Genomic DNA, 141,209 nt, shown 5'->3' with positions numbered 1-141,209 from the left:
AAGCACCAGGTACCCTTGATACTTGGTGGGGGAGGGAGGTTAAAAATGCCACCAACATGTTACAAATTTCTGTGAGACCTGATATGTGCCCTGTGAACTCTGGAACTCAAAAGGTTACAGCATCCCTGTTGAACCCAGGCATGCCAGTCTCCTTCCAGCTCCCTTGACTGGAAGGAGAAAAAGAAGGGCCAGAAATCACATTCAACCTTGCATTGTCAGCACAGCCAGCCCCAAACCAAGCCATAATTTCAGTTGATGTTCTGGAAACTTCAGGGTACTATCAATGGGTTTCCAGGGCATCTGCTGATCCTCTGACTTCACATCCAGGTATTTGGCCAGATGAGACATCAACGCCCACCCCATGCTCCAGTTTGGTGTAGTGGTTCTCTTTTCTGGGAGAATCGGATTTGATTCCCCCCGCTCCTCCACATGTATCTGCTGATGTGACCTTGAGTCAGCCACAAGTTCTTGCAGAGCCGCTCCTCTCAGGAGCTGTTTCTGTCAGAGCTCTCTCAGCCCCACCTACCTCACAGGGTGTCTGTTGTGGGGAGGGGAAGGGAAAGGACTCAGCCACTCTGAGTCTCCAAATGAAGGGCATGGTATAAATCCAACCATCATCTCCTCCTCCTCCTCCTCCATCTTCTTCTTCAGATGCCATGGCCTATCTTTCCTAATCCGGTGTCCTCTTTCAGATTGTGGTCTGCCAAAAGCCCCCGGAAGGGCTTGGAGCAGAGGTGGAGAAGCCCAGTTATTGGCCTCTGGGAAAGCGTTTTGAGAGGCATAGTGTCCCAGAACATGGGTGCATATGTTTGCATGTGGTACAGTGCCATCAAGTCACAACTGACTTCTGGGGACCCCACAGTTATTTAAGGCAAGAGATGAGCAGGAAGGTATGCCATTGCCTGCTTCTGCACAGCAACCTTGGTCTTCTTTGGTGGTCTCCTGTCCAAGGACAACCAGGGCAGACCCTGCTAAGCTTCTAAGACCTATTGAGATCGAGCTAGCCAGGGCCATCCAACTCAGGGGAACATGGAGGTTCCATGTATTCACCATGGCTAAGAGCTGCTCCCACATTTGTCTTCCTTCCCCTTTTTGAGCCACCTTGAGTCCCTCTAACATAAAGAAAGTGAGATATAAAAATTTTAATTAATATAACTCAGAATGGAATTGCCTGAATCTCTCCCCCTTCTACTGAGTGCCCAGCACTAACTATTTATTTATTTGTTTGTTTGTTTGTTTATTTATTTGTTTGTTTGTTTGTTTGTTTGTTTGTTTATTTATTTATTTATTTATTTATTTATTTATTTATATCCCGCCCTCCCCCACCTTGGCAGGCTCAGGGCGGCTAACAACATTCTATAAAACATACAATAATAAATAAAACCTTTAGATTAACAATATAAACATTAAAACATTAAAATTAAAATTAAAACCAGTCCAATAAATGCAATTATACAGCGGTATAGATCTTTAGACCGCATTGGCGGACACTACATCCTGTGGCACTAAACAGGGCAGGATCCCATTTAAACACCCTGCCGAGGATTTTTGATTGGGGGCGGGGGGGGGGTAGGTAGATCGCCTGCCTTTGTTGTCTCCCCTATGAGAACTTGTGACTGATTCAAGGCCCCCATTTTTTGAGGGAGGGTGCCATTTTTTGATTTTGCCCCCCACTCAAAAAATATGTATATCTGGCCCTGGCACTAAGTCCCAGAAGTTGAGTCTGCATATTTCCTTTTCTCCCGCTCCAAACCTACCCAATGACTCGATTATGTGCCCCAATCCCATTAGGTCAGGAGGCACCCTTACCACTTGACAGGGCATTTTGGGCATCCTTCTGGGCCTGCTCGCACTGACTTTCCTCTGACAGAGGTCCTTCCGCCTCACAGAACTTTGCTTCCATCTTTACAGCTGGTGCCCACATCTGAAACAACAGTAAGGGAGACTAGTAAGAGAAGCAACGGAAGAGTCTCAGATCCTGCCCCACTCCGGCACCCTCACCCAGCAGAGTTGCTTCAACCACAGGACAAAGAATCAGAGTTAGGTTTTCTTCCTAGCCTAGTATATTCTCAAATGGTAGAAATATCTGGCAGAGAAGCCTTAGAATAAGGTTGTTGCTGGAACTTGCCGAAGAACACCCCTCACCTGCTGTGCCTGCCTCTTCTCCTCCACCTGACTCAGGAGAAAAACTTCCGCCAGGGCCACCGCCTGGGAACTGGTCTCTGGCTCACATCCTCTGACCCAGCACTGCATTTCCGGGGGCAGGATGGCCAGAAATTGCTCCAGGATCACCAGATCCAACATCTGCTTCTTGGTGTGCTTTTCTGGCTCCAGCCACTGGTTGCAAAGTCCATGGAGCTGGCTGCAAACCTCTCGGGGTCCATCGGCCTCATGGTAGCGGAACTGCCGGAAGCATCGGTTGCGCCCTCCTGCAGTCATCGCAACCTGAGACAGGATCTCTGGCACAGCTCTTTCCCAGGATTCCTTTCTAGTCCCAACCAGGGTGGGATGAGGACTTTCCTTTGATCTCTTTCCTATTCCAGGTCCTTCATCCTTCTCTTCCATCTCCTTCCCTTCTCTTGGGTTGCCTTGTGGAAAGATACCTTTACTCAAATGGCTAAGAGGAGGAAAGGAAATTTAAAAGATGCAGAAAGAAACCAAAAGAGAAGAGAGCTACATCACTGGCCCTGCTCAAGGGGCACCAAAGGACTGACCTGGTGGGATCAGAAAGAGTGTTACTGTTGCAGTTTGCAGACCAGGACTAATGTAAATGTGCTATATTGTGCATCAAGTTTTGTTTGATATGCCTGTTTGGTCCTTCAGGAAAGGAAATGTTCTCCATTTGGCTCTTTAAAGGTCTGTAGAGGATCTTGGCTTTAAGTGACTGAGAAATCAGTCTGTCCTAGGGGCTACGTCTCAGTGTAAACGGGAGCCCTGGATAAAGTGACTATTATCGGCTGATATCTCCCCAACAGGCAATAGCTCTCGTCCAAGCAGCCAGCAGAGTGGTTGTCCAGCCTCCCAAGGTCAGAGCAGAGAGGCCACCTGGGTGAACAGGAGGAGGAAGAGGCAGTGAACCCCCATGGGAAGGTCGGGCGGGGTGCGGAGAGGAACACTGGCTGAAATGCATTGTATGTGAAGGAGCCAGCTGGCATGAAGGACCCCTCCCCTCCTGATCAGGCATGGGACTCCTTTCTGGGCCTCCCTAAGACCCCTACAGCTAAGAACCAATTTTCATTTACAAAACTCAGATCCCACCTCTCTGTCCCTACAAGGGCCACCAAGGCAGCTAACATACGTCAGAAGCTCACACTCGGAAAGGATTTAAAGCCCCTGAGTAATTAAGAATATAAGAGACGCTGCATTAATCTTGAGAGGAGATAAGATGGGAGAGAACAACCTGAGCATTCCATAATGAAGCTGCCTTATACTGAATCAGACCCTCAGTCCATCAAAGTCAGTATTGTCTACTCAATATTGTCTACTCAGAAGAAGAATACATCTCCCCATCAATCTCCAGTTCTGATATATTTATGTTCCCCCCTCTGGAATTAAACCCAAACATATAAACTAAGCTTGTGGTTCCTGTTTGGTCCTGGAATCTGGTAAACATCTTCATTATGTTATATGCTAATTTGGAACTCCCCCCTCCCTACCTATAGGTATGGACTGCTAAGCTAACTCCCACGTATATGAGATGCGTGGGAGTGCACACCAAAGCTTTTTCCTTGAATAAACATTCGTTGGTCTTAAAGGTGCCGCTAGAGTTGGACTTTGTTCTATTGGTTCAGACCAACGCCTGAATCCATGCATGGCAGCCGGCATCCCTCTTTTGCAAGATTTAAGAGCTTATCCCTCCTCCACCACCGCACGTTTTACCTGTGAGGAGACCTTCCCAGGATCCGACTGTCCGGCTTTCCCCCGTTCTCTTCCGCGGAAGCCCACCCCTCCCCCTCCACAGGAAAAGAGCCTTTCCACCCTCCTCCTTGCTTGACCTCTCTAGCAAACAGCTCGCTTGGTTTAACTCTTTCAGTGCTGCAGACGAATGAAAAATGCTTTTAGTCGTTTTCCCCAGGAGCAGCACCCAGAACTGGAAAGGTCTGAACTGAAGGCAGCCATTGCTTGTGGTGCCAGGGGTTGTCTAGATCAGGGCACAGAGGGGACGCCTGGATGAACAGAAGCAGGGGCAGGCAGTGAAACCCAGGGAAAGGTCAGATGGTAGTGGTGGGGCTCAAACGCATGGCATGTGAAGGAGCGATTGGCATGAATGATGCCTCCCTTCCTGATGGGGTGTGTGGGACTCCTTTCTGGGCCTCCCAGGCGGAGAACTGATTTTTGTTTACAAAACTCCGATTTTGTTTATTTATTTTGTGGATTTATAGTCTGCCCTTTCCCATAATAGGCTCAAGGCGGATTACAACATAATAGAACAATTAAAAATCCAACAATAAAACAGTTAACAGATAAAACAATTAAAACCATTACATAAAAGTTAAATAGGGCAGTGTGGATCTTTCCTAGTTGAAGCATATTTCCTGGTTGAAGCATATTTCACAAATCAAGGCATAAATGTCATAGGTGCCTTGGATGTCAAAAATGTCACCAATGTCACCCCGATCCCTAGCTATCAGGATGGTAAATCAGTGCAGGGAGGCCAGTTAGATCCCATCTCCGTCCCCATAAGGGCTACCAAGACAGCTAAGAAATACATCATACTTTGAAAGTGTTTTAAGCTCCTGAGAGTAATTAACAGACCATGTGTTAAGTTTGAGAGATGAATGGGGCATGGTGTGGAGAAACACCATTTTAGGCCTGTATTTAATGGGAGTTGGTTGGAGGAGTCTATTAAACTCTAGGCAGACTTTGGGCCTAGTCTTTTCCCCCTCCCCCGCTGTCTGAAACCAACAATTCTATGGGAGTCTCCTAGAGAGACAGGAAGTCTTTCAGGCCTGTCCCCCATAATGCTGCAATATTTCCTGGTTGAAGCATATTTCACAAATCAAGACATAAATGTCATAGGTGCCTTGGATGTCAAAAATGTCACCAATGTCACCCCGATCCCTAGCTATCAGGATGGTAAATCAGGGCCGGGAGGCCAGTTCCTTGGCGGGAATTGCAATTTATATTAAAGATTTTGGGTGGGAAACCCTGAGTAGTGGGCAGTTCAGTCTTGGAGTTCAGTCTCAGAGTTGGCAGTCAGGTAGTTAATATGGAAACAGTCTGAAGAAGGTATGGTCAGGCTTGCAACAGTCCAAGTAAAGTGCCTGCCCTGCATGTCATCTAGTTAGGGCAAGTATTATAATCGGGAAAGAAGGAGGGTTTTCCCCCTACTATGATTTGTTTCTTCTGTTCACTTTTTAAAAATGTCTGTAAATAAATACTGTAAATAAATAAATACTGTAAATTAAAGTGTAGTCCCTTTGTATCACATAGTTTCCCCAACCGCTTGGAATGCTAAGAGTGGGTTGGCGAATCCATAGGGTGGAGAGAAGTGGAGAAAAAGCTGGTTGCCAACTCTTCAGAGGAGCCCCAAAATTCCATAGGAAGCCCTGAGCAGGGTTCCTAGTGAATCCAGAGGGAGGTTAGGAGGCTGTCTGGCCTAACCAGAGCCTAGGCTTCTCAATACCCAGGTCCCAGCAGAGGATCCCCCATTTTTACAGGCTTCCCCCACAGTCACCATGTACCTTTAGAGCTCCAGCAGGTTTAGAAACCTGCAAACAGGTCCGTTTTTGAAATGTGTGCCTTTAAAGCTGAGCAGGAAACAGGAAGCGCTTCATGGGAAAGGGTCAGTAACAGTTTTGTCAGAGAATAGCTCCTCCCTTTGTTTTGCTTTTGTTTTCAGAGGAAGTAAAGTTGTGCAGGAACTCCCCAAATTACCCCCCCCCCCAAGTTTCAAAAGGATTGGACCAGGAGGTCCAATTTTATGAGCCCCAAAAGAAGGTGCCCCTATCCTTCATTATTTCTTATGGAAGGAAGGCATTTAAAAAGGTGTGCTGTCCATTTAAATGTGATGGCCAGAACTCCCTTGGAGTTCAGTTGTGCTTGTCACACTCTTGTTCCTGGCTCCACCCCCAATGTCTCGTGGCTTCACCCCTAAAGTCTCCTGGCTCCACCCCCAAAGTCCCCAGATATTTCTTGAATTGGACTTGGCAACCCTACTAGAGCCCCGGACAGGGACAGTGGTGGCAGCGAATATCCTGAGGCAGCAAAGTGGAACAGCCCTTTCAGGTCAGTATACTGGGGAGGGCTGGGGCCAGCTAGCAGACTCAGGACTGGTCCACCACATGTGGCAACAGGGTCTTAGTTAATTACTTCAGCATTCGACAATTAAAAGGAGACATCTGCCCATCAATCTCCAATTTTTTATGTTCTCTCCCCACCCCCACCCGGAATTAAACCCAAACAATCGGTAACCATATAAACTAAGCTTGTTATTTGGAATGGTGACCTTGAAGGAAAACCAGGGCTGTGACTCATGATACAGAGGCAGGCAATAGCAAGCCACCTCTAAAATGTCTCTTGCCTTAAAAGCATGTCTTAAGTTACCACCTATTAGTGCAGGGGTGGGGAACCTTTTTTCTTCCAAGGGCCATTTGGATATTTATAACATCATTCGCAGGCCATACAAAATTATCAACTTAAAAAAGTGCTCCGCCAAGGGAGAACCATTCAGGCCGGCAAAATTAATGCAAATAATTGTATTTCTATTTGAAGTACATGCGGAGAGCCTAATTCAGCACACACACATACACCCTGACCCACCACCCTAGGCAAATGCCTAGGTCCAGGCATATTAGACCACATCCCCTAATATTAGCATATTAGGTCACACACTCATTAACATGTTAGGCCACACCCTCTGGGATAATCACATGCAAATTGAACTGGTGGTAGCTGACTCCCACCCCTGCCACCTCTCCCTCCCTTCGGCTGCTCCCAGCAGACCTTTAAAGGCACCCACATATCCCAGCAGCAGTCCTTCGCAATGTCCATGAGAGAGCGGGGGCTCGGCCCAGCAAGCCCCAAGGGCCAGACCTAGTGATCTCCAGGGCCGTAAACAGCCCTCAGGCCTGACGTTTCCCACCCTTGTATTAGTGGATAACACTAAAAGACCTAGAACTTTTGGCTGCCAGACAGTCATAGGATCTCTTGGCTATTCCACACACAATTCCATACAATCATAATTGTAATAATAATAGTAATCATCATCATCATAACCAATGAAGATGCTGAATAGGAGGCAGAAGATAGCTTTTGGGATGAGTGCAGTTTGTGGGGAACCTTAGCGTGCCTCAAAGGAATCAAGCCACTCCACATATCATAATAGCAAAGTGTATAGACCAAAGGAGCTGTCAGCTTGGCCTTATCTCTTGTCCCATGTAAGGTCTTCCCGTCCTTCTTTCAGACCACAGTGATTTTCCAGAGCACAGCCGGGGGTGGGAGGGGGGGGTGGGCTGCTCTTGCTTCAGCCCTCCCAATCTAGGTAAAGGAGGATGAGGTACCACAAGTGGCTGTTTTCTTTTATCACTTTCCCAGTGGAGTGTTCTGTAGGAAAACAAGACCTGCATTTCTTTTTATTTGTTAAATATTTTCAGTAAACCAACACATTCACTGTTTTTAAAAAATAAGCAGCATATTCTCTCTTCCTTGCTGTTATTGGGGTTTCTATTTCCAAACTTCACTTTTATGTTGTGCCGGTGTATTACATCCAGTTGGCCTCCTGAAAATGTAGATACCTTCCTGGCTGTCACCAGTTATCGTATTCTCTCTTCTGGATCACTGAAAAATCTGTGATGGGGAAGTCCAGCATCTAAACCCATCCCACACGTGTCTTGGCTAGCTTGGTTCTAATCATATGTGCAGTGTCTAATATCATGAATGCTTCTAATTCTTGCTTTAATTTTACTTGTATTTTCCATTGGGAGGTTCAGAACCTCTAGGCTCTTCTAAAGCACTTCCTAATCCAATGATGTGGAAGAAAGCCTGAATCAGTTATTTATTTTGGGAAGAAACAAGTAGGCATTGGGAAAGACATTGGTGGGCACCATATAGCACCTGTGGATAGGATACTCTTTAAGAAACTTTATACAGCCCTGATCTAGTTGGCTCATGCTGGCCCGATCTCATCAGATCTCAAATGCTAAGCAGGATCAAGTCCTGTTAGTACTTGGGCAGGAGATCACCAAGGAAGTCCATGGTTGCTATGCAAAAGCAGGTAATAGTAAGCCACCTGTTTGTCTGTCTGACCTATGGGATTGCCATGTCAGCTATAACTTGATCAGCACCTTCCCCCACTAAATAGATAGTCTTTCTCTATTCCCCACCACCAAATACCCCACACAATAAGACCACCGGGCATATTTCCTTGGTTCTTTGGACTCATAGGGTCCATGTTGAACATTTCCTAAACCCACATTCACCAAGATAACACAGGGGCCAGGAACTGGTCCAGTGAAAACCCCCAAGGAAGAATTCACATGAGGGAATTCATGTAGGTTAGTCCCCTCCTCCACCCAGCAGGGATTAGTGTTTGGGTTTTTTTTTGGGGGGGGGGGAGTTCACTAAAGGCAAGTTTTTAACTAGGTAGGAAAAACCTATAGTACAGAATTGAGGGAGGAAAGGTTAACACTCCCTATCAGTCCTCCACCCCACATTAGTGATGTTTGGCAAGAAAGGGAGGTGTGAATGTATCTTCAGTGTCCCCACCCCCCGCGCTGCTGCTGATGCTACCACAGGCGGAAAATATGTGGTATACCTTAGGAACATAAGTTATCCAAAGGTGACTGGAACAGCCACTATTGGTTAATATTATAATGAATCCTAACAGAAAAAACTAAATATATTTGGAACTAAAGGGGTTAGATATTCTCACAGCTCCCACCAGAAAATGAGCAAATGATTAGCATGCTATTGGGATGATGCTGTAGCATTTTTGATAATATTGTTGTTTATACTCAATATGAGGTTGTATATAAGAGAGTGCACAGCAAGGTAGCACTGTTCTCTTCACTCTTGTTAAGTTACATGTTATTGTATGTTTCGGTCTGTTTGTATTGTCTGTAATGTTATTTTTTTTTACACTCTTTGTGAATAAAAATTTGATGAAAAAAAAGATATTCTCACAGCTCTATTCCATTAATGGGGATGTCTTCCTCCAGTGCATGTTTGCTGCTCCAGCTAAACAGGCCTCTTCCACTGGAGCTGGGCTTCTTTTACCACAAGAGTGAGAAAATGTTTACCATTACTGGAACAGATCCATGCGATGCAACTCAATGAGTGATTGTTGTTAGTCCTGTATGTTCTTGACTGATATTGCACTCAGGCCTGGGGGCGGTAGCGCGGCAGGGACTTTAATGAGGTATCATGCCACAGAGTCCGGGACAGCAGGTGTCAGTCGTTCTGCCATCTAATGCTACAATTCCACCCTTCCTCCCACCCACTCACACACATGGCAGTGAAAGGGGTTGGTTTGGTTGCCCCTCCCAGCTCCACCCAGGGGAAACTTCGGGAAAGCAGAGCCTCAGCCGTGGGTGCCAAGGGAGCAAGGGCACTACAGAGGCTGGGCCCACCCCAGAAGCCGAGGGTAGAGAAGGTGGTGCCAGTAGGGAAGGAGGATGCTCCAGTTGCCTGGGGCCATGTGGGTTGGGCGTCCCCCATGGCTGGCTTGCTTCCTGCTATGCCCGGCTTTGCCAGGAGAATTCTCGTCCCTGGTCATGATTGGGCAGAGTCCTACCCAAAGAACCTGATACATTCATTGGTGTCGCAACCAGTGAAGTTGTATCAGGGGAAGCTAATGGCTCTGGGGGTGAGGATAGAGTAGGGGGAAGGGAATACTTAGCGTGCCTCAAAAGATGACCGAAATGGATGTTTCTGGGAGGCTCCTTCGGCAACTTTTAAAAGTTGCCTGCTATGAATCGCTTGCATAGAACAGTTGGTGTTATACTGACTGTGGAGAGGGAACTGGAATCAAATGTCTCCCTGCTTATTAACATGAGTGAGTTTGAGCCAGCTATGCCCTCTCAGGACTGGAAGAGCTGAGCACATCTTTTGGGGCTTGGGCCCATCACAGGTCCTTGGAAATCCATTTGAATTTCATTTTGATCTCCCCCTTTCTGCTAGGAGCCAAAACTGCACTATGCGTCCCTGATCTCCTTGGAGGAAAAGCAGGATCAAAATGCAGAGAAAGATGCTTCGTTTGGATCCCCCTCCCATGGAAACACCCTCTCTTCCCACCGCCTGGAAACAACTAGCTTCCAATCTGTGTATTACTGTCAGTTCTTGGGCATGCCTTATACATGACAATACAGCATTCCTGTCCTTCACCTTACATGACAGAAAATGGTGGTCCTTAACTTGATTTGGCTGCAGAATGTAATAATGCATTGCTAACATTCCATTTGACTGTCTCGGCAAATCACACAAATTGTCATCTGCATCCTGAGAACAGCATTTGGGCATGTGACAGTCATGGCAGAACAAATCATGGTGAAGCACATATGGTTATGTATTTTACATTATTACCTGCTTCCTATGTGTAACTCTGCCAGGTGATAACGCAATAAAAATGTTTGAGACAACATACGTCTGTGATTTATATCCATAATTTATATCCATAAATCAAAAGTACATTCTTAGCTTAAAGATTAAAAACAAAACAGTATACTCAGGATTGCTATACCTCAGATGTTAACTCCAAATTCTGATGCAATAATTCAAAGCGATAGATATCGGTTGTCAAAAGAATGTTAAATAAAGGAAGTATTGTTGGGCTGTTTGTATACAAAATGATAATTGGATTTGTCTCTGTCCTTTCTGAAGTTTCTATTTCTGGTTTTTGACAGTACATCTTATGGTATACATGTCCCAGCCTGACAAAATGACATCTATGTCTGATCCAGCCCTCATAACAAACAAGTTTGATAACTCTGGGCTAAGTAGTCATATGGTTTCTTTTTATGTGGGTTCTAAGATACTTCTGAAGAGCACTATTATGAAAGAATCACTTCCCACACTCTGAACATTGAAAGGGTTTCTCCTGTGTGGTTTCATTAATACTGCTGAACAATGCCACTCTGAGTCTCTTCCCACACTCTGAGCATTCAAAGGGCTTCTGTCCTTGTATGGTTTCGCTGATTTGTTGAAGAGCCTTACTGTAATGGAACCTCTTCCCACACTCTGAGCATTCAAAGGGCTTCTCCCCCATGTGGGTTTGTAGATGCTATTGAAGAGTGCCTCGCTGACTGAATCTCTTTACGCACTCTCAGCATTCAAAGGGCTTCTGCCCTGTATGGGTTCTAAGATGCTTTTGAAGAGTGCAACTCTGCCTGAAACACTTCCCACATTCTGAACAGTCAAAGGGCTTCTCTCCTGTGTGGGTTCGTAGATGCTGTTGAAGAGCGCCTCTCTGACTGAATCTCTTTCCACACTCTAAGCATTCAAAGGGCTTCTGCCCTGTATGGGTTCTCTGATGTTGTTGAAGATTGCTACTCTGACTGAATCTCTTCCCACACTCTGAGCATTCAAAGGGTTTCTCCCCTGTGTGAGTTCTTAGATGATTTTGAAGAGCATTATTGTAACTGAATCTCTTCCCACACTCTGAGCATTCAAAAGGCTTCTCCCCTGTGTGGGTTCTTCGATGCTGTTCAAGAGTGTTTCTGTGATTAAATCTCTTACCACATTCTGAACATTCAAAGGGCTTTTCTCCTGTGTGGGTTCGATGATGCTGTTGAAGATTGCTACTCTGACTGAATCTCCTCCCACACACTAAGCATTCAAAAGGCTTCTCTCCTGTGTGGGTTCTCTGATGCTGTTGAAGAATGCTTCTGTGATTAAATCTCTTCCCACACACTGAACATTCATAGGGCTTCTCCCCTGTGTGGGTTCTCTGATGTTGTTGAAGAGTGCTATTTTGACTAAATTTCTTCCCACACACCGAACATGCAAAGGGCTTCTCCCCTGTGTGGGTTCGTTGATGCTGTTGAAAATGGTCTCTGCGACCAAATCTCTTTGCACACTCTGAGCATTCAAAAAGTTTATCTCCTCTGTGGACTTTTTGATGCATATTGAATTGTGATTTGTATCTGAAGTACTTTCCAAACCGAAAACATTTATGTGCCTTCATTACACTGTGCTTTGGGAAGTATACCTTATGCTTTCTTCCAGTCTCTGAGCAGATATATAGCTGTTCTCCTGAGTGAATCCCTTGGAGCTGAACAAGGGCTGATTTTTCTGAGAAGCTTTTGCAACAGTCTGAGCAACTATAAGGGTTTTCTCCTGCATGTGTCCTTTGCTGCCTACACAGCTCTGCTCTGTGAGTCATGGTCTTTCCACACTTCAGACATTGATGGGTCTTGTTTCCACTGTGCATTGGTAGATGGATGTTATATTGGGTTTGGTCTGAGAGGTTCACTCTGCACTCCAAGCCCTTGTCTGTTTTCTCCACCATGTGAATGACTTTTTGGAAAACCCTTCCTTGGCAAGGGATGGGTTTAGTCCTCTTCTTGACTGTGTGGCTGCCTTTCTGCCTCTTAGGTCTGCCTTGATTCCTGAAGCATTCCATCACATCTTCATTCTTGATTTCATAAGGCAATAGAAGATACAGTTCCTCATCCACCTCATTCTTCTTATCATCCCCTGTTGGAATAAAAAGATCCTATTAGAACCCGTGCCCTCTTGACAGAGGTCTGGTGGAGGCAGCCATTGCTAATCTACACTTAGGGAAGAGGCCTGCAATTACTGTAACTTCTGCAGTAATCTGTCACTTTCTAGCCTAAGAGGTCTGCCTTATATTGAACAACTGAGAAGGCATGTCTAAAGAGAGGGACAGAAGAACTGTTTTTTATTGATTTCTTTTTAATCCCTTGCTCAATTTGGTCCTGTGTTAAGAGTATGTTTGTAAACAACTTCTTGTTAATAGATTATAACTTTTGACCCTGCTAGTTGTTCTCTGTACCATACATACCTCCATCACACTTTTTTAAAAAGAGCCCCAGTGGTCCACAAGGCAGGAAGCTGTCTCCATAGTAACCAGGAGCTCGGTAGCGGGAGACACAGAGGCAAGGCCTCAGAATTTGGAAGGAAAGCTGGGAGTCCTGACCCTCTCAGTGGGCAATTCCAACAAAGGTCAGGTAGTGACGGTGGTTGACCAGAGAGCTAAAAAAGTCCCTCCAGGTTCTGTGCAAACCTTAAAGGGCAGGGTGGAAGAGGGCCTGCAAGCTGAGGCAGGACCATTCCACCACATGAAGGAAGGATTGTTTTCTGACTGAACCTGTTTCTGCACTCCAAGCAATTATACAGTTTCTCCCCTAAGGAAAGTGGCATCTGTGAAATCTGACTGAAGGTCTTTGCAAAGGACACACTATCATTTCCCTTTCCCCTGGAGTGAATTCTGTAGTTCACACACAGGCCTTCTCCTCCTTCTTTTTTTGACTGACCTTTCTTCTTGGAGAGGGGGTTTCAAGAAATCTCCTCCTGATCAAGGAATGGGCTTCTCCCTCCTCTTACCTGAGAGGCTTTCCTCCTGCCTCTGTGGCCTGTCACCATCTTTGAAGCTTCCTTCAGCATCTTCATTCTTGACATTTTCCAAAGAGAATCCCCGGAATTCCCCAGCTGTCTCATCTACCTCTGCTCCTGGGATAAAGGAATTTCCATCAGCACCCAGGCAAGAAGTCAGGCCTTGCTCATGAATGGGTGTTCCAGTTCCTTGGTCAGATCTTTCCTCTGAAACTCCGTCCCTGCCAGGCCCTCCTGTAGAGATGATATCATGTTCTGCCTATCCCTCCCCTCCCCACCACCCTCTGTATGTACTTCAAGGGGGAAAGTGGCAAAGGTTTGTTCCCTGGCTGTTCCCATTTGGCAATGCCATACAGGTCTTTTGATTCTCCACTCTTGATGATTAAACATAAGAAGTTATCAAAACATCAAGTCTTGAAGAGAGTGTCCTTCTAGATGTGATGACAGCCAAGGAGGAGCTGGTTTACAGCCTCACCCAAATATATCTTTGCTATGGGGCAGTGAGAAGCCAGGAGCCCACAAAGTGAATCTTGCAGTTCAAAAGGGACCCCCATAGTTTTTGAAGAGGTGCCACTTGTTAGGATGGCAGCTAATAACCAATGAGAAAAGCAACCCTGCAGTGTAGGGCCACCTACACTCAGAGCCATTAACCCAATTTACCAAAGGAATGAAGGCATTCAGGAGACCATAGTCGGAAAGCGGGGTCTTTCCCGCCCCCAATCAGCTGGCCAGCATGGGGAAGCCACGCCCCCACAGCCATCATGTGCCTTTCCCCCTCCGGGGGCTTCAGTCTCTACTTGAGAAAGCCGTCCTCTTTGGATGGTGTGTCTGCGTCTTTAAGGCTGAAGGGGAGCGGGAGGGGGGAGGAGGCAGAACAACATGGCTGTGAAAGGAGCCCAGACCCTCTGTTTGTTGCACAATCCCTGCAGAGGTCGTTTGCATAGTGTGAAGGTAAACAGGTTGCCCTGTGTTACTGTGAAAAACTTGAAAGTTCAGCAACTCGTGAGTAGAGGTGCCAATCCCCAGTTTGGAGGCCCTCCGGAGCTTCAGGATCATCAGAAATGTCTGCTGGAGGTATAACGGAGAATTAATCCTGGGGTATCTGGGGCTCTGGAGAGGCGCTTTTTGAGGTAGAAGTACCATATTTTCAGCGTAGCATCTGATGAGTCTCCTCAAAATGCTCTCCAAGTTTCAAAAAGAATGGACCAGGGGGTCCAATTCTATGAGCCCCAAAAGAAGGGGCTCATAGAATTCATTATTTCTCATTATTCTAATGTAGGGGCTCATTATTTCTAATGTAGGGAAGGCATTAAAAAGGTATGTGGTCCATTTAAATGTGATGGCCAGAACTTCCTTTGGAGTTCAATTGTGCTTGTCACAACTTTGCTTATGGTTCCACCCCCAATGTCTCCTGGCTCCACCCCCAAATTCTCCAGGCACCACCCCCAAGGTCCCCAGATATTTCTTGAATTGGACTTGGCAACCCTATGCACATCTGGTGCAATGGCATGTGGTAGAGGTTGGATACTGAGAAGTTGGGATCTGGCCCCTTCCAGAGTCTTTCTGAGGGCCTCTGAGGCCTGCTTTAGCCACCAGCCAGGACACCCTCTCTGGTTTGGGGGATGGCCACAACACTGGCCTCAATTTCCAGGATCATCCAGGGAGCTTGGGTTGTTCTAACCAGCCATGCTGAATGTCAGTTTCACTGCCACCCGAAGACCTGGAGGCCTTCAGTGGGGGTGGAAGGGTGGGGAGCAAATAGCTGGACAGGCCTCACAACCGCATACTGCTTTTCAGTATTTTGATTCATACATATCCCAATAGCAGCAATTGGCATCTGTGAACGATCCTTACCCAGAGAGGCCACATTTCTATAGTTCTCCAGCATGACTTCCTTATAGAGAGCTTTTTGACCAGGATCCAGCAGGGCCCACTCAGCCACAGTGAAATGCACAGCCACCTCCTCAAAGGAGAAGGGAGACTGAAAGACAAAGCAGATTCCCTTGTCACAGATCCTTACAGGAAGAGATGGGGAGGATTCTAGGAGGGTGCAGGATGCAGAGAGCTTGCTATGTATAAAGGGAGTTGCTTTCAGAGCCTCTCTTGCTCAGAAAGCTGGAGCATCCTTGAGAAAGGAGCAAGGCCTGATTGTCTTCCATTCACCCCTCCTACCTGGACCAGAGGGGGAGCAGACATTTGCACTCCATTCCAGAGATGACAGCTTGACAATATCTCTTCACTGCCTTCAAGGGAGACAAAATTGGAAGGGTGAATTTTAGCCTCAACCTTGTATATTGTTACATTTATAATTATTTTCAATAAACTATGGGGGGGGGAAGGTTCCATATATTCACCATGGCTAATCGCTGCACCCACATTTGTCTTTCTTATTCTGAGCCACCTTGAATCACTCCAATGGAAGGAAAATAAGATAACTAATGTAAATAAAAATGGCATTACCTTCCATGAATCTGTCTACTCCCCTTTCAAGTCCCAGAAATCGAGTCTCTGTACTGAGCAGAAGTTTCCGTTGTTTTTCCAGCCCCACACCTTCTACCCAATGACAGGAAGCACCCTTACCACTTGGCAGGGCATCTTGGGCATCCTTCTGGGCCTGCTCCTGCTGACTTTCCTCTGACCAAGGTCCTTCCGCCTCACAGAACTTGGCTTCCATCTTTACAGCTGATCCCCACATCTGAAATAACAGTTAGGGAGACTAGTGAGAGAAGAAATGGAAGAGGCTGAGGAGACAGATCTTGCCCCAGACTCCTCATCCTTGTATCAACCAACAGAGCTGGTTCAACCACAGGGCCAAGAATCAGGGTTGGGTTGTCTTCCCGGCTGAGTGAATTCCCTAAAGGCAGAAATAGCTGGCAGGGAAGACTTAGGACAAGGTCAGGGCTGGAACTTGGATTTCTTGGAACTGGAGAAAAGGAAACCCCCTCACCTGCTCTGCCTGCCTCTTCTCCTCTCTCTGGCTCAGGAGGAAACCTTCGGCCAGGGCCACTGCCTGGGAACTGGTCTCTGGCTCACATTCTCTGACCCAGCACTGCATTTCCTGGGGAAGGATGGCCAGGAACTGCTCCAGGATCACCAGGTCCAGCATCTGCTTCTTGGTATGTTTCTTTGGCTCCAGCCACTGGTTGCAAAGGGCATGGAGCTGGATGCAAACCTCACGGGGTCCATTCACCTCATGGTAGCAGAACTGCCGGAAGCATTGGTTGCATCCACTTGCAGTTATCAAATCCTGAGACAGGATCTCCGGCACAGCTCTTTCCAAATACTCCATGCCACCCCCAGCCTGAGTGCAATGAGAACTCTTCCTTGATCTTTTGACTATTCCACATTCTTCTGGATTCTTCTCTTCCATCTCCTTCCCCTGGGACGCCTCGAACTCTGAAAAGGTACTATTACTCACATGGCTATGAAGAGGAAAAAAAATCAAAAAGGCAGAAAGAAACCAAAAGAGAGAGCTACATCACTAACCCTGGTTAAGAGACACCAAAGGATTGGTCTGGTGGATCAAAAGAAGAATCACTGTTGCAATTTGCAAATCAGGATTAATGTCATTGTGCTATATTACATATCAAGCTTTGTTCGATATGCCTGTTTGGTCCTTCAGGAAACTGTCTTATTCAGCTCTTTAAAAGTGTGCTGCAGATTATATGATCTTGGCTTTAATGAACTGGAAATCAGTCTGTCCTAGGGGCTGTGTCTCAGTGTAAACTGGAGCCCTGTATTAATAGCTTCAGTGGCCAAAAAACCCAAGTGCCATCAGGAGGTCCACCAGTGGAGCTAGAAGCCCTCCACCTGTGCCTCCCCCCCGCCCCCCTCAAGCACCAAGAATACAGAGCATCACTGCCCCGGACAGAGAGTTCCAACAATATGCTGTGGCTAGTAGTCACTGATGGACCTCTGCTCTATATGCTTATACAATCCCCTCTTAAAGCTGGCTATGCTTGTAGCTGCCACCACTTCCTTTTTTTCCCCTTTTCTTTTTATATATATTTTATTACTTCAATTAAATTTTCCAACTATTTACATCATTAAAGCAAGAGAGATAATAAAAAAAAAGATACATCAATAGTTATCTTGAAATTCATACTGGAAGAGGTAGATTATGGCTAAACTAAAACTTAGAACAATCCTTCTACTTAAAGTATAAAAATTTTAACATTCTATTTCAACAGTAGTATATATATATATTCTTCTACACCCACCAGTTAGTTTTTATTTAACCAAATATAAATTTTTCCCCATCTTTTGTCAACATCCGTTTTCGACACCTCTTTCATTAAATTGGATAAGATATCCATTTCTGCGGCTTGTAAAATCTTATCCACCACCTCTACCTGTTCCGGGCATCTCTCTTGTCTCCAATGTCTGGCAAATATGATTCTTGCCGCCATGAGAATATATACTGTTAAATATTCATCTTCTTGCGGAATTTTGTTTCTAACTAGTGACAATAACATCATCTCAGGTTTAAGTTGTAGATCTATATTTAATATCTCCTTTAACATTCTGTGAATTTTTATCCAAATTTTTTTAGATATTTTACACCTCCACCATAAGTGGTAAAAGGTGCCTGGCGATGTTCCACATTTCCAACACTTGGGTGATATCGCTTGGTTAATTTTATTAAGTTGCACTGGATTAATATACCATCTATGAAAAAGTTAAAAAAAAATTTCTCTAAAATTGACGGGTTTGATAATCTTGTAATTAAGTTTCCAAAAAAGAGACCATTGTTCTAAATTAATACTTTTTTCCAAATTCTTAGACCATTTTATCATCGATTCTTTTACTGTTTCGTCCTCTAACTTTATTTGAATGATATAATTATAGACTTTTTTGATTACTTTATCTTCCCTTGTGGACAGTATCTTATCAAAATCAAAATTGCTTTTTGTAAAACCTAATAATTTATCTTTATTATACTTACTCATAATCTGGGTCATTGTCCACGAGTCTAGATTTATCCCTGCTGACTCCAAATCTTCCTTCTTTCTTAAATTATCCTTTTCATCTAACATTCACTGCCACAGGAAGTGGTGAAAAGGCTACCACCACTTCCTGTGGCAGTGAATTCTACGTGTTAATCACCCATTGGGTGAAGAAGTACTTCCTTTTATCAGTTCTAACTCAACTGCCCAGCAATTTCATTGTATGTCCACAAGTTCTCATATTGTGAGAAAGGGAGAAAAGTATGGTACTTTTTTCTCTACCTTCTCTATCCCATGCATAATTTTGTAAACCTCTATCATGACACCCCACAGTCGTTTCTCCAAGCTAAAGAGCCCCAGGCATTTTAATCTTCCTTCATAGGGAAGGTGTTCCAACCCTTTAATCATTCTAGTTGCCCTTTTCTGCACTTTTTCCAATGCTATATCTTTTTTGAGGTGCGATGACCAGAATTGTACACAGTACTCCAAATGAGGCCACACCATCGATTTATACAGGAGCATTATGATACTGGCTGATTTGTTTTCAATTCCCTTCCTAATAATTTCCAGTATGGCGTTGGCCTTTTTTTATTGCAATCGCACACTGTCTTGACATTTTCAGTGAGTTATCTACCATGACCCCAAGAGCTCTCTCTTGGTCAGTCTCTGCCAGTTCACACCCCATCATCTTGTATTTATAGCTAGGATTTTTGGCCCCAATGTGCATTACTTTGCACATTGAACCTCATCTGCCATGTTGACGCCTACTCACTCAGCCTCAACAGATCCCTTTGGAGTGCCTCACAATCCTCTCTGGTTCTCAACCACCCTGAAGAAAATATGCAAATGAGTTCCTGCTGGGCTTTTTCTTAAAAAAACCCGTCTGTAAAATAATACTGACATCAGGGGTGTGGCCTAATATGCAAATGAGTTCCTGCTGGGCTTTTTCTACAAGAAAAGCCCTGTGTTGCTCCTCACTCTCTACTTATGTGTAGGGACTGGTGACTTCCACTTCAACGTATCTGAAGCAGGGTGCGTGCACGAGAAAACTTATACCTTGAATAAAACTTCGTTAGTGTTTTAAAGGTGCCCCTGGACTCCAACGTTGTTCTGGGCTCCAGACCAACACCGCCGCCCATCTGAATCCATTCATGACAGCCAGCATCCCTCTTTCCCAAGAGTTAAGAGCTTATTCCCCCCTGCCCTGTGTCTTACCTGTGAGGAGTCATTCAGGATCGGACTGCGCGGCTTCCCGCCCGCTGTTACACATCTGAAGCCCCTCCTGGGATTTCAGAAGCAACCCCCCCCTCCCAAAGGGAAAGGGCCATTCCTGCTTCCGCCCCCCTCCTTGCTCGGCCTCTCTAGCAAACAGCTCTCTTGGGTTAACTCCTTCAATGCTGCAGTGCAGACAGAATGAAAATGCTTTTCGCCCTTTCCCCCAGGAGCAGTACTGACAGTGGAGTTCAGCCAGGCTGCACCTCCATGGGGCTGTTCGGGAGTAACTCTGCACAGGGTTGACAGCTCCCAGCCTACCCTACGCTGTTCAGCCAACTCAGAAAATGGGATGGTTGGACAGAAAAAAAAAAAAAGGAAATGTGAATAAGGCTCTCACATAGCCCACCTGTGTATGTCTGTGTTTGTAGTCTCCCCCCCACCACCACCACTTTTCTCCCCTCCTCGTGTACCTTTGCTGTTTGTTTTGTTGATCGAGACAGTTTGCTTTGCAAACTTTTGAATGACAAACTGTCACTCAAGGTGCTGAGCTCCACCTGCCAGCCCAAGGTGGGCTGCCAGGAGATGTTCTTCCCTCTGTCCCATCGCAGATGGAAGAACACAACTGCATTAACTGCAGCCAACTGTTCCAAGCCAGCTGTGGGCCACAAAAGAAGGGCTGCTCAAGTGAGCCAGTCAGTTTGGAGATGAATGGGAAAGGAGAAGCCCTAAAAGTGGGTGTGGTGGGAGAGAGCTTCCTGTCAACTCCAAAGCACAGAAAAAGCAGAGAAGGTGGGCATCTTTGGGGCGCTGCATTCCTGCCACACAGAACGTAGTGTTGCCAGCTCCAGGCTGGGAAATGTGTGGAGATTTGGGTGTGGAACTTGAGGTGGGCAGGGTTTGGGGAGGAGAAGGACCTCAGCAGAGACTTATGCTATGCTCGAGGGTTCCCCCCATCCCCTGGTTGTTCCAGACTTCTATAATCCTAATGCATTGGTTACTGAATGTCCCATTTTGGGGATTGTACTGACTTGCTTTGTGTAACCTGCCTTGGGTCCCTCTCAGGGAAAGGCAGATGGAAGGTAGACAAACAACAAATGAAGTCTACCTTCCAAAGCAACTCTTTTCTCCAAAGGAACTGATCTTGGTATTCTGAAGCTGCACTGTAATTCCAGGAGGATGGCAACCCTATAACGGAAGTTCAGCAGCTCCTTAAAGGCTCATAAGATTTCTTTAAATTCTTCCAACCAAAAACTTTCACTAGCTTCATTGGGGAGGGCGGGATATAAATCTGATAAATAAATAAAACTGAGGCTAGAATACATTTGATTAAATGCCAGCCAGGGAGATTTCAGTTGAATCGCCCACTGCATATATTTCACATGTACAATGAATGGCATTTATAAATGTCTGCATAGAGATGTATCCATGTTAGTCTGAAGCAGTAGAATCAATTTTGAGTCCAGTGGCACCCTTAAGACCAACAAAAGTTTATTCAAGATATGGAAAACATTTTTCATGGTTCTCCCAAGGCAGGAGGCAAAGGGGGCCCACCCACAACTATAAGGCTACCATTTAATTTTTATAAGAAATAAAATTTTCAAAAAATACATAAGTGGGAAAAAGGTACAATTAAAACTTTTTGCAAAATCAATGTATATCTTTTAGTAATTACAGTGTACATCTATTGTACATATTACTGGCATTATACAGTAGATACTAAATGTAAATACAGATTTTCATAATTCAGTTTTTATTTTTTTTTTATTTTTAAATAAATGGTGGATATTTTTCAATACTTTGCTTATTCTGAACATTTTACACATTAACAGGTAGTTCAAAGGCATATTTCATGCAGTCCACTATATTAAGAGCAATTGTTTGAATTCACTAGATGATTGTGTGAATCTGTCAATAATTGCTTCTGCATCTAATTCATCTAACAATTCCTTTTCAATGGATAGCAACATATATGATTCCAAGTTCTCAGACAGTGAAGTTCTTAGCCTTGTCTTTATTATGTTTAGCTTTGAAAATGTCCTCTCACACAAATAGTGGGTTATAAACAATAATTTTGGTGTGATAGTGAAAGGTGAAAAAAAGTACAGGTGATAGAAATCAAATAAACAGCCCTAACACAACTATCTTAACATTCATCTTAGCATTCCCTACTTCAACTAACATTATATTAAAGGTAAAAAAAAGAAGGTAATCCCCTGTGCAAGCACCAGTTGTTTTTGACTCTGGGGTGACGTTGCTTTCATGTTTTCACTGCAGACTTTTTTACGAGGTGGTTTGCCATTGTCTTCCCCAGTCATCTACCCTCCCCCCCAGCAAACTGGGTACTCATTTTACCAACCTCAGAAGGATGGAAGGCTGAGTCAACCTGGAGCCAGCTACCTGAAAACCCAGCTTCCACAGGGGATTGAACTCAAGGTTGTGAGCAGAGGGCTCCAACTGCAGTACTGCAGCTTTACCATTCTGCGCCATGGGGCTCTTAACATTATTTTAACTCATCCCAATTCCAGGTGAGGAGAAAAACTCTTGCTGAAGCTCCCTCCAGCTCAGGCCTATTTATCCTCTCTTCCCAGGTCCCATCCTCTTCTTGGGTCAGTTTTCCTCCAAAACTGCTTTCACCCAATCAGAGCGAGAGAAGATGTAAGCCCATTGAGGAAGGCTTCCTCAGGCCCTCTATGGGATGTCTCCCAATTAATTGGAGGGATTAGCATAATTAGAGAATTAGAGAGGGGGTAAGTAGGAGATCTCCCAATAATGTTTTACAGGGATTGTTTCCCTGAAGTCAGATCAATTCCCCTACTCAATAGTATACCGTAAAACAACTATGCCAGGCCAAAAAACACAGATCAAGCCACAAGCTCATGCTGATGCTAACAGCCGCAAGGCTGAATATCTATGACAGGAAAAGGCAGTAACAACACGCTGCAAAGGAATACTGAGCTTCAGCATCTGTGTGACCATCGTCATGCCCCTCCCCCCCAATTATTCTTCTGACTGGCATGACTTAATTAGGCCTGGACGTTTGCTCCTGTTCAGCAGTAGCCCCTGAATGATAGCCATTGTGACTTAGTAGTTGCCAACTCCAGGCTGGGAAATTCCTGGAGATTTGAGGGATGGCGCCTGGAGAGGATGGGTTTAAGGAGGGATGGGACCTCAGACAGGTTCAATGCCATAGACTCCACCCTCCACACCAGCCATTTCCTCATGAGGAACCACTGTTGCCAATCTCCAGGTGAGGGCTGGAGATCACTCAGAATTAGACTTGCTCTCCAGACGACAGACATCAGCTCCCCTGGAGGTGGGGAGGAGTTAATGCCTTCAGTTAGGCTGGTGGCAAGACAGCAAGGGCACTCACCCAGAGCCTCTTTGTAGAACCTGTTGTATTTCCCCCCACAACAGGCCTTATCCTTAGTTTATTACAGGTGCTCAAACAATAGGCGGGTAATAAAAAGTTGGTGTAAACAAATACAAGCCCTGATGTGTCTGAGTAGACATACATTCCCTTTCTCTAATTCAATTCACTCACCCTCGAGTGAGGAATCTCTCTACAGCTGCAACCTCCTCCAGTCCACCATCAGCAGAGAGAACACGCTCTGTCTGTGGCAGGTTCCGCCCCTTTTGGGCTAGTTTTCCCTCCAAAAACTCTGCCACTCAATCAGAGGGACAGAAGGGATCCTGGGAGATGTAGGCCCACTAGCAACACCTAGGCAGGCTTTTCCCTAGGCCGCACTAGGCCTCAGATAATGACACCCTTGAACCAGCTTTAGATGAGCAACCAAGACTGTGGTCCTTCTGGTCTCTACTCATCAGTTGGGAGAAAGTTTGAGGCCTTCTTCTTGGAACATCATCCAGAACTCATAGACTTTGCTGACCCAGGGAGTGTTTGAGAGGTGGGGGTGGAGTTGTTGAGTGAACGGGCAGTGAACAAACACATCCCTTAGAGGAGGTGGCCACAACCAGGGAAATGGGGTGGGGGGGGGGAATAGAAAAAAGATAGGTTTTGTTAAGGATTTTCCCAACCTCCAGTTGGGCTTGGATTATTCTCCTGGAATTAAAATTGATCTCCACACTAAAGAGATAATTTCCTCTGGATAAAATGGAGAGTGGAATCTATGGCATTGTACTAGGGTTGCCAATCCCCAGGTGGGGGCAGGGGATCCCCCGATTTGGAGACCCTCCCCCCGCTTCAGGGTCGTCAGAAAGCGGGGGGAGGGGAGGGAAATGTCTGCTGGGAACTCTGTTATTCCCTATAGAGATTTATTCCCATAGAAAATCATGGAGAATTGATCCGCGGGTATCTGGGGCTCTGGGGGAGCTGTTTTTTGGGGTAGATGCACCAAATTTTCAGTATAGCATCTAGTGCCTCTCCCCAAAATACCCCCCAAGTTTCAAAAATATTGGACCAGTGTGTCCAATTCTATGAGCCCCAAAAGAAGGTACCCCTATCCTTCATTATTTCCTATGGAAGGAAGGCATTGAAAAGGTGTGCCGTCCCTTTAAATGTGATGGCCAGAACTCCCTTTGGAGTTCAATTATGCTTGTCACAGCCTTGATCTTGGCTCCACCCCCAAAGTCCCCAGATATTTCTTGAATTCGACTTGGCAACCCTACATTGTACTCCATGGAGGCTCAAGGAACTGTTGGGAAACCTAGACTTTCTCTATCTTTCCAGTACATCCTTGTTAAACGATGAATTCTATCTGGGAAACCAAATGGTCACTAATGAAAACAAAGCCCACGGGCATGTCTACTGCATACTATATCAGCTCAACTTCCTGGTACTATGCATAGAATAGGAAAAGGGGCTCCGGAGAGAATACGTTCAATTCTTGCATTGCTGACTCAAAGGCACCTTCTTACCATCAGTCAATACTCACTGCTTGCATTTTAACAGAAACGACTTTCTGCAAGATTAATATACTGGCCATGAAACACAACAATGGTGGTTAAAATGTCAAAGCAGAACTTAGTTGACCCTGGTCCAAATCCCCACCTCCATGAACCTCACTGGGTGACTCAGAGCCAGTCCCACCATCTCAGGCTAAACTACTAGACAGGGTTGTTGTGAAGCCAAAATGGTGGTGGAAGAGGGAGACAATCTTTGCTTCCCTGATCTCTTTGGAGGAAAACCAGGGTCAAAATGCAGAGAAAGATGCTCCATTTACAGATTTGGATCCCCCACCCCCTTCCATGGGAACATCCTCTCTTCCCACAGCCTGGAAATGACTGGCTTTCCAACCTGTGTATTACCATCAGGCTTTGGGCATGCCTCACACAGGAGGGTAAAACATTCCTGTCCTTCATCTTACATGGTAGAAAATGGCTGCCCATGATTTCATTTGGCTGCGGAATGTAATAATGCATTGCTAACATTCCACTTAACTCTGTCTTGGGAGATTACGCAAATTATCATCGGCATCCTGAAAACAGCATTTGAGCTTGTGATAGTCACAGCAGAGCAGATTAATAAATACCATGGTGAAGCATGTATGGTTATGTATTTTACATCATTATATGCTACTAGTGTGCAACTTTGTTCGAGGATAAATCAATAAAAACGTTTGGGACAAGGTATGTCTGTGAGCAGCTCTTTTCTGTAATAAATGTCCATAAATCAAAAGCACATTCTTAGCATAAAGATTCACAACTAAACAGCATACTGAAGACTGCTATAAGCACAGATGTTAATTCCAAATTTTGATGCAATAATTCAGAGCAATATATGTCATTTAAAGGACTGTTAAATAAGGGCAATACTGTAACGCTGTTTATAAAGAAAATGATAATTGGATCTGCCTCTGTCCCTTTTGAAGTTTATAACTCTGGACTAGCCGTACATTTTATGATAACATGCCATAGCCTGACAAAGTGACATTTTTGCCTGATCTAGCCCTCAAAACAAACGTGTTTGACAACTCTGGGCTAAGTAGTCACATGGTCTCTCCTTATGTGGGTTCTTGAAGGGCACCATTATGACAGAATCACTTCCAACACTCTGTGTATTCAAACGGCTCCTCCCCTGGGTGGGTGTGTTAATGCTCTTCAAGAATGCCACTATGACTGAATCTCTTCCCACTCTGAACATTCAAAGGGCTTCTCCCCTGAGTGAGTTTGTTGGTGCTTTTGAAGAGTGCTGCTATGACTGAACCTCTTCCAACACTCTGAATATTCAAAGGGCTTCTCTCCTGTGTGGGTTTGCTGATGCTGTTGAAGAATGCCTCTCTAAGTGTATCTCTTCCCACACAGAGCATGCAAAGGGCTTCTGCCCAGTGTGGGTTCTTAGATGCTTTTGAAGAGTGCTACTCTGACCGAAACTCTTCCCACATTCTGAACAGTTGAAGGGCTTCTCCCCTGTGTGGGTTCTCTGATGCTGTTGAAGAATGCTTCTATGATTAAATCTCTTCCCACACTCTGAACATTCAAAGGGTTTCTCCCCTGTGTGGGTTCTCTGATGCTGTTGAAGATTGCTTCTATGATTAAATCTCTTCCCACACTCTGAGCATTCAAAGGGTTTCTCCCCTGTGTGGGTTTGTAAATGACATTTAAAATGGCCACTCTGACTGAATCTCTTTCCACACTCTGAGCATTCAAAAGGCTTCTCCCCTGTGTGGGTTCTCTGATGCTGTTCAAGAGTGCTACAGTGACTAAATCCCTTCCCACACTCCGAGCATTCAAAAGGCTTCTCTCCTGTGTGTGTCCGTTGATGCTTTTGAAGACTGCTACTCTGACTGAATCTCTTCCCACATTCTGAGCATTCAAAGGGCTTCTCCCCTGTGTGGGTTCGTTGATGATATTGAAGAGCATTACTCTGTCTGAACCTCTTCCCACATACTGAACATTCAAAGGGCTTCTCTCCAGTGTGGGTTCGTTGATGCTTTTGAAAATGGCCACTCTGACTGAATCTCTTCCCACACTCTGGGCATTCAAAAGGCTTCTCCCCTGTATGGGTTCTCTGATGCTGTTCAAGAGTGCTACAGTGACTAAATCTCTTCCCACACTCCGAGCATTCAAAGGGCTTCTCTCCTGTGTGTGTTCGTTGATGCTTTTGAAGAGTGCTACTCTGGCTGAATCTCTTCCCACACTCCGAACATTCAAAGGGCTTCTCCCCTGTGTGGGTTCGTTGATGCTGTTGAAAATGGACACTCTGACTGAATCTCTTCCCACACTCTGAGCATTCAAAGGGCTTCTCCCCTGTATGGGTTCTCTGATGCTGCTGAAGAATGCTACTTCGACTAAATCTCTTCCCACACAATGGACATTCAAAGGGCTTCTCTCCTGTATGTGTTCGTTGATGGTTTTGAAGAGTGGTACTCTGACTGAATCTCTTCCCACACTCTGTGCATTCAAAAGGCTTCTCCCCTGTGTGGGTTCGCTGATGTTGTAGAAAATGGTCACTGCGGCTGAATTTCTTTGCACACTCTGAACATTCAAAAAGTTTCTCTCCTCTGTGGACTTTCTGGTGCACAATGAACTGTCGTTTGTATCTGAAGTACTTTCCACACTGAAAGCATTTATGTGCCTTCATTATACTGTGCTTTTGGATGTGCACTTTATGCTTTCTTCTATCAGAGAATGCCACTCCAGTCTCTGAGCAGATATATAGCTGTTCTTCTGAGTGAATCCTTTGGTGCTGAACAAGGTCTGAATTCTCTGAGAAGCTCTTGCCACACTCTGAGCACCTAAAAATTTTCTCCCCTGCATGTGTTCTTTGCTGTCTACACAGCTCTGCTCTGTAGATCATGGTCTTTCTACTCTCCAGAGATTGATGGGACTTGTTTCCACTATGCATTTGTAAATAAATCCTACACTGGGTTTGATCTGATACGTTCATTCCGTACTCCATGCCCTTGTCTGTTTCCTCCACCATGTGAATGACTTTTTGGGAAATCCCTCCTTGGCAATGGATGAGTTTAGCCCTCTTCTTGACCGTGTGGCTGCCTTTCTGCCTCTTAAGTCTGCCTTGATTCCTGAAGTGTTCCGTCACATCTTCATTCTTGATTTCATCAGGTGACAGATGATGCAGTTCCTCATCCTCCTCATTCCTCTGATCTTCTCCTGTTGGAATAGAAGGATCCTATTAGAACCCATGCAAGGAGGTCTAATTTGCACCTGAAATTCTATCCAGACTACAAAGATTTCAGTGGTTTCTTCCTGCTATGCATTGAAGTGTCTAATCATATACACTTTCCAAGTACATTAAGAGCCAGTTTGGTGTAGTGGTTAAGTGCACAGACTCTTATCTGGGAGAACTGGGTTTGATTCCCCACTCCTCCAATTGCACCTGCTGGAATGGCCTTGGGTCAGCTCTAGCTTTCGTAGGAGTTTTCTTTGAAAGGGCAGCTGCTGTAAGAGCTCTCTTAGCCCCACCTACCTCATAGGGTGTCTGTTGTGTGTGTGGGGGGGGGGGTGGAAGGTAAAAGAGATTGTGACTGCTCTGAGATTCAGAGTATAGGGTGGGATATAAATCCAATATCTTCTTCTACATTAAGCCTCCTACAGTAGAGATGCCATTTCCAAGACTCCCCACTTTTGTGATTTCTTAGATGCAAAGAGTGAAGAAATACATTTTGGATGGAGGTTTGAACTGAGCAAAACCTTCATGCTGAGTTTTAATGGCCTGTTCTCTCTAAGCCGAGAGCAGATAAGAGACAATGGGATAGTCAAGTTCTCTTCCCACACCCCAAAGCTTGGATCAGAGCACTGGAGCAATAAAGACTACAAGGGCTTCAAGAAAAAACTCCTGGAGACTTCAGCAAAAGCTTCTTCAACCCAGTCTAACCTAATCAGGGAGAGGAGAAAGAGAGATTATAAAATTCTTGGGCTGGAGGAGGCAACCACCTGAAGGAAGGACTGTTTTCTGACTGAACCTGTTTCCACACTTCAAGCAATTATACAGTTTCTCCCCTAAGGGTACTGGCATCTGTGAAATGCCATGCAATCTCTGACTGAAGGTTTATGCAAAGCCCACATTGTTATTTTCCTTATCCTTCTACTCTTGATTCTCTCTGGTTCACACACAGGCCTTCCCCCCCTTCTTTTTTTGACTGACCTTTCTTCTTGGAGAGGTGGTTTCAAGGAAATCCCCTCCTGAGCAAGGAATGGGCTTCTTCCTCCTCTTACCTGAGGGGCGTTCCTCCTGTCTCTGTGGTCTGTCTCCATCTCTGAAGCTTCCTTCAGCATCTTCATTCTTGACATTTTCTATGGAGAATCCCTGGAATTCTCCAGCTGTCTCCTCTACATCTGCTGCTGGAATAAAGAGTTTCCATCAGCACCCAGGCCAGAAGTCAGGCCCTGCTCATGAATGGATGCACAATTTCTTGGTCAGATCTTCTTTCCTCTGAAACTCAGCCCCTGCCAGGCCCTCCCATAGAGATGATATCATGTTCTGCCTATCCCTCCCTTCCCCACCACCTTCTGTATGTACTTCAAGGGGAAAAGTGGCAAAGGTTCGTTCTCCTGCTGTTCCCACTTGACAGTGCCATACAGCTCTTTTGATTCTCCGCTCTTGATGATTGAACAAGAAGTTATCAAAACATCCAGTCTTGAAGAGAGTGTCCTTCTAGATGTGATGACAGCCAAGGAGGATGGTTTACAGCCTCACCCAAATATATCTTTGCTATGGGGCAGTGAGAAGCCAGGAGCTCACAAAGTGAATCTTGCAGTTCAAAAGAGAACCCCATGGTTTTTGAAGAGGTACCATTTGTTAGGATGGCAGGTAATAACCTATGAGAAAAGCAACCCTGCAGTGTAGGGCCACTGACACCCAGAGCCATTAACCCAATTCACCTAAGGAATGAAGGCATCCAGGAGATCACAGTCAGAAAGGGTCGATGTGCTTTTGGCCTCATCCAGCAGAGCTGTTCTTAGGTATCCCTCCCTCCCCCTGGAATATCCAGTATTTAAGGATAGTGCAGCCCCTCAACAGCCACAGCTGAGCTCATCCCCAGAAGGAGCTTCTGAATCTTCACATCCTGGACCTAGGGGCCTCCTTCCCTACTAAACCAAGAGCTGCTTAAAACAAGAGGAAAGGTCCCCTGTTTCCTTGACATATTCATGAAAGATACTCACAAGCAGGCAGGTCATTTGGGAGAGAAAGAGGCTCTTGATATTGTCCTGAAAAACTTTCCTGCCATTCTTCGGACACAAGGAGCTCCTGAATCTCCACATCCCAGGCTTACATGGCCTCCCTCCCTCCTTACTTAGTGGGCTTGACCACGAGTTGCTTAGAACTGAAGAGAAATGGTCCTGTGCTATTCCTTGCCCATTCACTTGACATAACCATGAAGAATACTCACTAGCAGGCAGGTCATCTGACAAAGAAAGAAGCTCCGGAGATCTTCCTAAGAAACTCTCCAGCCATTCTTCGGACACAAGGCCTTCATCTCTCTCCACTGTAGTCTCTCTTGCATTCCTGGCTTCTTGGGCAGAGAAAATTACAGAAAGTGATCATTCTTATATGGGGAAGGAAAGAAATCCAAGGGAGAGGAAAAATTCTTCTGAAGCGTGGTCAAAATCCCAATCAGTATAAAGATGGATCCTTTCCTGATCACAGTCAGAGAAGATGCACATCTGGTGCAACAGCATGTGGTAGAGGTTGGCCACTGAGAAGTTGGGATCTGGCCCCTTCCAGAGTTTTCAGAGGGCCTCTCAGCCTCACCTAGCCGCTGGCCAGGACACCCACTTTGGCTTTGGGGATGGCCACGACACTGGCCTTAGTTGCCCATGGATCAGCCAGGTGGCTTTGATCACTCTAACCAGATATGCTGAAGGTCAATTTCACTTCCACCCAAAGTCCTGGAGTTGCCCTGGATCAGCCAAGGGGCTTGGGTTACTCTAACCAGCCATGCTGAATGTCACTGTCATAACCACAGACTGCTTTTCAGGGCCTTTCTTGTAGCAGGAGCTCCTTTGCATATTAGTCCACACACACTAATGTAGCCAATCCTCCAAGAGCTTACAGGGCTCTTATTACAGGGCCTACTCTAAGCTCTTGGAGGATTGGCTACATCAGCAGTGTGTGGCCTAATATGCAAAGGAGTTCCTGCTACAAAAAAGCCCTGCTGCCTTTTAATGTTCTGATTCATACATCATCCCAATGGCAGCCATTGGCATCTATGAAAGATCCTTACCCAGAGAGGCCACATTCCCGTAGTTCTCCAGCATGACTTCCCTATAGACAGCTTTTTGGCCCAGATCCAGCAGGGCCCACTCAGCCACGGTGAAACACACAGCCACCTCCTCAAAGGAAAAGGGAGACTGAAAGAAAAAGCAGATTCCTTGTCACAGACCATTCCAGGCAGAGATGATGCCCTGAAAGGGGGAACTCTGGGTGGGTACATGATGCAGAGAGCTTGCTATGTGTAAAGGGAGTGGCTTTCAGAGCCTCTCTTGCTTAGATGGCTAGAGCAATGGTGTCGTTGAGAAAGTAGCAGGGCTTGACTGTCCTCCATTCACCCCTCCTACCTGGACCAGAGGGGGAGCAGACATTTGCACTCCACTGAAAAGATGACAACTTGACAGTATTTCTTCACTGCCTGCAAGGGAGACAAAATTGGAAGGGTGAATTTTAGTCTTGAGTTCCTATATTGTCATATTTATAGTTTAAATAAACTATGCGGGAGGGAGGGAGAGAAGGTACCCATGAGACTTGGGCAGGGGGTGTTGATTAGAAGGGCCACTAATACACAAATGCCACCTACTTCACCCCTGACATCACCAATCAATGTCTATTGCAATGCAAGTACCAGGAAAAAAAAAACCCGATCACTTAACTTATGACTATATGATAAGACACAGAAGAATAAAATCTTGGCAAGCTATACAAAGTGAAGGAAATAATATTCAATGGGTCACATATCATCAAATGGCATCGGAATACAAAAAATTAATAGCAAAAGAAGGAGGCCATCTAAGACAGAAAGGGGCTTATGAACAATTGGTAATGGGTTTTCAGCAGTATACTACTCCAGAACATAGGTTTGTGTAGAAGAAGAAGAAGATATTGGATTTATATCCTGCCCTCCACTCTGAAGAGTCTCAGAGCAGCTCACAATCTCCTTTACCTTCCTCCTTCACAACAGACACCCTGTGAAGTGGGTAGGGCTGGAGAGGGCTCTCACAGCAGCTGCCCTTTCAAGGACAACCTCTGCAAGAGCTATGGCTGACCCAAGGCCATGCTAGCAAGTGGAGGAATGGGGAATCAAACCCAGTTCTCCCAGATAAGAGCCCGCACACTTAACCACTACACCAAACTGGCTCTCTCACATACACACAGTGTATATGTGTGTGAAGTAACAAATTACCTATGGGGACCCTAGAATTATTCAAGACAAGAGACGTGCAGGGGTGCTATGCCATAGCTTGCCACTGCATAGCAACCTTGGACTTCCTTGGTGATTTCTCATCCAAGGACTAACCAGGGCTGCCCTTGCTTAACTTCTGAGATCTGATGAGAGTGGGCTAGCCAGGGCCATCCAACTCAGGGGACCACGGAGGTTTCACTTATTCACAATGGCTAACAGCTGCATGCACATTTGTCTTTCTTTCCTTCTTTGAGTCACTCCAATGGAAGGAAAGTGAGATAATTAATGCAAATTAGAATGGAATTGCCTTCCAGGAATCTGTCTACTCCCCGCTGAAGTGAGTGGCCATCACTGCATCCTGTGGCATTAAGTCCCAGAAGTTGAGTCTGTGTACTGAGCAGAAGATTCCCGTTTCTCTTGCCCCAAACCTTCTACCCAATGACTTGACTATATGCCCCAATCCCATTAGGTCAGGAAGCACCCTTACCACTTGACAGGGCATCTTGGGCATCCTTCTGGGCCTGCTCCCACTGACTTTCCTCTGACCAAGGTCCTTCCATCTCACAGAACTTGGCTTCCATCTTTACAGCTGGTGCCCACATCTGAAATAACAGGGAGACTAGTAAGAGAAGAAATGGAAAAGGCTGAGGTAACAGAATCTGCCCCATTCCCAGACTCCTCACCCTTGTATCAACCAGCAGAGCCGGTTCAGCCATGTGGCCAAGAATCAGGGTTCGGTTGTCTTCCCAGCCGAGTGAATTCTCTAAAGTCAGAAATAACTGGCAGGGAAGACTTAGGACAAGGTCATGCTGGAAATGAATGAAGGAAACCCCCTCACCTGCTCTGCCTGCCTCTTTTCCTCTACCTGGCTCAGGAGGAAACCTTCAGCCAGGGCCACTGCCTGGGAACTGGTTTCTGGCTCACATCCTCTCACCCAGCACTGCATTTCCTGGGGCAGGATAGCCAGGAACTGCTCCAGGATCACCAGGTCCAGCATCTGCTTCTTGGTATGTTTCTCTGGCTCCAGCCATTGGTTGCAAAGTCCATGGAGCTGGCTGCAAACCTCTCGGGGTCCATAGCCCTCATGGTAGCGGAACTGCCGGAACCATCGGTTGCATACATCTGCAGTCATAGGGTATTGAGACAGGTTCTCTGGCACAGCTCTTTCCCAATATTCCACACCACTCTCAGCCTTGGTGGGATGAGGACTCCTCCTTGATCTCTTGCCTAATCCAGGTCCTTCTGGATCCTTCTCTTCCATCCCCACCTCTTGGGTCGCCTCTGACTGTGGAAAGATACCTGCACTCACGTGGCTTTGAAGAAAAAAGGAAATCAAAAAGACAGAAAGAAAACAAAAGAGAATGGAGCTACATCACGAACCCTGATCAAGAGACACTGAAGGATGGGCTTGGTGGATCAAAAGGAGCATCACTGTTGCAGATCAGGATTAATGTCATATTGGGCTATATTACATATCAAGCTTTGTTAGATATGCCTATTTTGTATTGCCAATATCTCCTCAATAATGTGGAAACATTAGGTGATAGCTCTGTCAACACAGCCAGCAGAGGGGATGGGCTGGGGGTTATCCAGCCTCTCCCGGTCAGGGCAGACGGGCTTCCTAGATGAATGGGAGCAAGGGGAGACAGTGAACCCCCAGGGAAAGGTCAGGTGGAGGGGGTAAATGCATGGCAAATGAAGGAGCCCATATGCATGGCCTGACAGGTCTCATCTTGGGCAGGAACTCACAGGAGGGGGCTCCAGAACCTCTAAATTGTATTTGCTCTTTCTTTCTTACCCCCCCCCCAATTTTGTTTGCTTCTGGGCTCCATTGTTCAACCCCTCTGCAATGCTCCCTCTAAGCTGCGGAGTCTTGTGAGCAAAAATTCTACTTTGTGAGCTACTGATATTAAAGTTGTGAGCTACTGGCATTAAAGTTGTGAGCTGCTGCAGAAATTAGTGTGCTCTGGAGTCATTCTTCTTGAGCTAAGACAAAAATGTGTAAGCTGGAGGCTAAAAATCTGTGAGCTAGCTCACGCTAACAGCATAGAGGGAACAATGCCCCTCTGTGAGAATGTTGCTCAACTATAAGATTTCGCAAACTCTCCTCAAAAGTGTGGAAACATTAGGCAGAAATGTTTTCCCCCCACACACAAAAAATGGGAAAACAAGCAAAACAACCGAAGCAGACAGATGGAAGTCTTCATCATGCCACTGTGGCCACATAAGAGAAAGTAATTTAAAAGTAAGGTTTTATTTTGACAATTGTAAGGAGTAAGGTTTTATGATGACAATCGTAATTAAAAAGCATTTTAAGGAAGATGCTGAGCTGATATAATTTAGTACACATTCCCGTGATGTCAGGGGTGTGTGGCATATGCAAATGAGCTATGCAAATGAGTTCTACAAAATGACCTCTGCCTGTGAAGGAGCCTGTTGGCATGAATAACCCCTCCTCTTCTGATCAGGCTTCGGACTCCTTTCTGGACTTCCTTGAGACCTCCATGGCTGAGAATTGATTTTTATTTACAAAACTCTCCGTCCCCACAAAGGCCACCAAGGCAGCTCACAGATGAAAACATACATCACAAAAATACACTTTGAAAGTACTTAAAACTCCCAAGAGTAACTGAGACCCTGTGTTAAACTTGAGAGGAAACAGACGGGAGATAACAACAGGGTTTCAGTTAGCTATGTTAGCCCTGCGTAATGAATAAGGATAAATCTGCTCATCAAGCTCCAATTTTGACATCTCTTTTTTCCCCCTGGAATTAAACCCAAACAAATGGTAAACATAGATATTGGATATAGATATAAACTAAGCTTCTTATTCCTGTTTGATCCTGGAATCTGTTAAACATCTTCATTATGTTGTATGCTAATTTGTTGCTCATCCTCTATGCGTAGGGGCTGGTGACTTCCACTTCAATGTATCTGAAGCAGGGTGCGTGCAAACAAAAACTCTTGGGAAAAAATCTCTTGGATAAAATGTCATTAGTGTCTTAAAGGTGCCCCAGGACTCAAACGTCATTTTGCTGCTTCAGACCAACACTAAGACCTGAATCCATTCTTTTAAATTTTTTTTTTGCATTCTCTTATTTTAAACTTCTAAAACTGATATAGGAGTAGTGAAATATTCACAAAATACTTAACCTTTTAAATCCCCCTCCCCCCAGACAAAAACCTATAATAACACATCTATACCATTATCCTAGAATCAGAATCAGACAAAGTTCAAGAAGTAGATGCAACAAGACAATATGATCAAAATAAAAAGCTGCATAATAAACTCCATACACAGAGAATACACACTGACAGAATTCAAAGAAGCTCAGCTTATAGAATGCACGGAATGTACAGGGTGAACTGACTTCCTAGAAAAGGAGGGGGGAGGGGGAAAACAAACAAACAAATAAAAACCCATATACACAATAAAGCCAAAATGCAATAGTAGTGTCACTGCTTTTAGAAAAATATCAGATTATGATAACATTTGTTGGGTTTTTTTGGCAAAATGTCAAGGTCAAAGTGGTATGTAAGAATAGGAAACCATAGCTTCAGGAAGGCTTCCTTGGATTTGCGGGGGGGGGGGGGTGCTGTAGAACTGCACGAGGATATTTTTCCAAGTATAATAAAACAGTCCCAGAGCGTATTCTCCATTCATTGATTGAGGGCATAGTGCGATTCTTCCAATGACAGCCAGCATTCCTCTTTTCCAAGAGTTAAGAGCTTATCCCTCCGCCCGCTCCATGTCTTACCTGTGAGGAGACCTTCAGGATCGGGACTGGGCGGCTTTCCGCCAGCTGTTACACATCTGAAGCCCCTTCAGAAACAAACCTTTCTCCTCCTCCATCCGTACAGAAAAACAGCTTTTCTACTTCCGCCCTCCTCCTTGCTCGGCCTCTCTAGCAAACAGCTCTCTCGGTTCAACTCTTTCAGTACTGCAGACAGAATTAAAATGCGTCTCGTGCTTTTCTCTCAGAAGCAGCACTGACAGAGTGGACTTCAGCCAGGATGCCAACTGTGACGACGTATGCAGTTCAGTGGGGCTGCTCGGGAGTAACTCTGCACAGGGTTGCACACCCTGGGTATTCTGTGCTGTAACTGTTCAGCCAACTCAGAAAATGGGATGGTTGAACAGAAAATAAGGAAATGTGAATAAGGCTCCCCCATACGCCAGCTGTGTATGTGTGTTTGCATTTTTTTTTCTTTTCTCCCCTCATCGTGTACTACCTGCAGCTTCTCAGATGCACCAAAACTGCACTGCAGTACTGATTTGGATACAGGCTCCAGAGGACTTCAGCACTGCCAAGTTTTAAGGATGCCAGCCTCCAGGCGGGACCTGGAGCAATGTTCCTTCTACGCTGCAGAACATATGAAGCTGCCTTATACTGAATCAGACCTTTGGTCCATCAAAGTCAGTATTGTCTTCTCAGACTGGCAGCGGCTCTCCAGGGTCTCAAGCTGAGGTTTTTCACACCTCTTTGCCTGGACCCTTTTTTGGAGATGCCAGGGATTGAACCTGGGACCGTCTGCTTCCCGAGCAGATACTCTACCACTGAGCCACCGTCCCTTCCCCCAGAATCTTGTGAGCAAAAATTCTACTTTGTGAGGTAGCTACTGGCATTAAAGTTGTGAGCTACTGCATAAATTATGTGCTCTGGGATCATCCTCCCTGAGCTAAGACAAAAATGTGTGTGAGCTGGAGGCTTAAAATCTGTGAGCTGGCTCACGCTAACTCAGCTTAGAGGGAACACTGTGTCCTGGAGATCCCTGAGAATTACAGTTTGTCTCCAAAGTACAGAGATCAGTTTCTCTGTAAACAAGTTTTATTAAGTTTTTACAGGGAAGGTTAGGGAATTGAGGGAAGGATCAGGGATAAGGTACAGAAAGTAAAAGAACAGATTACAATTACAGAGATCAGTTTCTCCTTGGAGAGCATGGATGCTCTGGAGGGTGGGCTCTCTGGCATTGTACCCCACTGAAGTCTGTGTTTGCAGGCTCTATCCCCAAATCAAAGAGAGGAGGGAAGAACCAGGTCATAAGTCTTTTGGGTCACCACTGAGGAGAGAAGAAGCGGGGTATAAAGACAAGAAACACACAGTGCTGTGATGGGATGGACCTGGCAGCCTCCCCCCTCCCACCAATCCCTGTTCTTTAGAGTTTGACAGTTCCACTCCCTACTTCCCTCATGCTTAGATCAACCTGTAAACTGGAGAACCAGTGCTTTGCCTTTGTTGTGTATGTATGACTCTGTGTGTCAGAACTTGGATGAACTTCAAAAGAGTCCAATACTTGTTGCAAGTTAGGATCTTTATTAGAAGAACTACAGTACTATAGTAACGAAATAACAGTAATGGCGATTCTGGGCAGTTGGTTACATTTTATGCCCACAGCAAAGCATAATAAAACAATAATTCACACGGTCTCAAACGGTCGTCTCTTCTTCCCAGCCTTCGTTATCAGCAAAGGAGGATGCCCCCCTATTGCGAAGGCCAAACGGCCTGGCTTCAAAGGGCACCTGTGGATGTTAAGCAGAGACTCTCTGCCGCCTGCCTTACTGCCCTAAATATTTGGCATAGCAGAGAGGCCCGGGTCAATGACCGCTGTCAAGCTTTCTAAGTTACAACATGGAGTCAGTTTGGCTAAAGCAAAGAAATCAAAGTTACAAGTTCTGACATACTGCCCCCCCTAAGCTCTTCGGCTTGGGCTTGTGTGGGTACAGTAGGTGAAACTTTCTGAGTAATTGCGGCGCAGATACATCAGTAGCTTTTACCCATTCATCACAGCTAGGGGGAAAGTACTTCCACCTTATCAGATAGTACAGCACCCCCCTTCGGACCTTAGAGTCTAGAATATCTAACACCTCATGGTGACTCTGACCCTTCACTTATGTCGGAGGCGGCTCTGGGGGGCGAGGATGGAATTGCGTAGCTCCAGGATCCTTGCGAAGAAGGCTGCAATGAAAAACAGGGTGGATCTTACTTAGGGATTTAGGTAACTCCAGTTCCACAGTCACTTTGTTGATAACTTTCTTTATTTTGAATGGCCCCAGATACTTGAGGGCAAGCTTGCAGCACCCTTGCGGAAGGGGCAAGTTTTTGGTGGATAGGAACACTGTCTCTCCCTCTTTCATTTCCCACTGCGGGGCATGCTTTTTGTCAAAGTACCGCTTATACTCCCTTTTTGCTTCTTCCAGGTTTTCTTGAATCACTTTCCATCCCTCCCTTATCCCCTCCCACCACTGGAGGCAAGAAGTGGGCTCTTTTGGTCCGGCCGGAAGGGGGAGGTTTGGGAAAGGCTTCCCTTCGTAGCCGTTGACTATTTGGAAAGAGGAGGTTTTGGTGGAGCTATGGAGGCTGTTATTATATCCATATTCTGCGAATGGCAGAAGCTCCACCCAATTGGTTTGTTGGTAATTAATGTAACACCTCAGGTATTGCTCGAGAAGCCCGTTTACTCTCTCTGTCTGTCCGTCCATTTGCGGGTGGTAGGCTGAGCTAAGACCTTGTTCGATGCCAGCTAGCTTGCAAAACTCCCGCCAGAAGTTGGCAACGAACTGTGGCCCGTGGTCACTAATGACCTTCTCGGGGAATGAGTGTAGGCGGACCACGTGATTAAAGAAAAGTTGGGCTAATTTTTTGGCGGTGGGTAATTTCTTGCAGGGGATGAAGTGGGCTTGTTTTGAAAAAGTGTCAACCACCACCAGTATCACGGTTTTCCCTTGGGATGGAGGAAGTTCCACTATAAAATCCATCGACACAACGGCCCAGGGTCGGTTGGCCGTGGGGAGAGGGACGAGGTGGCCGGGGGGTTTTCCTCCCCTGCGTTTGGACATGATGCACGTGGGGCATGCTAGCACGAATTCAGAAACGTCCCTTTTTAGTTTTGGCCACCAAAATTGTCGGGTGATGAGGTGGAGAGTTTTCACATACCCAAAGTGACCGGCCAGGCGGTTGGAGTGGCTCTGTTCTAATACCTCCTTCCTCATAGACCTGGGCACACAGATTTTCCCTTTATGGAGCCAAAGTCCACCCTCCCCCTGCTCGAGCCCGTCGGGGCGCTCTGCTCCTTCTAAGTCTGCCTCTGACGCAAAGCGTTCCTTTTGTGGCAATTCTGGGGCCCCGGTCTTTTTCCCTGAACGAGTAGTGACCCCTCCCGCGACTGCTGAAGGGGGGATGAGAGAGTCGATTACTTCCTCTCGTTGGCTCTCGTGCTGGGGCATGCGCGATAGCGCGTCAGCTAAAAAGTTCTTAGTGCCTGGGATGTGTTTCAGCACGAAGTCAAATTTTGCAAAGAATCCCGCCCACCGAATTTGTTTGGCCGTTAGTTTGCGGCGGCCCGTGAGTGCTTCCAAATTTTTGTGGTCGGTCCAAATTTCAAAGGGGACTCGGGCTCCTTCTAACCAGGATCTCCAAGTTTTCAAGGCAAACATTACAGCAAAAGCCTCTTTGTCCCACACCGACCAGTTTCTTTGTTCGTTTGAGAATTTGTGGGAGATATAGGCGCAGGGACGTAGTTCCCCTTCCTCGTTCCTCTGCATCAATATGGCTCCTACGGCGACGTCGGAGGCGTCGCATTGCACCACAAAGGGTTTTAATTCATTGGGGTGAGCCAGTATCGGTTCAGAGGTGAAGAGTTGCTTAAGCTCTTGGAAAGCCCGGTGGCATTCCGACGTCCAGACCAAGCGCGCCCCGGGTTTTTTTGCCGCTTCCCCCCTCCCCTTCGTTTTTAGGAGCTCCGTGAGGGGGAGCATCACCCGGGTGAACCCCTTAATGAATCCGCGGTAGAAATTGGCGAACCCGAGAAAAGATTGTAACTGCCGTCGGGTTCGGGGTGGTTCCCAATCTAGAACGGCTTGGATTTTTGCCGGATCCATTGCAAGTCCCTCCCCCGACACTCGGAACCCCAAGTAGTCTAGTTCCGTCTTGTGGAATTCACATTTAGACAGTTTGGCATACAATTTGTTCTTACACAGGGTGGTCAATACTTTTCGCACGAGCGGCACATGGGATTCAAGATCCTTTGAATAGATAATGATGTCATCAAGGTACACCACCACCCCCTTAAACAGAAACTCTCTCAACACTTCATTTATAAAGTTCATAAAAACCCCCGGCGCTCCCTGGAGCCCGAATGGCATCACTAGATACTCAAACTGTCCCATAGGTGTGTTGAACGCAGTCTTCCACTCGTCTCCTTCCTTAATCCGCACGCGAAAGTACGCGTCTCTGAGATCGAGCTTAGTGAAGATCTTGCCCTCGGCCACTGTGTTCAAAAGGTCCCTTATCAACGGGATCGGGTAAGCATTGGACATAGAAATCCCGTTTATCCCGCGAAAATCTGTGCAAAGTCTAAGCCCCCCGTCCTTTTTCTTGCAGAATAGTACAGGGGCTGCATGGGGGGCCGTGGCTGGTCGAATAAAGCCCCGTTTCAAATTTTTGTCAATGAATTTTCTCAGTTCTGCTTTCTCTGCCCAACCCATGGAATACAACTTTGCCTTTGGTAGGGTCTGCCCGGGGATGAGTTCGATGGCACAGTCTGTGGGGCGGTGCGGGGGGAGTTCGTCCGCCTCCCGCTCGCTAAAGGCTTTCCTTAAGTCCCTGTATTCTTTGGGGATCGATCCTATCTCCTCGAGGGTGAGGCAAAGTCTCTCATTCTGCGGGGGTGCTTTCGGGCCCCACTCGGGTCTCCAGTGGTGGTGTTCACACCGCCAGTCCGGGAACCGCACGATCTGCTCTGCCCATCGAATGTCCGGTTGGTGTCTTGCTAGCCATCCCGATCCCACCACCACATCGAAGGAGCAGGAAGGGGCTATGACAAAAGTTTCTACCCCCCAGTGTTCTTCGGTCCCCACAGGGGTGGCCTGGGTCTCTAGGGTGCACGGTTCCCCCCTCATGGGTGACCCGTCCATTTGTTCAAATTGGATGGGGTGGGGAATGGGAGATGTGGCTAACCCTAGCGCTTCCACCAAGCGTGGGGTGATGATGTCCCTTGTGCACCCAGAGTCAATTAGGGCCCGGGCGTGCATAAATCTTTTCAAGTTGGGGTTCAAAAGGGTGACCGCCATGAACAATAGCCCCCCGGTAACTCTCACCGTTAGTAGTGCCGGCGTTTTATCGACCTGCTTCGCGGCACTGGTTAAAGCAGGTCGCTGTCGTTTCCCGCCGACTCCTGATCCCAGGACTCCTCGCTGGATTCTTCTATGGTGGTAATATCCTCGTCAATCGCCAAGGAAGTGGCGACGGTGCCCCGACTGGGCTCCTTCGCTCGCCCGCCTTTCTTCTTCGGTGCGGTGGGCGTCGGTTTGGGCTGCGTCGGAGTTGGTGTCGGCTTCCCTGGGCAGTTGGCGGCCAGGTGATTCGGATCCCCACACCTGAAGCACTTCCGCACTGTGGTCGAGGGGGTTGAGGTTGCGGGGCCCCGCTTCCCTTCCGTCTTGCTCGGCGAGGGGCTCGACCTCCCTCCCTTCTTGCTTTGTTGCTGGCGTCGCATCCCGACGTGCTGGAGGTCGGTCTCTACCTCCCCGGCTAGTTGGATCCATCCTACCAGGGTGTCTGGTCTTCCCTGGTGGTAGCACCGGTCTAAGATGTTCGCGTTCAGGCCGTTCTTGAACGCGGTGTATTTCATTACTTCATTCCATCCCCTGGCAGCCGCGCAGTGGCCCATGAATTCGGTAGCGTACTCTCGGGTGGTGCGGTTGCCTTGCTCTATCCTTTGTAGGGCCGCGATGGCTTTCTCCTCTCGCAGCGGGTCTCCGTACTGACAGAGCATCGCCTGTAGAAAGTCGGCCAAGGTGGCTAGCTCGGGTTTCCGCCCCGTATAGAGCCCCACGTACCATTTCTGAGCTGGTCCTCTCAGTCTGGAGGCGATGTGGTCTATGCGGCTTGCTTCCGTGGGGTACCCCGCTCCCCAGTGCGTGAAAAACGTGTTGCACTGGATCGTAAAGTACTCCACCGCTTCTCCGTCCCCGTCGAAGGTGATTTTCAGCTCCCGGTGTCCTCCCCTGTCCCCTCCGGCCGGGGCGATGGGGGCCGGGAGTACCGGAGCTACCGGCCCACCGGGTGGTGGGGCCGGGGGTCCCACCGGAGGGCCGGCCGGCGGTCCCGCGGGCGGTCCAGCCGGGGGACCTACTGGAGGACCGGCCGGGGGGCCCAACCGGGGGTCCCGCTGGAGGGCCAGCCAGCGGCCCCGCGGGGGGTCCTACTGGCGGACCAGCCGGCGCCCCCGCGGGAGGTCCTGCCGGGGGCCCGGCCGGCGCACCCGCCGGAGGGCCCGCCGGTCCCCCCCCGGGAGTTGTCCTGCTGCCACGACCCCTTGGAGCGTGCGTATTTGGTCGTGGACCGCTCCCAGGTTCTGCTGCATCTCCTCTGCCATCAGGGTCCTGGAGGCATGAACCTCGTCGTGGATCTCTTTCACCCAATCGAACAACTCGTTGCGTAGTGTTCGGATCGGGTCCCCTCCGCCATAAGTCCCGAGCCCCTCATCTCTGGACTCGCCCTCGTCCCCTTCTCCCCCGCCCGTGGCGATGATTCGGTAGCGTTGCTCCGCGGCCTCCATAGCGGCCGTAGACTTCCTCGGGCTCCAGGTTCGTGAGGGGAAGGCGTCGACGGAAAACGGCGCGGGGACTTTAATCTTCCTCCTCGCTCCAGTTACCTTCGGGTCGAGGGGTTCCTCGTCTGGTGGGATATTGGGCTCTCCATTGTCTGGAGCCAGTGCCGCCATCGGGCCAGGTCGCCAGTTCCGATAAGCCCAAACAAAAGGATTACTGTTATAATGTCAGAACTTGGATGAACTTCAAAAGAGTCCAATACTTGTTGCAAGTTAGGATCTTTATTAGAAGAACTACAGTGGGAAATGGAAATCTAGAAAGCTTGGAAGAAGGGGAGAAGGGGCGAAATCTGGACCTTGTAAATTTAAAGGACAGTGCTAAAAAGTGGAAAGGAATTTCTCAGTTCCCCTTCTTTTTTCTTTATTTCATTTTGAATGTCCAACATCTGTTTTTCTTTTGCCCTCTTATCTTTATTATTCAATGTAATCAATATTCCTCTCATTACTGCTTTATAAGTAGGGTTGCCAAGTCCAATTCAAGAAATATCTGGGGACTCTGGGGGTGGAGCCAGGAGACTGGGGTTGAAGCCAGGAGACACTGGGGGTGGAGCCAGGAGCAAGAGTGTGACAAGCATAATTGAACTCCAAGGGAGTTCTGGCCATCACATTTAAAGGGACAGCACACCTTTTAGAATGCCTTCCTTCCATAGGAAATAATGAAGGATAGGGGCACCTTCTTTTGCGGCTCATAGAATTGGACCCCCTGGTCCAATCTTTTTGAAACTTGGGAGGTATTTTGGGGAGAGGCACTAGATGCTATACTGAAAATTTGGCGCCTCTACCTCAAAAGACAGGCCCCCCAGAGCCCCTGACACCCGCGGATCAATTCCCCATCATTTCCTATGGGAATTGTTCCTGGAGGTGCATAATAGCTATGGGGGTGGAGCTTCCCCCACCGGCCAGCTGGCTGGGGGAGGGGGGAAGCCTGTAAAACCAGGGGATCCCCCGCTGGGACCTGGGGATTGGGAAGCCTATTTATAAGCATCCCACACTGTCTGAAATTCTATATCTTCTTTATCGTTTATTTGGAAGAAAGCTTTAGTTTCATTTTCTAGAGATGTCACTATTTCTTTATTCTGTAGTAAATCTTCATTTAATCTCCATCTTCTCAACTTTTTAGACAATTTTGTAATCCACATTATTGGGTTATGATCAGCCCCTATTTTAGGTAAAATCTCTAGAAAAAGAGTGGAAAATAAAAGGGCATTGGACAATTTTTGATAATGATTAAGTCTTACAAGAAAGAAGAATATTAATATTTGTTTTTACTAGTTAAGGGTAACTTTAAATATTAGTATTTTAAGTAAATAACACCGGCGGGGGACAAGTAACGGGGGGAGGGGTGGTTAGAAAGTAATATATGGGATAGATAAAAAGAAGTTATTAATGATGCAAGAAATAGATATTGTTACCATATGTTACTAAATAAAATTGTTTTAACACAAAAAGAGTTGTGATTAACTACAACTAAGCCTTCTCATGCATTGAGCCCACTATTTATTTAACAGCCTTTCATTCAACCAAAAGCCCTGCAGAGCATTTTCAGCTCTGAGGTGGGAAATTCCTGCGGATTTGGGTGGAGCCTGGGGGCGGGACCTCAATGGGGTATCATGCCACCAAGTGCAGGGCGGGTGTCAGTCGTTCTGCTATCCAATGCTACACTCTCCCCCCCACCATCACACACAATGGCAGTGAAAGGGGTTGGTCACCCCTCCCACCTCCACCCAGGGGAAACTTGGGTGTCACAGAGCCCTGGCCATGGGTGCCAAGCAAGGAAGCGAGGGCACAACAGAGGCTGGGCCCACCCCAGAAGCCTAGGGTGAGGTGGCGCCAGGTCAGCAGGGAAGGAGGACACAGTCACTGCCTGGGCTGGAGTTCACATGGGTTGGGCGCCCCCCATGGCTGGCCCACTTCCTGCTGGGCCTGGCTTTGTTAGGAGGATTCTTGTCCCTGGTCATGATTGGGCAGAGCAAAAAGGATTTCTCTCCAATTCATTCCCAAGGACTTGGTCTCTTTCTCTCTGATCACCAGGTTCCCTTCTGGCCCACATAACAGAGGATGCTCTTCCCTCCTGTCTTCTAGATCTGGGGCACAAATACCGGAGGGGTCTTGCTTCCTTCCCAGGTGGATCCCACTTGGATCTATTAAGTTTATGTAAATGCCTCTGAATCCAGGCATCTCTTCCCGGTTCTCCTCCCCACTGTGGGTCTAAGAACTCCTGGAATGCTGGAGTCCTGCCCAAAGAACCTGATACATTCTTTGGTGTCACAACCTGTGAAGAAGTTATATCAGGGGGAGCCAATGGATCTGGGTGTGTGGATAAAATACGTGCGGGGGTGGAGGGAGGAAATACTTAGGTGCCTCAAAAGATAACCTAAACTGAGATTAATTCATACTTCTGGGAGGCTCCTTTGGCAGTTTTAACAAGCTGCCTGCTGTGAATTGCTTGCATAGACCAGTTAGCATAATCATACTGAAAAACTGGGGGGGGGGGGGGGGGGAAGAACTGGATACAAATGCCTCCCTGCCTATTCACTCATGATGAGCCAGCTGCACCTTCTCGGGACTGGAAGAGCTCTTGGCTAAGCACATCTTTTGGAGCTCGGACTCATCACAGACCCTTGGAAATCCATTTGAATTTCATTTTGATCTCATCTCTTTCTCTGCTCGGAACAGAAAGTGCTCTATGTGCATCCTCCCTTGTATCCTTAGGTTGAGAGAAAATAACTGGTCCAGCATCACATGGGATGAGTGGAGATTCAAAGCAGCATGTCCAGAGTGCTGGACAATCACCCCAAGTGCTGGTCTGTGTGCTGCCCAACCAGATGTGCAGTTCAGCTGCCTCCTGCCCCACAAAGAACTTTAGGCTTTGTTCTGCCTGCCCTAACAACCAGATGCGTCACTCAGCTTCCACTTGCCCCACAAGAGGTCAGCCATGCAGGGCCAGCCCTATACCCTTTGGCACCCTAAGGAAGGCTAACTACTTGCGCCCCCCCTTTCTCTGGGGTCACTGCAGCCAGATCTCTCAATTCTATCTATACAGCTGGCCTGTGGGGAAGCCTTACTCACATTTCCTTTTTTTTCCTATTTAACCACCCCATTTTCTGAGCTGGCTGAACAGCACAGAATACCCTTGGTGCGCAACTCTGTGCAGAGTTACTCCTGAGCAGCCCCATTGAGCTGCATAAGGCGTCATGGATGGCAGCCTGACTGAAGTCCACTGCCAGTACTGCTCCTGGAAGAAAGGATGAAAAGCATTTTTACTCTGTCTGCACTGCAGCACTGAAAGAGTTAAACGGAGAGAGATGTCTGCTAGAGAGGCCGAGCAAGGACGGGAGAGGAAGTGGAAAGGCACTTTTCCAGGGTTTTTTTTTTGTGTGTGTGTGTGGGTTGCTTCTGAATCGCCAAATACACCACCAGGGGCTTTAGATTTGTAACAAGGAGGGGTGGGGGGGGGGTGGAGCCACGCAGTCGGATCCTGAAGGTCTCCTCACAGGTAAGACACTGAGCGAGGGGAGGAATAACCTCTTAAATCTTGGGAAAGAGGGATGCTGGCTCTCATGTATGGATTCAGGTGGACAGCCGTGTTGGTCTGGGAGGGGCCGGGGCGGTGGCTCAGTAGTAGAGCAGAAGGTCCCAGGTTCGATCCCTGGCATCTCCAACTAAAAAGGGTCCAGGCAAATAAGGGTGAAAAACCTCAGCCTGAGACCCTGGAGAGCCGCTGCCAGTCTGAGTAGACAGTACTGACTTTGATGGACCCAGGGTCTGATTCAGTATAAGGCAGCATCATATATTCATATATATGTTCAACGTTGGAGTCCAGGGGCACCTTTAAGACTAACGAAGTTTTATTCAAGGTATAAGTTTTCGTGTGCATGCACCCTGCTTCAGATACCTTGAAGTGGAAGTCACCAGTCCCTACACATAAGTAGAGGGTGAGGAGCGAATGAGCATACAACAACATAATGAAGATGTTTAACAGATTCCAGGACCAAACAGGAATAAGAAGCTTAGTTTATATGTTTACCATTTGTTTGGGTTTTATTCCAGGGGAGAAACAAAATACATATATCAAAACTCGAGATGAATGGGCACATTTATCCATCTTCATTATGCAGTGCTAAGGTGACTAAATGAGACTCTGTTGTTATCTCCCATCCCTCTCCTCTCAAGCTTAAAGCTAGGTCTCAGTTAATTAGTTTCAGGGGTTTTAAATACTTTCCAAGTGTGATCTTCTGTGGTATATGTTTAAGTTTAAGTTTATTTCAGTTTATATCCCGCCCTTCCCACCGAAGTGGCTCAGGGTGGCTCACAACATATAAAATCTAACATAGAATTTTAAATTTAAAATACATCAATTACAACAGTTAAAACAGTAAAATAATAAAACATTTAAACAGCGATCTATCAAAATACTACACTGAACTTCTATAGAATTTCTAATGCCAGTTAATTATAGGCCAGCCGGAAGTGGGCTGTCTTACAGGCCCTGCAGAACTGGCCAAGGTCCCTCAGGGCCCTCACCTCTTCCGGCAGCTGGTTCCACCAGCAAGGAGCCGTTACAGAAAAGGCCCTGTCCCTGGTGGATTTAAGATGGGCCTCCTTTGGCCCGGGGATAGCAAGCAGATTTTGAGAGCCCGATCTCAGTACTCTCTGGGGAACATGCGGGGAGAGACTGTCCCTAAGGTAGGCAGGTCCTAGGCCATATAGGGCTTTAAATAGGGTTCCTAACCCTCCCGCCCTAGCGGGGGACCCCAGGCTTTCCAGCCTCTTCCCCCGCTCCCCAAAGAAACGGAAGCGAGGGGAAAAACGGCGCAAAGGAGCGTGGCGAGCCGCCCCTTCTCCGCTTCACCATGGCTGCTCCTCCGAGATGGGCTCAGGCTGGGCCCATCTTGGAGGAGCAGCTGGGAGGGGGCGGGGAGGGGGGCGGCGGCGGGGGAGGGGGCGGGCCAGGAGCGTGGTGGGGAGTGGGGTGGGAGAGAGAGTGTGCCGCTCTAGGCTGCGCTGGGAAGTGCCTCCTCCTCTTCCTACTTGGTCTCCGGGGCAACCCAAGTCAGACGCCTTAGCTGCCCGCCCACCTTCTGGCGCGGCCTCCTGGGGTGGGGGGGGGAGGAAAAGCGAGATGGCCACTCCAGGCCACGCGTGGAAGTGCCTCCCCTTCCTGCTCGGTCTCCGGGGCAACGCCAAGCAGAGGCCTTCGCTACCCGCTCGCTCGCCCGCCACCCGGCAGCTGCTGGCTTGGCCTCTTGGGGGGTGGGAGCGCGGCTCCCAGGGAGGGCGGGTGGGGGTGGCTCCTTGCCTGCCCCCCGTGTCCACTTGGGGCAGGGGGGGGGAGCCGCTGGTGGGCAGGCTGCTGCCATGGCTGGTCCTGCTGCCGCCGCCACCATCCGGATCGGGGACCAGCTCATCTTGGAGGAAGACTACAACGAGACCTACATCCCCAGCGAGCAAGGTATCCCCTCCTCGCCCTGCCCGGGGGGTGGGGGTCGCCCGAGGGGGGTCCGGGCCGTCCTCCTCCTCCTTCCACTGTAAGGTTGCCAATCCCCAGGTGGGGGCAGGGGATCCCCTGGTTTGGAGGCCCTCCCCCCACTTCAGGGTCATCAGAAAGCGGGGGGAGGGGAGGGGAATGTCTGCTGGGAACTTTATTATTCCCTATGGAGATGTATTCCCATAGGAAATAATGGAGAATTGATCCGTGGGTATCTGGGGCTCTGGGGGGGGCTGTTTTTTGAGGTAGAGGCACCAAATGTTCAGTACAGCATCTAGTGCCTCTCCCCAAAATACCCCCCAAGTTTCAAAACGATTGGACCAGGGGGTCCAATTCTATGAGCCCCAAAAGAAGGTGCCCCTATCCTTCATTACTTCCTATGGGAGGAAGGAATTGAAAAGGTGCGCCGTCCCTTTAAATGTGATGGCCAGAACTCCCTTTGGAGTTCATGATGCTTGTCACAGCCTTGATCTTGGCTCCGCCCCAATGTCTCCTGGCTCCACCCCCAAAGTCTCCTGGCTCCACCCCCAAAGTCCCCAGATATTTCTTAAATTGGACTTGGCAACCCTAGCTTTAAAGGTAATAACCAGCACCTTGTATCGGACTTGGTATATTATCGGCAGCCAGTGCAGACTCCAGAGCCCCGGCCGAATGTGCTCCCATCTTGGGAGCCCTAATAACAGCCGGGCAGCGGCATTCTGCACTAACTGCAGCTTCCGGGTTCGGCACAAGGGCAACCCCATGTAGAGGGCATTGTAGTAGTCCAACCTCGAGGTGACCGTTGCATGAATCACCATTGCTAGATCGTCATGTTCCAGGAAAGGAGCCAACTGCCTCGCCCGCCTAAGATGAAAGAATGCAGACTTAGCAGTGGCTGCTACTTGAGCCTCCATCGTTAAGGAAGGCTCCAATAGTACTCCCAAACTATATGAGTTGCCTTGGTGGCCCTTGTGGGGACAGACAGGTGGAATCTGAGTTTTGTAAATAAAAATAAATTCTCAGCCATGGTGGTCTTAGGGAGGCCCGGAAAGGAGTCCCGTGCCTGATCAGGAGGGGAGGGGACATTCATGCCAGTTGGTTCCTTCACTTGCCATGCATTTGTGCCAATATTCCCCCCATCTGACTTTTCCCTGGGAGTTCACTGCCTCCCCCTGCTCCCAGGCAGACCCTCTGCCCTGACGTCTGCTGGCTGTAGCCTAACATTTCCACACTATTGAGGAGATATTGGCAATACAGGAGCCATTAACATCCAGGGCTCCAGTTTACACTGAGACGTAGCCCCTAGGACAGACTGATTTCCAATTCATTAAAGCCAAGATCATATAATCTGCAGCACACTTTTAAAGAGCTGAACAAGACAGTTTCCTGAAGGACCAAATAGGCATATCGAACAAAGCTTGATATGTAATATAGCCAGGGCTTTTTTGTAGCAGGAACTCCTTTGCATATTATGCCACACCTCCCTGATATAGCCAATTCTCCTGGAGATTACAGTACGCCCTGTACTAACAGCCCTGTAAGCTCTTGGAGGATTGGCTGCAAAAGGGAGGTGTGGCCTAATACACAAAGGAGTTCCTGGTACAAAAAAAGCCTTGAATATAGCACAATGACATTAATCCTGATCTGAAAAATTGCAAGAGTGACGCTCCTTCTGATCCATCAGTCCAATCCTTCAGTGTTTCTTGACCAGGGTTAGTGATGTAGCTCTGTTCTCTTTTGTTCTCTTTCTGTCTTTCTGATTTCCTTTCATCTTCCTCTTCATAGCCACGTGAGTGAAGGTATCTTTCCAAAGTCAGAGGCAACCCAAGAGAAGGCGAAGGATATGGAAGAGAAGAATCCAGAAGGATATGGAATAGTCAAGAGAACAAGGAAGAATCCTCAAACCACCCAGGCTGGGAGTGGTGTGGAATATTGGGAAAGAGCTGTGCCAGAGAACCTGTCTCAGTACCCTATGACCACAGATGTATGCAACCAATGGTTCCGGCATTTCTGCTACCATGAGGCGAATGGACCCCGAGAGGTTTGCAGCCAGCTCCATGGACTTTGCAAACAGTGGCTGGAGCCAGAGAGGCGCACCAAGAAGCAGATCCTGGACCTGGTGATCCTGGAGCAGTTCCTGGCCATTCTGCCCCAGGAAATGCAGTGCTGGGTGAGAGGATGTGAGCCAGAGACCAGTTCCCAGGCAGTGGCCCTGGCAGAAGGTTTCCTCCTGAGCCAGGCAGAGGAGAAGAGTCAGGCAGAGCAGGTGAGAGGGTGTCCTTTGCTCAGTTCCAGCAAGGATCTTATCCTAAAGCTTCCCTGCCAGATATTTCTACCTTTTAGAGAATTCACTCAGCTGGGAAGACAACCCAACCCTGATTCTTGGCCCTGTGGCTGAACCGCCTCTGCTGGTCGATGAGGAGTCTGGGGCAGGATTCGTCTCCTCAGCCTCTTCTGTTTCTTCTCTCACTAGTCTCCCTAACTGTTGTTTCAGATGTGGGCAGCAGCTGTAAAGATGGAAGCCAAGTTCTGTGAAGCAGAAGGACCTTTGTCAGAGGAAAGTCAGTGGGAGCAGGCCCAGAAGGATGCCCAAGATGCCCTGTCAAATGGTAAAGATGCCTTCTTGTAGAAGGTTTGGGACAGGGGAAACTTCTGTTCAGTACAGAGACTTGTCTTCTGAGACTTAGTGCCACAGGATGTAGTGATGTCCATTCTTTTAAAGGAATTTTTAAAAAAATTGTGTTGACAATGTGCTGTTTAACATGATTTCAAGCCTCTCTTTTTCTCTTTCCAGTCCAGACTCAGGGGTACATGGGAGGGCCCAGCAGGCAGGAGACTGGCACGCCTGGGGTTTTCTTCTGATCCAGCAGGGCTGCACTAAACGTTTAAGCTCCACAATTCACAGGGCACATTTCAAGTCTCTGAGCAGTTTGAAATGTATCAGTGGCATTTCTAACTCCTCCCCTCCGCCCCCTCCAAGTCTTATGGGTACCTTCTCTTCCCCCCACCCCCATAATTCTAAATGTAACAATGTACAAAGTTGAGACTAAAATCCATCCTTCCAAATTTGTCTCCCTTGCAGGCAGTGAAGAGCTGTTGTCAAGCTGTCATCTTCGCAGTGGAGTGCAAATGTCAGCTCCCTCTCTGGTCCAGGTAGGTGGGGGGGGGGGTGGGGATGAATCCAGAACAGTTGGACCCTGCTCCTTTCTCAGGGATGCCTTTTGCTCCAGCTGTCTGAGCAAGAGAGGCTCTGAAAGCTACTGTCTTTACACAAAGCAAGTTCTCTGCATCTTGTACCCTCCCAGGATGCCCCCCTTTCAGAGTGTCATCTCTGCTTGGAATGATCTGAGACAAGGGAATCTGCTTTGTCTTTCAGTCTCCCTTTTCCTTTGAGGAGGTGGCTGTGTATTTCACTGTGGCTGAGTGGGCCCTGCTGGATCCGGGCCAAAGAGCTCTCTATAGGGAAGTCATGCTGGAGAACTACAGGCATGTGGCCTCTCTGGGTAAGGATCTTCCATAGGTGCCAAAGGTGCCAATGGCTGCTATTGGGATGATGTATGAATCAGAACACTGAGAAGCAGCTGGGCTTTTTTGTAGCAGGAGCTCCTTTGCATATTAGGCCACACACCCCTGATGTTGCCAATCCTCCTGGAGCTTAGAGTAGGCTCTGTAAGAAGAGCCCTGTAAGCTCTTGGAGGATTGGCTACATCAGGGGTGTGTGGCCTAATATGCAAAGGAGCTCCTGCTACAAAGAAAGTCCTGAAAACCAGCCATGGCTGCCCATTAGTCAAGATCAAGAGAATGGCTCAGAGATAACAAGAAACTGGCTCTGGGTGTTGGTGGCCCTACACTGCAGGGTTGCTTTTCTCATTATTGATTTCCTGCCATCCTAACAAATGGCACCTCTTCAAAAACCATGGGGGTTCCTTTTGAACTGCATGATTCACTTTGTGGGATCCTGGCTTCTCACTGCCCCCATAGCAAAGGTATATTTTGAAAGGCTGTAAACCAGCTCCTCCTTGGCTGTCATCACATCTAGAAGGACACTCTCTTCAAGACTGGATGTTTTGATAACTTCTTGTGTTTAATCATCAAGAGCAAAGAATCAAGACAGCTGTATGGCACTGTCAAATGGGAACAGCGGGGGAACAAATCTTTGCCACTTTCCTCATTGAAGTACATAAAAAGGGTGGTGGGGAGGGGAGGGATAGGCAGAACATTGTATCATCTCTATGGGAGGGCCTGGCAGGGACAGAGTTTTGGAGGAAAGAAATTCTGGCCAAGGAATTGCGCACCCATTCATGATCAGGGCCCGAGTTCTGGCCTAGGTGCTGATGCCAATTCTTTCTTTATTTCAGCAGCAGATGTAGAGGAAACAGTTGGGGAATTCCAGGGATTCTCCATAGAAACTGTCAAGAATGAAGATGCTGAAGGAAACTTCAGAGATGGAGATGGACCAGAGAGGCAGGAGGAAAGCCCTTCAGGTAAGAAGTGGGAGAAGCCCATTCCTTGCTAGGAGGAGAGTCCCTTGAAACCCCCTCTCCAAGAAAGGTCAATCAAAAAAAGAAGGGGGGAAAGGCCTGTGTGTGAGCCAGAGAATCCACTCTAGGGAAGGGGTGGCCAACGGTAGTTCTCCAGATGTCTTTTGCCTACAACTCCCATCAGCCCAGCCATTGGCCATGCTGGCTGGGGCTGATGGGAGTTGTAGGCAAAAAACATCTGGAGAACTACCGTTGGCCACCCCTGCTCTAGGGGAAAGGGAAATGATAGTGTGTCCTTTGCAAAGACCTTCAGTCAGAGAATGAATGATATTTCACAGATGCCAGTTCCCTTAAGGGAGAAACTGATAATTGCTTGGAGTGCAGAAACAGGTTCAGTCAGAAAACAATCCTTCCTTCAAGTGGTGGAACAGTCCTGCCTCAGCCTGCAGGTCCTCTTCCACCCTGCCCTCTAAGGTTTGCACAGAACCTGGAGAGATGTTTTTCGCTGTCTTGTCAACCACCGCCACTATCTGACCTTTGTAGGAATTGCCCACTGAGAGTGTCAATACTCCCAGCTTCCCTTCCAAGTTCTGAAGCCTTGCCTCTGTGTCTCCTGCTAACCAACTCTTGGTTACCATGGGGACAGTTTCCTGCCTTGTAGACCTCTGGGGCTCCTTTTAAAAAAGCATGATGGAGGTCTATGTCAAGGGTGTCAAATGTGTGGCCTGGCAACCGAATCAGCCCCCTAGAGAGCACGTATCAGGCCCCTGAGCAACTGGCTGTTGTCTGCTTCCTTCTCTTTCTCTATTCCATCCTTCTGCATCACAGCTTGCTTTGCTAGGTTTACAACTTACAGATACACACCTGAACAATACCTGAGCAGCATACTCAAGATTGCTACAGCACAGAGTGATTGATGCAATAATTTAGAGCAAGAGGTGTCAGTTGTCAGAGTGCTAAATAAACAAAATATTACAAGAGTGCTAATAATTTAAGCATGTTTAAGTTTTAAAAAACATTTAATTGTGTTTGCATCTTTTATAAATGTCTATCTCTGCTACCTGGCATTACAATTCATGACACATGTGGCCTGGCCAGAACCATCGGTTCTGACCCTCATAACAAATGAGTTCAACACCCCTAGTCTATGTGGTACAGAGAATCACTACCAAGATCAAAAGTTATAACTTATTAACAATAAAATGTTTACAAACGTACTCTTAGCACAATACCAGATTGAGCAAGGGATTCACAAGAAATGGGTAAAATACAATTCTTCTGTCCCTCTCTCTCTCTAAACATGCCTTCTCAGTTGTTCAATATAAGGCAGGCTCCTTAGGTCAGACACAAGAGCCCCGTGGCGCAGAGTGTTGAAGCTGCAGTACTGCAGTCCTAAGCTCTGCTCATGACTTGAGTTTTATCCCCGGCAGAAGCTGGGTTTTCAGGTAGCCAGCTCAAGGTTAACTCAGCCTTCCATCCTTCTGAGGTCGGTAAAATGAGTACCCAGCTTGCTGGGGGGAAAGTGTAGATGACGGGAAGGCAATGGCAAACCACCCTGTTAAAAAGTCTGCCGTGAAAACATTGTGAAAGCAACGTCACCCCAGAGTTGGAAATGACTGGTGCTTGCACAGGGGACCTTTCCTGGAGAGCCAGTTTGGTGTAGTGGTTAAGTGTGCAGACTCTTATCTGGGAGAACCGGGTTTGATTCCCCACTCCTCCACTTGCACCTGCTGGCATGGCCTTGGGTCAGCCATAGCTCTGGCAGAGGTTGTCCTTGAAAGGGCAGCTGCTGTGGGAGCCCTCTCCAGCCCCACCCACCTCACAGGGTGTCTGTTGTGGGGGAGGAAGATAAAGGAGATTGTGAGCCGCTCTGAGACTCTTCGGAGTGGAGGGCGGGATATAAATCCAATATCTTCTTCTTCATCTTCTTCTTCTTTCCTTAGGTCAGAAAGTGATAAATTACTGCAGAAGTTCCATCAACTGCAGGCCTGTTCCCCATTGTAGGCCTGCAATGGCTGCCTCTTCCTGAACTCTCTCTCAATACAATGAAGAATTCTATAATCTCTTTCCCCTCCTACTGATTAGGTCAGGCTTTGTTGAAGTCTCCAGGATATTTTTTTTAAGCCCTTGTAGTCTTTATTGCTCCAGTTCTCTGAATCAAGCTTCGGGGTAGGCGAAGAGAACTTGACTCTATCCCATTGTCTCTCCCCTGCTCTCTGGTTAGAGAGAAAAGGCCTTTTAAACTCAGAATGAAGATTTTGTTCAGTTCAAAGCTCCATCCAAAAATGTATTTCTTCACCCTTCTCATCTAAGGGCGTTTTCGCACTCACCTTCAGCCGGCGCGACCCCCCTCTTCACCGCGCAGGATCTGCGCGGATTTCACACTAAACGCCGCGGAGCAGCCGGAAGAGCCGGAAACTCCCGGCGCTTTTGCGGCGCAAACGGAAACCGCCAAAAAGCAGTTTCCGTTTGCGCGGCTTTTGCGCCGGGAGTTTCCGGCTCTTCCGGCTGCTCCGCGGCGTTTAGTGCGAAATCCGCGCAGATCCTGCGCGGTGAAGAGGGGGGTCGCGCCGGCTGAAGGTGAGTGTGAAAATGCCCTAAGAAATCACGAAGGTGGGGAGCCTTAGAAATGGCATCTCTGCTGTAAGAGCCTTAATGTACTTGGAGAGTGTATATGAATAGATGCTTAATGCATAGCAGGAAGAAACCACTGAAATCTTTGGAGTCTGGATAGAATTTCAGGTACAGATTAGACCTCCTTGCATGGGTTCTAATAGGATAATTTTATTCCAACAGGGGATGACCAGAGGAACAAGGAGTGTGAGGAACTGCATCTTCTATCTCCTGATGAAATCAAGAATGAAGATGTGTTGGAACACTTCAGGAATCAAGGAAGATCTAAGAAAGGCAGCCACATGGTCAAGAAGAGGGCTAAACCCATCCCTTGCCAAGGAGGGGTTTTCCAAAATGTCATTCACATGGCGGAGGAAACGGACAAGGACTTGGAGTATGGAATGAATGTCTTAGATCAAATCCAATATAGGGTCTATTTAGGAATGCATAGTGGAAACAAGACCCATCAATCTCTGGAGAGTAGAAAGACCATAATTCACAGAATGGAGCCTTGTAGACAGCAAAGAACACATGCCGGAGAGAAACCTTATAAGTGCACAGAGTCTGGCAAGAGCTTCTCAGAGAATTCAGACCTTGTTCAGCACCAAAGGATTCACTCAGGAAAAAAGCTGTATATTTGCTCAGAGAGTGGAATGGCATTCTCTGATGGAAGAAAGCATAAAGTGCACGTCCCAAAGCACAGCATAATGAAGGCACATAAATGCTTTCAGTGTGGAAAGTACTTCAGACACAAATCACAGTTCAATGTGCACCAAAAAGTCCACAGAGAAGAGAAACTTTTTGAATGCTCAGAGTGCACGAAGAGATTCAGTCGCAGTGACCATTTCCAGCAGCATCAGCGAACCCACACAGGGGAGAAGCCCTTTGAATGCTCAGAGTGTGGGAAGAGATTCAGTCAGAGTAGCACTCTTCAAAGCCATCAACGGACCCACACAGGGGAAAAGCCCTTTGCATGTTCAGTGTGTGGGAAGAGATTTAGTCAAAGTAGCATTCTTCAACAGCATCAGAGAACCCACACAGGGGAGAAGCCTTTTGAATGCTCAGAGTGTGCAAAGAGATTCAGTCGGAGTGACCATTTACAAAAGCATCAACGAACCCACACAGGGGAGAAGCCTTTTGAATGCTCAAAGTGCGGAAAAAGATTCAGTTACAGTAGCACTCTTCAAAACCATCAGAGAAGCCACACAGGGGAGAAGCCTTTTGAATGTTCGGTGTGTTGGAAGAGATTTAGTCACAGTAGCACTCTTCAACAGCATCAGAAAACCCACACAGGGGAAAAGCCCTTTGAATGCTCAGAGTGTGGGAAGAGATTTAGTCACTCTAGCATTCTTGAACAACATCAGAGAACCCACACAGGGGAGAAACCTTTTGAATGCTCAGAGTGTGGGAAGAGATTCAGTCGGAGTGACCATTTTCAAAAGCATCAACGAGCCCACAATGGGGAAAAACCCTTCGAATGCTCAGAGTGTGGGAAGAGATTCGGTGACAGTAGCACTCTTCAATGTCATCTAAGAACCCACACAGGAGAGAAGCCCTTTGAATGTTCAGAGTGTGGAAAGAGATTTAATCACAGAAGCACTCTTCAACAGCATCAGAGAACCCACACAGGGGAGAAGCCCTTCAATTGTTCAGAGTGTGGGAAGAGTTTCAGTCAGAGTAGCACTCTTCAACGGCATCTGAGAACCCACACAGGACAGAAGCCCTTTGAATGCTCTGAGTGTGGGAAGCGATTCAGTCGGAATGGCACTCTTCAACAGCATCAGCGAACCCACACAGGGGAGAAGCCCTTTGAATGTTCAGAGTGTGGGAAGAGGTTCAGTCACAGTAATGCTCTTCAATCTCATCTACGAACCCACACAGGGGAGAAGCCTTTTGAATGCTCAGAGTGTGGGAAGAGATTCAGTCACAGCAGCACTCTTCAATATCATCAACAAACCCACAGAAGGGAGAAGCCCTTTGAATGCTCAGAGTATGGGAAGAGATTCCATCAGAGTAGTTCTCTTGAACAGCACCAGCACACCCACACCAGGGCAGAAGCACTTTGAATGTTCAGAGTGTGGGAAGAGATTCAGTCAGAGTAGCACTGTTTAACAGGATCAGCAAAATCACCAAGGGGAGCTTCCAGCACAGATTCAGGAGGTGGAGCCATGGTGGCTAGCCGGCACACATGCTCTGAAGCAAGGGCACTGGGCCACCACAGTTGTGGTTGCACTCTCAGGGGAGAGAAATGGGGGTGGCGACGGAGCCTTGCCTGGGGCGCCAGTCTCTCGTGCCAGAGATATTCCCTTCCAAGGAGTTTCAAAGGAGATAGTCACTAAATGCATTTTGTGGCAAGATGTGTTCATTAGTAATAATGTCTAAGTGGGGAAGGGGGGACAGACAAAGGCCAAACCCACATGGTTTAGTAAGCGGTTTTCCTGGGATAACAAAAGTGGGAGGGGCCACAACATCTCTAACCATGGCTTGCCCCATCAGCGGCCGAGTCTCTATTAGTGTCTTGAAACACAGCAGAGGCCCTGCCAGGGGTTGTCTCTGTGAAAGCATTATCTCTATGAGCAGCTCTGGAAGCTCTGGAGCCTGATATACTTGAGCCTGATATCCTTGGCTGGGATGCAAGACTCCTTGCAGAAGTGGCATGTCTTCCTTGCATGTTGTGGTGGCGGTCCTGTTGGTCCCTGTGAGGTCTGGTACACCTCCAACTCAGATGGTATTCCAGCTGTGGCTGTGTCCCACTGGACGGTCCAGGTGTTTGAGTTTGGTCTGTGCGGCTGGTGATGGGTGGCCCCCTAGACTGTCCTTCTCTTATGCCAGTTTTTCAATTAGCTGCCTTCCGACACAGGAGACAGAGAAGTTGTGCCTTTAAGAGATGATCCTCTTCATCTTCCTCATCACCCTCCATCCTTTTGGCTGTGCTCCAGTAGGAGACCTGGGGCTCAGCTGGCCATGTAACAGCAACTCCTGCCAGTAGCTATAGCCATGCTCCCCACGTCACAAAGGTGTCATGGGCAGGGGGAGGTCATCAGACAATCCCCCCCTCGCACAGCAGAGGCTGCCAGTGATGGAGGGGGTGAGTGTGACATAATGCCAAGATCAGTGTTAGGTGCAGGCCTGGTGTGTCCAGAAGGGAGCAGTAGGTGGGCTGCAGATCCTGGGGAGGGCACCAGTTTGGGCCCTCCCACTCTTGCCTCTGAGCCGAAGGAAATATGCTGGCATGGTGGCGCGACTCACATCTGCATGCTGGCTGGCCGGCTGGCCAACGTGGGTTTGCCTAATGTCTGTGCTTCCAGCCTAATAAGCAAACACACGGGGTTCTGGGGGTAATCAACAGTAAGATAAGGAAACCCCCAGAAAATACGCCTAATAAGCAAACACACAGAGTCCCAGGGGTAATCAATAGTAAAATAAGGAAACCCCCAGTAAATAATACATTAAAATCTTCACAAATTCTTCACAATGTAATAGTATATAGTCAAAGACACCTCACATGCAATATCAAAATTCATGATAAGCAATGAAAAACATGCAATATCAAAATTCATGATAAGCAATGAAAAACATTCAATAGTCCCAAGTAGAAATTACAAGATTCATACTAAGCATGCTCTCAAATCCATACTACCATTAGTCAAAACTGCTCTCCAAAATTCTGTAACAAATCCTCTAGGTAGTTACATGGAAAAGGCTCTGGTGGCGCTACTCATGGAGATAAAAATATCCATTCAGCTGACCGGTAACTGATACAAAAGGTCTGATTTCGGAATCTTGATTTACAGCTGAGCTTCTCTCATGCAGCAATATGCTCTTAAAGTATCACTTTAAACATAGAGGAGACAAAAAATATCTTAAAGAGTGGCGTACTCAGGCCTCCAGTTCAGTAGCTCCCAACCTTTTTGGCACCAGGGACCGTTTTTGTGGCAGACAATTTTTCCACGGACTGGGCGGAGGGACAGCAATGGTTTTTTTTTTTAAGAATGAAATGACAGCCTTTGGGACTAGCAGAAGCTTCTCCCAGGAGCTGTCATTCCACTCTCCAACCTGTCATTCCAGTCTGAGAACACATCAGCTACCCCCACTGACTTTCATTTCACTTTGGGGTCTGCCATTCCTGTCCCAGAACAAGTCTGCTACTCCCAGGGGCTGTCATTGTTGTGCTCTGGAGCAACACCAGGGGGGGATCTTAGAGCTCCAAAATGGATTTATCTGGTCAAGGCTCATGTGAAGGAGAATTTCTGTCTGCAACATAGATCTTATCCAATGGGCTTATTCCAGGCAGCCATAGTGTATCAGTAGTGTGAAGCTGGTTCTCACAATGAAATTATGCTGAATGTTGTTACAAATGAATTTGTATATATGATAACATGTGCCAGTGTGTCAACAATGTGTCAAGGGTATTAAGATTGTAAAGATTTTCAAAGTTTTAGAGCAGCTTGGAATTGCTGGCTATGGCTCAGCGCTGCTCTGAGTTCATTACAATAAAATTTTTCACTTCCTCCTCCCTTGGACTCCTCTGAGCGCTTCTATTGGTCAAGAACATTTAGAGCACAGATTTGTGTAACATGATCCCCATACCATAACACTTTTCAGCAAAGCATTTCAATACTAGACAGTTTCTTTGCAACCTCAGGCACAGGGCTTTTTTTGAGCGGGAATGCACAGGAACCCAGTTCCGGCTGGCTTGGCATCAGAAGGTTTGGCCTAATATGCAAATGAGTTCCTGCTGGGCTTTTTCTACCAAAAAAAGCCCTGCTTAGGCATGTCAATCAACTTTAATTGTGCATTTTCAGCTTCGTTCAATCACTCCTATATGACTCGTATAATATAACAACTTACTTTTTGCTTTCTCTTCAAATTAAACTCTACACTCATAAATCTCCCTTTATGTTTAAAGTACATTTTTCAACTCTGAGAGCTAATCTGAATTTCAGAGATTCTCTTGTCTTTACTATTTCCTGCCCTATTCCCTTACTGAAAGGATAATGAGGGTGGGGGGAATCATGCTTGAAATCTCAGAATAATTTCAGAAAAAACAATGTTGCTGTTGAATTATTTTCGTGTTTTAACAATTTATTGATAGCATATGGTTACAAAACTTAATTATTTCTTAATTATTTCAGTACTAACCCATATGACATTTCAATCCCCCCTCCCTCCCATGTTGACTTCCCCGAGGTTATAAATTCAAGTTCAATACTAAAGGTACTACTAACTAATCAAAATTCAGTATATATGTATTCTCTTTTCTCTTTTTTCCCCCCCTTTCTATTTCCCTCAATAATGCTAAAATATTGTCCAATGTCTTTTTACATTCCACTCTTTCTCCATATATCCTTTAAATTTCCTCCACTCCTTTTTGAATATCTCCAAATCATAGTCTCTTAGTGTTCTAGTTAGTTTGTCCATTTCACTCCACGATAAAACTTTCATAGTCCAGTCCCATTTCTCCGGTATTTTTTCTTGCTTCCAAAGCTGCGCATACAATGTCCTAGCAGCTGATAGCAAGTACCAAATTAGAGTCCTGTCTTCCTTTGGAACTTTTTCTAATTGTAATCCAAGCAAAAACGTCTCTGCAGTTTTCTTGAAGTCATAGCCCAGAATTTTGGAGATTTCTTGTTGTATCATCTTCCAGTATTCTTTCGCTCTTTCACAAGTCCACCACATATGGAAGAAAGAACCTTCATGTTTTTTACATTTCCAACATCTATCCGACATTTTCTTGCTCATCTTAGCCAGTTTTTTCGGAGTCATATACCTGCCCAGTAAGGACAAGTTAAGCCTATTCCATTTCATCAAATCTTTGTCCATCTTACACCACAGTTTTTCATAATTATTTTTGAATAGAACAATGTTCTTCATTGTTATCTCTATTCCAAGGTATTTAACTTTGGTTGTAACTTCACAACCCGTCACCTTTTGTAATTCTTTTATTTTATTTGGTTGCATGTTTTTACATAAGAATTTCGATTTCTCTTTGTTTATATATAATCCAGCTAATTCTCCATACTCTTTTATCTTAGCTAACAACAATGGTGACACTTGAATCGGATTCTCCAATATAAACACTATATCATCTGCAAAAGCTTTGTATTTATAAGAGAATCTTCTGATTTTTAAACCTTCTATTTCTTCGTCTTTTTGAATTTGTTGTAGCAGAATTTCAAGAGTCATTATAAACAACAATGGTGATAACGGACATCCTTGCCTTGTTCCTTTACTCACTTTCAATTCTTTGGTAAGATCTGCATTTATACACAGTTTTGCTTGCTGATCCATATATATTGGTCTTGTCATTTTTATAAATTGTTCCCCTAAATTAATTTTTTCCATTACCGCAAACATAAAGTCCCAGTTCAAGTTGTCAAAGGCTTTCTCTGCGTCAACAAAAAATAAGGCCGCTTCCTTTTCCGGATGCTTCTCATAGTATTCGACGACATTGATAACAGCTCTTACATTGTCTCTTATTTGTCTTTTAGGAAGAAATCCGGCTTGGTCTTTGTTTATAAAGTTGATCAAATATTGCTTCAATCGCTCTGCTAAAATTCTTGAATAGATCTTATAGTCATTATTCAACAATGAAATTGGTTGTTGTTGAATTATTTTCAAACAACCCTCCCCCCCACACACAAACTTCAGGTACTAAAGTTCTCAGGTGAGCAGTTTTCTGCTCACACAGAGATTGTCTGCTCCATTATCAACATTGGTCTCACATATCTGCTCCAGTTTGGTGTGGTTTTACTGTTTTGTTGAGTGAAGCCTTAGCATCTACCTCTGCTCACCCTCCTGTCAGGCTGTAAAGCAAGCAAGAGGGTTACTCCTGGAAGGCTGAAAAGCCTCTGTCTTTCCTCCTACTCCCAGCAATCATTCTACACAGCCAGTTGGAATAATCCTGTTCACTGGGCACATCAGCAAACTTATCTGGTTGGACAACGCCCTTGTCAAGACATATTTGTTCAGCCACTCTGTACTCTTCCTTCACTGTCTTATGAAACAGCCTGAGTGAAAAATGCCCCAGGTGTGCAGGGAAAAAATAAATCTAAAAAAATACATTGAGGAGTAACCCCCCTCCCCTCAAAAGCAACATCTGTAGCTTTCAGAAACAAATTGTCCTCAGTGCTAGGCAACAGCAAAGTGCTAGCTTTCAAGCCTTGGTTTCTGTCTGTAAAAGGCATGGGGGGAAGTGCTGTTTCCAGGGCTGCTTTGTCCTTTCAGGGAGGGCTTATCATGGCCAGGCCCTGCAGCAACCACCAGGTGACTTCCATCTGACTTGCGTGACTCACCCACTCCTAGCTGCTTGCTTCCGAGGGAGGTAGCGAGCTCCTACCTGCTGGCGGTCTTTAAGCAGTGGCTGGACAAACAATTGTCAGGGATGTGTAGGCTGATCCTGCATTGAGGAAGGGGTTAGGTTAGATGGCCTGAATGGCCCCTTCCACTCCTATGATTCTATGAAACATCAGAGAACATTGAGGACTAACAATAATCACTCATTGAGTTACCTCATATGGATCCATTCCAGTAATATTAGACAGGCCTGGTGCCATGCTCCTCCCCTGGCAGACCTGGGAAGGTGAGGACAGAGCAGGGTGTGCTTTCCTCTGAGCCTGCCTTCCCTTGCAAAGGAAAGCGGGCTTGAAGGAGAGCACATGCTGGTGCATCACCCAGCCGCCCTCACCTTCCCGGGTCTGCACAGGTGAAGAGCAGTGGGGGGGAGGGGGCACCCAGCAGCACCTCTGTAGGCCAGGTGCGCTTTAGGTGGTTGCCTACTTGTCCTACTCCTATGCGCAAGCCCTGATGGTAAACATTTTCTCCATCACCATGACTCTTCTGGCAAAAGTGGATGAGGCAATTTCAGCCAGAGAAGCATACTTGCACTGGAGGAAGGTAAAGGTAAAGGTAGTCCCCTGTGCAAACATCAGTCGTTTCTGACTCTGGGGTGATGTTGCATCATGATGTTTTCACGGCAGACTTTTTACAGGGTGGTTTGCCATTGCCTTCCCCAGTCATCTACACTTTCCCCCCAGCAAGCTGGGTACTCATTTTACCAACCTTGAAAGGATGGAAGGCTGAGTCAACCTTGAGCCAGCTACCTGAACCCAGCTTCCACCGGGATCGAACTCAGGTCGTGAGCAGAGCTTGGACTGCAGTACTACAGCTTTACCACTCTGAGCCACAAGGAAGACACCCCTATTAATGGACTGGAGCCATGATAGCATCTAACCCCCTTACTTCCAAATATATTTAGCTTTTCTATTAGGATTCATTATAACAACATGATTAGCCAGTAGTGGCTGTTCCAAACAGTTTTGGATGACCCACATTCCCAAGGCACGCTTTGTAGTTTCCAAGTTTGTAGCATCGCCAGCTGTTGGGGGCAGGGGGAGACCCTGAAGACACATTCATGCCTCCCTTCCTTTTCAAGAATCACTAATGGGGGTGGTGGGGGTGGAGGACTGATGGGGAGTATTAACCTTTTCTCTTCCTATCAGTTCTGTACCACAGTTTCTTCCAACCTAGTTGGAAGAATGCCATAGAGTCCACCCTCCAAACCAGCCATTTTCAACCTATCTATTGTAATTCCTGTAACCTGGAGATCAGTCATAAGAGCCCTACGTATACCTCATGACCATGTCCTTGTAGGCATCCAAAGTCAGCAGGAGGAGGAGGAATGTCAGGATGGTGAAAGCCAGGAGACTCACAGGCATTCTGTAGATAACAGCCTACAGGAGAACCACAGTGATGGCTTCACTGCTACATAAACAAACATAACCCATAATCCCTCTAAGCTGTGGCGTTTTATGAGAAAAAAATTCTGCTTTCTGAGCTACTGGCATTAAAGTTGTGAGCTACTGTATAAATTAGTATAAACTGTATAAACTCCACTTGCACTTGCTGGAATGGCCTTGGGTCAGCCACAGCTCTTGTAGGAGGTGTCCTTGAAAGGGCAGCTGCTGTAAGAGCTCTCTCAGCTCCACCTACCTTACAGGATGTCTGTTGTGTGTGGGGGGGGAAGGTAAAGGAGATTGTGACTGCTCTGAGATTCAGAGTATAGGGCAGGACATAATCCAATATCTTCTAGTTTGCTCTAGGCAGGTGTCATTGCATAGAAAAAGAGGTGCCAGGGCTCATTAGCACAACTCATTTGCATATGCCACACACCCCTGACATCACTGAAAGGTGTACTAAATTATATCAGCTCAGCATCTACCTTAAAGTGCTTCTTGAATTATCATTGTTATAATAAAACCTTTCTCCCATAATAGTTTTAAAATTACTTTCTCCTATGTGGCCACAGTGGCATGAGGAAGATTTCCATCAGTCAGCTTTATACGTTTTGGTTATTCTCCCATTTTTTTGTGGGGGGATATATTAGAAAGTTTGTCATATCTTAGAGTTCCACAAAATTCTCACAGGGGGTTTGAACAATGGAGCCCTGAAGCAAGTATTGGGGAGAGGGGTAAGAAAGAAAAAGCACAATAAAATTTAGATGTTCCAGAGCTCTGCTCCTGTGAACTCCTGCCCAAAATGAGGCTTGGCTGTAGAGCTGTTTTCCCTGAGCTAAGACAAAAATGCGTGGGCCAGAGGCTAAGAAATTGTTCACTTGCGCACACTAACTCAGTTTAGGGGGAACATTGAACACAGCTGTCCCAGTATATAGGGCAGGGCAACTGCATGATAGGGAAGTTGCAACCAGTCCCAGCTTTTTAAGAGCTCTGGAGAAGTATGGCAGATTCCACAGGCACAAAAAAGGGAGAAACCTCTGAACAGAGAAGAGAAAAAGGCGTGCAAAGCACGAGAGAACATTTATGAAACCATCCTTGATTGTGACACATGAACACGAAAACAGCAATTGCGCAAGTGGCATAAATACTAATGCACAGATTTGTAAACAATTTACAAGGACATCAAGAATGATGCACACAGAAAAAGAACAGTTAATGCGCAAAGATAGGAATGCTGGCTAATATCCTGTTTTGAAATCTTATTCAGACTGTGATCTTGTGCTTTGTAGCTGAATACGTGCCTTGTTGCTGTTGTAACTGCAACCAAGCTGAATAACAAAAAAGATTGCTTTTTGCAGCTTGCACCTAATTGAACAAAAATGCCATATATATAGGTTGTAGGTTACATTAATGGGCAAGTTGAAGAAATTATTCTGTGTGCAATGCAAGCAATAAAGGCATGAATCCAATCACATGCTTGAATGAAGAAATTATCCTGTGGGGAATCCAAATAATGTAGCCATGAATTCAAGCATATGCAATTTGTTAGATAAGGCAGAGGTCTTCTGTGGCTCACTGTGGGAATTCTGAGACCATAAAGAATGTTCTTCCTTCAGAGGCCAAGCTGACCAAGATCTGTGCTCCTCCCTTGTGATCCTACTGGATGGGCTTCCCATAGACTGGTTCTGGTAGGAGGAACACTTGCCTAAGGGATGGTGATGACTTCATGGCAAATCTCAGGTGGCAAGTCCCAGGTATATGGGGTTGCCAAGTCCAATTCAAGAAATATCTGGGGACTTTGGGGATGGAGTCAGGAGACATTGGGGTGGAGCCAGGAGCAAGGTTCTGACATGCATAATTGAACTCCAAAAGGAGTTCTGGCCATCACATTTTAAGGGATCGCACACCTTTTAGATGCCTTTTCTCCATTGGAAATAATGAAGGATGGGGCACCTTCTTTTGAGGCTCATAGAACTGGACCCCCTGGTTCAATCTTTTTGAAATGTGGAGAGCATTTTGGGAAGAGGCACCAGATGCTATGCTGAAAATTTGGTGCTTTTACCTCAAAAGACAGCCACCCCAGAGCCCCAGATACTTGCAGATCAATTCTCCATTAAACCCTATGAGAATCGGTTTCCATAGGGAATAATGGGGTTTGCAACAGGCATTTCCCTCCCCTCCCCCTGCTTTCTGATGACCCTGAAGTGGGGGGACAGTCTCCAAACCGGGGGATCTCCTGCCCCCATTTGGGGATTGGCAACCCTACACGTATAGTATCTGCACAAATAGTAGTATAGTGGATGTGCAACAGAAAAAGAGATCTTCACTCTCAAGGCCAGATACCACAGCCCTCATCACATTCCTTCCCAGCATGCATTTCACTTATGGAGAGCAATCAAACAAAGACAAGCATTGGAGGAAGTTGGAGGATTAGGGTTACCGCCTGCTGGGTGACCTTAGGCCAGTCACACACTCTTTGCCTAGTCAACTCCGCAGGGTTGTTTTGATGATCAAATGAAGGAGAGGGGAATGAGGTAAATTGTTTTGGGTTTCCACTGGGATGATAAGCAGGATAGGCATAAAGGAAATAAGTGTGTATAAGTGACAAAGGATTAAGAGATCACCCAGCTATGGCTCTTACTTGGCGACCCCACTTGTCCTGTGCAGCCAGAGTTCCAGATGTGTTTTTGTACGTATCAAAAAAGGCTGGAAGAAAGTGTGTGTGGGGGGGGATAACTGGATAGGACAAAACAGCTGGCAGCTTTACACTCTTGCAACACAGTTCTCTTTCTGTTGATTCCCAAAAGCAAAGAGGTGTAGCTGAACAGTATGTTTGCTTTTTAAGTTGTAGAAGCTTCCCAGAAGATTGAATTCATTCGTTCTCTTGTTTTTAATTTTTCAATTTTCATTTTAACAAAATTAATTTTCTTAAAAATTCAACAAGACCTAGTCCAAACCAAATAAGATCTTGGTATGACTGGATCATAAGATACATATGAGCCATCAGTGTGATGCAGCAGCAAAATAGGCTAATGCAGTGTTGGGGTGCATCAACAGAGGCATAGCATCCAGATCACAAGATGTCATAGTCAGGGCTGGTCCTAGAGTATCCGCCCACTCCCCATCCTCCACTTATAACTAATTTTCAAAAAACAGATGAATTGTGGGAAAAATGAAAGGCACAACACTTGGAATTCCTCCCTGACCTGGCTAGCCCAAGCAAGCCCGATTTTGTCAGATCTCAGATGCTAAGCAGAGCCAACTCTGGCAAGTATTTGCATGGAAGACCTTGGAATAACAAAGTTGGGAGGGCAAGCTCTATTTAGCCACCTCTCTGAATATCCTCCAGGCTCCCAGTAGAGGTCAGTCATCAGAGGTTGACATGACTTCCAGGTGTACATGTGCACGTGTGTGCGCACACACACAAATAATAACCCAACTTGAAATTGCTACTTAAAAAAAAAATAGTGAGAACAAGTAATACAACAATCCATCATTTTCTTTCTCCAACAGAAAACAGTTTTAGCACATAAATCATTTTGAATAATCCTGGGTTCAAAAGCTTGGCCAGCCGTAAAGCTTTGCAAAATGACCTCAGGAGCTTCATGGCCACAAGCTAACTCTGCTTCTGATTCACCAGGACCAAGTGGCCACAGGGGGGCCTTTGGGGGCACTGCCCCTTGACTTCCAGGGGCAGCCTGCTCACTCTCTCTCTCTTTTTTTGCCATGGCTGAGCCACTGAAGCATCAGCAGCTGGAGATGGGAGAGCTGAGTAAGGCACAGTGCACTGCAGCAGCAAAAGCAGTAGGCAGAGAGGAGGGAGGCAGCGTAGCAGGAAGTGGAGGAAGCCATGTGGGACGGGCCAGAGAGGGGGGATGGATGGAGCTGCTGGCTTCAAAGTCGGGGGAGGGAGGTGGGAGGAAAAACCCCTGCTTGCATGCAAGGCGCAGTCTCTTCTCGACTCCAAAGTTTTAGGGTTGACTGCTTCAACTCGGCCACTTTCAGAGCCTCCAGCTTTTGTCTCTACCCTAGGAAGCTTCTGAGAAATGGCAGGCCCCATTACTTGATGGGAAAGGGTACCCCCCCCCCCGACTTTTAAAATCCTGGCTATGGCCCTGACCAGGACTGTCAGTGAAATAATCTTCAAGCTCCCCAATGAAAGCAAAGGATGCACTCACATGCAAATATATAAATCTACTATGCTTCGGTTTATCAAACAGGCATGCACCTGGATGGCTATCTGCACATCCCTGAAGCACCTTTACGGAAAAAACAAACAAATCCTGAACCCCAAACACTGCCAGGATCAACTTTCTCCCCAATATCACCGGGATATATTTCTCCCTCAGCCAGGAAAGACCAGTTCCACGCCTCTTTCCTCAGTTAATGGAGTTCCACTTTTTTTTTTTTTTTTTAAATTTTTAGTTTTCTAGAGTCTGTGAGCTCTTCTCTGCTCCCAGGGCATCTGAGTAGCTAGATTAAGAGTTTGGTTACAATAAGGGAATTTTGGCTGGGTTTTTAGAGCTCAATGCAGCCAGACTGGAAGAATGGATCACTTCAGTGTGCTCAACCCAACCCTTAGAAAGAAGCAGGTGTGTGTGTGTGAGTGTGTTTTTGAGGGGGGTGCAGCTGTGTGCAGACTGGATTCCCAGTTCTGGGGATGTCCAACGTTTAAGGACAGGGTTTCAGATCCTGGATTAGCCTTTTTTGATGCTGTATCACACTGACTGCTCATGTTTATCATGGTCCAGCCATATCCCAAGATCTCACTCACACACATTGCTACCCAGAAGCATGTTCTCCCATTCAGTATGCATCTAGTTTCTTTCCCAGGCAGATCCTAGTCAAATCCATTTACTCTGATTTCTGTTTCTGTCTCTGAATCCAAGCATCAATCACGGAACTGAGGAGTGTTGGAATGTTGGAGTCCTGCCAGAAGAACCTAATGGCTTTGGCTAGCCTGAACTCATCAGATTTTGGAAACTAAGCAAGGTCAGTCTTGGCTAATATTTGGAAGAGTGACCTCCAAGGAATAGCAGTGTTGTGACTCCTGACGCAGAGGCAGGCAACGGCAAGCTGCCTCTGAAATGTCTCTTACCTTAAAAACAAGTCTAGCACACCATCTAGTGATGCATAATGCTGAAAGAGAATTTCAGGATGCCAGACAATCTTAGGATCTACTGGCTATTACACACACAATGACATCGTTTGGTGTAGTGGTTAAGTGCCAGTTTGGTGTCGTGGTTAAGTGTGGGGACTCTTATCTGAGAGAACTGGGCTTGATTCCCCACTCCTCCACCTGCAGCTGCTGGAATAGCCTTGGTCAGCCATAGCTCTCATAGGAGTTGTCCTTAAAAGGGCAGCTGCTGCAAGAGCTCTCTCAGCCCCACCTACCTCACAGGGTGTCTGTTGTGTGTGTGTATGTGGGAAAAGGTAGAGGAAATTGTAAACCACTCTGAGATTCAGAGCAAAGGGTGGGGCATAAATCCAATATAATTATCATTGGATAATTATTATTATTGCCAGTGAAGATGCTGAATAGGAGGCAACAGATGGTTTTGGGGATGAGTACAGAGTATGGGGGATGGAGATGGAACTTGGTATGCCTCAAAAGATGACCTGATTTAAATAATTACCCAGGATCAATAATTCTAGTATGAATGCAGCTGCTATATGCTCTCTGACCTCTCTCTCTCTCTCTCTCTCTCTCTCTCTCTCGGCTTGGCTTCGCGAACGAAGATTTAAGAAGGGTGCAATAGTCCACGTTTGCTGCAGGCTCGCTGGTGGCTGACAAGACCAATGTGGGACCTACGTGGGTGGTATTTACACATTACTGGAAACAGTTGACATTGCCCGGCAAATTCAAATGGCTCTTGAAGATGTGGGAATGGTTAACAATAAACTAAGAGGACATCCAAGTTCTAAGAGCATTTCAGATGTCAAAAACTGTCAACAATTGGCTGCATCAAAAAAAAAAAATCTTTTGCTGTCAGAGATGAAAGAATGTGAAAAGAATAATTGTAACCATGTATGTTCTCTTCCCTTATTTGTTTTCTGACCTTATTTGGTTTGGACTATGTGTTGTTGTATTTTAAGAAAATTAATGCTTTAAAAAAAATAAAAATTGAAAACAAGAGAATTAATCCATGCTTCTGGAAAGCTCTTTCTACCACTCAAAAACAAACATGCTCTTCAGCTGTTTCTCCCCCCCCCCCCCCCAAGAGGTCAGCCACACCTCTTAGTTTTCGGAAAACAACAGAAACAGAACTGTGTTTCAAGAGTGTAAGGCCGCCAGCTGTTTTGTCCTCTGCAATTATCCCTCCTACCGCTTTCTTCCAGCCATTTTTGACACACACAAAACCACATCTGGAACTCCGGCTGCACTGGGGAAGTGGGATTGCCAAATAAAAGCTGTCGGTGAGTGATATCTTGACCTCCACCACTGTTAAAGGCTTATTTCCTTTATTTCTATCCTGCTTTCCACCCTCGTGGAGACCCAAAGGAGTTTACCTCATTCTCCTCTCCTCCATTTGATCCTCACAACAAACCTGCAGGGTTGACTAGGCTGAGATTGTGTAACCGGCCCAAGGTCACCCAGCAGGTGGGAGTCCATATCCTACAATTTCCTCCAATGCTTGTCTTTGTTTGATTGCTCTCCATAAGTGAAATGCATGCTGGGAATAAATGTCATTAATGCTGTAGTGTCTGGCACTGAGACTGATGACCTCGTTTTCTGTTGTGCATCCATCTGTACTACTATTTGTACAGATGCTATACCTAAATGTTCTCTCTAAGCTGCAGAGTGTTGTGAGCAAAAATTCTATTTTGTGAGCTACCGGCATTAAAGTTGTGAGCTACTGCATAAGTAGGGTTGCCAAGTCCAATTCAAGAAATATCTGGGGACTTTGGGGGTGGAGCTAGGAGACTTTGGGGGGTGGATCCAGGAGACATTAGGGGTGGAGCCAATATCTTGAACTCCAAAGGAGTTCTAGCCATCACATTTAAAGGGACGGCACACCTTTTCAATGCCTTCCTTCCATAGGAAATAATGTAGGGGCACCTTCTTTTGGGGCTCATAGAATTGGACCCCCTGGTCCAATCTTTTTGAAACTTGGGGGGTATTTTGGGGAGAGGCACTAGATGCTATACCAAAAATTTGGTGCATCTACCCCAAAAAACAGCCCCCCCCGAACCCAAGATACTCGCAGATTAATTCTCCATGATTTTCTATGGGAATAAATCTCCATAGGGAATAATAGAGTTCCCAGCAGACATTTCCCTCCCCTCCCCCCGCTTTCTCATGACCCTGAAGCAGGGGAGGGTCTCCAAACCAGGGGATCCCCTGCCCCCACCTGGGGATTGGCAACCCTATGCATAAGTTAGCTTGCTCTGGGGTTATCCTTCCTGAGCTAAGACAAAAATGTGTGAGATGGAGGCTAAAAAACTGTGAGCTAGCTCATGCTAACTCAGCTTAGAGGGAACACTTCCTGGGATATGCTGCTTGAGATTTGGAATGAAGACATCACCATCCCTTAGGCGAGTGTTCCTCCCAGGAGTGGAATTCTAGCAGGAGCTCCTTTGCATATTAGGCCACACTCCCCTGATGTAGCCAATCCTCCAAGAGCTTACAAAAAAGAGCCTTGTAAGCCCTTGGAGGATTGACTACATCAGGGGTATGTGGCCTAATGTGCAAAGGAGCTCCTGCTAAAATTCCACCCTTGATTCCCAACAGAACCAGGCTGTGGGAAGCCCATTTAATGGGATCACAAGGAAGGAGCAAAGTTCTTGGTCTGAAGGAAGAACATTCTTTATGGTCTCAGAATTCCCACAGTGAGCCACAGAAGACCTCTGCCTTATCTTCCAAACTGCATATGCTCGGATTCATGGCTATATTATTTGGATTCCCCGCAGGATAATTTCTTCATTCAAGCATGTGATTGGATTCATGCCTTTATTGCTTGTATTGCGCACAGAATAATTTCTTCAACTCGCTCATTAATGTAACCTACAACTTATATTTAGGGCATTTTTGTTCAAGAAGGCGGCAAGCTGCAAACAACACTGTTGTTTGTTGTTCAGTTTGGCTACAGTTACCACCAGGGGCAGCCCTGGACTGAGTGGCACTCTAAGCAAGGCTGACTTCTGCCCTGCCTCGCACTAAGAACATCACCAAGTCACGGGAGGGGGTGGGGTGCGACTTGGTGCCTTAGGCAATTGCCTAGTTTGCCTAGTAGTAGAGCCAGTCCTGGTTACAACAGCTACAAAGCACAAGGTCACAGACAGTTTGAAGAGGGTTTCAAAACAGGGTATCAGCCAGCATTCCTGTTTTTATGCATTAACTGGTTTTTTGCGCCAATTGACTTGCATGGGCTCCATTTGTAGGTTGTGTTGACTTTCCTGGAGAATGCATTCCAGTTTTTTATTGCAGCCGTTTTTTTGTGCTTCAGTGTAAGTCAACTGGCAATGTTGTCTCCCATATTATATCCAATGGGCAATCCAGGCTCTCCCATTGTTTCCTATGGGCAATCTTGTCATTCGTTTTAGTAGGTTCCCAAAGAAGGTGCCCCTATCCTCCATTATTTCCAAAGGAGGAAAGGCATTTAAAAGTGTGTGCTTTCCGTTTCAATGTGATGGCCAGAACTCTCTTTGGAGTTCAATTGTGCTTGTCACAACCTTGCTCTTGGCTCCACCCCCAAAGTCTCCTGGCTCCACCCCCCAAAGACCCCAGATATTTCTTGAATTAGACTTGGCAACCCTACCCCCTGCGCGCTGTCCTCCCTGCTCTCCAGGCGCCCCCTCTGTGGACTGACGGTGAAAGTGACAAGCGGATTTGGTGACCTTTTGACCGAGCTCTCCCTCCAGCCGAGTCCAGCAGGGGTGCTGCGGCGCCCTCCAGCGGTCAGCAACCTCTTCGACACCGCCTCCTCTGCTCCCTCCCCAATCCGGGGCGTCTGGGCTGGAGCGGCGCCCGGAGTCCCTGCAAGGACTGCGCCCTGGAGCGGCGCTGGGTTGCGAAACGATGCCCCCGCCCCTTCCCCCGCTCGGGCTCTGGGGGAGCCGGACACAGAAGAGCCCGGCGCCTGGTTCCTTCCCGCAGAGCGCTCTGCTCGCCCTGCCAAGGATCTGACGAGGGGTTCAGAACAACCTTTTAAGGAGGACGATTTTCGCCCCGGATCCGCTCCGGCGCAAAGCCACAAGCGGGACTTGCGGAAGTGAGTGAGTCCGGAGAGCGGGTGGGGGTGGGCTGTTGCCCTGCGGAGAGTCGGGCTGGAAACAGCCTTCGCCCTTAAGAGGTTTCTGGGGTGAACTTATGAACACATGAAGCTGGCTTATACTGAATCAGACCCTAGGTCCATCAAAGTCAGTATTGTCTACTCAGACTGGCAGCGGCTCTCCAGGGTCTCAAGCTGAGGTTTGTCACGCCTATTTGCCTGGACCCTTTTTAGTTGGAGATGAAGGGGATTGAACCTGGGACCTTCTGCTTATGCTCTACCACTGAGCCACAGTCCCTCCCTTGGTGGGTGGGGGTTGTCAGGCCCCCTCTCCGGGCCACCAGCAGGGGATGGGGGGATCCGGTTGCTAGATCTAGGTTGAGAAACTCCTGGAGATTAGAGGATGGAGCTCAGGGTGGAGAGAGACCTCAATGGAGTCCAATGCCATAGAGTCCTCCTTCCAGAGCATCTATTTTCTCCAGGGGAGATGATTTCTGCAGTCTGGATATGAGCTGTCATTCCAAGGGATTCCCAGGTCCTGTTTGGAGTCTGTAATCCCTTGCTCTGGGGTGATTTGGCTGTTAATAAGAACATCAGAAGAGTCTTGATGATTGAACCGGTAGCCCCTCTAAGCCACACACACACCCCTTTGACCCACAGGTCACTAACTCCGAGTTGGGAAATTCCTGGGGATTTGAGGGTGGAGCCTTGGAAGAGCAGAGTTTGAAGATAGGAGGGCTGCCTGCTCCGGGTTGGGAAAAACCTGGAGATTTGGGGTGCAGCCTGAGGAAGGCAAGGTTTGGAGTGTTGAAGGGCTTCAATAGGATAGAATGCCATCTAGTCCACCTTCCAAAGCGGCCCTTTTCTCCATCTGAACTGATCTCTGTCACCTGGAGATCAGTTGTACTCCCAGGAGATCTCCAGCCACTACCCGAAGGTTGGCAACCCTGCTCAGAAGGGATATGATGCTATGGAGTCCACCCTCCAAACTACCCTTGTAATTCTCGGAGGACTCCTCCCATACCTGAATGTTAAACAACCAGATCTTTTGCTTGTGCACTAGAGAGTTTGCTGTGCTCTGAAATGTTCTTGCCATGTCCTGACTATGTAAAGCTGGATAAAGCAAAAGTGAAACAAGGAAAATTTGATACCATCTTGTCGTACTAGGAATTATTTGTGCATAGCCACGCACCAAGACTTTTCTGAGCTGAGCTGCACTTTTGGAGGGCTGAGTTTTATTGACATTTTGAAGATGTGTTTTGGATGGACATCGATGGAAATATATTGGACTACTCTTTGTGAAACAGGTTTTTGACTCATCACTAATATTCCTCTACTGTAGACTGAAAGACTTATTTTGAATACAATTTGTAATGATTTCACTGTCTTTAATAAGAAACGTTTAGCATATTTGATTACATTCGAGTTGTTCTGAGGCTGGTTTATCATGGAACCTTTGGTTATATCCTTGCCCCATACAGGGGCCATGAAGGGTCTGCTCTGCACAAAAGCACAAATCTTCTCACATGTCTGATTTTTTTTTTTTTTGCTTGCTGCTGAAAACTAGTTCAAGCTGGAAGGCATTTGGGTGGAGCAAATGAGGACCAGTGCTTTGAGGAAGCTGGTGCCATCTGGATTTCTCAGAAAGCAGAAGGAGGCAGCTGTGCCATTTCTCAAGATGCAGGACATAGCTGCGACTTCCTCAAGAGGCAGCAAGAAAGCTGACCAGAGACCAGTTACTCTTAATACTCTTGAACCAACATTAGACATGCAACAAAGACTGTGCTCCTTCTGTTCTAGGGGTGGCCAAACTTACAGAATAAATGACAGAAGACATGGGCAAATATTAAACACATGTCTTTATTAAAACTTTTTTTGCACAGAAAGATAATATAGATGTATATGCACTTTACAATGTGACTATGCTAGGAGACTTTTTAAAAATGCTGGGAGTAAGACCAGCATAGGGAAAGGTTAGGGAATCAGTTTTTGGCACCAGTGGGAGAAGGAAACACACATATACCATATAAATTACTGACCACTGTTTGCATCATTATGCAGCTCTCTTGGCCTTGACACTTTTAGTAAATACAGAGGAGGGCGACGAAGATGGTGAGGGGTCTGGAGACCAAGTCCCGTGAGGAAAGGTTGAAGGAGCTGTGGATGTTTAGCCTGGAGAGGAGGCGGCTGAGAGGTGATATGATCACCATCTTCAAGTGCTTGAAGGGCTGTCATCTAGAGGATGGTGTGGAATTGTTTTCTGTGGCCCCGGAAGGTAGGACCAGAACCAATGAGTTGAACATATGAACATATGAAGCTGCCTTATACTGAATCAGACCTTTGGTCTATCAAAGTCAGTATTTTCTTCTCAGACTGGCAGCGGCTCTCCAGGGTCTCAAGCTGAGGTTTTTCACACCTATTTGCCTGGATCCTTTTTTGGAGATGCCAGTGATTGAACCTGGGACCTTCTGCTTCCCAAGAAGATGCTCTACCACTGAGCCACTGTCCCTCCCCTAAATCAAAAGAGTTTCCGGCTCAACATTAGGAAGAACTTCCTGACTGTTAGAGTGATTCCTCAGTGGAACAGGCTTCTTCAGGAGGTGGCGGGCTCTCCTTTCTTGGAGGTTTTTAAACAGAGGTTAGATGGCCATCTGACAGCAATGAAGATCCTGTGAATTTAGGGGGAAGTGTTTGTGAGTTTCCTGCACTGAGCAGGGGGTTGGACTAGATGACCCTGGAGGTTTCTTCCAACTTTATGATTCTATGATTCTTAGAGGAGGTGGCCACAACCAGAAAAATGGAGGGGAAAGAAAGGTTTTTTATCAAGGGTTACCAACCTCCAGGTGGGGTTGGAGGGTTCTTTTGGAATTACAACTGATCTCCAAATTACAGAGATCAGTTCCTCTGGAGAAAATGGAGAATATATGGTATACTCCATGGAGGCTTCTCCCCAAACCACACCCTCCACAGGCTGCACCGCCAACTCTCCAGGAATTTCCAAACCCGGAGTTGGGCAACCTAAAATTTGTCTTCTTTCCAGCTCATCCTTGACAAATGATGGATTCTGCCTGTGGACCAAATGGTCCACCCACTGATGAACACAGAGCAAAAGGGCATGTCATGGTGTCTGTTGCCCTATATCAGCTCTCAGCTCTTGGTATTATGCACAGACAGGGTTTTTTTAAAATAGAAAATTCCCCGTATGAACTCATTTGCATATTAAGCCACACCCCGCCATCACCATTGTTTCACACAGGGCTTTTTTGTAGGGAAAAAACTAGCAGGAACTCATTTGCATATTAGGCCACAGCCCTGATGCCAAGCCAGCTGGAATTGTGTTCCTGTGCATTCCTGCTCAAAAAGGGGTTGTAGAGAGGAATGCATGCTTAGGGATGCTACAAGAACTCCCCACTGAACTCATAATTGTACCAAGCAGTTGGTACTTAGTTTGGATTAACAAAAACAACAAATGTCCTCTCTGTGGCTGCCAGACATCCTTATCCAGACTGTTTTTGTAGCAGGAACTCCTTTGACTATTAGCCACACACCCTTGATATAGCCAATCCTCCAAAAGCTTCCCCCTAAATTCCGGAATAAGAGCCCTGTAAGCTCTTGGGGGATTGGCTACATCAGAGCGGTGTGGCCTAATATGCAAAGGAGTTCCTGCTACAAAAGAGCCCTGCCCTTCTCACCTGCCTGATTAGCACAGTGACCCAAGGTCACCCTGATCCCTCTCCTAGAGCTGTGATGGCCCTAATATAAGAAGTGGATCTAACTTGAAAATATTGGCTCTCATTTCTCTTTCTCTCCATCTGTTTCTCTCTCTCCCCCAACTCTTCTGAATCCAAGGATCTGTTTCAGATTCTAATTCCCACTGTAACCTCACTAGCCACTATGGACCTTAATGACCCAGCGACACTGGAATCCATCTCAAGGATAACACGGCCTTCTGTACCACGGCCACTGAAGAAATTGTATAGGGGTGAACCATTGGCCCTGGGGGTAAGTAAAGAGCATGGGGAAGCAAGTATGCCTCAAGAGATTACTTAACTCAGGCTACTTCCCTTGCTCAGGAAGTGCCTATTATGTCTCTGTATGACCACTGTCTCTGTCCCTGCCTCTTTCCCACCAGTCTCCATTGCACGCAGGATGCTTCCAGTGTAAGTGGATCATTTAATTACCCTAATGTAAACAGTCAGCAGAATTACCTGCTGCATCCCTGCATGAGTTCTGTACCAATCTCTGACAATTCCATTAAGTGAAATTACATTGAATCCCATAACATTTTAATCTCCCTTTTTTGCCCACGAGCTCAGCATTTTGTCCATGATTCTTCCCTTTTATTTTCATGTTAGGCTGAGGAGAAAATTATTGGCCCAGAGTCATGGTCAGGTGAAGGTTTGAACTCAGGATTCCATAGGCCTAGAAGATCTCTCTAAGTGTTATTTTAAATGCTGTGCCAGCCAGATGTTCCATTTGGCTGCATCTGGTCCCAGGATATCTCCAGCCACCACCTAAGGGCTAAAAGAAAAGCTAAAGCCACCATATGAAATGTCCCAGATAAATCTGAGTAGTTTTGTCACTGATGTATGAGCTGGTGGTCATTGATGGTATTGAATACGCTTTCTGTTATGTACATGTGAATTAATATTGAGTATTATGCCACTCATAGTGAATACTCCCTCTAAGCTGTGGAGTCCTGTGAGTGAAAATTGTACTTTGTGAGCTACTAGCATTAATGTTGTGAGCTGCTGCATAAGTTAGCTTGCTCTGGGACCATCCTTCCTGAGCTAAGACAAAAATAAGTGAGCCAGAGGCTAAAAAACTGTGAGCTAACTCACACTAACTCAGCTTAGAAGGAACACTGCTCACAATTATATTGTAATTGTCTGTATTGAATGCAATTTCATTTGGTGGTTTTTGCTGTTGTATCTACCACCGAAAGACTGGCAGTTGCCAACCGTAAGATGCTCTCCCACTGAACTGTGACCCTACCTGTAAAGAAAGAGCAGAGCAATGAGGATGAGCTGAAGTCCATGCATCTGCTACAGATGTTGCCTTCTCAATTATGTTCAACCCACAAAACTGTTGGCAGCTTTCTGTGCTTAAAATATTGAGGTGAGATGACCTTGTTGAGCAAACCTATCATGTTACCCTGGTCCCGTTGGCTCAGGCTAGCTCAATCTTCTTGTATCTCAAAAGTTAAAGAGGATCAGCCCTGATTATTACATGACTGGGAGACCACCAAGGATGAAACATATATGAAGCTGCCTTATACTGAATCAGACCCTCGGTCCATCAAAGTCAGTATTGTCTGCTCAGACTGTCAGTGGCTCTCCAGAGTCTCAAGCTGAGGTTTTTCATACCTGTTTGCCTGGACCCTTTTTAGTTGGAAATGCCGGGGATTGAACCTGGGACCTTCTGCTTACCAAGCAGATGCTCTACCACTGAGCCACCGTCCCTCCCCGATGTCCAGGGTAGCTACAGAGAAGCAGACAATGGCAAATCACCTCTGTTCTATTTTTGCATTGATGACTCAGAGGTACCAGTTTGGTGTAGTGGTTAAGTGTGCGGACTCTTATCTGGGAGAACTGGGTTTGTTTCCCCACTCCTCCACTTACACCTGCTGGAATGGCCTTGGGTCAGCCTTAGCTCTCATAGGAGTTGTCCTTAAAGGGCAGCTTCTGGGAGAGCTCTCTCAGCCCACCCACTTCACAGGGTGTCTGTTATGGGGTAAGAAGTTAAAGGAGATTGTAAGCCTCTCTGAGACTCTGATTCAGAGAGAAGGGCGGGGTATAAATCTACTTACCTTCTAATTCTAACCATCACTACAGTCGGGTTAATAAGTCTCTACTCATTGCTTGGCTTTTAACAGAAATGACTATGTGAGAAATTAATATTCTGGCTAGAACCACAGGAATGGTGGTTAGAATTTTAAAGGAGGACCTACTTGACCCTGATCTAAATCCCCACCTCCATGAACCTCATGGAGGGACTTTGTGTCCACAACCACAGGCTAACCTATCGGACAGGATTGTTTGTGAAGCCAAAATGGTGGTGGATGTGGGGGGGGAGAGAATCTTTGCTCCCTTGATCTAATTGAATGAAAACCAGAATCACAATGCACAGAAAGATGATCCATTTACAGACTTGGATCTTTCCCACCCATGGGAACATCCTCTCTTCCCACAACCTGGAAACAAATGGCTTTCCAACCTGTGTATTGCTGTCAGGCTTTGGGCGGCAGGAACTCGTTTGCTTATTAGGCCACACCCCCTGACATCACCATTGTTTTGTGCATTTTTTGTAGAAAAAGCCTAGCAGAAACTCATTTGCATATTAGGCCACACCTCCTGAAGCCAAGCCAGCCGGAACTGCATTCCTGTGTTTACCTGCTCAAAAAAAGCCCTGGGCATGTCTCACACAGGAGGACAGGGCATTCCTGTCCTTCACCTTGTATGGCAGAAAATGGCAGCCCTTGTCTTGATTTGGCTGCAGAACATAAGATAATGCTAATATGCTGCTTGACTCTGTCTTGGCAGATTACACAGATCAGCATCGGCGTCCTGGAAATAGCTTTTGGACTTGTGATAGTCGTGGCAGAACAGGCTAATAGATATAGTTATGGTGACTCACATATCCTAACTCCGTATTGGACTGGAATCCCGGTAATTTTTGCGCATCAGGTTTGGAAGAAGCAGACTTTGCAGCTTTCACCCGCAAGCGTCCATGCTTTGAAAAGTCCAGCTATCTTAAATTTAGCCTCATGGCTTCTTTTAAAGCGAAGCCAAAGAAAGTAGAGGTATAATGGCTCAGTTGTCCTGATGAGATTTTACTATGTATTTTCCACATACAAAGGAACTAGGAGCTTGCCTTAAAGATATAAGAGCTTCATTTTCCATAGAATGGAATTCTGGACTGAATTCAGTGTTCAGTGGGTTTTCTTTGTTTGCAACAAATCTCAGAATTCCCCAAGCACAAGGACATCTCAGGATATCCTAGGAGAGTGGACAGATGTTATTGGGGGGCGGGGGGGAGGCATCTCCATACTCTACCCTTAGATAGGAGAGGAGGAACTTGGCAAAGAATTTTCTGCATAACTGGACAATCTTTCCCACTATATATTATTGCAATTGAACTATATAATTGCAATTAACAGAGGGATTGGTTTGGAGGGAATTGTTATGACATTTATTATTTATTTATTACTTTCAATTTCTAACCCGCCCTCTCCGTGAGCGGACTCAGGGTGGCTACCTATCAATTCATAATGCATCATCACTTTTAAATAGATAGTCACTTATCCTCATGGTAGAACTTCCATAAATGCATCATGTCCTTTGCTTCAGTCATGTCCTGGGATTGATCATGAGATCTTCTGTGTTTCATAATTTAGATCTAGGCTTCCCAATCCCCAGGTCCCAGCAGGGGATCCCCCGTTTTTATAGGCTTCCCCCCCTCCCCCAGCCAGCTGGCCGGCGGGGGAAGCCCCACCCCCACAGTCATCATATAGTTTTAGAGCTCCTGAAGGTTTAGAAAGCTGCAAACAGGTCCCTTTTTAAAATGTGTGCCTTTAAGGCTGATCAGGAAACAGGAAACGGGAAGGGCTTCATGGCAAAGGGTCAGTAACAGTTTCGTCGGAGAAGAGCCCCTCCCTTTGTTTTGCTTTCGTTTTCAGAGGGCAGGGGATTCCCTGGTTTGGAGGCCCTCCCCCTGCTTTAGAAAGCGTGGTGGGGGGAGGGAAATGTCTACTGGGCACTCTATTATTCCCTATGGAGATGGATTCCTATAGGGAATAATGGGGAATTGATCCGCAGGTATTGGGGGCTCTGGGGGGGCTATTTTTTGAGGTAGAGGTGCCAAATTTTTAGTGTGGTATCTAGTGCCTCTCCCCAAAATACCCCCCAAGTTTCTAAACAATTGGTTTAGGGGGTCCAATTCTGTGAGCCCCAAAAGATGGTGCCCCTATCCTTCGTTATTTCTTATGGAAGAAAGGCATTTTAAAAGGTGTGCTGTCCCTTTAAATGTGATGGCCAGAACTCCCTTGGAGTTCTATTATGCTTGTCACACCCTTGTTCCTGGCTCCACCCCCAATGTCTCCTGGCGCCATCCCTAATGTCTCCTGGCTCCGCCCTCAAAGTCCCCAGATATTTCTTGAATTGGACTTGGCAACCCTATTTAGATAACCTACCATGGTTGGATGCATCTTTGGAATTCAAGGACTGGACTGGAATCTATGTTTGCAGGTGCCCTAGGCAGACTTGTGGCCTGCTGCCCCCCTCTGCAGCATGCTCCGCAGTGCCGTGCCCCCCCCGCCTCCCCCTGTCGTGCTTCCTCCTCCCTCCCTTCCCCGCTAGGTCTATTTCAATGCCGGGAACGAGCTGCTAAAAAAGTGGCCGCTGCCTCCTCCCCACTTCCTTCCTGGATTGGGAAGGAAGTGGGAAGGAGGCAGCGGCCACAGCTGCTTTTTCAGCAGCTCGCTGATCCTTCCTGCTGCTGCTGGCTTGCCCCCTCCACCTGCACTGACAGTAAGTATGTGGGAAGGCCGGCGTAGGAGCCGGGAGCCTCCAGCATGGTTCTACCTGCTGATCAGCTGATCGCCAGTGGGGAGCCTTTAGATAGCTTGGGAGCGCGGCGCTCGACCACCCATTCCCAGGCATTGAAACAGACCTGGCGGGGAAGGGTGGGAGGAGGCTGGGGAGCAGGCAAACTAGGCAATTGCGTAGGGGGGAGGCTGAATTATGTGCCCCCGCCCTGCCGGTGCCCCAGACAACTGCCTAGTTTGCCTAGCGGGCGAGCTGGCTCGGTGTGTTTGGACCCTGGGTCATCTATCCCATGACAAAATTATTTCCAGTCTTAGATACTTCTGATCTAGTGGGTGGGAGGAACAGGGGGTAGGAATACCAGAAGCTCATCTCTATATCTCCCAACATGGCCCTTGGGTGTGGATGCTTATTTCCCACATATTGGGGGCACCTGGAGGATAAACACATCTTTTTAGCGAACTTGGGACACTCCCAGGGTTTTCAGAAAAATCTGAAAAAAAAAATACATTGGGAGGTTTAAATTCTTCCTCAAACTAAAAACTGCATGCTTTGCACGGTGAGGGAAGGAAGTGAAGGAGGCACCTCAGCCAAGCCAGGGTGTACCTTGTGTCCTCACCCAGAGCCTGAGGAGAAGGGGCAGGGTTCCTCCGGGTCTCCCTGGCGGTGTCTCTTTCTTAGGGTTTCCAAGTCCAATTTAAGAAATATCTGGGGACTTTTGGGGGTGGAGCCAGGAGACATTAGGGGTGGAGCCAAGATCAAGGCTGTGACAAGCATAATTGAACTCCAAAGAGAGTTCTGGCCATCACATTTAAAGGGACGGCACATCTTTTCAATGCCTTCCTTCCATAGGAAATAATGGATAGGGGCACCTTCTTTTGGGGCTCATAGAATTGGACCCCCTGGTCCAATCGTTTTGAAACTTGGGGGATATTTTGGGGAGAGGCAGTCGATGCTGTATTGAAAATTTGGTACCTCTACCTCAAAAAACAGCCCCCCCCAGAGCCCCAGATACCCACGGATCAATTCTCCATTATTTTCTATGGGAATAAATCTCCACAGGGAATAAGAGAGTTCCCAGCAGACATTTCCCTCCCCTCCCCCCGCTTTCTGACGACCCTGAAGCGGGGGGAGGGCCTCCAAACCGGGGGATCCCCTGCCCCCACTTGGGGATTGGCAGCCCTATTCTTTCTCCACCACACTATTGCTGTTTGGCCTGGATCTCCTATGACAGTGATGGCAAGCAATAGCCTGACTTCCAGCACAAGGTGCTGCTGGGGGCCAGGTGGACTGGGACAGGCTGGCCAAAGGGGGTGGGAGGGGAGAGAAAGGCGGGCTGCCAGGGACCTGGAGGGAGCCTGCATAGACTCCAGCGAGGGGGGGCGGGGAATGTAAAGGTGGGGGAATGCCCCCTCCCCACAAGTTTCTTGTGGGTTTCCCAAGTACCTTTCTATTCCTTCTGATCTCTTTTTCTCTCTCCCACAGTACATCATTTCTGGATCTCTGTCTGTGGTGGTTGCCAAGAAACCTAAGATACCACTGGTAAGTAACCATTTAAAGACTTGAATGATGGGATCTCAACCATCATGAACTGGCAGGCAAATACAAGAAACCAATTCTGGGCTACTGTGTTTTAAGACCCAATTCAGTGTTCTGACCTGATGCCCTCTTGAAGGCAGGGTGCTAATGTTTTGTGTTTTAACAATTTATTAATAACAAATGGTTACAATATTTAATTCTCTTTTTCTTATACTAAACCATATGATATTTCACCCCCCCCTCCCTCCAATATTGACTTCCCCGAAGTTATAAATTTACATTTAATTCTAAAGGTACCACTAATCTATCAAAATGTAATACTTTTGATTAATACTAAAATATTGTCCAATGTCTTTTTACGTTCCACTCTTTTTCCATATATCCTTTGAATTTCTTCCACTCCTTTTTGAATAAGTCTAATTCATAGTCTCTTAAAGTTTTAGTTAGTTTGTCCATCTCACTCCACGATAAAACTTTCACAATCCAATCCCATTTCTCTGGTATTGTTCCTTGTTTCCAAAGCTGCGCATACAATGTCCTAGCAGCTGAGAGCAAATACCAAATTAAAGTCCTGTCTTCCTTTGGAAATTTTTCTAATTGTAATCCAAGCAAAAAAGTCTCTGCAGTTTTCTTGAAGTCGTAACCCAAAATTTTGGAGATTTCTTGTATCATCTTCCAATACTCCTTCGCTTTTTCACAAGTCCACCACATATGAAAGAAAGAACCTTCATGTTTTTTACATTTCCAACACCTATTTGACATCTTTTTACTCATCCTAGGCACCTTTTTCGGAGTCATGTACCACCTATACATCATCTTAAAACAATTCTCCTTAATACTCTGACAAGTTGAGATCTTCATCGAGTTCTTCCAAAGGTGCTCCCATGTATCCATTTGTATTTCTCTATTCACATTAATTGCTCATTTTACCATTTGAGATTTTACTACTTCTTCTTCTGTAAACCATTTCAATAATAATTTATATACTTTCGATATTAATTTTTCATTATCTCCAAGCAGGACCCTTTCCAGTTCTGTTTGCTCGCATCTAATTCCATCCATGTTAATATCATTTTCCATCAAGCTTTTAATTTGTTGCATTTGAAACCAGTCATATTTATTATTTAACTCTTCTGCAGATTTTAATTCGATTTTGTCTCCTTGAATCTTGAGCAGTTGATTATATGACATCGCTCTTTCTTCATCAGATTTAGCTGTTATTTTTATTACTTCCGCTGGCACTATCCAAAGCGGTTTTCTCTTGTCGCCATATTTCTTATATTTTATCCAAGTGTTTAATAAACTATTTCTGATATAGTGGTGAGAGAAAAAACCGTCCATCTTTTTCTTCCCATAACACAGATATGCATGCCAGTCGAATTTATTCCCATGAGCTTCTAACCATAAAGGTTTTTTATCTAACAGCATTATCCAATCTTTGATCCATGTCAAACAAACCACATCATGATACAATCTTAAGTCCGGGAGCTGAAAACCACCTCTCTCTTTAGCGTCTATTAAAATCTTCATCTTAATCCTTGGTTTCTTTCCAGCCCATACAAAATCAGAAATTTTCCTTTGCCATTTGTTAAATTGTTTGGTATCCTTCACAATCAGGATAGTTTGGAACAAATACATTATTCTTGGCAAAATATTCATCTTAATTGCAGCTATCCTGCCCAATAAGGACAAGTTAAGTCTATTCCATATCATCAAATCTTTGTCCATCTTACACCATAATTTTTCATAATTATTTTTGAACAAGTCAATATTCTTCATAGTTATTTCCACTCCAAGATACTTGACTTTAGTCGTGACTTCACAATCCGTCACCATTTGCAATTCCTTAAGTCTATTTGGTTGCATATTTTAACATAAAAATTTCAATTTCTCTTTATTTATATATAGTCCTGCTAGCTTTAGGGTGCTAATGTTTTAAGCGAATGAACAAAAGGAACAAATCTAATTCTTTTCCATTGGTTCCCAGAGGAAATACATCAGCAGGAGTAATGTCTCTGCTTTCCTACCGGTGTTGATGAAATTTTAAGAGACAGTCACTTTCAGCTAATGGAGCTTGCAAGGCTTCGGGAATATTCCTGAGATTGTTCCAGTGTTATAAAAAGAAAAGGTTGTGAATCTAAATATGAAAATGGATACTGTAGCATCTAGAACACAGCTTGTCCAGTTAATGTAATTATGAGGAGAAACATTTATACTCTCAGATAAAGCAAAGGCTCAACAAAAGTAAACAGGAAGTATTTGAAGAAGAAGACTGCAGATTTATACCCCGCCATTTTCTTTGAATCAGAGACTCAGAGCAGCTTACAATCTCCTTTATCTTCTCTCCCTACAACAGACACCTTGTGAGGTGGGTGGGGCTGAGAGGGCTCTCACAGCAGCTGCCCTTTCAAGGACAACTCCTGTGATAGCTATGGCTGACCCAAGGCCATTCCAGCAGGTGCAAGTGAAGGAGTGGGGAATCAAACCCGGTTCTCCCGGATAAGAGTCCGCACAGTTAACCACTACATCAAACTGGCTTTATTTGATTGGAAATAAAATAAGCCATGTTTTATTTGTGGTATGTGTTGGGAAAAAAACCAGGAGGAATCAAAGATATCAAAACAGATCTTTATTTATTTTTTAAATCTTTCTTTTTTTGCCATCAAGCCAATCTGACTTCTGGCGACCCCTAGTGGAGCTTGAAAGCAAGGGACATTGAGAGGTGGCTTGCCGTTGCCTGGCTCTATGTCACACAACCCTGGTATTCCTCGGTGGTGCCCTGCTTAGCTTTGAGAGCTGACACATTTGGCTTGCCTGGGCTATCTAGGTATTTTGGCTATCTAGTGTAGTTTTGGATGTGGTAATCCAGGTAGGAGTTGAAACTTCCCTAGCCCCTAGGCCAGTCTTGTGACACAGGATCGGGCAGCAGGCACTTTGGTTTTGGCCCCAGAGGAGACAGCTTACCCACTGTCCTGGAAGGATACCAACACCCGTTTCAAACAACAGCCCCCTCAGGAAAAGTAGGAAAGGGAGGAGGTAGGCTTCCTTGAAGGAAAGGTGTGCAGTTAGTGAACCATCTCGACTGTCCTCTTCCTGACAGGAAAGGGAGCCATAGCTGGGATAGCAAGCAACTCCATCCACCTGGGGGGAGTGGGGAGGGGCGTTATGTTGAAAAACCAGCAGGGAACTCACACTGAGAAGGAGTTGGGATGTGAGATGGCCGCAAGTTGGGCATTCAAAGGGGTCTTGGCACAGAGAGAACCGAGACAAAGGATCCCACTCAATGAAGGCATCCACGCACGGGAAAAAGGAGGCCTCTCGGTGATTTGACCACTTCCCCTCCCTATTTCTGAGGCTACAGGAACCCTCATGTTTTGCCATTGCCTGCCTCTGTGTTGCAGCCTTGATTTTCCTTGGAGGTCTCCCATCTACATACAGCTGGGACCAGCCATGGTTAACTTCTAAGATCTGATGAGACTGGGCATCCCTGAGCTATCCAGATCAGAGCTGAAACAGACATTTATTTCTGAGACTTATTTGGCTTCTAAAACAGAGACTCCTTTCCCTGCATCTCTGCAATTTGGCAGCAATGAATCTTTGTGAAAAGGGTATGACTTCTTCAATGAAAATTAAAGGCATCAGAGCCAAAAATGTGATTTTACTTTCATTACCTATTAGGACCTTTTCTACCTGAAATTTCATACAGATGATCCTCTGGGTGAGAGAGACAACCACTGAAAATCTCAACCACATTGAATGGAAAATGCCACGCCCCTTGCCCCCAAACAGGTTACACTTTTAAATCTGCATCCCATCCAAACCAATGGAAAATAAAACAAATTATGCATTCAGTAACAAAACTGACTGAGATCTTTAGGAAATTTTTGTTCTGTAAAGGAATGTGAGACACCTGCTGACTGAGCTCCGTCGAAGGGGAGTACTGTTGTTTGGTTTCATTTCAGTTTTAGCCTTTATACTCCTATAGTAATCTTATTTGCAACCTTTTATAATGGTTGCAGAGATGGGGGAGGAGTAAGGGCTTTTAATGAGCAAACAGTAAGGAGACTGCTGCTCCTCACCCCCCACGGACTTTTTGACTGCATTACATTTGGTCTCTGACTGCTGGAGATTTTAGTCTTGAGATTTATACCTCAGCATAAGGAAAGCCTTTACTGAAAAAAGTTGAACTATGGGCTAGGCTTTTCTTTTCTTTTTAAAAAAGAATCTCAGTACCTTGTGTCTGGCTTTGTGGCTTTTAGAGTTTTTTTTTCTTTCCCCTTCTGAGCCTAGGTCTGAATCCCGGTTCTTCATTATGGGTGTCAGCAAAAGAACTCGTGACCTAGATGACTCTTTCTATCAGCCAGCACGTAAACAAACTAAAATTAATTATTTCTATGCTTCAAGTCTACTCCTACCAACCTGCGCTATTCCAACTTCCAACCTCTTTACACACCTCATAAATCTCGAGGAAGATACCAACTCCACTGATGGGAGGGAAGATAAATCTCTCCTGATGCAAACAGTTGACAAAGACTTTGAACTTGCTACAAGTGATCGTATACAGCTAACTGCTAAAACTGTTGAATCTATTTTTGAGAGACTTGGACAAATTGAAAATAAAATTGACCACTTGTCTCAGAAATTTTTGCTAAATACCAAAGTATAGGAATGTTAGTAGCAGCCCTAATAATCCAGACTAGGCCAACCTCCTCAGACCTTGGAAGCTAAGTAGAGTCTGTACTTAGATGGGAGATCACCAATGAAGGCTGAGAGCGCTATGCAGAGGAAGGCAATGGCAAACCACCTGGGGTCATCTGGAGCCTTGAAAAGCTTGTGAGATAGAACCTTACGGGAGTGCCATGAGTTGGTTGCAATTCTATGGCTCACTGCAGGCCTCAGATTCAACAGGAGCTCACAGGAGCAGAGCTCCTGAACCTTTCTGATGGTTCCCCCTCCTCCCCCCACACCTACCTCGTCCATTGAATAATAGGTGCAGCTGCATAACAATCCCTGGATTAGGGCAGCAGTCAGCTAGCCAGCCACTAAGGGCTTTGCCATGCCCCAGCAGTCCTCATTAACCCTTAGAGAAGCCCACACCATGCTTTCTCCACTTCATATGTGATTCTGAGCGGTGGGTGGCTTGCTGGCCTTTTGACTGGGGGGGGGGAGCGGTCCAAGGGAGCCCCAGGTGAGCGAGGCCTATTGGGCTGGCTGGATCTCTAGCCAACTCAAGCATCCCTCACTCACTCGGGGGTCTCCTTTCTTGCATCGGGTTGCTTTTGGCTGGGGAGCGGGGCAGCATATGCTAATGAGTTATGCTAATGAGCTCTGCCGTGTATTTTTCTACAAAACAACCCCTGGCTCACAGTAATTATAGGGATGTTTTCGTTATGTAGCATAGCAACTTTAAAAAACAAAACAAAACACCATGTTCTTGTAAGCAAGAAGGAGGGGGCAGGTCTTCGATATCTTCACTTGAAGCTCCTGAACGTATGTAGAGTTTCTTGCGCTGATCGTGTTCTCCTTTGATTCAGAGCTTGGGATTTGTTCCATCCTCTGTATTTCAAGGATTTCTGCTTCTGAGATGGCCAGCCGTGGTCTGCCTTGTTCACGCCAGGGGGTTGCCATAAAGGGCAAGGACAACCAAGCAGAGAGAGGCTGTAGTGGGACTGCCATCTGTGGAGGTTGAATATGTCAGAGATTCCATGGCTTCCTTTCTCCCCATAGCTGAAAGGCATGCTGGGAATGAATATTGTGAGTGCCGTGGCAGCTGGCATTGGAATTGTGATACACTCCATTTCAGTAGCGCACGGAAGATACTACGCCCGGTGCTATCGATATGGTCAACCAGACGTACCACCAGAAATTTGCCAAGAATACATCATCATCCCTTATGTGAGTCTATCTCCTCTGAAGTAGGGAGGTAAAATGGGAGTGTCTCACTTCTTTTTGAATTTTGCCACTGAAGGCAAAAAGATCTTTATGATTGTGTTTATTTTTATTTTATTCATTTTATTCGATTTATAGCCTGTCCTTCCCGTAAAACAGGCTCAAGATGGGTTACATCATAAAATCAGACAGTTAAAAATACATTACATTATACAAAAAGCTAGAATTACAAAAGCTAAAATAATGGATTCAGCCCCAGCAGGCATGGCCTATCAGTCCAGGTCCACCAGGTCCCACAACAGTAGAATGGGAGGGGGAGGCCAATAACAGGTGATGTCCGCTACCTCAGTAGAAGGCCTCTAGGAGAACCTCTTCTGTTTATACAAAGAATGAGCTTGGGCCTGGTATGGAATTGACAGGAAGGATTGGTTCCACTTTAAGCCACAAGTCTTGACAAAGGCAACGAAACATATCACACCAGTTTTATGTGGATTGGCTTCATATGAATTGACTTTTCTTCTCACACATCAGTGCCACATTGGAGGACTGACTTGTGAAATATTTGCTTTAAAGATTCTGTAATATTCTTTGTGGCACCTTTAAGGTATGCTAGGGTGAGCAAGTCTGGTAAGAGTCATTCTGTGGACTCCTTTGTATGTTTATTGTGCCTGCAAGCACATTCTGATTTATGAGTCCTCTTTGTGGATATTTATGATAAACTGTGGACCTTTAAAATAACCACTGTGATAAATTTTCAGGCTAAGCACTAAGCAGTATTTCCCAGCGTTTTTTTAATCAATAGAAGACCTAACATGTTCTTCTTCAATGCTCTTTTTATTTGGCGTCCCATTGTGTTTTTTTTAAATCCCATATTAGCCCCACTCTTAGAGGCTTCTGATGATTTTAAGGTTCTTTTCTTGCTTAATAACCCAGATATTGAAATAACTGAAATAGTAGCAAAGTTTCTTCATAGTGCTATGATAAGTAATACTATGTATTAGGCTTTATTATGCTGTTATTTCTGTTTTTATCTTGTACTTCTAATCTTACTTTATATGGACTATGTACTCTCCTTATTTGTAATTTGACCAACCTTTTACTGTATATGTCTATTAATGCCCATAAAGGCTGTCTGATGATGATGATGAGAAGACCTAACAACATAAACTCAAAGGGTTCCTATCACCCAAATTACTATAATAATGAACATGCATTTATTACAAGAATAACAGGCAAAAACTACAATCCTCAATATATAGCCATTGAAACTCAGTCCCATAATAAAATACTCCGCTCATAGCAATCATGTAGATTCCAGTAGAGTCAATGTATGCAGTCATGTTTCAATGTTATCAAATCCCGTGTTGGAGCCATCTGAACATTTGGAAGCCAAGAGACATTTTGTCCTTCATAAGCTTATGTATTTATGTACTGAAACTATGTCTTCATTGATCTTATGAAATAAAATTATAATCCCGTGCCAGAGGAAATTTATGAAACAGGAAATGGAATACCGGCTGTCCTGTCGCACACATATATTTTCATGGGATTTGATGACATTATATTGGCTATATAATGAGGATTGTCATTCTTGCCTGTCATTCTTGTAATAAATGCATGTTCATTATTATAGTAATTTGGGTCATAGGATCCCTTTAGGTTTATGTTAGTCTTACAGAGTGGCCTCTCTCAATTGAAGGCCTGGCAGAAGAGCTCTGTTTTACAGGCCCTGCAGAATTGGAGTAGGTCTCACAGGGTCTGCATCTCATCATTCGCATTATGAGCTACGGAACTGTGGCTCTGTGGTAGAGCACCTGCTTGGCATGCAGGAAGTGCCAAATTCCATCCCAGGCATCCCCCAGTTACAAACAACCAGGTGGGAGGTGATGCGAAAGACCTCCACCTGGGACCCTGGAGAACAGCTGCCAGTCTCAGTTTTGACTAAGACTACCTGTGGGACCTGTCATGCTTTTCTAGAGCTCTTAAGAATGCAGACCCTCCTGGTTGGGCGTGGGTGCAGTGTCCATATTGTGCACTGGAGCTTACATCAATGTATTGTGAGATTTGTGTTTGTATACATAGCATGCGTTGAAGAGGTCATTGTGTTTCTCTGGTAGGCTCAAATGCGCTACATGGCTGCAGTTCTCCTGGTGTTCACCATCCTGGAGTTCCTCATCACCATCACCACTGCTGCCTTTGGGTGTGCCAGTTTGTGTCGGAATACCTACAGTGAAACGGTAGTTGCCTAGATGGGGAAGTCAAGTTTAGATGATGAAAACAGGATTGGGAATCTGGGAAGGGAGATTGTCTTGTCACAGGGGACATGGTGATCAAAATGGTATTCCACTCAGCCCTGACCTGGGTAGCCCAGGCAAGCCCAATCTCATCAGATCTCGGAAGTTAAGCAGGGTCAACTCTGGGAAGTACTTGGATGGGAGACCTCCTTGGAATACCAGAAGCTGAGAGGCAGTGGTAGGCTTTATTCAGCCACCTCTCTGAATATCCTCCATGCCTCCAGTAGGGGTCATTCACCAGAAGTCACCATGACTTACAGGTGCTCACACCCACAAACACTCACACCCACAATGCATGAACATACACACACAAAAAAATGCCAAAAAAATAGTATTCTACTCAGAGGTGGGATCTGGATCCAGCATTCCCTCACCCAAGGACCCATTTTGGAGCAAAGCAGGTGTGTAGTCAGAGATCTAGACCCGCAAATGTCAGCCTCAGCAGCATAGCATTTCCTCTTGAAGTGAGCAGTTCTAATCCATTATCTGGTCACGTGGTCATGCAGAGCCATCAAATTGTGAATCTGAGGCATGAGATCTGAGTCTTCCTTCAGTCACCCAGTGAAGGTCCTTGAGCTGTGGTGGCAACTGCTGCTGATGCAATGTTTTTGGAATCTGTGCAGCTAATTGGATTTCCAGTAGCCAATCAGAAGCCCAGCTGGGCAAAAGCTCGACCCAGCACTGCCCTCTTTCTAAATCTCTTGACAGGCACCACCAGGCCTCAGATTCAGCAGGAGCTCACAGGAGCGCTGCTCCTGAACCTTTCTGTGGCTTCCTCCTCCTCCTCCCTACCTCGTCCATTGAATAGTAGGTGCAGCTGTATAACAATCCCTGGATGAGCTCCACCACCTATTTTTCTACAAGCGACCCCTGGGCACCATGAAAGGTTTTGGTGGACAAGGGCACTACATTGGGGACCCCTCCTCTAGATAGCATAATAGCAAGGTCTGAAGAGCTGAGTAGCTGTAAACCTGGCTTCTTCTGCTGTGTTGAGTGGAGTCTCTCTTCTTTCTTTCTTGCAGACTGTAGTGATTTTTCAGAACACAGACCAGGGGACCTCTCCTGCTGTGCTGGCACCAGTCAAGGAGGATGAGGTGCTGTGAATGCCCCTCTTTCATCTGGAATCACTACTACTTTGTACTCCTCTTTGGAAAAGAGCTGATTGGACAGCATGACATTTCTGGCAGAGGATTCACTGATCAACTTATTGCCATATTTTCTACATAAACCAGCAAACTGGCTGGATTTGATTTTTTAAATAAAGAATACCCTTTTATTTGTTGTTTATTTTGGTTTCCTTCCTTCCTTCTCCCCCCTCCCTCCCTCCTTCCTTCCTTCCCCCTCTCTCTTTCTTTGCTCCCCTGCCCTAAAAGTCTCAATGAGTAGTATCTATCAATCCCAGCTAGGAATATAAGAATTCAAGCCAGAGAAGACAGGCTATACCACATTAGAAAAGATGTCACATCACAGGCTGCTTTAACTCTCATGCAGGGCCAACGCCAGGGTTTCTGACACCCTAGGCCCCCCAGCCCCTGCCTGTGGTGGTGAGGGCGAGCACAACAGCAGCAGGTGGCACAGAACCAAGCACCTCCAAGCACACACCCCACCACCACTGGTGCCCCTTCCGTGCCACCGCCTTTCTGCAGAGGTGGAGGATGGTGGTGGAGAGGCAGGCAGCAAGGGTGAGTGTGGTGCTGGGGGGAAGAAGAAGAAGACTGCAGATTTATACCCCGCTCTTCTCTCTGAATCAGAGTCTCAGAGCAGCTTACAATCTCCTATATCTTCTTCCCCCAGAGCAGACACCCTGTGAGGTGGGTGGAGCTGAGAGGGCTCTCACAGCAGCTGCCCTTTCAAGAACAACTCCTGCGATAGCTATGGCTAACCCAAGGCCATTCCAGCAGCTGTAAGTGGAGGAATGGGGAATCAAACCCGGTTTTCCCAGATAAGAGTCCGCACACTTAACCACTACACCAATACTGGCTCTCCTGGGGTGATGGGGTCTATGCAGAGGGCAAGGGGTGCTCACCAGTTGCCCCTGAGGCCAGGTAGTGCCCTAGGCAGCCACCTAGCTGGCCTACTGGGACGTGCCAGCCCTGCTCTCTTGGCCTGATAAAGGGATTTAGCTAAGAAAAGAATATTTGCTGGCCATTAACTAAAACACTTAGGGGAAGCTCATTTCACTGATACATACAGTACATGGTCAGATCCATTTCTCTCTAGCCTCCCTACATGACAAACATTTAAACAGAGCATGCTTCAGAGTTTCTGTGAGCCTAAGCCACAACTGCATTATTTATCTGAAAATGGTAGACCTAACTGCAGATGGCAGCACATTTACTTGCTCACCTGTATCTTGGAACTGTGAAGGTAGACAACTATTTTGGGATCGTGAGGAGTGGTGGGATTCTCAAATGTAGAGTAGAGAAAATGAGACTCTTCACTGCCACTGGAAATCCTATTTTATCTCCCTGTGTAGATAAAAGGGTTTGGTGGAAAAAGTGTTACTTATTAACCAGTTTTCACTGAAGTTGGAAGGAGGCTGAAAAGCTGTGGATACACCAGAGACAATAAGCTCACCATCTATAAGTGTAGTTATATTCCAGGTTGCCACTGGAAATCGTGTGTTCTCTCAATATAGGGATTACAGGGCTGGGGCAGATGGGAGAGAAGTGTTGCTATTAACCAGTTTGCATTGTAGTCTGAAGGAGGCTGTGACTATGTGGGAGAAAATATATGAACTTTTGTAATGGACAAGACTTAAAAATAAAACATATATGTTACTCAGAGTGTGTATGCAGCTGATCTATGCCTAGTCAGAAGACGTGTACATAGATAGGAATGCATTCTTGGAAAAACTAAACATTCCAGGACTAACAGAAATACAGAGATTGTATGGGAAAGCCCCTTTGTTTGAAAAGTATGAGTTAATAGGTAGAATCTGAATTCTTGGTGGCAGGCAAAAATAACATGGGTTTTCAAATTAGATGAAGAGTTTGTATAGACCTTTATGTACATTATTATTGCTGGCCAATTGACCGTAATAAACTTTTAAGCATGAGTACTCATTGATTCAGTGGAATGCAATTTTTTTTGTAAATATATCATGTCTGTAGGGTGATTATCTTCTTTTAAACACTGGAAGCATTCCTACAATTATTTTTGCAATGCCAAAAGGAAAACCCATTTCACAGACTAACTAGACTCAGTAGCACCTTAGAGAGTGTTAGGGAATTTAGGAGTACGGGAACCTTTGCTTGGATTCCCATTCCACCTGGCTCGACAAGGGGTGTGTGTGTTGAAACTCCATAATGAAACTCCAGGAACCCCATAATATGAGAGACAGACAGAGACAGAGAGAACCTGTCCCAAAGTATCCATGATTTATTGAAAGAAAACCATATTGCACAAATTTTCAAGCAAGAAGCCATTTCAGTGTTTATCTTACAGAAGAGAAAAGACAAACCAATACTTATAAACAAACAGTGCACTTATTATCTATTTAGGAATGCTTTCTGGTGTCCTGACATGACCCAACCACAGTGTTGGCAGAGGGCCCTTAGCATCTCAAACACTGGTGTTAAATACCTTTCAAATCCAGATTAGCTGTCAATCAAGAAATCAGAGGGTCCTGATGAAACCCAGACCCTTCCCTTTTCTGATCAGAAGACTTTGGCCAGAGTCAGGGCCGGATCTGGGGGGGAGGCAGAGGGGGGTGCTTGCCCCGAATGCCGATGTAGGGGGGGCGCCAAATTGGGTATGCAGTCCATTGTATTCTATGGGACCATAAGATAGAATGGCCCAAAAGGGGGCACCATTTTTTAATTTCCCCCCCCCTCGAAAAAATTGTAGTTCTGGTCCTGACCAGAGTCACAGCATCACTAGGTTAAAAGCACCCTCCCTGTCAAAGGCAGCGCTTGAAACCCCCGATCCTCATATCGACATGTTTTAACTTAGAGCCTGGCATTCAGAAATGTAAACAGTTCTTTTCAGAGCAGAGTGCAGGGTACATTGTCAGGCTTGAAGAGCCTCCTGAAATGCCTTATGGGAGAGAAACAGAGAGGCCTAAGCAAATTCAGGCTGCTCTACAGAACTGTCCTGTCCAATGTTTCCTCTTAAGTCGAATTAGTGTGAGCTAGTTCACAATTTTTTAGCCTCCAGCTCACACATTTTTGTCTCAGCTCTGGAAAAATGGCCCTATAGCAAACTAATTTATGCAGTAGCTGACAAACTTTAATGACAGTAGCTCACAAAGTAGAGTTTTTGCTCACAAGACTCCACAGCTTAGAACATTGCCTGTCTCACCTATATTCTGCCACAGAGGCCAAGAGTTTCAGTATATAAAAGCTCAGGAGATGAAGCTCTCTTTGTTCACAGATTAGAATTATTATCTTCCATCAATTTGTCCAATCTCCTTTTACAGCCTCTTCGGCTAGCAGTCTCCATGAATCTTTTGACAGCAAATTAGTAACTGAACTGGGCTGAGAAAGATTTCTTTTTGTCTGTCCTGAACTTACTGCCTATAATTGAATTCTTTTATTACACATGAAACTGCCTCATACTCAGTCAGACCCATCAACGTCAGTGTAGTCTCCTCAGATTGGCAGTGGCTCTCCAAGGTCTCAGGCAGAGGTCTTTCATATCACCTACTGCCAGATCTTTTAACTGGAAATGCTGGAGCTTGAACCTGGGACCTTCTACATGCCAAGCAGATGCTCTACCACTGAGCCACTGCTCCTCCCTACAGAGGAGGAGAAAAGGTTTTCTCTGAATTCAATCATCTATCACCCCCCAAGCAATAATGATTTTTTGCTAATCTATATAACCAGGGGTGGCCAAACTGTGGCTTGAGACCATGGAGAGCCGCTGCCAGTCTGCGAAGACAATACTGACTTTGATGGACCAAGGGTCTGATTCAGTATAAGGCAGCTTCATATGTTCATATGTTCATTTGTAGCTTTTTTACATATATTGTGTGGCTCTTGAAGCCTCCACTACCCCATTGGCTGGCTTGGAGAAAGCATTTCTGTCTTTAAAGCACATCTCCAAGCCAAGTCAGCTGGCAGCTTGAAGAATGCATATAACGTTTCTTTCTTTTCATCCCTCCTTCCCTCCTGCAAATTTTAAGGAAGATTTCAAAACCAGGACAGAAACAGGGAGTGGGGAGGTAACTGAGACCAAGACTCGATGTTATGGTTTAGTTATCTAATTTCAGCAAACTTATCTTTTTTTTTAAAAAAAAAATATTTTCAGAATTTGTATCCTGGCTTTCTGTCCTTATAAGGGTCACCAAAGCATCTAACAATTTAAAACACGTGATAAAAGGACAACATTGAAACAATTCCAATCATTCTGCTCCCAAGAGCACACCTCATTAAAGCAATTAAAAAAAAAACCCAAGAGTTACAATGTGTATAACATATCCAACTGGCAATTAGAACATGGATTAGGAAGAAGCGATCATTGACAGAATGCCAAACAAGACAGAAAAATCTTCACTTGCTGATGGAAGACAGCAACAAAAGGGGACAGGTGAATCTGCCTTGGTGCAGAGACGGCCATGAGAGAGCGAGAGAGAGAGAAGAAGAAGATGATATTGGATTTATATCCCGCCCTCCACTCCGAAGAGTCTCAGAGCGGCTCACAATCTCCTTTACCTTCCTCCCCCACAACAGACACCCTGCGAGGTGGGTGGGGCTGGAGAGGGCTCTCACAGCAGCTGCCCTTTCAAGGACAACCTCTGCCAGAGCTATGGCTGATCCAAGGCCATGCCAGCAGGTGCAAGTGGAGGAGTGGGGAATCAAACCCGGTTCTCCTAGATAAGAGTCCGCACACTTAACCACTACACCAAACTGACTCTCCACCAAACTGACTCTCTAAGAGAGAGAGAGAGAGGGCAATTCTCAGAACTAAGGAAATAAGGCTGGTCTGAGATATTCAGGGCAGGCCAGTCCATACCTAACCCCAGAGACATGAGTCTGTGGCTTGACCTAGCAGCAAGGACTTTGCAGTAAGTTGGATGATTGCTACCATGGAGATAGATCATAGCCATGTTTGTCCAGGAGACTGGCAGTGGCTCAGTGGTAGAGCATCTGCTTGATAAGCAGAAGGTCCCAGGTCCAATCCCCGGCATCTCCAACTATAAAGGGTCCAGGCAAATAGGAGTGAAAAACCACAGCTTGAGACCCTGGAGAGCCACTGCCAGTCTGAGTAGGTAATACTGACTGTGATGGACTGAGGGTCTGATTCAGTAGAAGGCAGCTTCATATGTCTGTCTGTAGTGACACAAAAGAGCAGAGTCCAGTAGCACCCTAAAGACTAACACCACTTGAGGCAGGGTAGGAGCAGGGCCAGCCCTGTCACTAGACAAACTCGGCAATTAGCCCTCTGGGGGCACCGAATTGGGCGCCCCCCATGTGACTTGGTGATGTTATTAGTGCGGGGTGGGGGGTGGGGGGCAGAAGTTAGCCTTGCCGAGGGTGCCAGACAGCCTAGCCTAGGGCCGGCCCTGGGTAGGACCTTTTCAGGTATCTGAAGCAGTGAGCAGTGACTCACGAAAGCTCAGACTCTGCCACAAATTTTGTTAGACTTTAAGGTGCTGCTGGACCGGAGTCTACTCTTAACCCTTTTGGATGCTACCGTTGCTCTGGGATAGTGAAGGTCCCCCCTACCCTCAGCTGCCAACATCGCTACTTGGAATGTCTGCACTGGAACTCTTTGAAAAGTAACAGCAGCAACAACAACAAAAAAGATAATCCGAATTGAACCTTCTTTTCTAAATCTGCGCCCAGCGGTGCAGCGGGGCGTGGAGGGGGGGGGCAGGGGGATGGAATGTGTCTTGGGGGGGGGGGCGGTATCCTCCTTCCTCCCCTCCCAGGCGCTCTCCCCCGGGACAGTGAAAGTGAAAAGTGAATTTGGCGACCTTTTGACCGAGCTCTCCCTCCAGCCGAGTCCAGCAGGGGTGCTGCTGCGGCGCCCTCCAGCGGTCAGCAACCTTCTGACGCCGCCTCCTCTGCTCGCTCCCCAACCCGAGGCGTCTGAGCTGGAGCGTCGCCCGGAGACCCTGCGAGGACTGTGCCCGGGAGCGGCGCCGCCAGGATGGGGAAACGGGGCCTCCCTTGTTCCGGCTCCTCAAGAGCTGGACGAGAAGAAGAGGCTGGAGTTTGGTTGGTTCTCGCGGAGAGTTCTGCTCTTCCGGCCAGGATCTTGCGGAGGATCAGAAGAAAAACAACCTCTTAAGGAGGAGGAGGATTTTCGTCCAGGATCTGCTGCGGTCCGAAGTCGCCGGCGGAGGTGGGTGAGACCGGAGGGTGTGTGTGTGTGCTGTTGCTTTGGGGTTAGGACAGCCGGGCTCGAGATAGCCTCCGCCCTTAAAGAGAAGAGATTTCCGAGCCACTACCTGGAGGTTGTGTGAATAAAAAAACCGCTAAGAGACACCATACATTTTAAACAAAAATAGTGTAATGTAAAAGTCAGTGGTGTCGTGACAAAGCTTGCACATAGAACTTCAAATAGACAAGAGCATGTAGCAAGAAGACATTAAAAAGCAGTTCAAAAGCAGTCTTTCCAATCAACAAGGAGTGACAATTTCCCAGTATTTAGTTCATGGAACTAAAGAAGCCCTTCCAAAGACGTCTGTTCTTGATATCAAGGCGTTTCATTCGTCTTTCTTCAGTTTGGAGGCTTATTTATCACTGGAACCCAATCATTACAATACATTCACAGGAGACCAACAAGGTTCAGAACATGTCTGTAAGATTTCCAAGTTCTACCTGGAGGTTGGCAACCCTGCTCAGAGCCTTGTAAACTCTTGGAGGATTGGCTGCATCAGGGGGTGTAGCCTAATATGCAAAGGAGCTCCTGCTAGGATTCTACCCCTGCTCAGCAGTGATATGCTCCCATGGAGACCACCCTCCCAAACTACCACTACCTCCAGGGGGACTGATCGCTGTTGCCTGGAGAACAGGCATAATTCTGGGACGATTCCTCCAGGCAGCTCTTATTGCAGGAGCCATGATGGGCCTGCGCGCAGGGCGCAAAGCCAAAAACTTGTTCAATCTGGGAAGCATTTTGGTGGAGCGGGAGAGGATCAACCCATTGGGGAAGCTGGCGCCACCTAGATTTCTCAGGAAGCAAGAGACAGCCGTGACTTCCTCAAGAGGAAGCATGCAACCTGCCCCAGACCAGTTAGGGGTCATTTTGTAGGGGAGGAAAAGTGCTGAAGCTCATTAGCACAACTCATTTTCGTATGTCACACACCTCTGACATCACTGGAAGGCATACTAAATTATATCAGCTCAGCATCTACCATCAAATGCTTCTTGAATTATTGTCATAAACCTTACACCCATCATACTTTTAAAATTACTTTCTCTTATGTGGCCACAGTGGCATGAAGATTCCCATGTCTGCTTTAAATGTTTTGGTTATTTTCCCATTTTTTCTGGGGAAAAATATTAGAAAGTTTGTCAAATCTTAAAGAGTTCAGCTAAATTCTCACAGGGGGGTTGAACAATGGAGCCCAGAAGCAAGTATTGGGGTGGGGTAAGAAAGAGCACAATAAAATGTAGACGTTCCGGAGCTTCACTCTTGTGAGCTCCTACCCCAAATGAGGCCTACACTTAATGCCTTTGAACCAGCATTAGATGTGCAGCCAAGACTGTGGTCCTTTCACTCTTTATCCATCAGTTGAGAGAAAATCTGAGGCCTTCTCGTAACATCATCTTGAACCTGTGGACTTCGCTGACCAGCAGGGAGTGTTTGGGAGGTGGAAGATAGAGCTGTTGGGTGAATGGGCAGTGAGCAAACACCCCCTTAGAGGAAAGGGGCCACAACCAGGAAAATGCGGGTGGAGGGGCAGGAAAAAAGAAGGGTTTTTCCAACTTTTGGCAGGGTTTGGAGGATTCTCCTGGAATTGCAACTGATCTCCAGACTGATCTCTGGAGAAAGTGGAGAGTGGAATCTGTGGTGTCCTGTTCCATGGAGGCCCCTCCCCAAACCACCCCCTACCTATGCTCCACCCCCAAGCCTCCAGAAATTCCCCTGCCTGGAATTGTCTATCTTTCCAGTGCATCCTTGCCAAATGATGGATTCTACCTATGGACCCAAATGGGCCCCCCACTGGTGAACACAGAGCTCAAGGGTGTGCCGTGGTGTCTGTTGCACTATTTCAGCTCTCCTGGTTTTATGCATGGAATAGAAAAAGGCGCTACAGGGAGGAATGCGTGCTTAGGGAAGCAACGAGAATTCCAGACTGAACTCATAATTGTGCTGAGCAGCATTTTTTTTTGTAGCTGGAACTCCTTTGCATATTAGGCCACACACCTCTGATGTAACCAATCCTCCAAGAGCTTGCAGGGCTCTTCTTACAGGGCCTACTTGGAGGTAAGCTCTTGGAGGATTGGCTACATCACAGGGGTGTGGCCTAATATGTAAAGGAGTTCCTGCTACAAAAAAAGCACTGGTGCTGAGCAACTGCTATTTCGTCCAGATTAATTAACAAAAATATGATTTCTCTGTGGCTGCCAGACTCCCTTCTCACCTGCTTGATAGCTCAGTGACCTCAGGTCACCCGGTCCCTCTCCTAGAGCTGTGATGACCCCAATACAAGAAATGGATCTGACTTGAAAATATTTACTCACATTTCTCGCTCTCCTCTCTGTTTCTCCCTCTTCTCAACCTCTTCTGAATCCAAGCGTCTGTTCCAGATCCTAATTCCCACCATAACCTTCTCGCTAGCCACTATGGACCTTAATGACCCAGTGACACTGGAATCCATCTCAAAGAGCATAACATGGCCTTCTACACCATGGCCACTGAAGAAGTTGTATAGGAGTGAACCAATGGCCCTGGGGGTAAGTAAGGAGCACAGGGAAGCCTCAGCGTGCCACAAGAGATAACTACTTAGGCTCCTTCCCTCACTCAGGAAGTGCCTGTTATGTCTCTGTATGACCACTGTCTCTGTACCTGCCTCTTTCCCATCAGCCTCCATTGTGGGCAGGATGCTTCAGGTGCAAGGGGATCATTTAATTGCCCGTTGTTATATATATATTTATTTAATGTGAACAAACATTGAAAAAGGTACGATAAGATAGAAATACTGCAGTGTTTCATTTATACATAAACAGTCATACTTTGGTTGACAAGGGCGCAAATATCAATAAGTAAAAGAAACCATCATTTATAATCATCAGTATTGTCTAACAAATAACATTTTTCTATCTATAAAATTGTTAAACAGATCTTACGTTGCTAAATATAAATTACTTACATATTTTTGTTTTGGTCTGGTCTGCATATAATTGCATTTTTGTTTCTGACATTTCTAACATTTCTGACCTTGGGTCATCATAAGCATAAACATTATAAACATATGTTGCTTTGGACTTTATCATTTTATTCTTATTTTAGTCTTTAAAGCTTTCCAGCCTAATTTTGATCAATATATGCAAAAAACACATTGACAATAAGTTTTCCCATGGAGTCATAGTACTGTTCTCTCCAAAATTCTTCAACCATTTGGTCATACAGTCCTTTGCTTGTTCTGTTTCCTATTGTAATAGCATTTTGTATATTTTTCCTTGTCGGGTCTTCGGTACCCCTCCCGGTCTCCCGGCGTCGCCGTCGCCCCTCCCGGGCACTCTGGGGCGTTCCCCGGAGGTCTCAGAAACAGGGGTGGGCGCTGGGTTACTTCACCGCAGGCCCCCGTTCCCCTCTTGGCTGTGCTGTGGCTCCTGTCCCTCTCTCTCGCGAGGCAGCCTCTTTGCGCATCAGCCAGTTTCCTCAGCGACCTCCTCCCTCCCTCCTTTTATGCTCCCCGGCCCCTCCTTCCCCCTTCCCGGGTCCTGCCCCCCTCTGGCCCCTCCCCCCTTCAAAGCCCCCGACGCCCAGGAGAGGCGTGCCGGGGCTGGGCGTGCCTCGGGCGTCCTAGCCCTCGGCTGCGTGCTGCGATGGGGCGTCTCGCGCTGCGACGAGACGAACAGGTCTCCCCCTCGGGCGCCGGGCTCAGCTTCTCCCTCTTGCTTCCCGGCATCTTGCCCTGGCCAGACTTCGCGGACTCGAAGCCGGGCTCGCCATCTGGGAGGTGTTGCTCGGGCGGCTGCTGTTGCCCCGTCAGTCGAGGTGAGGGGTGGGGCCGCCCCGGGGGCTTGGAGAGGTGGGGAAGGCTCTTGGGGCGATGACGGGGGCTTGGAACGGCTGGCAGGCGCCGGGGGGTCTCCTCCGCGCAGTCCCCGCCCGGGCTGGGCGGGACATTCCTAATAGATGTTTTAGATCACCTGTGATCTTTTGTTCATAAGCCGTTTTATTAATGACCTTCTTTTGCTATTAATTCTTTACATTTTGATGTCATTTGATGATATGATTGGATATTCTTTCCTTCACTTTGTATATCTTGCCAAGATTTTATTCTTCCATGCCTTATCATGTGATCATAGGTTAGGTGATCATTTTTTTCTTGGTACTTGCATCACAGTAGACAATGATTGGCAAAGTCTATGGCACGTAGGTCAGCTTATATTGTTTTTGCATTGAAACCATATTCTCAGCAATCTGTCTCTCACTGTATGATTCCTTCTTGTTTTTAATGACTTCTTGATCGATAAGTAATTGTGAATTCTTTTCTTAGTATCCACTATTTCCAATTTAACATTCCTCTCATCTGGATTTATAATCCATCCTAATATCCAAACTAGTGCTGCCGCCTGACAGTATAGCCTAATATTCGGAACTGCCAAACCTCCTATATTTTTTCTCATCTTGCATTATTTCAAACTTTACTCTTGGCTTTTTCCCATTCCATAAGAAGTTGTTCATAGTTCTTGCCAAGGCTTTTTTTGAGGGGGAGCTTGCCAGGGTGCAGCTCCGCCTGGGAGGGCCAGGGCTCCAGCTTCCTCCCACCCTTATCCCAAAAGCTGGATCATCAGCTGACCTCCCACACGGTCTGTGTGTCTCGTCCTCACCAGCCTGGCTCGCACGGCTGAGCCATGTGGTGACAGCAGCTTCTTGGAGCCTGGCTCGCTCTTTTTCCACCAGGTGTTCCATCCTGTTAATTCCCCCCCCCCTGGAAAACCCCCACCACCAACCTACATGCACAACCCCAGCCCCTAGATGCCTGGCACCCTAGGCAAGGCTAACTTATGGTGCCCCCCCCCCCCAGCACTGATAACATCTCTGAATCACATGGGGGGCTGACGCCCTTGGCAATTGCCTAGTCCTATGGCCAGGAAATGCTGGGAGGCAGGTTCATCTCCAGCAGGAGGAGGCAGAGGAGGCGGTGTGGAGCAGGCTGAGAGACCAGGGAGTAGTGGCGGCAGCAGTGGACTCAGCTCTTCCTCTGCCTCATCAGGGAAGGCACTTGAGTCCCGTGGCAGCTCCTGCAAGGGCACCTCACGTGCACAGCTGCCACGCTCACTGCCTTCTCCTCCTACTGCTGGTTTGCTGTTCATATCAAGGCCTCTCCAGTCTGGCCACTTTACACACCCCTACCCAACAGGGAAGGGAAGAGGAAGACAGCCAATCACTGACAGGGGTGAATGAACAGGATTGCCAGGCAAAACAGGAAAGGGAGGGTCAGAGACTGCTGCTGATGCATGCCTGTTAGGAAGCCCGCCTCAAATAAAAGCTGAGAGGAAAGGAAAACAATCACAGCTATGTTGGAGCCATCACAAAATTAAAAGTGACTAAGAATCAGATCCCTGACCCACAGGATTCCAGCCCCCCCCCCCCCCACGATGAATTCCACAGATCCCTTAGATTCTTGTACACAAGCAAGACCTGGATGGCCTCTTCAGCCTAAGACAAGAAATGGAAGGAGGAGTCGGGCCAGCCAATAACAGACCCATTCTGGCAGCGTTGCTTGGCCCCTTGGCTTCTCCTATTGGCTGTTTAGAAAAATTGCCTCACACTACAGGTCTCAGCTGTGTGAAAAAGATAAAATACTGGACCTTGTCTGTTTTAGTTTTGATGATGCTCCAGGAGCAAAATAAGCTCTGTCACCTTATCAGAGTGGGATAATTCTTTGATATTTTCACCAACTCTGCTGTTGCTTCCATTTTCTGTCAATGGATGTTAGTGATAGTAGGAGCGAGGCACTGAGATTTCTCTCACTGTAAGGAAAGGAAAGGTCCTCTGTGCAAGCACCATTTGTTTCCAACTCTGGGGTGATGTTGCTTTCACAATGTTTTCACGGCAGACTTTTTACGGGGTGGTTTGCCATTGCCTTCCCCAGTCACCTACACTTTCCCCTCAGCAAGTTGGGTACTCATTTTACCGACCTCGGAAGGATGGAAGGCTGAGTCAACCTTGAGCCAGCTACCTGAAAACCCAGCTTCTGCCGGGGATTGAACTCAGTTCGTGTTGTGAGCAGATCTTAGGACTGCAGTACTGCAGCTTTAACACTCTGTGCCACGGGGCTCTTTTGTAAGGTGATGTTTTAATAAGAAAATTCTGCACATAGAGTTTTCCTTTTAAATTAAGTGGCATTATGCAGTAGAATTGCCATGTAAGTAGAGACTAGATGGTTAACATTTTCTAGGCAGTAGTTTCCTTTACATAATTTTATATTGAGGAATGAGAGCTTTTCATATAGCATATGTTTTTCTGTCATCTTTAGCAGGGGTGTGGCCTAATATGCAAGTGAGTTCCTGCTGGGCTTTTTCTACCCCCCCCCCCAAGAAGCCCTGGTTCTTGCTATTGTTAAAAAACCTTTTCTTCTATATTGATTTGGCAGCATTTGAAACAAACAAAAAAAAGGTTAGTTTTGGTAAGGCATTAATTTTGATGGCAGTAGTTCTGCCTAGCCACAAATTTTTCAGTTTGTCCAATCTTTGCAGATCTTCAGTGATGCTTGTCCATACTTTTTGGTAATTATCTTTATATAGATTTTTATTTTGTCCTGCTATATTGATGCCCAAATAATGTATTGATTTTTTTTTTTTGGTGACAAGGCATCCAGTTAATTTCTGTATTTCTTCCTGTTCTTCATTGGTTGTATTTAATAAGATTATCTTGTTTTCTTTTTTGTTCAGTTTATATCCAGAATGAATGAGTTCCAGAACTGGTTATTTGTTCCATTATGTATTTCAAAGAGATATGAGGTCTTGTCACTGTTATAACAACATCATCTGCATAGCTTTTCATCTTATATTCTTCCTTATTTTCCTTTATTCCAGTGATCCTATTATCTTGTCTGATTTATTTGCCATAATTTGCATTGCTATAATAAATAGTAGCAGTGATATCGGGCATCATCGAGTTCCTTTGGCAATCTCAACTTTTCCCAATAAGGAACCATTCAGTAGGATTCTGGCATATTAATGGGTATACTTTTAATCCAATTTAAAAATTAATTTTCACAGTCCATGTTTTCCAAAACTCTAAGTAGGAACGGCCAAAGCACATTATCAAAAGTGTTTTCAGTATCCATAAATCAGGGGTGGCCAATAGTAGCTCTCCAGATGTTTTTTGCCTACAACTCCCATCAGCCCCAGCCATTGGCCATGCTGGCTGGGGCTGATGGGAGTTGCAGGCAAAAAACATCTGAAGAGCTACCGTTGGCCACCCCTGACATAAATGCTTCTTCACTCAAGAATGATGTTATGTCTTTGTATGACTAATGCCCCTGCCTCTTTCCCATCAGTCTCCATTTGTGAGCAGAGCTTTTTTTGTAGCAGGAACTCCTTTGCATATTAGGCTGCACCCCCCTGATGTAGCCAATCCTCCAAGAGCTTACAGGACTCCTAGTACAGGGCCTACTGCAAGCTCCAGGAGGATTGGCTACATCAGGAAGGTGTGGCCTAGTATGCAAAGGAGTTCCTGCTATAAAAACAGCCCTGATTGTGAGTATCCCTTGTTCAGGTGTAAGGGGATCATTTAATAACCCCTGATGTAAATAGCAGAATTACCTGTTGTCTGAGAAAGCTGCACATTGTACCTCTGCATGAGTTCTGTACCATTCTTTGACCATTACAGGAAATGAAATTACATTGAGTCGTGTAACGTTTTAATCTCCCTCTTCCTCCATAGCCCTAGGTTATTTTTGCTCTGCCATGCTCTCTGATGATAACAGGTCCCAGCCTCGCACAGGTGAGCTAGCTAATAATAGCCATGTTTGGGAACCAGTTTTCTGACAACTGGCCAAACCGCTCTGTACTACAGGTCAAGCAAATATTTCAAAGTGCTGTTGCTTCAGTTATTTTCACATTTGGCAAACACAGTGCACACTGCTGAGAGCTGTTATCATCATTACCACTGGGTCAGGTTCATTCTTATATTTTGCATGGACTGAAGAAACTTGGGAGTGAAGAAATTTGGACTTTTAAATTGTGATTCCAACGGAATATGTGGACTAACCTCCTGATGTTGATTATAGTTTAAACGTAGGGTTGCCAATCCCCAGGTTCAGGCAGGGGATCCCCAGTTTTGGAGGCCCTCCCCCTGCTACAGGCTCATCAGAAAGTAGGGGGTGGTAGTGGGAAATGTCTGCTGGGTGCTCCATTATTCCCTATGGAGACCAATTCCCATGGGGTGTTATGGAAAATTGATCTGCAGTTATCTGGGGCTCTGGGGGGCTGTTTTTTGAGGTAGAAGTACCAAATTTTAATAATGGCATCCAATACCTCTCCTCAGAACACCCTCTAATTTGCAAAAGGATTGGACCAGGGGGTTCAATTCTATGAGCCCCAAAAGAAGGTACCCCATCCTTCGTTATTTCCAATGGAGGGAAGGCATTTAAAAGGATTGTGGTCCCTTTAAATGTGACAGCCAGACCTCCCTTTAGAGTTCACTCATGCTTGCTCCTGGCTCTACAACCTTGCTTCTGGCTTCACCCCCAAAGTGTCCTGGCTCTACCCCGCAAAGTTCCCAGATATGTCTTGAATTGGACTTGGCAACCCTATTTAAATGTTTTTGGATTAATTTATATGGATTGGTTTTGCAAAGTGGCTTCCCCTTTGACTGTCTTGGCAGATCACTCAGATCAGCATCGGCATCCTGGAAATAGCTTTTGGGCTTGTGATATTCCTGGCAGAACAGACGAATGTACACCATCACGGTGAATCACATATTCTAACTCCGTATTGGACTGGAATCCTGGTAATTTTCCCACATCAAAGTTGGATGAAGCAGACCTCAAGGCTTTCACCCCACAAGTGTTCCTGCTTTGGAAAGTCCAGCCATCCCACATTTAGCCCAATGGCTGCTTAAAGCTTAGCAAAAAAAAAAAGGTACAGATGTAATGACTAAGTTACACCTGTACTTTTTCTTTTTTTTGCTAAGCTGGTGTAATGGCTCAGTTAGGAGCCCCCTGGTGCAGAGTGGTAAAGCTGCAGTACTGCAGTTCGAACTCTCTGCTCATGACCTGAGTTTGATCCCAGCGGAAGCTGGGTTCAGGTAGCTGGTTCAAGGCTGACTCAGCCTTCTATCCTTCCAAGGTTGGTAAAATGAGCACCCAGCTTGTTGCGGGGAAAGTGTAGATGCTGGGGAAGGCAATGGCAAACCGACCCGTAAAAAGTCTGATGTGAAAATGTCATAATGTGACATCACCCCAGAGTCGGAAACGACTGATGCTTGCACAGGGGATTACCTTTACCTTTTTAATGGCTCAGTTGCCTTGATGAGATTTTACTACACATTGTCACATACAAAGGAACTAGAAGCTTGCCTTTAAGAGCTTATGAACATATATGAACATACGAAGCTGTCTTCTACTGAATCAGACCCTCGGTCCATCAGTCAGTATTGTCTACTCAGACTGGCTGCAGCTCTCCAGGGTCTCAAGCTGAGGTTTTTCATGCCTACTTGCCTGGACCCTTTTTTAATTGGAGATGCCAGGGATTGAACCTGGGACTTTCTGATTACCAAGCAGATGCTCTACCACTGAGCCACCATCCCTTCCAATGAATTTGGAAAATAGCTTCATTTTCCATTGAATGGAATTCTGGACTGCATACAATATTTGGTGGGTGTCCTTTGCTTGCAACAAATCTCAGAATTCTCCAAGCACAAAAAAATCTCAAGATATCATAGGAAAGTGGACAGAAGGTATGAGGGGTGGGGGACATTCCCATACTCTATCCTTCATAGGAGGGGAGGAATGAGGCAAAGAACCCGTCTGCATAATTGGACAATCTTTCCCAGTGACTATGATTGCAACTAACAGAGGGATTGGGGTGGAGGGAATATTTATGACACAATAGATAATACTTTTCAGAACTTATCCTTTGGGTAGCACTGCCAGAACTGTGTGATGCCATTTTTTCAGTCACATCCTGGGATTAATGAGATCTCTTGCACCCCATAATTTAAATAACCTACGAAGGTTTGATGAATCTTTGGAATTCATGGATTGGGCACAGTTCCACATTTGGACCCTGTGTCCTCTACCATGTGACAAAATGGTTTCCGGTCCTAGATACTTCTGATCGAGTCAGCAGTAGAAATAGGGGTGAGGATACAAGAAGCTCATACCTTTCTATTCCTTCTGAGCACTTTTTATCTCTCCCACAGTACATTATTTCTGGATCTCTGTCTGTGGCGGTTGCCAAGAAACCTGAGACACGAGTGGTAAGTGACCAGTTTAGGACTTGAATGATGGGAACAACCACCATGAACTGGTAACCAATTCTGGGATACTGTGTTTTAAGATGCAATTCTATGATTCTATTATTTCAGTGTTCTGACCTTTGACGCTCTTGAAGGCAGGGTGTCAATGTTTTAAACAAATAAACATAGAATACAAACCTGATTCATTTTTGTTTCCATTGGTCCCAGGAAGAAATAAATCAGCAGGAGAAATGTCTCTGCTTTCCTTCCAGTGTAGATGAAATTCTAAGGGACGGTAGCTTTCAGCTAATGGATCTTGCAAGATTTCAGGAATATTCCTAAGAATGTCCCAGTGCTATAAAAAGAAAAGGTTGTGGATCTAAAAATAAAAAATGGACACTGTGGCATCTAGAACACAGCTTGCCCAGTTAATATAATTATGCGGAGAAACATTTATGCTCTCAGATAAAGCAAAGAGTCAACAAAACGATATAGGATAAAATAAAATGTTTTATTTATGGTATGTGTCGAAAAAGAATTTGGAGCAATCAAAGATATCAAAACTACGGTTGCCAGTCTCCAGGTGGGGGCAGGGAATCCCCTGGTTTGGAGGCCCTCCCCCGCTTCAGGGTCATCAGAAAGTGGGGTTTTGGGGGGAGAGAGAAATGTCTGCTGGGCACTCCATTATTCCCAATGTAGGTCGATTTCCAAAGGAGAATGGAGAATTGATATGTGGGTATCTGAGGGGGGTATTTTTTGAGGCAGAGGCACCAGATTTGCAGCGTAGCATCTGATGCCTCTCCTCAAAACACCCTCCAAATTTCAAAAAGATTGGATCAGGGGGTCCAATTTTATGAGCCCCCAAAGAAGGTGCCCCTATCCTTCATTATTTCCAGTGGAGGGAAGGCATTTAAAAGGTGTGTGGTTCCTTTATATGTGATTGCCAGAACTCCCTTTGGAGTTCAATTATGCTTGCTACAACCTTGATCCTGGCTCCACCCTCAAAGTTCCCAGATATTTCTTGAATTAGACTTGGCACCCTAATCAAAACATGTTTGTTTCTTTTTAAAATATATATATGTATGTATTTGCTATTGTGTCAAGCTGACTTCTGTCGACCCCTAGTGGGGCTTGAAGGCAAGGGAGAACCTTGGGAGATGGAGCTTGATGCAGTTGCCATGAGTTGGTTGTTATGACTCAATGGCACACTTTACTTAAAAGGATGATTTGGTTATGTAGCATAGCAACTTAAAAACAACAGCATGTTCCTGTAAGCAAGCAGGAAGGGGCAAGCCTTCGATATCTCCACTTGAAGTTCCTGAATGTACGTGGAGTTTCTTGCAGTGATCCTGTTCTCCTTTGATTCAGAGCTTGGGATTTGTTCCATCCTCTGTATTTCAAGGATTTCTGCTTCTGAGAGGTCCCACGTCTGCCTTGTTCATGCCAGGGAGTTGCTGTAAAGGGCAAGGACAACCAGGCAGAGAGAGGCTGTAGTGGGACTGCCATCTCTGGAGGCTGACGATATCAGAGATTCCAAGGAAGGAAGTGAGACCTTACCGAATTCCTGGCTTGCTTTCTCCCCACAGGTGATAGGCATGCTGAGCATGAATGTTGTGAGTGCCGTGGTAGCTGGCGTTGCGATTGTGATTCTCTCCATTTCAGTAGCTCACAGAATATACTACCTTCGGTGTGACGAATATTATAACTCGGACATACCGCCTGAAATATGCCAAGAGTATGTCATCCCTTATGTGAGTCTACCTCGTCTGAAGAAGGGAGGGCAAATGGGAGCATCTCAGGTTTTTTTTGAATTTTGCCTTTGAAGGCAGATAGCTCTTCATTCCCACCATGAGCCAGGGAACCGTGACTCAGTGGTGGAGCACCTGTTTGGCATGCAGAAGGCCCAAGCTCAATCCCTGGCATCCCCAGTTACAACCAACCAGGCAGGAGGCGATGAAGAAGACCTCTGAGTCGACTGGCAATAGTAGAAGAGAAGCAATGAAAGTGGGCTAGGGGCAGGGGAGGAATTCTAGCAGGAGCTCATTTGCATATTAGGTCACACCCCCTGATGTAGCCAGTCCTCCAAGAGCTTACAAAAAAGAGCATTGTAAGCTCTTGGAGGATTGGCTACATCAGGGGGGCACGGCCTAATATACAAAGGAGCTCCTGCTAGAATTCTATCCCTGGCTAGGGGCATAGTGACTAAGACTAATTGTGGGACCTGTCTTGTTTTTCCAGAGCTCTTAAGAACAGAGCTCCTCCCAGTTGGGAGTGGGTGCAGCATCCATATCATACACTGGAGGAGCTAACCCCACGTTTTGTGACAGTTGTGTTTGTATACATAGCATGCGATGAAGGGGTCATTGTGCTTTTCTGGTAGGTTGAAATGCGCAACACATCTGCAGTTCTCCTGGTATTCACCATCCTGGAGTTCCTCATCACCATCATCACTGCTGCCTTTGGGTGTGCCAGTTTGTGTCGGAATACCTACAGTGAAAGGTAGTTGCCTAGTTGGGGGAAGTCAGGTTTAGACGATGGAAACAGGAGTGGGTATCCGGGAAGGGAGATTGCTCTTTCACAGGGGACATGGTGATCAAAATAGGAAAAAAAGAAGATATTGGATTTATATCCCACCCTATACTCTGAATCTCAGAGCTGTCACAATCTCCTTTACCTCCCCCCCTCCACAACCAGGACCGGATCGACATGTTTTTTGAGGTGGGGGGGAGTTAAAAAATGACACCCCCTTATGGGCCCATAGAATAGAATGGACTCCATACCCAATTTGTTCTCCCCCCCCCCCGGCAGCACCTCCTTCTGCTCCTCCTAGATCTGGCCCTGCCCACAACAGACACCCTGTGAGGCAGGTGGAGCTGAGAGCTCTTAAGGCAGCTGCCCTTTCAAGGACAACTCCTATGAGAGCTATGGCTGACCCAAGGCCATTCCAGCATTTGCAAGCGGAGGAGTGGGGAATCAAACCCGGTTCTGAGTCCACATACTTACCCACAACACCAAAGTGGCTCTCTGAGTATTCTACTCAGTATTCTACTGAGTATTCTACTCAGAGGTGGGATCCGGAGCCAGCATTCCCCCACCTAAGGACTCACTGTGGAGTAAAGCAAGTGTGTAGCCAGATATGTAGACCCACAAATAAGAACATAAGAGAAGCCATGTTGGATCAGGCCAACGGCCCATCCAGTCCAACACTGTGTCACACAGTGGCAAAAAATGTTATATACACACATACACTGTGGCTAATAGCCACTGATGGACCTGTGCTCCATATTTTTATCTAAACCCCTCTTGAAGGTGGCTATACTTGTGGCCGCCACCACCTCCTGTGGCAGTGAATTCCACATGTTAATCACCCTTTGGGTGAAGAAGTACTTCCTTTTATCCGTTTTAACCTGTCTGCTCAGCAATTTCATCGAATGCCCACGAGTTCTTGTATTGTGAGAAAGGGAGAAAAGTACTTCTTTCTCTACTTTCTCCATTCCATGCATTATCTTGTAAACCTCTATCATGTCACCCCGCAGTCGACGTTTCTCCAAGCTAAAGAGTCCCAAGCGTTTCAACCTTTCTTCATAGGGAAAGTGCTCCAGCCCTTTAATCATTCTAGTTGCCCTTCTCTGCACCTTCTCTAATGCTATAATATCCTTTTTGAGGTGCGGCGACCAGAACTGCACACAGTACTCCAAATGAGACCGCACCATCGATTTATACAGGGGCATTACGATACTGGCTGATTTGTTTTCAATTCCCTTCCTAATAATTCCTAGCATGGCGTTGGCCTTTTTTATTGCAAACGCACACTGTCTTGACACTTTCAGTGAGTTATCTATCATGACCCCAAGATCTCTCTCTTGGTCAGTCTCTGCCAGTTCACACCCCATCAACTTGTATTTGTAGCTGGGATTCTTAGCCCCATGTAATGTAAGCCTCAGCAGCATAACAAGTTCACACCATTCATTTCCTCTGTAAATAAGCAGTTCTGATCTGTAATCTAGTCATGCTCTTGTTCAGAGCCATCAAAGTGTGACTCTGAGGCATGGAATCTTGTGAAGGTCATTGTGCTTATGGTGGCAAGAGCTGCTGATATAAAGTTTTTCAGAATTTGTGCAGCCAATCTGTAGCCCTACCTGGCCCTGCCCCCTTTCTCAAAAACTTGACAGGCACTAAGAAAGGTGTTTTGGTGGACAAGGGTCCCACGCCGGAGACCCCTGCTCTCGACGGCATAGTAGCAGTGTTTGAAGAGCTGAGTAGTTGTAAACCTGGCCTGTTCTGCTGATTGGAGTCTCTCTTCTTTCTTGCAGACTGTACTGATTTTTCAGAACATAGCCTGGGGGACTTCTCCTGCTGTCCTGGCACCAGTCAAGGGGGATGAGGCTCTGTGAACATCCACTGCCTCCTTCATCCAGAATCACAACTACTTTGTACTTGTCTTTGAAAAAGAGCTGATCCCACAGCATGACTTTCCTGGCAGAGAATTCACTGATCAACTTTTTTATTATTATTATTATTACTGTATATTGTAAATAAACCAACAAACTGGCTGGATTTGTTTTTTGAAATTTCAAAAATTAGCCTTTTCTTTGCTGTTTATTTTGGTTTTCAGTTTCCTTCCTTTCCTTCCTCCCACTCACCCACCCACTCACCCACTGGTCTTGAGTAATACCAGTCAATCCCAGCTAGAAATATAAGGAAGAATTCAAGCCAGAGAGGGTAGGCTATATCATATTAGAGAAGATGTCTTGTCACAGGCTTCTTGAACTCTCGTGGCCTGACCAAGGAATTTAGCTAAGAAAAATATATTTGGTAGCCATTAAAAATTCATTAACGCCTAGGGAAAGTTTGTTTTGCTGACGCATAAGTGGCCTGATCTATTTCTCTCTAGCCTCCTTATTCTACATGCTTCAGAGTTCTTACAATCCTTAAGCCAGAGCTGAGTTATCTATCTAAAAATAGTATACTCAATTACAGATGGTATTTAATCTTGTGAGCATAATTGCTCACCTTTATCTTGAAACTATGGAATCAGATGAGTATTTTGGGACTGTGAGAAGTGGTGGGATTTTCATATAGACAGAGCAAATGTATTCTTTTACAGTTGTTATATTGGTACATTACATCAAGCTCACCATCTGTAAGTGTAGGTGTAGTTACATTCCTGGTTGTCACTGAAAATTCTATTCTCCCTCAATATAAAGATTAAAGGGTTGGGTGAAAAAAATGTGTTACACCTTAAACAGTTTTCATTGAAGTTTAAAGGGGGCAGAAAAGATGTGGGTGCATGAGAGACAATAAGCTCACCATCTGTGTGCAGTTATGTTCCTGGCTGCCATTGGAAATCCTATTCTCTCTCAATATGGGGATTACTGGGTTGAGGGAGGGGAGAGTGTTGCTCGTTAACTAGTTTGTATTGCAGCCTGAAGGAGCAGTGGATATCTGAGAGAAAATAAATGCATTTTTCTAGTGGACAAGGCTTCAAAATAAAACATACATGTTACTCTGAGTGTGTATGCAGCTGAGCCATGCCTAGTCAAAAGTCAGCCCCATTGACCTTTGGGCTGATTCAATGATAGATAAAACCATCAAAACTTTTGTTTCAACATTGGTTGCTTCTGCTCCCTTGGTTATTGCCAGGAATTGGAAGTCCCCCACAAGTTCTTTTCTTAGACAATGGTACCAGAAACTCTGGGAACAATTTTTGATGGGCAGGATTATGCATTATGTTTTATAGTTTAGTTGTATGTTTTTCTATTTAAATAAAAATGTTAAAAAAAATGGGGCCTGCTCCCAGATAAGACAGAACTGCATTCTTGGGAAAAAACCTAAACCTAAATATTCCAGGAGTATAACAGAAATACAGAGAATGTATGGAACAGCCCTCTTTTTCAAAATTGTATGAGATAATAGGTAGATTCTGAATTCTTCGTGGCAGGCGAAAATAACGTGTTTTCAAATTAAATGAAGCGCTCATACAGATCATTATTTCCTTTAAGCATGGATTATAGCAGGGTTTCCCAAACTTTCCTTTCCCGTGGCCCGATTATTTTTACACTTCTCCTTCGTGGCTCACTAAAATTTGGGGGTGGAGCCGGGAGACAGGAATTATGTCATTTCCTGTGGTGTCAAGGACCAAATTATGTCACTTCCGGGTCACACTGAACTAAAACTCCACCTTTTCCTGTGGTCACTTCCAGGGCACTCCCCCAAACCTGCCTCTTCTTTGGAAGTAAATTCATTTTCTGAAAAATCTCTCTGAAACTCATGCTGAGCCAAAATGGGAGTGGAAAGTGGGCGGTCCTCTCTTTTCACCCCCACACCTGCATGTGAAAGGTAGTAGAGAATTGTATTGCAATTAATGAATTAATTTCAAGTTATATGAAGTTCATACAAGCTTTTCTGCAGTTATCCCAAAAAGGATATTTATGAGGGGCTTGCAGCTTTTTACTTGCTGTGTTTCCCATGCTTTTAAAAGCAACCTGTTGTGCAGATACTTAGCCAGTGAACTACTTTCATCCTTTTTAATATCTACAGGAGGAGTTTAATTTTGGTGTCAGACAGCTGTTAAAAGCTGGACCAGTAAAATGGTGCCAAGTTCATAGCACCATCTCTTCTAGTGCTGTTGAGATATACCACAGTAATCTCCAATAATCTCTTTCTGCCCCATACCTCTTACTCTCAACTCACTCACACAGAAATCTCATAGAAGGCCACCTGGCTACAACTGGGGGTGCCAACTTTTCATTGGCAGAGCTCCTATGCCTGCAGCAACAGTATGATGAACAGAAAAGTTTCATCCAGTAAAAATGGAAGAAAAGAGAAAGGGAAAGAAAGAAGGAAAGGAAAGGAAAGACAAGACAAGACAAGGAAAGAAAAAACATAAACATAAGAGGAGCCATGTTGGATCAGGCCAGTGGACTATCCAGTCCAAAATGCCCAAAAAGCATCAGAATGTCCACCAGTGGGGTCAGGGCACTAGAAGCCCTCCCACTGTTGCTCCCCCCCCTTCCAGCACCAAGAATACAGACAGAGCATCACTTGCAGAGAAAGGAAGGAAGGAAGGAAGGAAGGAAGGAAGGAAGGAAGGAAAGAAGGAAGGAAGGAAAGAAGGAAGGAAGGAAGGAAGGAAGGAAAGAAGGAAGGAAGGAAGGAAGGAAGGAAGGAAGGGCAAAGGAAAAAAAAGCTTCACCATCAGATGACCCCACCCAGCAAAAATTCTGTGCAGGGGTTGTTTGAGTAAAAAAAAATAGCTACTGGAATGCCCACTCCCTGCCCCTCACGGCTGAAAAAAACACACACACCCTTCTTTGCCACCCAGGCCTCCCGGGGAAATCTCTCCAAAAACATACTGCAAGGCACATGAAAGCTCATACCTTGAAGAACACTTCATAGGTCTAAAGTGCCAGTGGATGCTAGCTTTTCTCTCAAACACTGGGAGTGGGGGAGAAGGAAGGAGAGGCAGCCTAGCTTCTCTCTGCACAACACAGAGATGGGGCAGGGCTAGCTTTGGCTTTTCTTGTGACCCGGTAGTGATGCTTCTGTGTCCCGGTACCGGGTCATGACCCTGCAAATGGGAAACACTGGATTATAGCATCAATACTCACTGATACAGTGGAATGCAATTTTTGTTAAACATATCATCCCGCCCCGCCATGGGCTAGAGAGTTTCAAAATCACATCTCTAGGGTGAGTATCTTCCTTTAAACATTGGAAGGATTCCTACAATTGGGTTTGGGTGACACCATTACAATTATTTGTGTGATGCCAAGAGGAAAATGCATTTCACAGACTAACTAGACACAGTAGCACCTTAGAAACAAACAAACAAAAAATTAGTATATAAAAGCTCAAGAGACAAAGCTCCTTTTGTCCACAGATGAGAATTATTATCTTCCATCAATTTGTCTAAACCCCTTTTAGAGCCTCTTCCGCTAGCAGTCTTCATTAATCTTTTGACAGCAAATCCATTAAGTGAATTGGGCTGAGAAATATTTATTTTTGTCTGTCCGGAACTTACTGTCTTATGAGTTCTTTTTATTACACACGAAACTGCCTTATACTGAAGCAGACCCTGGGTCCATCAAAGTCCGTATTGTCTATTCAGACTGGCCGTGGCTCTCCAAGGTCACTCACAGGCAGAGGTCTTTCATGTCCCTACTGTCAAATCTTTCAACTGGGGCTTGAACCTAGGACCTTCTGCATGCCAAGCAGATGCTCTGCCACTGAGCCACAGTTCCTCCCTACAAAGGGGGAGAAAATGTTCTTTCTGAAGTTTCCCCAACCAGTTTTTTTGCTACTCTTTATACCCGGGGTGGTCAAACTGCAGCTTGGGAGCCACATGCAGCTCTTTCACACACATTGTGTGGCTCCTGGAGGTCAAGGAGGAACTTAATACAGGCTTACTCTCAAACAAGTGTGCTTAGGATTGGGACCTCAGTCAACCTTTGCGCACTGACCCAAAGGTAGGAGACTGTTTCCGCCATGTCAGGGGCTCCCTCTCCCATTCACTGTGGGGCTTGCTGCTGCTCAGAAGGTTTTTAGGGTAGAGGCAAAAGCTGGGGACTCTGAATGTGGCCAGGTTGAGGTAGCCAACTTTAAAACTTTGGAGTCAAGAAGGGACTGCACTGTGCGTGCAAGTAGGGGGGTTCCTTCTAATGTTCTCTCTAAGCTTCAGTGTCTTGTGAGCAAAAATTCTATTCTGTGAGCTACTGGCATTAAAGTTGTGAGCTCCTGGCATTAAAATTGTGAGCTACTGCATAAATTATTGCACTCTGGGGCCATTTTTCTTGAGCTAAGACAAAAATGTGTGAGCTGGAGGCTAAAAATCTGTGAACTAGCTCACACTAACTCAGCTTAGAGGGAACACTGGTTCCTTCCACCTCCCTCGCCCCCACCCCAGCACATTGCAGCCAACAGCTCCATCCGTCCTCCTCTCCCTGGCCCATTCCATGTGGCTTCCTCTGCCTTCCTCCTCTCAGCTTTTGTTGCTTCAGTGCACTGTGCCTGGCTGAGCTCCTTTAGCTCTGTGTGCCACTGATGATGCTTTGCCAGATCAGCCATGGCAAAAAGAAAAAGGGGGAAAGCAGGCTGCACCCTGGAAGGCCCTAAGTCATAGGCCCCTGCCTGGAATTCAGGTGGCGGTGCCCCCACAGGCCCAAGGTCATTATTGTCTACTCAGACTAGCAACACCTTTCCAAGGTCTCAAGCAGAGGTCCTTCACATCACTTACTACCTGATACTTTCAACCTGAAGATGCCAGGGATTGAACCTAGGGCAGGGGTGGCCAACGGTAGCTCTCCAGATGTTTTCTGCCTACAACTCCCATCAGCCCTAGCCATTGGCCATGCTGGCTGAGGCTGATTGGAGCTGTAGGCAAAAAAAAATCTGGACAGCTACCGTTGACCACCCCTGACCTAGGACCATCTGCATGTCAAGCAGATGCTTTACCACTGACCCATAGCCCCACTCAGGTTTCTCAGGCAGTTTGAAGCAGCTTTTATCCCCAGCCAGGCAACTGGTCCCTCTCTTTCAGTGTTAGCATTGTCTACTGGTACTGGCTGTAGCTGTCCAGGTTTTTAGAGCAGCAAGGATTTTAAAGGGCTACTCTCTCGGGAAGCTGACAGTTCCTAACTATTAATACATGTGTATAAAATACATAAATGGAATGTGATGGTTTTTAACTTACCTTTTCTCCAAAAACCCACAAATGGACATGATGGTAGACAGCAAATTCTGGGAACATTTCAAAACCAGAACAGACATAGGGAGTGGTGAGGTAACTGTGGACCACGATTCTATGTTATGGTTTAGTTATGTGACTTCAGATAACAGGGTTGCCAATTCCCAGGTGGGGGCAGGGGATCCCCCGATTTGGAGGCCCTCCCCCCACTTCAGGGTCATCAGAAAGTGTAGGGGGAAGGAAATGTCTGCTGGGCACTCCATTATCCCCTATGGAGATTGACTCCCATAGGATATAATGGAGATTTGATACACAGGTATCTGAGGTTCGTGGGGGGGGGCTGTTCTTTTAGATAGAGGCACCAAATTTGCAGCATAGCATTCAGTGCCTCTCCCCAAAATACTCACCAAGTTTCAAAAGGATTGGGCCAGGGGGTCCAATTCTATGAGTCCCAAAATAAGGTGCTCCTATCCTTCATTATTTCTAATGGAGGGAAGGCATTAAAAGGTGTGCGGTCCCTTTAAATGTGATGGCCAGAACTCCCTTTGGAGTTCAATTATGCTTGTCATAACCTGGCTCCCGGCTCCACCCCCAAAGTCCCCAGATATTTCTTGAATTGGACTTGACAACCCTATCTGACAGTGAACTATGACTATTACAAAAAAAAAATCCAGAATTTGTATCCTGGCTTCTTGTCCTCAGTCGCTAAAGTGGCTAACAAATTAAAGCACGGGGGTGGCCAAATTACAGCTCGGGAGCCACATGCGGCTCTTTCACACATATTGCGCAGCTCTCAAAGTCCCCCCTCCCCCCCCTTGACCAGCTTGGAGAGGGGATTTGTCTTTTTAAATCCCTTCTTCAAGCCAAGCCAGCCAACGTGGGGGGCTTGGAGAATGCATTTAAAGTTAAGGCTGCTTGTTTGTTTGTTCATTCCTTCCTTCCCTCCCGCGTTCATGTCTTGAGGAGGCTCTCAAGTATCAGACATTTATTCCGTGTGGCTCCTCTTAAATTACGCAAGTTTGGCCGCCCCTGTTAAAGCACGTAAGAAAAGGTCACGTTCAAACAATTCCAATCGTTCTGCCCCAAGAGCGCCCCTCAGTAAAGCAATTTTAAAAAAGAGGTAGGATGCGTGCAAAACATCCAAGTAGCAGCAATGAGGACATGGGTTAGGAAGGAGGGATCATTAGAATGCCAAACAGGACTCCAGGGAATTTCCCAACACAGACCTGGCAACCCTACAGCAATCTCTGGAGCTCTCCGAAAAGCATCAACAAACAAAACTCTTTCAAATAATAAAAAAAACAACTACAAAAACAAATGATAATCCGGAACGATCCTTCCCTTCCAGATCCCCTTCTCTCCCTCCCCCCCCCCTCTTTACCCCAAAAGTCCTGGGCAGGGTGCCAGTTGAGCAACACCGGTTTCCGGCCCCAAAACGCTGGATGCTTAGTCCGGCTGGGTTTCGTTGTTGTTTCCGGGCTATGTGCCCTCTAAACTGCAGTGTCTTGTGAGCAAAAATTCTACTTTGTGAGCTACTACTGGCTTAAAGTTGAGAGTTAATGCATGAATTAGTGTGCTCTTGGGATCATCCTTCCTGAGCTAAGACAAAAATGTGTGAGCCGGAGGCTAACAATCGGTGAGCTAGTTCACACTAACTCAGCTTAGAGGGAACACTGTTTCCGGGAGTCGCTGTCCCCCTCCCCAGCCCACACGAACGCCTTCAGCTCGGGCGGAATCCGGCGCCGCCTGAAACACCGCCCTTTCCCCAGCTAGAGCTTTCCTCCTCGGGGCGGGGCTTTTCACACGTGACGCCTAGTTTACAAGACCCCACAGAAGCTGCAGCCGAAGCCAATCCGGGGAGCGGTGGTGCCCTAAACTCTTCCATCGTTCTCTTTGCCAAGGCGGGGGGAATTTAGTGTCCTGCAGGCAGGGGTGGCAGATTAATACATGGAATTCACTGCTACAGGAGATGGTGGCGGCTGCAAGCGTAGCAAACTTCGAGAGGGGATTGGATAAACACATGGAGCAGAAGAACAAAGTAGGAGTCACGTGTCACCTTTAAGACCTGCAGAGTTTTATTCAGAAGGTAAGTTTTCGTGTGCTCTAAGCACACTTCATTAGATGAGGAATCAGGTACAGTGAGCAGAGCTACATATAGCTGGTAGGCAGTGGTTTAGAAATAGTAAAATTAACAAATTGAGCAAACCTTTGATCTGGGTAACTATTAATTTTACTACCGCGCTCAGGATCCCCGCTTCTCCTTTCCCACATGCTCAGTCCCTGCTTTGCCAAGTCGCTGCCTGCTGGGGGTGCTTCTTCTGCGCCTTTGTGACACCAGTCGGTTGCCACGTTTCTGCCAGTGCTGAGCGTCTGGACCAGGGGTGGCCAAACTTGCTTAACGCAAGAGCCACATAGAATAAATGTGAGATATTTAAGAGCCGCAACATGAGCACCAGATGTTTGAAAGCCACAGGACAGGAAGGAAGGAAAGAAGGCAAATATATCTAGGGGGAAGGAGAGGCGGAAAGAAAGCAACTTTAACTTCAAATTAATTCCCCAACTTGCTAGTTTGGTTTGGAGAAGTGATTTTAAAAAAGAAATGCCTTCTCCAAACTGGCCAACAGAGTGGTGGGGGTTCTGAGAGCCATACAATATGTGTGAAAGAGCCACAGTTCAACCACCCCTGGTCTAGACGGAGTTTTCTCCAGTTTGGCTTCTGTGCTCAGTAGTGCATGGGGGGGGGGGTCCTTCCTCCCCATCCAGCCAAGTCCGCTTGGGGTGCTGTGGGAGGAGGGGGTCATCCTCCTTATCAGGGCTTTATTTGTAGGGAAAGCCCAGCAGGAACTCATTTGCGTATTAGGCCAGACCCCCCCCTGACGTCACCATTGTTCACACAGGGCTTTTGTAGAAAAAACTCAGCAGGAATTCCTTTGCATATTAGGCCACACTCCCTGATGTCGCCATTGTTCCCACACAGGAAAAGAAAAGAAAAAGTCCAGCCGGAACTCATTTGCATATTAGGCCACACACCCTGATGCCAAGTCAGCCGGAACTGTGTTCTAGTGAGTTCCTGCTAAAAAAAATCCTGCTTCTTATAGCGCCTCCTCTGCTCTCTCCCCAATGCTACGCCCAGATTAGGTTCGAAGACTGTGCCCTGCAGCAGCGCTGGGTGGGGAAACAGAGCCTCCTGCTTCCCGTTCTATCGGAGCTCGAAGAGCCCCACACCTGATTTCCTGCGGAGGGCTCTGCTTGCCCTGCCAGGATCTTCCGGGGGATCACAACAACCTTTTAAGGTGGAGGAGGAACTCCCCCCAAAAAATCTGTTCCAACCCGAAGCCACCTGCGGAGGTGGGTGAGTCCGGGTGGGGGGGCTGTTGCTTAGCGTTTCCAACAGCCGGGCTTGAGATAGCTTCTGCTCTAAAGAGAAGCGCTTCCCAAGCCTGGATTTGACCCTTAAAAAGAACATCAGAAGAACCCTGAGGGATTGAACCCCTGGCCCGTCTAGGCAACTTTCGCCCCTCCAGGTGGTCGCGGACTCCCGAGTTGGGAAATTGCTGGCGATTTGTGGGCGGAGCCTTGAAAGGGCAGAGTTGGGAGGTGGGAGGGAGCTCGACAGTAGGGCTGCTGCCTGCTCCCGGTTGGGAAAAACCTGGAGATTTGGGGTGGAGGCTGAGGAGGGCGGGGTTTGGGGAGTGGAAGTTTTCGAGAGGGTATAATGCCATCTACCTTCCAAGGTGGCCATTTCCTCCAGATAAATGGATCCCTGTCACCTGGAGATCAGTTGCAATCCCAGGAGATCTTCAGCCACCGCCTGGAGGTTAGAGTAACACAAAGAGTAACGTGGAAAAGTGAAGCAGGAACAAAGCCCGAAGGCATCCACGAAAAACCAGCCTCGAATTATGAAAAACTTTATACAGAGTACTTCCTACAAAAACAATACTTCTAATAAATACAATTGCAGAATACCCCTTTTCTTCCGTGTTGAAAGGATTGTCAAAGCGTTGGACTCCTACTTTGCGGCTTTTCAAGGATTTCCCCGGACTTCCGCTACACAAAATATGAACTTTGGCATTGAATGGAAGGACTTTGGGTCCGGGGTATTCTGCAATTGTATTTATTAGAAGTATTGTTTTTGTAGGAAGTACTTTGTATAAAGTTTTTCATAATTCAAGGCTGGTTTTTCGTGGATGCCTTCGGGCTTTGTTCCTGGACCACCTGGAGGTTAGCAACCCTTCTCTTCAGGGATACAATTCCATGGAGTCCACCCCCCCCCCCACCCCCAGATGCTACTTCCTCCAGGGGAACTGATCTCTGTTGTCTGGAGATCAGTTATAATTCCAGGAGGGCTGCAGATCACACCTGGAGGTTGGCAACCCTATCACAGGGGCCAGAAAGGGTCTGTATGCAAGGCATTTAGCCTCTCTCTGCTTCACATGCCCAATTTTTGCATGCAAGCTGGAAGGCATTTGAGTGGCGCAAGAGAGGACCCACCCTTTGAGGAACCTGGAACCACCCAGATTTCTCAGAAAGCAGAAGGAGACAGCTGTGACTTCCTCATGTGGCAAGGCAACTCCAAAGTTGACCACAGACCAGTTTCTCTTGTTGCCCTTGGACCAACATTAGACGTGCAACTGAAACTGTGATCCTTCTATTCAGTTGAGAGAAAGTCTGAGCCCTTCTCACAACTGGTGAGAGCCAGTTTGGTGTAGTGGTTCAGTGTCTTATCTGGGAGAACCGGGTTTGATTCCCCACTCCTCCACTTGCACCTGCTGGAATGCCTTGGATCAGCCATAGCTCTCGCAGAAGTTGTCCTTGAAAGGGCAGTTGCTGTGAGAGCCCTCTCAACCCCACCCACCTCACAGGGTGTCTGTTGTGGGGGAGGAAGATAAAGGAGATTGTGAGCCATTCTGAGTGAGATTCGGAGTGGAGGGCGTGATATAAATCCAATATCATCATCTTCATCATCCAGCAGGGAGTGTTTGGGACCTGGAGGGGTGGGTGGGTAAAGCTGTTGGGTGAATGGGCAGTGAACAAACGTACTGCTTAGAGGAAGGGGCCACAACCAGGAAGACTGTGGAGGAGGAATAGAAAAAAAGAAGGGTTTTATCAAGGTTTTCCTCCAACCTCCAGCAGGGGTTTTGAGGTTTCTCCCGGAATTACAATTGATCTCCATAGTCCAGACTACAGAGATAATTTCCTTGGGAGAAAATGGGGAGTGGAATCTATGGCGTTATACTCCATATATAGCCCCTCCTCAAACCACACCCTCCCCAGGCTCCACCCCAAAATCTCCAGGAGTTTCCCAACCTGGAGTTGGGTAACCCAGAGTTTTTGTTTCTTTCCAGCGCATCTTTGTCAAATAATGGATTCTGCCTGTGGGACCAGGTTTTCCATCCTCTGATGAACACAGAGCTTGAGGGTAGGTGTCTGTTGGACTGTATCAGATGCACAGAGTAGAAAAAGGGGTTGGGGGAGGAATGCATCCTTAGGGATGCAACAAGAATTCCAGATTGAACTCATAATTGTGCCAAGATGCTGCTATTTAGTCCAGATTAATTAACAAAAATATGTCCGCTGTGTGGCTGCCTGCCAGACACTCTTCTCATCTGCCTGATAGTCCAGTGACCCAAGGTCACTCTGGTGCATCTCCTTGAACTGTGACCTTGATACAAGAAGTGGATCCAACTTGAAAATATTGGCTCTCATTTCTTTCTTTCTCTCCCCTCTGTTTCTCCCTCCACCTCTTCTCTCCCCTCTGTTTCTTCCTCCACCTCTTCTGAATCCAAGTGTCTGTTTCAGATCATAATTCCCATTATAACCTTCTCGCTAGCCACTATGGACCTTAAAGACCCAGCAACAATGGAATCCTTCTCAAAGAGCATAATACAGCCTTCTGTGCCTCACCTGCTGAAGAAGTTGTATATGGGTGAACCAATGGCCCTGGGGGTAAGTAAGGAGCATGGCGAAATTCCAAGCATGCTTCAAGAGATAATTACTTAACTCAGGTTCCTTCCCTCACTCAGGAAGTGCCTGTTATGTCTCTGTAGGCATGATCTCTGTTCCTGCCTCTTTCCCATCAGCCTCTATTGTGGGCAGGATGCTTTAGGTGTAAGGGGGTTATTTAATTACCCCTGCCATAAAAACTCAGTCAGCAGAATTACCTGTTGTCTGGGAAGGCTGCACATTGCATCCCTGCATGAGTTCTGTACCTATCTCTGACCCTTTCATCAAATGAAATGAAATTACATTGAATCACGTAACATTTTAATCTCCCCCTTCCTCCCACTTGCTCAGCATTTTGTCCATGGTTCTTTCCTTTTATTTTTATGTTAGGTTGAGGGGAAAAAATTATTGGCCCAGAGTCATGGTCAAGTGAAGGTTTGAACATAGGACTCCATAGACCTAAATAACCTCTCCAGGTGCTATTCTAAATGCTGCACTAGCCAGATGTTCCATTTAGCTGCATCTTGTCCCAGGTCATCTCCAGCCACCAACTAAAGGCTGTCAGCACTAAGATGCTCTCCCATTAAGCCATGGCCCTGCCCCTAAAAGAAGAGCAGAGCAATGGGGCTGAGTTGAAGTCCTTGTCTCTACTACAGATTTTGCCTTCTCTGTTATCTTCAGCCAACAAAACTGTCAGCAGCTTTCTGTCTTTAAAATATTGTGGTGAGATGGACCTTGTTGGATCTGGTCTGGATGGCTCAGGCTAGCTCGATCCTCTTGTATCTCAAAAGCTTAGTGTGAAGGCCCTGCCCCGGATTGCCCAGGTAAGCCTGATCTCATCAGATCTCAGAAGCTAGGCAAGGCCAACCCTGGCAAGCGCTTGAATGGGAGACCTCCAAGGAATACCTGGGCTGGGATGCAGAGGCAGGCAATAGCGAGCCACCTCTCTGAACGTCCAAGCCCCACTGGGGGTCTCCAGAAATCAGCTATGACTTCCAGGCACACTTCACACACACACAGAAAAAGCAAGCATGGTCAGTCCTGGTTAGTTCTTAGATGAGAGACCGCCAGATAAGACCCAGGTGGCCTTGCAGAGGCAGGCAGTGACAGACCACCTTTGTTCAATTCTTGCATTGATAACTCAAAGGCACCTTCAAACCATCACTACTATTGAGTTTACAAGCCTCTACTTATTGCTTGCCTTTAACAAAAATGACTGTATGAGAGAGGGGGGAGGATAAGAAAGAAAGAAAGAGCACAATAAAATTTAGAGGTTCCGGAGCTCCACTCCTTTTAGCTCCTGCCCAAAATGAGGCCTGCTTCCATTGGTGATCAGGGCCCTGCAGATCTTATTACAGTTCTTCAGGAACTATAAAATAGAGCTGTTCTGTCAGGCCTTTATCTGAAGGAGTGAATGTGTAATCCATCCTGGCCTCCCCTTCTTGCACTGCTTTCACAGTTTGCACTGCTGCAGCACTTTAGTACCCTTTTCTGACTTGCCCTGCATAAGAGAACAACAAGCATCACCAGCCAGCAGGTTTATGATCATCTTCTTTAGCTTCCTTCAGGAGATACCTGAACTCCCAGAATAACTGCCATTTTTGGTCTGACTAGTAATTTTATTGTTAGCCAGGGGCGGAATTCTAGCAGGAGCTCCTTTACATATTAGGCCACACACCCCTGATGTAGCCAATCCTCCAAGAGCTTACAAAAAAGAGCCTTGTAAACTCTTGGAGGATTGGCTACATCAGGGCTGTGTGGCCTAATATGCAAAGAAGCTCCTGCTAGAATTCCAGCCCTGTTGTTAGCTATTGTTTTAATTGTTCTGTGTATTCATATATGACTTGTTGTGACCCACTCTGAGCCTGCTTGCAGGGGAGGGTGGAACATAAATAAAGAAATAAAGCAGGACCTAGTTGACCCGGGTCTAAATCCTCAGCTCCATGAACCTTACTGGGTGAATTTGGGCCAGGCTCACTATCTCAGCCTAACCTACTGGGCAGGCTTGTTGGTGAAGCCAAAATGGTGTTGGAAGGGCGGGAGGGAGACAATCTCTGCTTCCCTGAAAACTTCTTTGGAGGAAAACCAGGATCACAATGCAGAGAAAGATGCTCCATTTGAAATTTGGGCCTCATATATGAGGGTATGGCATTCTTGTCCTTCACCTTACAAGATGGAAAAGGGCGGCCCTTGTCTTGATTTGGCTGTGGAACGTAAGATAATGGAATGCAACTTGGCCTCCCTGCTGTAGTCTGTTAATACTAAGCTGTTGTTAGGAACTCATTTGCATATTAGGCCACGCACCCGTGATGTAGCCAATCCTCCAAGAGCTTACAGAGCTCTCAGTACAGGGTCTACTGTAAGCTCCAGGAGGATTGGCTGCATCAGGGGCGTGTGGCCTAATATGCAAAGGAGTTCCTGCTACAAAAAAAGCCTTGGAATAAGATCTTTATGGCTCAGCTGTAAGTGAATTGCTCTCCGCTATTAGGTTTGCTGAATATTGCTCTCCGCTATTAGGTTTGCTGAATATTGCAGTGCAACCTTTTAACTGCTTAAACCGTTTTGTCTAATTTATTGCCTTGATACTTATTCCTTCAGTTGTTTTAATGATTGTAAGTACTGTTGTGCCCCACCTTGAGCCCACGTGTAGGAAGGGCAGGATATAAATAGAAATAAATAAAGCTAACATGGCATTTGACTCTGTCTCTGCAGATCACACAGATTGGCATTGGCATCCTGCAAATAGCTTTTGGGCTTGTGATAGTCATGCCAGAACAGATTAGAGAATACCCTCGCACAGATGAACATCTCCTAATTCCGTATTGGGTTGGAGTCCTGGTAATTTTTCCACATCAGGTTTGGAAGACACAGTTAAAAGGTTGCAGACCTCGAGGCTTTCACCCCACAAGTGTCCATGCTTTGGAAAGTCCAGCCATCCTCAATTTAGAACAATGGCTGTTTGAAGCTTAACAATGGCTGTTTGAAGCTTAGTGGATCAGTTGCCCTGATGAGATTTTACTACGCATTGTCATCTACAAAGGAACTAGAGGCTTGCCTTAAAGTTATGAGAACTTCATTTTTTCATAGAGTGGAATTCTGGACTGAATAGAGTATTTACTGGGTTTTCTTCGCTTGTGACAAATCTCAAAATTCCCCAAGCACAAGGACATCTCATGATATCTTAGAAGAGTGGACAGAAGTTGTTGGGGGGCGAGAGGACATCCCCATACTCTACCCTTAGATAGGAGAGGAGGAACTGGGCAAAGACTTTATGCATAACTGGACAGATTTTCACAGTGACTATATATATATACTGTATATATACTGTGTGTGTGTGTGTATATGCATATATGTATGTATGTGATTAGAACAAAGTAGGAGTCAAGCATCACCTTTAAGACCAGTAAAGTTTTATTCAGAATGTAAGCTTTCATGTGCTCCAGGCACACTTCATCAGACGAGGAATTAGGTACAGTGAGCAGAGCTACATATAGCTGGTAGGCAGTGGTTTAGAATGCAAAATGGTACAAATTTAAGATCCAATGTCAGAATAGTAAAATTAGCAAATTGAGCAAACCTTTGATCTGGGTATATATGATTGCAATTAACAGAGGGATTGGGCAAGAATCAAACAGGGGTGATTTTATGACACAACAGATAACCACTTTTCAGAACTTATCCTCAAGTTAGAACTTCCAGAACTGCATGATGTCATGTTCTTCAGTCATGTTCTGGGATTGATCATGAGATCCTCTGTGCTCCACAATTTAGATAACCTACCATAGTTTGATGAATCTTTGGAATTCAAGGACTGGATACAGTTTCATGTTTGGACCCAGGATCCTCCTGCATGCAACACAATGATTTCCAGCCCTAGATACTTCTGATCTAGCGGGTGGGAGGAACAGGGGCAGGGATACAAGAAGCTCATACCTTTCTATTCCTTCTGAGCAATTTTCCTCTCTTCCACAGTACATCATTTCTGGATCTCTGTCGGTGGCGGCTGCCAAGAAACCTGAGATATCACTGGTAAGTAACCAGTTTATGACTTGAATGATGGAATAACCATAATGAACTGGCAAGCAAATACAAGTAACCAATTCGGGGATACTGTGTTTTCAGACGCATTTCAGTGTTCTGACCTGGGATTCTCTTAAAGGCAGGGTGCGAATGTTTTAATCAAACCAACAAAAGAAACAAACCTAATTCAATTCTGTTTCCGTTGGTTCCCAGAGGAACTACATCAGCTGGAGTAATGTCTCTGCTTTCCTTCCAGTGTCGATGAAATTTTAAGAGACAGTCGCTTTCAGCTAATGGAGCTTGCAAGACTTCTGGAATATCCCTAAGGACATTCCAGTGTTATTAAAAAAAAACAAAAAAGGGATGTGAATCTAAAAATGAAAATGGATGCTGTAGTATCTAGAACACAGCTTGCCCAGTTAATATATGCTCTCAGATAAAGCAGAGGATCTGCAAAAGTGAGCAGGAAGTATTGGATTGGAAATAAAATAAAACATGTTTTATTTATGGTACGAGTCGAAAAAGAATTAGGAACTATCAAAGATATCAAAACACATATTTATTTCTTTTAATATATATACTTTTTGCCATTGAGTCAAGCTGACTCCTGGTGACTCTTAATGGGTCTTGAAGGCAATGGACATTGAGAGGTGGTTTGCTATCCCCTGGCTGGATCTGTGTCATGAACCTGGTATCCCTTCTGAGATCTGATGAGATCAGGCTTGCCTAGGCCAGGAGTGGCCAAACTGTGGCTTGGGAGCCACATGCGGCTCTTTCACACATACTGTGTGGCTTTCAAAGCCCCCACTGCCCCATCGACCAGCTTGGAGAAGGCATTTGTCTCTCTAAATCACTTCTCTAAGCAAAGCCAGTCAGCGGCTTAGAAAAGGCATTTAAGGTTAGAGTTGCTTTCTTCCCATCTTTCTCTCCCTCCTTTCCGATGGTCATGCCTTGCAGCTCTCAAACATCTGATGTTTATTCTATGTGGCTCTTATGTTAATCAAGTTTGGCCACTCCTGGCCTAGGCTATCCAGGTCAGGGCTGAAACAGATCATTCTTTCTGATATTTATTTGGCTTCTAAAACCAACATGTGTGAAATTTGGCAGCAAAGAATCTTTGTGAAAAGGGCATGAATTCTTCAAACTTCATGTCAGTGAAAAATGAAGGCACTGGAGCCAGAACTTTGATTTAACTTTCACTGCCTATAAACACTGGGGCTTTGTCTAATATCTGCCTGAAATTCCAAACACAGAATGCTCAGTGTAAGAAGTCCATCCATTGAAAATCTCATCCAAAATTGGATGGAAAATGCCCCCACCTAAAAATAGTTACATTTGGAAATCTGCATCCTGTCAAAATCAATGGAAAATAAAACAAAGTATGCATTCAGTAACAAAACTGACTGAGATCTTTAGAAAAGTTTTCCTGCTGTATAGGAATGGCAGGAGCAGCCCTAATAGCCCAGACTAGGCCAACCTCCTCAGACCCTGGAAGCTAAGCAGAGTCTGTACTTGGATGGGAAACCACCAATGAAGAGCAGGGATGCTCTTCAGAGGAAGGCAATGGCAAACCACCTGGGGTCATCTTGTGCCTTGAAAACCTTGTGAGATGGAGCCTCATGGGGTTGCCATGACTTGGTTGCGACTCAACAGCACACTCTACTTACAGGGATGCTTTGGTTATGTAACATAGCAATTTTTTTAAACACCACCACCACCACCATGTTCTTGTAAGCAAGAGGGAAGGAGTAACCCTAAGATATCCCCACCTGAAGCTCCTGGATGTAGGTGGAGTTTCTTGCACTGATTCTGTTCTCGTTTGATTCAGTGCTTGGGATTTGTTCCATCCTACATAAGAACATAAGAGAAGCCATGTTGGATCAGACCAATGGCCCATCCAGTCCAACACTCTGTGCCACACGGTGGCCAAAAAACCCTGGTGCCAACAGGAGGTCCATCAGTGGGGCCAGGACACTAGAAGTCCTCCCACTGCCCCCCCACCCCACACTGCAAGCATCAAGAATACAGAGCATCACTTGCCCCAGATAGAGAGTTTCAACAATATGCTATGGCTAATAGCCACTGATGGACCTCTGCTCCATATGTTTATCCAATCCCCTCTTGAAGTTGGCTATGCTTGTAGCCACCACCACCTCCTGTGGCAGTGAATTCCTCTGTATCCTCTATTTCTAGGCTTTCTGCTTCTGAGATGGCCAGTCATGGTCCCAAATCTGCCTTGTTCATGCCAGGGGGTTGCCATAAAGGGTAAGGACAGACAAGCAGAGAGAGGCTGAAGTGGGAGTACCATTTATGTAGGCAGAAGATATCAGATATTCCATGGAAGGAAGCAGGACCTTATTGAATTCATGGCTTGCTTTCTCCCCATAGGTGAAAGGCATGCTGGGAATGAATATTCTGAGTGCCATAGCAGCTGGAATTGTGATTGTGGTACTCTCCGTTTCAGTAGGGAGTGGAAGATACTACTATTGGTGCAATGCATATGAGTACAGAGAGATGCCACCGGAAATGTGTCAAGAATATGTCATCATCCCTTACGTGAGTCTACTTTGTCTGAAGAAGAGCCAGTTTGGTGTAGTGGTTAAGTGAGCGGACTCTTATCTGGGAGAACCGGGTTTGATTCCCCACTCCTCCACTTGCACCTGCTGGCATGGCCTTGGGTCAGCCATAGCTCTGGCAGAGGTTGTCCTTGAAAGGGCAGCTGCTGTGAGAGCCCTCTCCAGCCCCACCCACCTCACAGGGTGTCTGTTGTGGGGGAGGAAGGTAAAGGAGATTGTGAGCCGCTCTGAGACTCTTCGGAGTGGAGGGCGGGATATAAATCCAATATCATCTTCTTCTTCTTGAAGAAGGGAGGCAAAATGGGAGCATCTCACTTCTTTTTGAATTTTTGCCTCTGAAGGCAGAAAGCTGTTTATAATCTCATCCTTCCCACTATGAGCTATGGAACCGTGGTTTAGTGGCAGAGCACCTGCTTGGCATGTAGAAAGTCATAGAATCATAGAGTTGGAAGGGATCTCCAGGGTCATCTAGTCCAACCCCCCTGCACAATGCAGGAAACTCACAAACACCTCCCCCTAAATTCACAGGATCTTCTTTGCTGTCAGATGCCCATCTAGCCTCTGTTTAAAAACCTCCGAGGAAGGAGAGCCCACCACCTCCCAAGGAAGCCTGTTCCACTGAAGAATCACTCTAAAAGTCAGGAAGTTCTTCCTAATGTTGAGCTGGAAACTCTTTTGATTTAATTTCAACCCTTTGGTTCTGGTCCTACCTTCTGGGGCCACAGAAAACAATTCCACGCCATCCTCTATATAACAGCTTTCAAGTACTTGAAGATGGTGATCATATCACCTCTCAGCCGCCTCCTCTCCAGGCTAAACATGCCCAGCTCCTTCAACCTTTCCTCATAGGACTTGGTCTCCAGACCCATCACCATCTTCGTCGCCCTCCTCTGGACCCGTTCCAGCTTGTCTATATCCTTCTTAAAATGCGGTGCCCAAACCTGAACACAATACTCCAGGTGAGGTCTTACCAGAGCAGAGCACAGCAGAGTAAAGTCCCAGGTTCAAGCCACGGTATCCCTAGTTACAAACAACCAGGCAGGAAGTGATGTGAAAGGCCTCCACCTGAGACCCTGGAGAGCAAAAGTAGTAGAACAAAGCAATGAAGGTGAGATGGGGGCAGTGACTAAGAATGCCTGCTATGCTTTTCCAGAGCTCTTAAGCATGGAGTTCCTCCCAGTTGGGAGCATCCATATCATGCACTGGATGCATGATATCATGCACCCCATGCATTGTGAGATTTGTGTTTCTATACATAGCATGCCATGAAGAGGTTCTTGTGTTTCTCTGGTAGGCTCAAGTGCGCTACATGACTGTAGTTCTCCTGGCGTTCACCATCCTGGAGTTCCTCATCACCATCGTCAGTGCTGCCTTTGGGTGTGCCACTGTGTGTCGGAGTAACTACAATGAAACTGTAGTTGCTTTGATAGAGAAGTCAGGTTTAGATGATGAAAACAGGATTGGGAATCTGGGAAGGAAGATTGTCCTGTCACAGGGGACATGGTGATCAAAATAATATTCCACTCAGCCATGCCCTGGATAGCCCAGGCAAGCCCGATCTTATCAAAAGCTAAGCAGGGTTGACTCTGGCAAGTTCTTGGATGGGAGACCTCCCTGGGATGTCAGGAATCAGAGGCAGGCTTTATTCAGCCACTTCCCTGAATATCCTCCATGCTGTCAGTAGGGGTCATTCACCAGAAGCCACCATGACTTCCAGATGCTCACACACACTCACATGCACATGAAAATACAAAAAATACCCCCCCCAAATAGTATTCTACCCAGAGGTGGAATCTGGATTGAGCATTCTTTTTTTTTTTTTTAATTTATTCGAGCTTTATATCCCGCCCTTCCCACGAATGGCTCAGGGCGGCTTCCAACAATTAATCAAACATAAAATTTAAACAATTTTAAGTATAAAAACAATTAAATATTTAAACAGTTAAAACCTTAAAAAACCAGTAACATTTCAATTTCCTATAGACAGATGGCTGGCCAGCTTCATCAAGTTATCATCCTAGCTAGGTATAGGCTAGCCGGAAGAGGGTCGTCTTACAGGCCCTGCGGAACTGAGCCAAGTCCCGCAGGGCCCTCACCTCTTCCGGCAGCTGATTCCACCATACGGGGGCCATAATGGAGAAAGCCCTTTCTCTGGTGGCTTTCAAACGGGCTTCTTTTGGCCCGGGGATAGTGAGGAGATTTTGTGTTCCTGACCTCAGTGCTCTCTGTGCATTCTCCCACCCAAGGTGTGTAACCAGAGATCTAGACCCACAAATGTCAGCCTCAGTAGCATAGCCAGTTCACACCATTCATTTCCTCTCGAAGTCAGCAGTTCTGGTCCATGATCTGATCACGTTGTCGTGCAGAGCCCTCAAAGTGTGAATCTGAGGCAGGGAATCTGAGTCTTCCTTCAGTTGCCCAGTGAAAGTCCTTATACTATGTGACTGAAGCAATGTTTTTTGGAATCTGCACAGCCAAGCAGAAGCCCAGCTTGGCAAAAATATCACCCAGTCCTGCCTACTTTCTGAAACACTTGATGGGGGAAGGGACAAGAGCATCACGTTGGGGACCCCTCCTCTAGATAGCATAATAGCAAGGTCTGAAGAGCTGAGTAGCTGTAAGCCTGTCTAAATCTGCTGTGTTGAGCAGAGCCTCTCTTCTTTCTTTCTTTTTTGCAGACTGTAGTGGTTTTTCAGAACCCAGATCAGGGGATCTCTCCTGCTGTCCTGGCACCAGTCAAGGAGGCTGAGCTGCTGTGAATGTCCACTGCCTCCTTCGTCCGGAATCACAACTACTTTGAAAAAGAGCTGATCCCACAGCATGACTTTCCTGGGAGAGGATCCACTGATCAACTTCTATTGTTATTGTGGTGGAACCAGCCCGATTCTGTCTTCAGACCCGGTCTCATCAACTTCCTTTTGAGTTGCCAACTCCTGAAGGGAGCTTATCTTCTTCCCGCCACTAGGGCACGCTGTCACCACCTGCTCAATTTAGGGGGTTCCTGACTGAGAGGAACAGGACTTCCAATCCCCCTTGCCAGTTCTGAGGCCTGGCCTCAAGGTCCTCTGCCAACCCAGTACCTGGTGACAGTGTCCTGTTCCTTTAAGGAGATATGGAACTGCCAGGGATTGAGTCATCCTTGACTACAGGTGGTACATTGTCATCAGGTGTAAGCCACTTAACCAATTTGTAATGTGATTGGCTATGATTACTAGAAATGCAGTAGCCAGATACCAATTCAATGTGGGATAGGAGAGAAGGATACCAGCGTGGCATACTGTTTGGATGGATATTGAATCGATGACTTTGGACCGTATATTGACTATTCTATTGGACTTTGTATTTGTACCTCTGCCTGGCTCTACTTGTGTGTAAGTGTATGACTATTGGACTGCCTATTGACTTTGTTACCTGCCTGAACCCAATACAGTTTGTTTGGCCTGCTGTCTGTGTCGAGTGTCTTCCTTGGGAATACTGCCTGTGACTGGTCTGTCCAGTGGTCACTGCTTCTGCAACTCTGACACCTGGTTATGACAGAGACCATAGTCCTTCTTTGGGAGACCCCTGGAGGATTGGCACCCTTGCCAACTGTATGCTTTCCCCCTTCCTTGAACTCCCCTCGCAGTAGCGTGGGCTAAGGTGGTTGGGGAAATTACGTGGTACAGAGGAACTACATTTTAAAAAGACAAAACACTTATTTAAAATATACAACTATATATAGGCATTTTAAAATAGTGAACAGAAGAAATAAATCAAACTAGGGAAAAACGCTCCTTCTTTCCCTATTATACGATACTTGCCCTGACCATACCATCCAGCACAGACAGACTCACCAACCCAGCTGACTCAACTCAAAGCCCAACTCAAACTGCTGGCTTCCTGTCAAAAATCTCTAATATAAAACCCAGTTCCCGCCAGGAACTGCTTTTCCTTCCTGCAGCCTTCTGGGAGACCAGCCTGAAAGCCTTCCTGCCTCTCTAGGAGGCCTCAGAATTGCTCCTTCCAGACTTGAGGGGAAGGGGGAGGAGGAGGAGACTAGGCTCAAGCCCGCCTCCAGTTTGATGGTCTCTTCCTGCCAACTCCCAGATAACCATAGCGTAAAATGGTGTTTCTCCACAGTTGTTATTATTGCTGTACGTTGTAAATAGGAGCCCAGTGGCACAGAGTGGTAAGCTGCAGTATTGCAGTCCTAAGCTCTGCTCACGACCTGAATTCGATCCTGGTGGAAGCTGAGTTCAGTAGCGGGCTCAAGGTTAGCTCAGCCTTCCATCATTTCGAGGTTGATAAAATGAGTACTCAACTTGCTGGGAGGAAGGGAGGAAGTGTAGATGACTGGGAAGGCAATGGCAAACCACCCTGTAAAAAGTCTGCTGTGAAAACGTCATGATGCGACGTCACCCCAGAGTCGGAAACGACTGGTGCTTGCACATGGGGCTTTTTATGTTGTAAATAAACCAGCAAACTGGCTGGATTTGGGTTCTTTAAATTTTAAAATTAGCCATTTCTTTGCTGTTTATTTTGGTTTCCAGCTTCCATTCCCTTTCTTTCCTTTCTTTCTTTCTTTCTCTGACCCTTTGACCTGCAGGTCTTGAGTAGTACCAGTCAATCCCAGCTACGAATATAAGGAAGAAAGGAACAATTCACTGCTTACTGTGGTTTCCTGTTTCCAGGCATCCCTTCCCTTCCCTACAAGTCTTGAGTAGTACCAAACAATCCCAACTAGGAATAAAAGGAGAAATTCAAACCAGAGAGGATGTAGCAGAAAAATAACGAGGTCCGCACAGAATTTCTGGTTTGAAGCGAGGTTTACTTCTGGTACCAAAAGTAGAACCCAGTCAGGCTTGGCTACCCCAAAGATGGAGTTAAAATCCTTCTGCATACAGAGAGTTTTCTTAACAGGCCAGCAAGAAGGCAGGCACACAGGCTTATCTGATTTCAAAAATCCCTCCTTCGCTGAGTTCTCCCCAGTAACATTCCATGACATCATTTCCTTACTTATCTATTACAGCAAGACGCCTCTAAGAGGTCGTTTCTCTTATCTAGGTAGCCAACTTGGGCATACACTCACTATGCTGTGGCCAGCGCTTTAACGGAAAGTTACATCAGACATTTTAATTTTTGGAAGCAAAGCATGCTCTTGTTCAATGTTATAATAATTATTATAGGGGTATTAATTAATTATTCAGGGGCTCCCCTTCAAGGACATATACAATATTAGAGAAGATGTCACTTCACAGGCTGCTTGAACTCTCATAGCTAGGAATTTAGCTCAGAAAAGAATATTTGCTGGCCTAGAATCCATTATAAATTCACTATGTAAAGCACTTAGGGGAAGCTCGTTTCACTGGCACATCAGTGGTCTGATCCATTTCTCTCTGGCCTCCTTATACTAAGGACATTTAAACAGAACATGCTTCAGAGTTTCTGTGATCCCTAAGCCACAACCACATTCCCTATCTGAAAAAGGTAGACCTAAATACAGATGATAGCACATTTAATCTTGTGAGCATAATTGCTCTCCTGTACCTTGGAACTGCAAATTTAGACAAATATTTTTGGGATTGTGAAGAGTGCTGGGATTCCATATGGAGAACAGCAAATGTGGTCCTTTACCTTTATATTAGTAGACTACATTATTTTTGATTTTGGTTTACTTTGATTGGTCATCTGGTGTAACTCATTAACCAGTTTGTTTTGCAGCCTGAAGGAGCTGAGGATATGTGAGGGAAAATAAATGCATTTTTGTAGTGGACAGGACTGCAGAATAAAACATACATCTTATTCACAGGACATATGCAGTCAAACCATGCCTAGTCAAAAGTCAGCCTCACTGTCACTGACTTCAATGGGGCCTGGTCCCAGATAAGTGCACATAGATAGAACTGCAGTCTCAGAAAAATGAACTATTTCAGGACTGCAACAGAAATACAGAGACTGTATGGAAGTGCCTCTTTGTCTGAAAATTCTATAAGAGGTAGATTCTGAATTCTTGGTAGGAAAAAAAAGCACTGGTTTTCAGTGCTTAGTGGTTAGACGAAGAACTCATACAGACCTTTATCTCTTTTAAGTGTGGATTATAACATCAATACTCAGTGATACAGTGGAATGAGATTTTTGTAAATGTATCAGGTTTTCTGCACTAGCAGTCTTTCATGAGACAGCAAATCAGCAAGTGAAGCGGGCTGATAAATATTTCCTTTTGTCTTGAACTTAGTGCATATATACCATACCAAACCTTTAACGGCATAACAGTTGCAAATAAAAATACACAGAATATAAAAATTTAAACATTGGCGATAAAATCAAAATGAAACTGAGCTTACAGATGCATTCATACATGGTTTGAACTTAGTGTTTATTATTGAGTTCTGTTATTAAACATGAAACTGCCTTATAGTGAATCAGTCCCTGGGTCTATCAAAGTCAGTATTGTCTGTCAGAGTCAGTACTGACTTGCAACAGCCTTCCAAGGTCTCAGGCAGAGGTCTTTCACATCATTTACTAACGGATCCTTTCCACTGGAGAAGCCAAGGATTGAACCTGGGACCTTCTGCATGTCAAGCAGATGCTTTACCACTGAGCCATGGCCCTCTCAGGATCCCCAGGAACTCTGAAGTAGCTTTTATCCCCAGACAGACAATTGGTTCCTCTCTTTTAGTATTAGCATTTTCTGGCTACCCAGAAGGTTTTTAAAGCACCAAGGATTTTAAAGGGCTATTCCCTCGGGAAGCTGACAGTTCTTAAAGGTGTATTTGACTATCCTATATATATAAAAGCCCTATGGTATTGGCACTTTCCAGCTCTCCCATCGGCTGTGGTGTGCACTTTATCAACTTTTGGCACATTAACCACCACTCAAGGTCTGTTGTGTTCCATTGGCTTAGGACTGAGGCATGGCTTCGCAGGGAAGAGAAAGAAAGCCTTCCCTTGATTACAGACAGGGAGGAGGGAAACTGCCACAGGAAGCCTTCTCTCGGTACTGTTTTGGAGAGGAGATGAAATCTTCCCTCAATTGGTGGAGGGAGGAGGAGGGAAACAGCCACAGAAAGCCATCCCTCAATTGGCTGAGTGCTCCTGGTCTTCCTGGTGAGTATGTAAAAGGATGAGAAGCCAGCAGAGTCCCTCTGTTTGTTTACAGGAAAACTCTTTCCTGTAGACTGCTCTGCTTTTGTTTTCCTGTTAGTCTGAAGAAGTTGGTTGAAATACAGCAGATGGTTAAATTTAGTAGCTATGATGAGTCAATTGGCCCAGTGAGATCACAAAACTGTGTGCTGTGTTTATTTTGACTGCTTTGTGTGTGCACGTTCAGTTTCATTTAGTGGAAGTGCAGCCATCTTCTGGGGTACAAGGAAATGAAGACTGTATTCAGGGGAACTGCACTGCTGTATTTTTATTTATGTTTTGGGGGGAATGGGAAAGTCTCCTGGCTCCAACGATAAAGTCTTTCAGCTGCACCCCTCAGGTACTTTCTGAGTTGGGCCTGGCAACCCTACAACGAAGTTTGGTTCTGTCAGTAAAAGGCTGAGGGAGAAGGCCCTTTTCAGGCCTATTTTGGCCTTTGAGGGAGAGATCATTGGAGCTAGTACTGACTAGGTTTGCCAGCTCCAGGTTGGGAAATTCCTGGATATTTGAGGAGTGGAGCCTGGAAATGGTGGGGTTTGAGGAGGAATGGGAACTCTAACAAGTACAAAGCCATAGACTCCACCCTCCAAACCAACCATTTCCTCCTGGGGAACCACTGTTGCCAATTTCCAGGTAAGGCCTGGAGATCACTCAGAACTACAACTCAGAAATCCAGATGGGCAGTTCCCCTGGAGAAAATAGTACACTCTGAGTCATTATAGCCCGTTGAGGTCACCTCCCTATGGCAGCCAGTATGATGTGGTAGCTGCACTTCAGAGCAGAGTCTGCCAGACCCAGCTTCTTGCTGTGGAAGCTGATTGGATGATTTTGGACCAGTCACAGACTTTCAGCCTAATCCACTTCACAGGGTTATTGTGCAGATCAAAAGGGGAAGAGTAGAATGATGTAAACTGCTTTGGTCCCCCCTGAGGATAAAGACTGTCCTTTTTCTAGGCAGAGGCTGCAGAGAGTGGGGGGAGGAGATAGAAAGCAATCTACCCCATCTCTTTTGCTCCTCATCCCTTCTTTCTCACTCTACCCCCCTTCTCTGATAATGTACCCCATATTTCCCCACATTCTCCATTTGCCTTCCCAACAGCTGCCTTATTGACATACCTTGCCTCCCTCTATCTTTCCCTTCCCTCCCCAGCACCCCCCCCCAGCCACAACATTCACCTGCAGCAAATTTCTAGTGCCCGTTGTATTTCTTCCCACAATGGGTTTTATTACTAGATTATACATTACTTTATTATGCAGTTTATACACTTTTGTGAGACATCGACCTAAGCCATCAGCATATCTGGAAACTCTGAGAAACCATTAAGAACAAAGGGATGCCGTCCATTTATCTATTTATCTTATACATTACATATCAGCAGATAGAGCACCAAAGAAGTTAATTTTATATATTATGGTTTTAATTATTGCTTAAGAGCCCCGTGGCGCAGTGCTAAAGCTACAGTACTGCAGTCCTAAGCTCTACGCACGACCTGAGTTTGATCCCCGGTGGAAGTTGGGTTTTCAGGTAGCCGGCTCAAGGTTGACTCAGCCTTCCATCCTTCTGAGGTCAGTAAAATGAGTACCCAGCTTGCTGGGGGGAAAGTGTAGATGACTGGGGAAGGCAATGGCAAACCACCTCGTAAAAAGTCTGCTGTGAAAGCATTGTGAGGGCAACATCACCCCGGAGTCGGAAACAACTGGTGCTTGCACAGGGGACCTTTCCTTTCCTCTAATATTTTATACTAATATTGTTTTATAATAGATTATTGTATTTTATGATTCTAATATGCTGTTAGCTGCCCTGAGCCTGTTCGCAGGGAGGGTGGGATACAAATAGAAATAAATAAATAAATAAAAATACAAGTGTATAAAATACATAAATGGAATGTGATGGTTTTAACTTACCCCTCCTCCAAAACCCCACAAATGGATTTGATAGTGAACTGCAAGTTTTGGCAAGAACCAGGATTGAAACCAGGATTCAAAACCAGGATTGAAACACAGGGAGGGGAAAAGTAAACATACTATATTGTGGACCAAGATTCTATGTTATAGTTTAGGTATGTGATTTCAGATAGTGAATAAGGATTCCTTAAAATTTTCTTTCAACAATTTGTACCCTGGCTTTCTGTCCTAACAAGGGTGACTAACCAGCCAACAATTTAAAGCACTTGATAAAAGGGAATGTTCAAACAGTTACAATCGCTCTGCTCCCAAGCACTCCTCTTGAAGACAATTCAAAAACAGTTACGATGGTGTATAAAATATCCAACCAGCTATTAGAACATGGGTTACAAAAGAAGGGATCATTAACAGAATGCCAAACAAGATGTAAAATTCGTCACCCGCTGATGGAACACAACAACAAAAGGGGATGGATGAATCTCCCCTGGGGGGGCGCACAGATGGCGGATACACACACACACACAGGCCTTGAATTCAGCAAGAGTGCACAGGAGTATAGCTCCTGAATCTTTCTGAGGGTTCCCCCTCCTCCTCCCCACCTACCTCCCTTGTCCATTGAATAGTAGGTGCAGCTGCATAACAATCCCTGGATGAGCTCCACCACCTATTTTTCTACAAGACAACCCGTGTGTGTGTGTGTGTGTGTGTGTGTGTATAACCTCAGAGAAATGAGTCTATGGCTCGACCTAGCAGCAATGACTTCGCAGTACCTGGGATGTTATATTGGAGACAGATGAAGATGAGTAGCCCTGTTTGTCTGTCTATAGTGGTACAAAAGATCAAGAGTCCAGTAGCACCTTAAAGACCAAGAAAATTTGTGGCAGGGCAGAAGCTTTCCTGAGACACTGAGCAGTGACTCTGGAACGCACATGCTGAACCACAAATTTTGTTAGTGTTTTAAGGTGCTACTATTGGACTCGTAACTCTTGGATGCTATGGTTGCTCTAGGACCCCTCCCCCTCCCACAGCTGCCAACTCCGGTACTT

General features: G+C 46.2%; 6 protein-coding genes across 7 annotated transcripts in view; 3 read left to right on the top strand and 3 right to left on the bottom strand.

Moving 5' to 3' along the window:
- The window catches only part of LOC132585765 (zinc finger protein 436-like), an 8,313-nt gene extending 4,384 nt beyond the window's left edge, over positions 1-3,929 (bottom strand). The window contains exons 1-3 of the mRNA XM_060257651.1: positions 3,880-3,929; positions 2,146-2,617; positions 1,810-1,924 (exon numbers count right to left, since the gene is read on the bottom strand). Coding sequence (XP_060113634.1) covers positions 1,810-1,924; positions 2,146-2,565 — 535 coding nt within the window. The 5' untranslated portion in view covers positions 2,566-2,617; positions 3,880-3,929. The remainder of the gene's footprint in view (positions 1-1,809; positions 1,925-2,145; positions 2,618-3,879) is intronic.
- Positions 3,930-10,606: 6,677 nt separating this feature from the next.
- LOC132586475 (zinc finger protein 436-like) lies at positions 10,607-19,773 on the bottom strand. 2 transcript variants are annotated; one of them, XM_060258567.1, is made up of 7 exons: positions 19,674-19,773; positions 19,231-19,287; positions 16,460-16,908; positions 16,093-16,207; positions 15,685-15,755; positions 15,367-15,493; positions 10,607-12,633 (listed from the first exon to the last, which is right to left on the bottom strand). In XM_060258567.1, exons 3-7 carry the CDS (start codon positions 16,880-16,882, stop codon positions 11,261-11,263), a joined length of 2,109 nt encoding a protein of 702 aa, XP_060114550.1. In that variant the 5' UTR covers positions 16,883-16,908; positions 19,231-19,287; positions 19,674-19,773; the 3' UTR covers positions 10,607-11,260. The 2 variants fall into 2 exon arrangements, with proteins under 2 accessions (XP_060114550.1, XP_060114549.1); XM_060258566.1 differs by lacking the exon at positions 19,231-19,287 and having other exon boundaries at positions 19,674-19,762.
- Positions 19,774-25,348: 5,575 nt separating this feature from the next.
- Positions 25,349-35,802, bottom strand: LOC132585764 (zinc finger protein 135-like). The gene is made up of 9 exons (XM_060257650.1): positions 35,749-35,802; positions 32,829-33,303; positions 32,472-32,592; positions 31,152-31,222; positions 30,818-30,944; positions 29,984-30,103; positions 28,809-28,934; positions 27,268-27,743; positions 25,349-27,189 (listed from the first exon to the last, which is right to left on the bottom strand). The coding sequence occupies exons 2-9, from the start codon at positions 33,249-33,251 to the stop codon at positions 25,858-25,860; spliced, it is 2,796 nt and encodes a 931-aa protein (XP_060113633.1). The 5' UTR covers positions 33,252-33,303; positions 35,749-35,802; the 3' UTR covers positions 25,349-25,857.
- Positions 35,803-45,966: 10,164 nt separating this feature from the next.
- Positions 45,967-57,228, top strand: LOC132585763 (zinc finger protein 420-like). The gene is made up of 7 exons (XM_060257647.1): positions 45,967-46,097; positions 49,854-50,334; positions 50,563-50,677; positions 51,151-51,221; positions 51,445-51,571; positions 52,427-52,552; positions 55,346-57,228. The coding sequence occupies exons 2-7, from the start codon at positions 49,912-49,914 to the stop codon at positions 57,226-57,228; spliced, it is 2,745 nt and encodes a 914-aa protein (XP_060113630.1). The 5' UTR covers positions 45,967-46,097; positions 49,854-49,911.
- Positions 57,229-72,841: 15,613 nt separating this feature from the next.
- On the top strand, positions 72,842-92,583 carry LOC132586493 (membrane-spanning 4-domains subfamily A member 15-like). Its single transcript, XM_060258588.1, has 7 exons — positions 72,842-73,109; positions 76,959-77,111; positions 79,652-79,777; positions 83,138-83,194; positions 88,919-89,086; positions 91,198-91,317; positions 92,397-92,583. Exons 2-7 carry the CDS (start codon positions 77,004-77,006, stop codon positions 92,475-92,477), a joined length of 660 nt encoding a protein of 219 aa, XP_060114571.1. The 5' UTR covers positions 72,842-73,109; positions 76,959-77,003; the 3' UTR covers positions 92,478-92,583.
- Positions 92,584-98,427: 5,844 nt separating this feature from the next.
- On the top strand, positions 98,428-113,492 carry LOC132586491 (membrane-spanning 4-domains subfamily A member 4D-like). The gene is made up of 7 exons (XM_060258585.1): positions 98,428-98,664; positions 101,067-101,225; positions 107,338-107,463; positions 108,877-108,933; positions 110,499-110,663; positions 111,293-111,411; positions 113,226-113,492. The coding sequence occupies exons 2-7, from the start codon at positions 101,115-101,117 to the stop codon at positions 113,233-113,235; spliced, it is 588 nt and encodes a 195-aa protein (XP_060114568.1). The 5' UTR covers positions 98,428-98,664; positions 101,067-101,114; the 3' UTR covers positions 113,236-113,492.
- Positions 113,493-141,209: the final 27,717 nt, after the last annotated feature.

The sequence above is a fragment of the Heteronotia binoei genome, chromosome 17 (genome assembly GCF_032191835.1).
Source record: "Heteronotia binoei isolate CCM8104 ecotype False Entrance Well chromosome 17, APGP_CSIRO_Hbin_v1, whole genome shotgun sequence".
NCBI lineage: Eukaryota > Metazoa > Chordata > Lepidosauria > Squamata > Gekkonidae > Heteronotia > Heteronotia binoei.
This window is presented reverse-complemented; position numbering and strand designations above follow the sequence as displayed.

Excerpts from the sequence above, each read along its gene's own strand:
- LOC132586475 (XM_060258567.1), bottom strand. The coding sequence starts at position 16,882 with ATGGAAGAGAAGAATCCAGAAGAATGTGGAATAGTCAAAAGATCAAGG. Across the intron at positions 15,494-15,684 it reads CTGCTCCCCCTCTGGTCCAG|TCTCCCTTCTCCTTTGAGGA; the intron begins GTAGGAGGGGTG and ends TTTGTCTTTCAG. Across the intron at positions 12,634-15,366 it reads TAGAAATGTGGCCTCTCTGG|GGGATGATAAGAAGAATGAG; the intron begins GTAAGGATCGTT and ends TTATTCCAACAG.
- LOC132585764 (XM_060257650.1), bottom strand. The coding sequence starts at position 33,251 with ATGGAAGAGAAGGATCCAGAAGGACCTGGATTAGGCAAGAGATCAAGG. Across the intron at positions 32,593-32,828 it reads AAAAGAGGCAGGCAGAGCAG|ATGTGGGCACCAGCTGTAAA; the intron begins GTGAGGGGGTTT and ends CTGTTATTTCAG. Across the intron at positions 31,223-32,471 it reads TGCCCTGTCAAGTGGTAAGG|GCAGTGAAGAAATACTGTCA; the intron begins GTGCTTCCTGAC and ends TCTCCCTTGCAG.
- LOC132585763 (XM_060257647.1), top strand. The coding sequence starts at position 49,912 with ATGGAAGAGAAGAATCCAGAAGGATATGGAATAGTCAAGAGAACAAGG. Across the intron at positions 50,335-50,562 it reads AGAAGAGTCAGGCAGAGCAG|ATGTGGGCAGCAGCTGTAAA; the intron begins GTGAGAGGGTGT and ends CTGTTGTTTCAG. Across the intron at positions 52,553-55,345 it reads GCAGGAGGAAAGCCCTTCAG|GGGATGACCAGAGGAACAAG; the intron begins GTAAGAAGTGGG and ends TTATTCCAACAG.
- LOC132586493 (XM_060258588.1), top strand. The coding sequence starts at position 77,004 with ATGGACCTTAATGACCCAGCGACACTGGAATCCATCTCAAGGATAACA. Across the intron at positions 79,778-83,137 it reads CGTATTGGACTGGAATCCCG|TACATCATTTCTGGATCTCT; the intron begins GTAATTTTTGCG and ends TCTCTCCCACAG. Across the intron at positions 83,195-88,918 it reads AGAAACCTAAGATACCACTG|CTGAAAGGCATGCTGGGAAT; the intron begins GTAAGTAACCAT and ends TTCTCCCCATAG.
- LOC132586491 (XM_060258585.1), top strand. The coding sequence starts at position 101,115 with ATGGACCTTAATGACCCAGTGACACTGGAATCCATCTCAAAGAGCATA. Across the intron at positions 107,464-108,876 it reads CGTATTGGACTGGAATCCTG|TACATTATTTCTGGATCTCT; the intron begins GTAATTTTCCCA and ends TCTCTCCCACAG. Across the intron at positions 110,664-111,292 it reads AAGAGTATGTCATCCCTTAT|GTTGAAATGCGCAACACATC; the intron begins GTGAGTCTACCT and ends CTTTTCTGGTAG.